This window comes from Tursiops truncatus, chromosome 2, assembly GCF_011762595.2.
Source record: "Tursiops truncatus isolate mTurTru1 chromosome 2, mTurTru1.mat.Y, whole genome shotgun sequence".
In the NCBI taxonomy this organism is placed as follows: domain Eukaryota; kingdom Metazoa; phylum Chordata; class Mammalia; order Artiodactyla; family Delphinidae; genus Tursiops; species Tursiops truncatus.
The window spans coordinates 55507645-55651823 of NC_047035.1; positions in this window are offsets into that span (position 1 = coordinate 55507645).

Sequence of the window (144179 nt, forward strand, 5' to 3'; positions counted from 1 at the left end):
TAGAGATTATCACCTTAAGTGAAGTAAGTCAAATAGAGAAAGACAAATATCATGTGACATCAATTACATGTGAAATCTAAAAAAAAAAAAAATGATTCAAATGAACTTATTTATAATACAGACCCACAGACATAGCAAAACTTATGGATACCAAAGAGGATAGTGAGGAGGTGGGGGATGGAGAGATAAATTAGGAGTTTGGGATTAACATATACACACTACTATATATAAACTAGTTAAAAAGCAAGGACCTACTCTACAGCACAGAGAACTATATTCACTATCTTGTAATAACCTGTAATGGAAAAGAATCTGAATGTGTATATATTTATATATATACACATATATATGTGTATATTATATATATATATATATATATATACATACATATATATATACATGTATATATATGTGTGTGTGTAACTGAATCACTTTGCTGTACACCTGATACTTACACAACATTGTAAATTAACTATACTTCAATAAGAAAAAGTTTTAAAAAAAAGAAGCACTTTGATGGATTTTTTCCCCACCTCAACCACAGCTCCTAGTCCAGATAAAAGAGGGTAAATCAAAGGTTGACCACAATTGTTTTGCATAATCAAGAAAGAAGAATTTGAGTTTCTCCCTAGAGGGATATGATGATGATGAGAAATGTAGGGATGGAAGAAAGAGGAAAATATAAGACCTAGCAAGGAGGTAATATTAGCCTGGTAGGATATGTCAGTTGATAAATTTCTTGGTAGTGAAAGTCTCATATGGAAAACATTCTTTGCTTAGTGGGTTTTTTTTGGAAACAAAAGAAGAAAATAGTGTTTATTATGTGACAAAGAGTTGTAGAAACAGGATGTCATCAAAGGAATCAAGACCAACAATAGAGCGAGGTGAAAACAAAGAAACATAGAACACATACATAAGTCTAAGATGAGAGGTGTTTGAGAGTTGAAGAGGGCTTTAAAATTCCAAAATCTACCTACATTTTTATGTACGTATGTACGTATCTTTTAGTGAGCATGTGACTCCAGGGATCAGGAGATTATGTAAACCTTCAGACTGATGACATCCTGAAACTATTAGATAAAAGATTAATTTCCTTATTTTTATAGAAAGAATCATTTTATGGACCTCGAAAACTTGCTTTGCCTACTCATCACTGCCTTAAGATGAGAAACCAAAATGAGAAAGATGGGTCCTATTTCCAAGTGGTTTTAACGAAAGAGCTAATGGTAGACAAGGTTATAGCTGAAATGAGCTCATTAGATGAATTCTTTTTAGTAATACACTTTGCATACCAATTAATAAAAAATAGTTAACCTTTCAATATATCAGGATATTTTCCAGATTTTAAAATATGGACTCCATTTGTTTTTATCCTTGTGTATTTTAAGACCCATGGTAATAGAAAAGAGTCATGCCGAGACCTCCAAGACTAAAGATGGATATTAGGACTGGGTTTAAATAGATTTCTGTGGTTCCTTAGGTCTTTTTTTAACCTCTTCCCCTTGCCCTTTCAAAAGAGCTTCACCACAGATTGAACAATTTTAGACTGAAATTGGGGAAACATTATGTTCATGGAGGTGGAAAACTCATATTATTTCAAAAGAATGGAAGATGATAGAAGGTTACTTTGAACCTCAAAATTTCTCTTCTTGGCAAATGGGCTATAAAATGACTTTCTCAAAATGAGCCCAATATAGCACAGTCCTAAGTTTCAATGACTTCTTCTAGATTTTTGAGGTTAAGAAGAATGGAAAAGTGGGTTCTCTGTGATTATCACCTATAGAGATTCCATGCCTGTGATCCAAAAATAATATGAGGATGTCAGCATGTTTGCTTTTAATCTTGGCAGTGTGCCAAGAAAAATATGTGTGATAAAATCAGTTACAGCAAACATACTAAGTTGCTTTTTATTTTGTTTCTGGTCTGTTATTCACTTTTTCATCACAGTTAGAATTGAAACAAGCTAATCTATTTCTCATCAGGAAAACTTATACTGTGTTTGGAAGAAATGAAAATCAATAGTAATAGTTTTAAAAGCACTCTAGTTGGTTTGGAATTCTTTTTTAGTAAGTTTTTAAAATTGACATGAGCTTAGTTGATTTTACACAATAGCTGAGTAAGGAGCTGCCTGGAGTGACATAGAGGGGGAGCTTCTGAATGGATCTCATATACTACCCTACATAAAAGTTGGAAATCTCAGTAGGAGCTCAGTTCTTTAAATTAAGCTATTTTTGTCTATTTAAATGTCCTATAGCCACAATTTCTTATAACCCACTTTTGTTTAATTACTTCAACTACATTCTTCACTGAACTCAGAGGATGCCCATTCCTTGTTATATTTTCTTTTTATCTATTATTAGCATCTTTATTCCTCACTTTCTCCCTCAGTTTTAAATACCATTTTCATCACTTTAATAGTTTTCTCACTGATATCCTCTGAGATCTTGTATCATGATTCCATTGCACTAGCTTAGAAAACACCAACCCTAGATGGATTTTAGTTTTTCTGGGCAGTTCTTAGACATCTAAACACTCCTCAGAAGTGTGGCAGATTTTTAAATCATTGTCTCCAAATTCATTTGGTCTCTCAATGTGTCCCGAAAGTTTTCTATGTATTATCTAAGCACATCTCTATTTTTTTTTTTTTTACTATCTTAGTACTTCTCAACTTTCCTCAAACTGGGATCTCTTCCCATCTTGCCTTTTCACAGCCTCAGCTATCCTCATCTCTTCACTGAAAAAAAATCCCTCAACTCCTGTTTCCCTGCTGTGAAATGATAGAAAAAATATGTGTTAATCTCTGCTTCCAAGTTCCTGGCACAGAGCTCCTAAAATCCTTGTAATTTCCTAAGTGATGAGAGCACTAAGAATATCTTTTGTTCTAATATTTGGTCTTTGACCCTGGTTGCTGACACAAAGCTCCTAAATCCCTTGAAATTTCCTGGGGGTATAGGAATATCTTTTGTTCTAAAGACGTGACTCTTTATGGGCTCCTAGGTAGCTTCAGGATGGGGGCTAATCACCAGAAAGAACAAACCATGATTAGAACTTTTAGCCCCACTCTGCATCCTCTGGGAAGGGAAGAGGGGCTGAAGATTGTGTTCATGATTGATCATGCCTGTGATGAAACCTCCATAAACATCCCAGAAGTGTGGGGTTTGGAGAGTTTCCAGGTTGGTGAGCACATCTATGTGTTGGGAGGGTGGCACACCCTAACTCCACAGAAGCTTCTTTACCTAGGACCTTTCCAGACCTCATCCCATGTATGTCTTCATCTGGATGTTCATTTGTATCCTTTATCATGTAATCAATTAGCACGTGTTTTCTTGAGTTCTGTGACATGTTCTAGCAAATGATTGAATTCAAGGAGAGGGTCTTAGCAACCTCTGATTTGTAGCCAAGTTGGATAGAAGTTTTGGGTAACCTGGGACCTACTAATTGTGGTGGATGTCTAGAGATGGGGGCAGGCTTGTGGGACTGAACCTTTAACCTGTATGGTCTGCACTAACTCTAGGCAGATAGTGTCAGAATTTCTTGGTATGGAAAACCTGTAGGTCTGGTGTTGTGAGTGTGGTAGTGTTGTGAGTGTGGTAGTAGTGTGATAGTTAAGGTAAACAGTGAGTTTTAATTTTTAACCCACTTATTTACTTACCTGCACCTGTACCCAATGTTTCCTCTTGACCATCAATTATAAAGAAAAATGTGTTCCTTTACACTGAAAGAGAACTCTTCCATCTCTACTCTGAACTCCATCTCATCTCAATTTTTTAGGGACCTCATTCTCTGGATTATTCCTTCTGTGTGTTCAATATGCTCTCCTTAACAGGACTTTCACATTAGATTAGTATTTTAACATACTCAGTTCTCTACTCTCTCAAAACAATAATTTTCTTCTCTCCCAAATTTCCTTAAAGTTGACAGTTTCTTTTCACCCTCAGGATTCTTTAAAGGGTACTCACTGTCTTTATTTCTTTCTCTGTCATTCCCTCTTTGCCTTCATTCCTTTCTAATTTTATTAGTCAGCTTTGCTGCAGTAAAAAATTACCCCCAAATCTCAGTAGATTATAAAAATAAACACTTATTTTTACAAGTCAGCTACTGGTGGTTTGCTGTTTTGGCTCTTCTCCCTGTGTCTTATTCTGGGACCCATTCTGAAGGAGAAGCCCTTTGGCAGTTGCTGTTTTCATGGCAGAAAGCAAAAAGTAAGAGCTGGTGAAAACATTTGCTGCCCCTTTAGCTGTTATTTGGAGCTGGTTAAGCTCTAATCCACAAACTTGTATGATATTTGGACACATTCACCTTTTGTATAATTGGTATAAACTAAGAGATGCAGAAAACCATTTCCCTGGAGCATAAGTCAAGTTAGTAACGAGAACAAAAATTTAGGGGTACAGTTTGTGTTGTCAGTGCTGAGCAACAGATCCCAAGAGATGGAAGTGTGCTTTAACACATTTATTTTTTGTGTGTTCCTGATATGTGAAGCCCAGAGTGGGACTCTTTCGTCTGAGCCTAAAGGTGGTTTTCACTTGGATGTTCCATATTAACATTTAATGAATGAATTTTTGGTTTCAGATCAGATCCTTCTCTTGCGCTATGAGGGCAGAGATCATGTTCTTTTTATTCAGCATTAATCCTAATGCTCCAATTTGCCTCATACTGTTACTGATCCTTTTTCTAAACCAGAAATGAGGAGATAAGCCTCAGTTCAAAGCTCCGAATCTTCCCACTCTCACAATATAAAAATCCCAAAATCTTGTTTAGCCACAGCTTGTGCTCCTTTCTCCTTCCATCCCCTATGCTATCCATTTTGGCAGTTTGAACTAGTAAAATGTGGACTCTTGCCTCTGCTGTTTTTTCCAACATGTGTCTATCACTAACTTATTTACACATCAGCCTCCTATTCATCAACTAGGTCTCCACTTAGACATTACCTTCTCTATTGAACCTATGTGATTGTCACACACAGATTTTTGTATGCCTTTCTTTGTGTTTCTACTGCAATCCTATTACATAATTATGACAATGAATACATTTAATTATGCTGTCTTATATAATTTGTGGCACATGGCCTGAGTAATATATATATACATAAGGGTAATATATGTATATTACATATATTGCATATTATACATTGTATACAATTATTATCCATTTATTATACAATTGTATACATTGTATACAATTATATATATTACATATATGGATCTATATCCATATATATGTATATGTATATAACATATGTTTCATATGTTAAGTATCTATATATGGAAAATAGGGGAGCAATACACATTTACTAAATAAATAAAGTGTTCTTGTCAAACACATTTTTCCTAAACATTAAGAGATAATCTTTGTTAACTTTGAAATTTTTCTGAAGTAGCCAATCATGGTCCAAAATAAGGAATTCTGCTTTTTTAATGTATCTTTCCTGGCAAAGTAATTAGTTTCAAGTGGGAAAACTGATATATAAAGCATACACATGCCTGAAAATTTCAGATTCTTCTCCAACTATTCAAAGTTACTAGAGATATATTCCTAGGCTATGTCTGACTCTGCCATTTATTTCTATGTGAATTACCTGATCTGCTGAACAATTTAGGAGGATTGGTGAGTCTTAGCAAAATGTTCATAATATGTTGCTTTTATTCATTTATAGTACTTTGGTTTCCCAACAAGTTTTATCTGAAACATTGCATTTATTTCTTAAACTGTTTCCTTACCTCCAATCTCCCCACTTTCCCAAATACAGTCTTCAGGATGATATTTTAAAAATACAAATCTAGTCCTTTTACTCTTTAGTTAAAAACAATCAATAATTTTCTATTTCTTATATTCATTATAGACACCTCCATATCCTTCACTCTTTACCCCCATTCAATCATCAAGTTTTATAGATTCAGCTTCTGTATCATCTATCATACCTAGCCTTTCTTTTATATCCCTAGAGCTACTGATAATTAAAGCATCTATCATATTGTACGTGAATTACTAGAATAGTTTCAAAAGTAGTCTCTCTTCTTTGGGTTTTGTATTTCTCTTAACAAATTCTCTGCTGCCAGATTGAGTTTTTTGGAAATTAAAATCAGATCATATTAGACACAGGCTAAACTCCATCATAATATTAGCACACAAAAGCTCTGCTTTCATCTTCTGATTTTTCTTTTTTTATGCTAATAACGCTGGTCTTTCCATATGGAAAACCCTTTTGTACTATCCTTCTGTAAAACAATTTCAACACTGAGTTCGATCAACCTTGTCTGTAAAGTCTTTGCTGTACATTTTACTACCTCCCTAGCAGAGAACTCACCATTCCATTCCATGCTTGGTGCCCCTTTTTTATTTTGTTAATAAATATCTTTCATTTCTTTCTTTCTTTTTTTTTTTTTTTTTTGCCAATCTGATGGTTGTGATATGCCATCAAATTGGTAAAAATATAATTTGCATTTTTAGGATGATTAATGTGGTTGAACAATTATCTTTATATTTATGTAATTTGTATTGTCATTTCTACCAATATTTTTCATGTTATGTCTTCATTTTTCTTTTAGGTTGTTTGCTTTTCTCTTATTTATTAAAAAAAATTTCATATATTCTAGTTACAAATATTTACTTCGATAGTATATATGGCAAGTATTTTCTCCAAGTTGCTGTTTTGTCCTTTCACTGTCTTTCTATAATTTTTAATTGACAACAGTAATTTTTAACCCAGTAAAAATCTTCTCTGCTCTCATTATACTTTAAATTTGTTCAAGTATTATGATTTTAAGATCATAAAGATATTGTTATATATTGTCTTCTAAAAGTTTTGTATTTTTGTTTTCCACATTTAATTCTTTAATTCACTTGGGCCTGGTTTTTGAACTTGGTGTGATATAAGGAAATCCTTTTTTTCTCTTAAGGATAGTAAATATCCTCACTCTTTTAATGAAAAGTCAATCTTTTCTCCATTAATCTACAATGGAATAAATCAGGTGTCCAGCTATGTATGGATCTATTTCTGCACTCTCTATTTGATTCCATAATAAATTTTGATATCTAGTAGTACAGCTTCTTATTATTTTCTCCTTTAAAAATATGTTTTGGCTATTATTGCAATTTTACAGTTAATTGTGAATTTTAAAATCAGCTTCACAATTGCACAATAAAATGCTTTTGTGTGAAATTGGTTAAATTATAGATCAACTTGACATCTTTACAAAATTGAGTCCTCTATTCTACAGGAATAGAAATTTCCATTTATTCATGCCAGCTGTAATGTATTTCAGCATACTTTTATGGTTTTTCCACAGAATATTTATATTTACACTTTTTAGATTTAAGTACTTTTTTTTTTTTTTATGGTATGCGGGCCTCTCACTGTTGTGGCCTCTCCCGTTGCGGAGCACAGGCTCCGAACGCGCAGACTCAGCGGCCATGGCTCACGGGCCCAGCCGCTCCGCGGCATGTGGGATCCTCCCAGACCGGGGCACAAACCCGTGTCCCCTGCGTCGGCAGGCGGACTCTCAACCACTGCGCCACCAGGGAAGCCCAGATTTAAGTACTTTTAAATTTGATTATATATGTTGATATGTGTAGAGAGAAATACTTTGATTATATTAAAAATCTTTTATTTTTATTGTGAAAAATGCCATACAACCGAAATTATGAAAGTATAAGTCTCTTAAAGAATAATTTGAAATGAAGTATTCCTACTGTAACCACCACAATAAGAAAGAGAATGAGGCCTGTCCCTTAAAAAACTCCCTTTGTTTCCCTTCCTGATCATAGGCTTTCTCTCCCTCCAGAGGTAATCACTATTCTGAACTATGTGATAATTATTCTCTTGCTTTTCCTTATAGTTCATTATCTATGTAAGTATCTCTAAACTACGTAAAATAATTTGGAAATTACATAAAGGGCCATACTACATGTATAATTCTTTGACTTTCTTCTTTCACTATAAGTTACGCTATTGAGATTTATCCATGTCAAACCAGATTATTCTATTGCAGGAAAATACCATAATTTATAAGACAGTTCTACTGTTAAGAGACATTTGGACTGTTTCCAGTTTTTGACTATTGTTAACAATTGTGTTATATACATTCCTGTGAATGCTTCATGATTTAGCCATGTACTGAGTATCTCTGGATCCAAGGACTAGAATACTGTGTTGCAAGATACGTAAAGAATTACTGTACCAGATAATACCAAACCATTTTTTTAAAATAGATCATTACTGGAATATAATTGCTTCACAATACTGTGTTAGTTTCTGTTGTACACCAAAGTGAATCAGCCATATGTATACATATGTCCTCATATCCCCTCCCTCTTGAGCCTCCCTCCCACCCTCCCTAGCCCACCCCTCTAGGTCATCACAAAGCACTGAGCCGATCTCCCTGTGCTATGCTGCTGCTTCCCACTAGCTAACTATTTTACATTCGGTAGTGTATATATGTCTATGCTACACTCATTTCACTCCACTTCTCCCTCCCATCCCGTGTCCTCAAGTCCATTCTCTATGTCTACATCTTTATTCCTACCCTGCAACTAGGTTCATCAGTACCATTTTTTTTTTTTTTAGATTCCATATATATGCATTAGCGTATGGTATTTGTTTTTCTCTTTCTGACTTACTTCACTCTGTATGACAGACTCTAGGTCCATCCACCTCACTACAAATAACTCAATTTCATTTCTTTTTATGGCTGAGTAATATTCCATTGTACATATGTGCCACATCTTCTTTATCCATTCATCTGTCAGTGGACATTTAGGTTGCTTCCATGTCCTGGCTATTGTAAATAGTGCTGCAATGAACATTGTGGTATATGTCTCTTCTTGAATTATGTTTTTTTCAGAGTATATGCCCAGTAGTGGGATTGCTGGGTCATATGGTAGTTCTATTTTTAGTTTTTTAAGGAGCCTCCATACTGTTTTCCATAGTGACTGTATCAATTTACATTCCCACCAACAGTGCAGGAGGGTTCCCTTTTCACTACATCCTTTCCAGCATTTATTGTTTCTAGATTTTTTTTTTTTGCGCTATGTGGGCCTCTCACTGTTGTGGGCTCTCCCGTTGCGGAGCACAGGCTCTGGACGTGCAGGCTCAGCGGCCATGGCCCACGGACCCAGCTGCTCCGTGGCATGTGGGATCTTCCTGGACCGGGGCACGAACCCGTGTCCCCTGCATTGGCAGGCGGACTCTCAACCACTGCGCCACCAGGGAAGCCCTGTTTCTAGATTTTTTTGATAATGGCCATTCTGACCGGCGTGAGGTGATACCTCATTGTAGTTTTGATTTACATTTCTCTAATAGTTAGTGATTTTGAGCATCTTTTATGTGCCTCTTGGCCATCTGTTTGTCTTCTCTGGAGAAATGCCTATTTAGATCTTCACCCCAATTTTTAATTGGATGGTTTGTTTTTTTGATATTGAACTCCATGAGCTGTTTGTATATTTTGGAGATTAATCCTTTGTCTGTTGTTTCATTTGCAAATATTTTCTCCCATTCTGAGGGTTGTCTTTTCAACAAGGAAAATTTTTTTTTTGTCTTAATCAAAGTGAGGAAATAAATTAGGGACATAGTTAATTGGCTTCTTCCATTTTGAATCTTGGGGAATCTTTCTCTTCTTTCATAAGCTGCAGACATTCTGCTCTCTTTCTGTATCTCTCTGTCTCTGTTTTTGTCTCTATCCCTCTCTCCTAAGTCCCATTTTCCAGCTTATTTTGTTTCTTACTTTTTCTCCTTCTATTCCTTCTCCTCTCTCTTCTTTCTCCTTTTGCCTTCCTTGATTTCTTTCCTTTCCTCCTCATCTTTTCCCCTCTTCCATTATTCACACATTCAACCCTTCTTTGTGGTATTCAGATTTATGTTTTTAATATCATTTCATGAGCATGCCATTATTCCTTAATTTTTGCCTCAGGATTTTTTTTCATTATCTCCAGTTTGCTGTCCTGCTTTTTGTCTCTCATCCTTTAGTCAGTGCTGGCATTTGCTTAATGGGCAAAGGACTTGAGTAGACATTTCTTCAAAGAAGACATACAAATGGCCACCAGATATACAAAAAATGCTCAATATCACTAAGCATCAGGGAAATACAAATGAAAATCACAATGAGATATCACCTCACACCTGTTAGGATGGCTTTTATCAAAAACCAAAATAATGGAAGATAACAAGTGTTCGTGAGGATATGGAGAAATTGGAATCCTTGTATATTATTGGTACGAATGCCAAATGGTGTAGACACTATTGAAAGCAGTATGAAAATGCCTCAAAAATTTAAAACTAGAACTATCATATGATCCACTTCTCGGTATATATCCAAAATAATTAAAATCAGATTTTGAAGACATATCTGCACTTCCATGTTCATTGCAGCATTATTCACAATAGTGAAGAGGTGGAAACAACCTAAATGTCTATTGATAGATGAATAAAGAAAATGTAGTAAGTACATACAATGGAATATTATACAACTTTAAAATAGAAGGAAATCCTGCCATGTGCAACAACATGGATGAACCTGTAGCGTATTATGCTAAGAGTAATAAGTCAGTCACAGAAGGACAAAAACTATGTGATTCCACTTATATGAAGTATCTAAAATAGTCACACTCATAGAAACAGAGAGTAGAATAATGGTTGCCAGAGGCTGGGGCAAATTGCTGTTTAATGGGAGTGCAGTTTCATGTATGCAAGATGAATAAGTTTTAGAAATCTTCTGTACTACATTACGTCTCTAGTTAACAAAACTGTATTGTATACTTAATTATGTATTAATAGGATAGATCTCATGTTAGGTATTCTTACCACAACAAAAAAAAAACAAAACAACACAAAGGAACAGGAGGAAATTTTGGGAAGTGAAAGATATATTTACTACCTTGATTGACATGGATATATACATGTCAATACTCATCAAATTATACTTATATGTACATTTTTTGTGTACATACACATGTATGTATATTTATACAATGCCTTGTATATCACTTATACTTCAATAAAGCTGTTAAAAAACTAGCATGGGTAGTTTTATCTTGGGTCCTATTCCATTTATCCAAATTATTTCCTTAGTATTAGGAGGGATCTGGATAGTAAATATTTATATTAAACTAATGTCCATCAAGAGGTCTGAGGGAAGAAACTGAGATTCTGGGCAGTCCCAGATTTGGAACTTGATCCCTGCTCAGTTTTTCTTTGTATTCCCTGATACCCTGGTAACCCGTATTCTTTAGCCACAGTTCTTCTCATTCATATCTCTACTCCAGGTACATAGTGTGCTTCTATTCAATGCTATTTACAGCTCTGTCCTCTCCAGTTCTGGAGGTGTATGCTCTGTCACACCTCTTGAAAGTTCTCTCTTACTTCTGAGTGAAATGAAATGAAGAGCACTGCCTTCTTTGGGTTTTTGTTTGGAAAGGTTACTTGAATTTTCTTATTAGGAGAGCCTTCTCTGCCTTTTTTAGTTCTTAGTAAGAAAAATAGCTATAGGTACGCTGGGCCCATCTTTCTCAGGGCCTATTAAAGTTCCAGAATTCAACTCTACTTTATCATCCACAATAGAGTAATTCCCTACCCCACTTATTTGTGGATCCCCATTCTTTTAAAGAAACAGTGCTAGAGCAAACCACTCAGAGGGGTTTCAAGTTTCCATCTCTTTATCTGGTTTGTGAAAAAGTGTATTAAATGTGAATGACTGTCATTCTTTCCTTGGCTTGCTGTAGTTTCTAGATTTCACTTCCCTAAATAAGGGAGTATATAATAGAGATGGCCAGAATTCCTTCTACCTAGATTTCCAGTGAATCTTTGGATTGTCTTTGATTTATAACTGTGTATTTTATACCTGGACGAAGTCTCTCAATATTTGTGATATGAGGTAATAACATTACCTAGGGTTCAGCTTTGGGTTTCCATATTCTTTTTCCACCTGTTCATTCTCTTCTCTGTTCACTCAGGGTTGATTTTAGAGGCCTAAAACATGTTTAGAGGCCTAAAACATGTTTAGAGGTCTAAAACATGATTTTAGACTTATTAGAGGCATGCATTTAAAACTGCTGCCTTTACCAGAATTCCTGTCAATATACTTTAAAAAAATCACTATTATTTTTTGGAACAACTAAACGTTATTTATAAATAATTAAAAATTCCAGAAACAAGGAAAACATTGAGGCCATTCATAAATTTATCCTATTATTTATCCTTTATTTCTAACATTTCTAGCTAAGTCACTCTTTATGCGTTGACTACAATCACTATGAATATGTTCACTGAAATTGGTTCCCTGATGTGAAATTCAGTATAATTCTACTGATGGTTCTACCTGTGGTAAGAACAGAAGATAATGTATTCATTTTCCAATTGTTAGTGCCTGTTTCAGATTTTCCTATGGTAAACATTATTCGTTTTCAGCGTGTCCTTTTCCCCACAACCAGAAAAGGGCCAGCTCAACTCTGATGGCTACATTCCACATTTTTCTGTGTACTTCCTTAGCATATTCAGAGAAAAATCAAAGTCACTATCTCAAATATCCTTTTATTCAGCAGTAAAGTTACTCTCTAAAACTCAGGTATATGCTCAGAGAACAATCTATAACTTCTGTAAGCCATCTGGGATCCATCTAAAACATTCTATAGCAGAAAGTAAGGTATAAATATTACTGTTGTTCTGTAGTGTCGATTGTGGATTTGTAAACGTAAGAGAAAATTCAGATCTGTATGAGGGTATTGACTATAACTGTGGATCCTTATGTAAGGAAGGGAAAATTCCATTGATTTACTTGTATAATAAAAGTTGGGAAGTATAAGAATTATATTTTCAAATCTCCAACATGATTCAATTTTATATGTCCTTTCATGACATTATGATGCTACTGTAAGCTTAATGTATGTGTTTCTAGTCTCCACAGGATAGTTTCATACACATATTTTATTTCTTTAAAATCATTCAATTGCACTGAAAGTAGTGCACAGTATTTTCTGAAATGACTATTATATGTGTGTACATAAGGCTTAGCTATATGGTAATAAACTAAATTTTAAAATCTTTATACATAATTTTTTTAATTGTAGAAGAGGTAGGAAAGATGTAAAAAGATGCTATTTAGCTAAAAAAATTTTGAAACCCAATCATTCAGCAATTTGATGTATTTACTTTCACATACTTTTACATTTATACATTTAAGCTGTATTACGTTATTTGCAATATTTTTTTGACCTATTTACTTAGCTTTATAATATATTATAAAAATTCTATATATATATTATATGTATATATGTATACTATAATTGCTGCAAGTTCAAATATTTGATTATAGTATTATTTACCTAATAATCAGCCATTGTTAAACACATTTTTTCCCTTTTTTCTTGTCACAATCTACACAGTGGTTAAATTCAGCATTATAGTTATTTTACATCTGTTGAGTGCCTACTACTTCTAGGGCATTAGATGAGGTATCACAGGTAATGATCAGATATTATTTTGGCCCTCAAATCACTTATAATCTAGTGGGGAAGCAGCCTTCAATCAAATGATCACCCGAACAAATGTTAATTGGTGAATATCTCAAGTGTTTATAAAGAAAAAAGTACCCAGGGCTTTAGGATCTCATAATTAGGGCATTTAACTAGGGAGGTTAGGGGAAGGTTGTCAAGGATGAACTAAAATATGGAGGGGTCCGTTAGGTGAGTAAGGAATGGTAAATGCCCAGACTCTGTGGGAAGTAAGTGTGTGGGAGATAGAAAGACCTGAGAAGGTCAGTGTGGAAGTAGTAGTGAGAGCAAAGAGGGTTTTATGTGACCAGGTTGGAGGGAGATTGGAAGGGCAATAACTGCAGGGCCTTGTTGCCCACATTAATAGTTTTAATTTTTTCTAAGGCTAATGTGGTAGAAGGATATGAAATGGTCAGATTCCTATTATGAAAAAGATTGTGCTCCTTCAACATGGATGCATGTTTCACCAGTTGTGTGGTTAATGCTGAGGTACAAGAGAACACTGAAGTAACTAGGCATTGGTGGTAAAAATGGGAGAAAAATGAGAGATATAAGTATACTTGGGGGATAAAGTCTTTACTGTTTAGCTCGGGGGATATCAAGGATGATTATAAAATATTTACACAACTGAATGGATGATGGCACCCTAATAGTTCAACATGAGTAAACAGTAATTATATAAGAGAGGAGGGAGAAGTCAAACAGTATCATACATTTGTCTCTGGGTATCATTCATTCAAAAGAATAGTGGTGGGAGACAATTACCCATAGGTCTCTCACATTTCTTCATGTTTGTCAAATGAGACACTGGCTACGCTTTGTTTCAGTCTATCTTTTCAAGGATATTTGTACAGTAAAGAGCTTTGAAAAACATGGGTAGCTCTGAAGCAAAGTACAGGTTTTTTTACAGCTTTGTAAAATAGTGATAGTGTCCCCTTCCAGGGAAAGGGCAAGCCTACATACTGACCACTATAAAATATTCAAGTTCCTGAAGCTCAGCGATCCTTTCCTGTAATGCAATCCATAATGTGTGCAGGTGTCATTTGGCCTCTTTATGTCACATTGTGGGAGCTGGGATACAGGGAAATAGCATAAGAATGTTGACATTCTGTCTACTATTATTGCTGTGATAATAAATCATTCTTCATCTCTGATTCCAGAGTGTTCCCTCAGCATCAGTAAACCTGTGACAGGCTAACTTGTATGGTAAAATATCAGACCCTTCACAGTCCATGACATTAGGTTCCATTTGACACATAAAAGCAAAGAGCTATATATTAATTTCAACTATAGTACAATTGCTTACCATTAAAAACAAATCAACTCTTCTTTTAGATTTGAGAATTTTAAACTATACATTTTGGTTCTTTCCTTCAGGCATTGATATGCTTATTAATGTAAATGTTCTTCAAATCTGTCTTCACATCATCCTATTCTAAGTTGTTCATAGCACAGACTATTCTTTTTTTTTTTTTTTTTTTTTTTTTTGTGGTACTCGGGCCTCTCACTGTTGTGGCCTCTCCCGTTGCGGAGCACAGGCTCCGGACGCGCAGGCTCAGCGGCCATGGCTCACGGGCCCAGCCGCTCCGCGGCATGTGGTATCTTCCCGGACCGGGGCACGAACCCGTGTCCCCTGCATCGGCAGGCGAACTCTCAACCACTGTGCCACCAGGGAAGCCCCACAGACTATTCTTAATATTTATAATCTTAACATTTTTTGATAAATTTAAAACACTCATGTATGTGTACATATATATAATTATAATAATTATTATTTAGAAACATTTTCCAGTTGATTATTCTCTTTGGGAAATGTACATCATAAACTTTTTATATTTCCCTTTTGTTCATTGTTATACCATTATAATATTCATATCCACATCTGCATATTTTGGAGGCATATATATTATGAAACAAAATCTTACTTTCTTGTTTTTCTTTGTTAGTCTCAACCAGTGAGAAGATGCACCAAGCAGTCAGATTTAGAGGCATAAGTGCTGGTTCCTAATTTTTATTCTAATATGACTGATTATCAATAAAATATGTATGGTATCTTTGATTAGATTTTAAAATTATAAAATTCAATATTCTGAACTTTAAAACTAGTCTTCCTTTTGATATCGACCAGGTGTTTTAAATATTGTATGCTATATTTTAAAAGTTCAGAAATGTTATTTTGGAAGTTGCTTCCTGGTTGATCTGTGCCAGGCCCTTGTTAATAGGATTTTCATTTTACTGCTTTAAAAAGCTAGTCTTAAGCTTAGCAAATATACTTATTTTTCCATCACAAAGTATAGTGGCATCTTATGTTGCCAACCAGAAAGGTGATCTGGTTCATGTTATTTGCTAGAATTATCAGTATTCTTTTTAGTTCATTGCTTTGAATATTTTTCAGTCTTATATTTACAATGTTTAACAGTATTCCAATGTAATCAATCAAAACATGCAATTTTATTAATGGTGTTTTGTTTAGGAAAACCATTAATATATTGAAAAATATATTTTTCAGAATATATTATTTTCAGAATATATATATTTTCAGGATCTGTCAGTACAAAGATTTTTCTAATCATTTTAATCAAACCAGAATTTTTAAGTAAAGATAGATTTTTTTCATCTTAATTTACAGAGAGGTTTATTCTAGTTACCTTTCAGGTACTCCAAATGCTGCATGGAGAAATGTTTAAAAGTCTTTTTTTTAGTACAGAAGGAACTCAATTCTGGTTTTCTCTTATCTTTGTGAGAGGAAAGAATAACATTTAATCTTTCTGTTTTTATTTCTTGGTTGTTACTGAACTTTAGTGAATGACTAGAGTTTTCATGAATTTGTAGTAGGAATAAGAAAGGTTTACATATAAAATTTATTGCAATGTATTGTTTTTTCTTGCATGAGAAGTGATGTGAGAATACCAAGTGATATAACTATAATTCAAAATTTATTCTCTCAAAAGTGTAAAAGAGATATTTGGAAATACAACTTATGATGAGTGAAAATGCATTACTTATGTCCTTAGAAACATATATGAATGAACACCGGTCTTAAACCTGCAAACTTACTTTTAAGCATCAACTTATATATTAGGTTACTTGATGACTCCATCAAAAATAATAAAGGATTCAGACTGCGTCTACACTGATGACTTTCTTCAGACATATTGTTAACTCTCTATCCCATCTGTTGGCACATTGGAAAATTAATTTTCATCTCCTCTAATCATTTGAATAGAGATAGAAAAAAAAAAGGTCTAAGTATTTTTTTCAGTGGAGCAAAGACACTGAGGAGAAAAATAGAACACAACATTAATTTGGGCCAGGACAAGTGGTAAAAGAGAATGGCATTTCAGGCACCTGCGTTCACAAGTTTTTCTGGTTTTAAAATACGTTCATATACTTCAATGTGGGAGGCAGATGGGAACATTCTGGTAGTGTTTTAGGTGTGGTGTGAAAGAGACTGCGCCTTAACCCCAGCATCTATCTTTTGTAAGAGAAAACTGGGCAATATGACCAGCTAGAAGAAAGTATTTCTAGTTTTCTTTGCTGGTAGGTATGTGCATATCTCTGACTTCTCACCTACATGATGAAAGGTTTAACGTTAGGTGGGACTTCAGGGAAGCCTCCATAAATGGAAGGGGCTCAAACCCATTTTTCCTCTTACTTCCTCCTATTGCCTGCCAGAAGCAAGGGTGTAATCACTAGAGATTTAGTAGATATCTTTTACAACGAGGTGACTTTGAAGATAGAAGCTAGGCTCTTAAGGATAGAACTGTGGAAAAGTAGGAGGCTGCATCCCCGATGACCCTGTAAAACTGTATTTAAGCTCTAAATGGCTTTTTTACTGGTGGGAGAATTACCTTTCATCTTTTTTAAGCCACTGACTCTTAACTTGGCTGCAAATTGGAAATACTTGGAGAGTTTTAAATACTTGAGATGTCTGGATTCTATTCCAAGAGATACTGATTTAATTTATGTAGGATGCAGCCTGGGTACTGGGAATTTTCAAAGCTCCCCAAATGATTCTAACATGCAGCAAAGATTGATAACTATGAGTTTAAAATAGTTCTTTTTTTTTCTTTGTGTGATAGACTAGGCATTCTGTTTCAGCTGAAGACAATTACTAACTGATGCATCTGTGGTACACAGTTGGATTTAGGTATTATTCTTTTGGTTTACCATAATCTATTTGGTAAGTTTGAATGAACCCACAGGGTGCAAAATACTATGTCAAATTTGCTAAAGCTACGTTAGTTTCTGTCTACTACTACAGTTAGGAATCTTTGCATAGTTTAGCCTAAGTTACTTATAAAAACAAAAATAACTATAAATGTATTTAAAGATTTATGAATATTGTATTAATATATCTGGCAAAATATTTCTATGGTAAAAGTGGGTAGCAAATAAAATCAAAGTATTTTTGGTGTTTGTTATAAGAAACATTATTGGTAATAAATAATAGGGAGTTTAAATTTAATAATTTGATTATTTTAACTGAATTTAAATAATGGGGAATTTAAATAAGAATTATGATCTTTTGAAAATATTAGCATTTTGAAAAATCATTAGGACAGAAACTCTCATAATAAAACCAAGTGCTTGTATTTTATCTTAATACTAGAACACTGCTTCATCATTGCCCCAATTTCCTTTTTCTGTAAAATTTTCATTTTGTTTTTGAAATTGTTAAGAATATGAGAGGATAGACTAGGTTCTCTGGATGAGACAGAGTCAAACAACTTTATAAAAGCTGAGTATGGACTAGTGGGCCATTTCAGAATCCTGAAAACTCCAGACAGGAGAGAGCCTAAATCTATTTCCTTGTTAGCTTTTTCCTACTGATCTCTGCCAGACACTCAAAAGAGACTGACAACAAAACAAGGAGACATGGAAAGGCACAAGTGAGCAAGACCTGCCAATGTTCAAGGTTTGAGCAGCAGTAGTCAGAGAAGCTCATCCACCTATTCCCCTCTGGACCCTGCATGAACACAAAGAGGTGATTGACCACCTTTGGGGGACATGCCCCAAACCCACCTGTACCCCAGATGCTTCTCTGAAGTGAAACAAATGTAATCTGTCATTGGCAGGAGGGTGATGGTGGTGGCAAACAACTTGCTGGTGGCCTAGACCAGACTCTGACACAAGGCAAAAGCCTTGCACCAAAGAATAAGCAAGAGAAATCTACTGGCTGGGGAGGAGCAGTAATGTTGCATAGGCAGGCCAGGCCTACTTAAAGCTTATGGTGAGCAGGTGTACTGAGAAAAATTTTTTGGAGCTACAGGCCTCCCACAAAACTAAAGGTAGTAGCAGTCCACTGAGGAGGAATGAAACCTCTGACGCACCTAAATTAATTCTTGCAACAATGAAACACAAACTCCATTCAATTCCTGACTAAAATGACTCACCTGCCATCCTTGCCACCTGTCTCCCAGGATTCATCTCACAAATGTAGTGTTTCTATACATAATATTATTTACATCAGACTCTACTGTTATTTTATGACCAATGTTTGGTGCCTAATGAAAAATGATGAGAAACAACAAATTATTATCCAGAGAAAAATGCAGACCTGGAGCTGGCCTAGAATGAGATCCAGAAATGGCCCAGAATTTTTTTAAAAAATTAATAAATTTAGTTATTTACTTGACTTTCTAATAAGAAAGTCTCAAGTTTTTTATTTATAATGATTATATTTACAGGATTGTGATAGGTACTGAGATGTAAACGCAGAGTCCCATTGGCCCCAGGGAAGTTGGGAAATTACTTGGTGTGAAACTTTTGTGCATTAAACAGTGATTAAGTGAAAGTTAGCACAGAGAATGCAGAGACCTACCTTCTCCACTTACTTCCTCAAGTTCCTTTCCTAATTTGGCTCAACAACTACATCCTCCAGGCAGAAAATCAGAAGATGCCACTCTTTTGTTTTCTGTATACTTCTTCCTTTAAGAGTATCCTATTATTTCATGCATGCTTGATCTCTTTTTTCCTCTATGATTATATCAGTTTTAAATATATATATATATAATCATATATAATATTATATAACATATGTATATAACATATGTACATATAAAGTTTTCATTGATTCCTTTTATTGTCTTTGTTTTTCTATTTTCCTTTTTCCCCTTTGCTCTGATTTCTAATTTCCATGATAACATCATGTGGAATAATTTGATTTTCTATTTATATTTAACGATTAAGCAATACTGGCTGTTTAAAAAGAAATCTGAGACTTTTCAGCTGATGGGCTATTTTCATTGGGGGACATGATGCCAGTTATTTCTCCACTTTGGGGGGGGGTATTATTTTATTTTAAGTGAGTTTTATGCAAGTACCTTGAATGTGTGTGTGAGTGGGTGTATATCAAGGTGGAGAATCCCCAATCTTAGAGAACCTGCCTTAAAATAGGAGGTTTAACTCATTCTCATTTTTAATGATTATTATGCTTTTGGATTTATTTCTGCAATCTCATTTTATGTTTTTCAATTGATTATTTTTTCTTTTTCTTTTGTTAGTATTTCCTTCCTACTATTGGACTGTTTGAGATATTTTATTTCCCTCTAGCTGTATGCAGTTGCACATTCTATTACTGTGTTTATGTAGGTTACACTTAAAATTTTAAAAGACATATTTTAGCTTTTATATTTCTATCATTGTTCAGAGTTATTTTATATTTATATCCTGCTGTTAAATAATACAAAATCCTTCTTGCATTCTGCATCTTCCCTTTAAAATTATCTCTGATATTTCTTCCAGAGTTTTGTATATTTTTATGTTATAAATCAATAATTATGTTGAACCTAACTTCAATTGATGTATTTCTCAATGTTGTTTCTTATATTCTATATTTCTATTTTGATTTATCTTTTTAAAATTTTCTAATTTATTTGACTATGTATACTATACTGAAGATGGTAACATGTCTGAGGATATCACTTTCTAAATTTCTAATTTTTTCCTTATATTTGAATGCTAATGGGGGCAGAAACTATAAGTAAATAAGTATAGTAACTTGTTCATCAACCCAAGGTCCCATTCTGCATATCTCCCTTTTCAGATATCCTTTCTCAGAGAAATCAGACCTTTAGCTTGTCAGCAAATCATGAATCATGGTATCAGCAACTCCTAATTTTTTTCCCTTCCTTCCTCTCCCTCTACCTTTCCTTCTTCCTTTCTTCCTTCTTCCCAATTATTTTCTTTATGATGGTTTGTGGAGAAGCAGTTACTTTAGGCTCTAGTCTGATTCTCTAGCCTCAAACTGATTCTTAAAATCTTTTCCAGAGAAATCTTTCAATTTTTCAGAACAGTAGTTCTCAATTGTCAGATCATAATACTTACCTGGAACAATAATTAAAATACATATTACAAGGAAGAAACTCCAGAAAAGGAACTTGAAAATGTGAAGTTGTAACAAATACCTGAATATTTTTATGTACTAGAAAGTAGTTTTTAGGATTTTAGCCTGAGAGTAAAAGCCACTGTTTCCAGTTATCTAATATATAGATGGGGGTAGTGAGAGCTTCATTGGACCAGTTACTCTTAAGCAATTGTAATTAGTTACACTGAAAATTACTCCAGGAGCCCTTTATAGTTAAGATAGTTGTTGATTGCTAGTTTCAAGTTTATCTGGGCTTTGAAAGGAAGGACTGCTTCTGGTTTTGGAGAAGGGCTGTTCTTTCCTCTGCTTTGAATGCTCCAACTGAGGTCAGTGCAACATTTTATGGAAAGAGTGCTGAGAACTGATGAGAAACAAAACCAGTGGTGTCCATGGCAGAGCTAAGAGCAGTGGAAAGTACACTTGAAGTGAAGATGAAGCTGTCAATTAGGAGAGCTCAGGGATGATCAAATGTCTCTATTCTCAAATAGTAGAGAGGAATTTGTCTTAGAAAAGACTAGAGGCGAAAAATTGGATTACTGGTGCAAAATTTATTACCAATTTATTTCCTAAATAACTAGACACCATATTAGAAAATTTACTCTAGGAATAAAGAAAAAAATAGCAGAGGGAGCATTATTGAATGAGACAACTATCATGCCCCCTCCTCATCTACATCTATAATATCTAGATTAGTAGTCTAAGATTGATTAGTAAAGATAGGTTTCATTACTACTGAGTGAAGAGTAGTAGTACTTTCATTGCCTCTGAGTAGAGAAACAGCTAAAACTAATAACATAATATTATAAAATTAAGCAATAACAGTCTCTTTATTGATTTCCTGATTTAAGATTGAACACATCATCTTAACCTTGGATATTTCTTTACAATATGCTTGCACTTAAGTATTTGTTAGAAAGTAAGATGAAGCGAATATGTTACACTTCAGAGAGGCTGTATTTCTCTTATGAAACATGTAGGATAAACTAGGACCTAGTCTTTATAAAAATAAACTCTTTATTAAAACAATATCAATGTTACTCAACCTATGTAGGGACCAAAAACAATTAGTAGCTATTTTAAAATAATTTAAAAATATTTGTTTTAAACACCGTAGGGTAGTTTATTCTGGCTTTAGTTATCTCTCAGTACAGGTAGTTGTTTTCCTTTAATGTCAAATTTGCTTTGAAACTCAGCTTGTAACTTTCAAACAGTCAACAGTTCCAGCTCTAGGCCTGAGCTTAGCTAACCTTGCACATGGCTGGCCACTTCATGTTGGTCAGCTCTTAGCTGATTTGAAACATCCATGTGTCTCTGTGTCTTCACCAAGGGTTCTTTTTTTGGTGCCTCTATTCTGTACCAGAGATAAAATAAACTCATGTTCTCAAGTTTTTCTCTTTCTCTATTCTTACTCTCCAGACCTTTCAGATTTTCTTGCTTAAATTAAGATTCTGACTTCCAGCTGAAGTGTATAGAAAAATATTCTTTTCACCATGGAGCACCATTCTTGATAAATGAACATCATAGTATATTTCTGATTCTGTTTTCATATATCTTCTTAGCAAGGAAGACCTAGCACATATATGCTGCATAATGGAAGCATAAGTCCCTCTCTTCCCACATGACTATCATCTAGCTTGCTCTAATAATTTTCTTCCCTAAAAAGACCTTTCCTATATAAGAACTATTTATTCTTATTAACATAATCCCCTAATTTAGGGGCAATGATTTTATCTGACCAATTAAAAAAGATTAGAATTTTAAAGACATCCTTAAAACTTATTGAACATATAGACCTATGTTTTTCTACAAACATGCTTCTCCCACAGTAATAATAACAATCTTTGAAATTTCTTTATGATTAAGTAAAAAGATACAGTCATCATTAAGAATTTTTAAGACATAAAATAGTCTTAATGACTCTACCAAGTCCTTTTGGTTTAGTATAGAGGCATGAGAGGTAGGACCCTCAAATGAAGCAAATTGATTTTGAAACATAAATACCAGATTGTAAGGTCCAACTTAGAATCTTATTAACAGTCTCTCTGGGTGAGACAGTTGGAACACAGGATATTTAGCCACCAGAGCGGTTGTAATTAAAATGAATATAAATATAGTGATACAACATTGTAATTAGCTGGTATATAGCATTTGAATTTTCAAATTGCAAGTGCAAATAAAAACCAAATCAACACTGCAAATTCTAATTAGTTATCAGACAGAGACATAAGATGAAAGAGTTCAAACCAAAGAATTTTAAATCTCAGCGAATTTAATTATCTTCTTATTTTGATCCTGTACTGGAGGTTACTTTGTGCCATTGTATCTCCTTCCTCCCTTAGTGTTTTTCAATTATTCAATGTTCAGTTCTATCCGCTTTCATAAACCTATGCTTATTTCTTAAGTGACTTATAATGTTTCCTCAGAAAATTACATAAATGCTCATATATACTTAGTTAATACTCCAGTTGTGAAAAACCTCAACATTGGAACCCATTTCCATTTATGATTGTGTAGGGAGGTTATAACTAAGTGTAACGATAAAAATACTGTTCAAATAATATGATTTTTTTATCGCTTCTCGGCCTTTTGGCTAAGATCAAGTGAAATAATATGATTTTATAATGATAGTGTCTGCCATAAACATTATGGCACATATGTGTCACAACACTGGCTGTGGAAGAGTCTTCTGGAAATTACTCATCTATTGTTCTCATCTCTTTCTGGGAACATAGGAGACCTTTGCTTACTTGAATTCTTATAGTTAGTTCGATCCATAACCTGTGATTGCAAGTGACATTGTCATACTCTGATTGGGGCATTTAATTTCTAGTATGAGACCCTTTAGTGCTCTCTTCCCTGACCAGAGTGAAAAGAAAGTCACAAATACAGGATAGTGCGGCTACACAATGGTGGCGTCTTGCATCCCCTGTGTGACTGTGGATTAGCCCCCCACCTCTACAACTCACCAACCACAAACTGCACATGTATAGAGAAATAAACATGTGCAATTTGCCTTAACTGATGCCTTAACTGTATTGCCTTAAACTGATGAGAATTGGAGGTTGTTTGTTAACAGAGCGTAACCTAGCCTATTCTGATCAATACATTATCTCATTTTTAATTGCCTTAATTTAAGCAGCCCAACAAATCTGTGAGATGTTATTCTCCTTTTGCAGATGAAGACACAAACTCCAAAAGCTGACCACTTTCTCAGGGATTTTGAGCCTGTAAGAATAATAAATGAGAGCTAATTCTAAGCCTGGTACTCTTCCTACTATTCCAACTGTATTGTAAAGTCAATTGTAAAACAACTGCAGTGTGTTTTCTATCAGAACTGTATTGGTTTGCTGGATTATACAGGGTTACACAAAGAGCAATTGAGGAAAGGCAGGGAACAGAGCTGCAGTGATTTTTAGTATTCAATTTTAGTCTAGCCAAAGAGAACACATCTGCCGTCTTCATTGCTGCTATAGCTGTTAGAAGTGCTCTCCTTAGGTTGATGCTTAGCCTGAGGGGAGAAAACCAGCTGAACGTGCTTGGAAATATTTGTTTTTCTTTTACGTTTAGAAGGTTACATTGGTATATCCTCCATCACAGGGATGGAAACAGAAAGGTAAATGAATATAACATTGCTTGTTGCTTCATGTTACTCAGATTGGGAGACAGTGTTATTTTTAAGATTCTCTTTTATCACAGAATTTGTGGTCAGACAATGTTCTGATATTTGATCTAGAGAGAGGATCACTGTAAGCATATTTCAAATGATATGTTAATTTCACTGCTATTGACAGAGTCTAAGAATTAGAGAGTTTTGAAGGCGAAGTTTATCCTGAGTATTTGAGAATAGTGGCTAGCTATGCAGGATCAGGAATCAGCACACTTACAATGCAGGCAACCTTGGAAAAGTTATTTAACTTCTATTCAGATATCTGTTGAAAAAGGAACAATAGAGCTTGGTGAGTTTTAATGAGATAATATATGTGAAACACTTAGCAGAATGTCTGGGATAAAGAAAGCAATTAAATAATGTTGGAATTAGAAGTTTTTCCAAGTTTTCAGCCAATTGAGATATAGACTTTTGTGTTAGATTGGAAATAAATTTATTATCTTTTTTAATACTGGCATTTGAATTGAAGAACTCAACTTAGACAACAGGCCACCATTGGTATTTTATTTTGTTTGTTTGTTTTGTTTTTTTGCGGTACGCAGGCCTCTCACTGTTGTGGCCTCTCCCATTGTGGAGCACAGGCTCTGGATGTGCAGGCTCAGTGGCCATGGCTCACGGGCCCAGCCGCTCCACGGCATGTGGGATCTTCCCGGACCAGGGCACAAACCCGTGTCCCCTGCATCGGCAGGCGGACTCTCAACCACTGCACCACCAGGGAAGCCCCACCATTGGTATTTTAGTTTAATTGAACCAACTCATTGTATTAGTAAGCTTTTGTTAGGTAATATTGTGGTAACAAATTATTCCAAATATCTGTGGCTTACAAAAGCAAAGATTTATTTCCTGTTTCTGTTATTTGTTGGCTGTAGGTAATCTTAGGCTCTGCTGTATGTCTTCTTTATTCCAGAATCTACAATGAAGATACAGACACAATTTAGGACATATTAGACTGGTAGCACAAAGAAATAAAGAAATGGCTGAGCCATGCAATACCATTGCTTGGAGTTAGCACATGTCACTTCCACAGATATTTCACTGGCCAAAACAAATCATATGACAAGCCTGGTATCAGTGTGGCAGAGATGTATAATCTATCTCTTAGGAAGAAGCCATCAACATTTTTTTTTAACATCTTTATTGGAGTATAATTGCTTTACAATGGTGTGTTAGTTTCTGCTTTATAACAAAGTGAATCAGTTATACATATACATATGTCCCCATATCTCTTCCCTCTTGCGTCTCCCTCCCTCCCACACTCCCTATCCCACCCCTCTAGGCGGTCACGAAGCACCGAGCTGATCTCCCTGTGCTATGCGGCTGCTTCCCCCTAGCTAGCTATTTTACGTTTGGTAGTGTATATATGTCCATGACACTCTCTCACTTTGTCCCAGCTTACCCTTCCCCCTCCCCATATCCTCAGGTCCATTCTTTAGTAGGCCTGTGTCTTTATTCCTGTCTTGCCCCTAGGCATTCTAACCATTTTTTTCTTTATTTATTTTAGATTCCATATATATGTGTTAGCATACGGTATTTGTTTTTATCTTTCTGACTTACTGCACTCTGTATGACTGTCTCTAGGTCCATCCACCTCACTACAAATAACTCAGTTTCATTCCTTTTTATGGCTGAGTAATATTCCGTTGTATATATGTGCCACATCTTCTTTGTCCACTCTTCTGTCAATGGACACTTAGGTTGCTTCCATGTCCTGGCGATTGTAAATAGAGCTGCAATGAACATTTTGGTACATGACTCTTTTGAATTATGGTTTTCTCAGGGTAAATGCCCAGTAGTGGCATTGCTGGGTCGTATGGTAGTTGTATTTTTAGTTTTTTAAGGAACCTCCCTACTGTTCTCCATAGTGGATGTATCAATTTACATTCCCACCAACAGTGCAAGAGTGTTCCCTTTTCTTCACACCCTCTCCAGCATTTATTGTTTGTAGATTTTGTGATGATGGCCATTCTGACTGGTGTGAGATGATATCTCATTGTAGTTTTGATTTGCATTTCTCTAATGATGAATGATGTCGAACATTCTTTCATGTGTTTGTTGGCAATCTGTATATCTTCTTTGGAGAAAGGTCTATTGAGGTCTTCTGCCCATTTTTGGATTGGGTTGTTTGTTTTTCTGATATTGAGCTGCATGAGTTGCTTGTATATTTTGGAGGTTAATCCTTTGTCAGTTGCTTCATTTGCAAATATTTTCTCCCATTCTGAGGTTTGTCTTTTCGTCTTGTCTATGGTTTCCTTTGCTGTGCAAAAGCTTTGAAGTTTCATTAGGTCTCATTTGTTTATTTTTGTTTTTATTTCCATTTCTCTAGGAGGTGGGTCAAAAAGGATCTTGCTGTGATTTATGTCAGTGTTCTGTCTATGTTTTCCTCTAAGAGTTTTATGGTGTCTGGCCTTACATTTAGGTCTTTAATCTATTTTCAGTTTATTTTTGTGTGTGGTGTTAGGGAGTGTTCTAATTTCATTCTTTTACATGTACCTGTCCAGTTTTCCCAGAACCACATATTGAAGAGGTTGTCTTTTCTCCACTGTATATTCTTGCCTCATTTTTCAAAGATAAGGTGACCATATGTGCACAGGTTTATCTCTGGGCTTTCTATCCTGTTCCATTGATCTATATTTCTGTTTTTGTGCCAGTACCCTACTGTCTTGATTACTGTAGCTTTGTAGTATAGTCTGAAGTCCAGGAGCCTGATTCCTCCAGCTCTGTTTTTCTTTCACAAGATTGCTTTGGCTATTCGGGGTGTTTTGTGTTTCCATACAAATTGTGAAATTTTTTGTTCTAGTTCTGTGAAAAATGCCAGCAGTAGTTTTATAGGGATTACATTGAATCTGTAGATTGCTTTGGATAGTATAGTCATTTTTACAATGTTAATGTTGATTCTTCCAATCCAAGAACATGGTATATCTCTCCATCTGTTTGTATCATCTTTAATTTCTTTCATCAATGTCTTATAGTTTTCTGCATACAGGTCTTTTGTCTCCTTAGGTAGGTTTATTCCTAGATATTTTATTCTTTTTGTTGCAACGGTAAATGGGAGTGTTTTCTTAATTTCACTTTCAGATTTTTCATCATTAGTGTATAGGGATAGAAGGGATTTCTGTGCATTAATTTTGTATCCTGCAACTTTACCAAATTCATTGGTTAGCTCTAGTAGTTTTCTGGTAGCAACTTTAGGATACCCTATGTATAGTATCATGTCATCTGCAAACAGTGAGAGCTTTACTTCTTCTTTTCTGATTTGGATTCCTTTTATTTGTTTTTCTTCTCTGATTGCTGTGGCTAAAACTTCCAAAACTATGTTGAATAATAATGGTGAAAGTGAGCAACCTTGTCTTGTTGCTGATCTTAGTGGAAATGGTTTCAGTTTTTCACCATTGAGGACGATGTTGACTGTGGGTTTGTCATGTATGGCCTCTATTATGTTGAGGAAAGTTACCTCTATGCCTACTTTCTGGAGGGTTTTTATCATAAACGGGTGTTGAATTTTGTTGAAAGCTTTCTCTGCATCTATTGAGATGATCATATGGTTTTTCTCCTTCAATTTGTTAATATGGTGTATCACGTTGATTGATTTGCAAATATTGAATAATCTTTGCATTCATGGGATAAACCCCACTTGATCATGGTGTATGATCCTTTTAATGTGCTGTTGGATTCTGTTTGCTAGTATTTTGTTGAGTATTTTTGCATCTATGTTCATCAGTGATATTGGCCTGTAGTTTTCTTTCTTTGTGACATCTTTGTCTGGTTTTGGTATTAGGCTGATGGTGGCCTCATAGAATAAGTTTGGGAGTTTCCCTCCCTCTGCTATATTTTGGAAGTTTTTGAGAAGGATAGGTGTTATCTCTTCTCTAAATGTCCATCAATATTTTCAGAATAATATAGTCTCTTTGGGTGTAAATATTTATTACCTTTCCTTCCACAAAGGAAGTATACTCACCTTTTTCCCAAGTGCAACAAAAATCATGGATGGAATCATGTTCAGGGTCTCTGAATGATCATCTTTGTATCAGCTCTAGCTGTGGCTTTGCTGATCTGGAGTACTGTGGACTATAAAGGGAATGTATCTGCCTCCCATAAAATCTGTTTATACAGTGGAATGGGGAAGGGTCACCCCAATAAACACTGCAATTCAGAAAAAGAAGAGTGTGAAGTGTTCAGCTATCACTGCTCCATAATAATTTTGAAGTTCTTCTGTGTAGGTGTCATAAGGGCACCCCGTACCCAGGACATGTGGAACACACTTGATTAGGCCCCTACTCCCTAAAAGTCTCTTTGTTTTTCAACCTGACTCATAGCTCTTTTGGAGGTACAACTCTCTCAAAAACATTATCAGCTTCTTGTATATTTGATACCATTTAGCTTTTGCCATAGCTACGCACATAGTCCTTTATAACAAACACCTGTTTCTTTAGATTTAATTAAGGGCTACTTGAATCTCCTGTGGGAGAGCCAAACCTTTGGTCTCTTTTCTCAATCATTTTTTCCAACTAAAATTATTTAATAGGCACTACATTAACCAGTTCTGAGCATTTAAAATGAATTTCATAACTTCTCTTTGACTTGGTCTTGCCACTAAGCTGAGGTTTTGTAGACCTTGTATTTTTCAGTTTTACCTGTTTTATGATTGGATGAGAAAACCAGTTGCACTTTCCAACTGTGAAGGTCATAGAGTTTCTAGATTTTCTAATCTCCTTTTTAATCTGTTGCAAAATAGCCAGTTCTTTCCTGAACTCATCTCTTTCTTACAGAGTTTTAAAATACATATCAAATTATCACAGAAACTAATCACACCACCAAATTCTGTTTTCCTACTTTACCTAAAGCCACAGGATCTTTAGGTACAATTATTAATAGAAAGCAGTTTGCCACTGCAGAGCATGAGTTTTCACCTTTCTTGACTCTAATAATAGTTGGTCAGATGTCCACTGTCTAGTCCCAGATTCAATGCCACACATTTTAGAATTTTTACATCAGTGCCCTAATTATAGTTACCACTTGCTGTGTTAGTCACCTTTCTCTAGGGGTAAAGTCCAAAATCTCTTATTAAATCCAACACAATTTAAGTATAAAGTCCTGCCTTTTACAAATTCATATTCTATTCATTTGCTGTCAAATGTATTTCATACAGATGCCTGGGTGGAGATGAAGGTCTATCAGCAGCAGCAGCTTGGGTTGTATTCCTTCATTTGAAATGGATGAAGTTTGTTTGTATTTATAAAGTTAAATCAACCCAACCTCAAGTCTCTCCTCGGACTCAGTTTTCCAAAGAGTTAGTCAAGGAGACACAACAGAGTATCAGTACACTAGCTCTATTTCCATATGAAAATTTGAAAATAAAAAAGACAGTCCATCGACTCATAATACCACCCACATTATGCCAGTACACTTTAGAGCCATATTACTCTGGCCAGTCAAAAATTATAGCAGAGGCTTAGTTATCCAGAGGAAAGAAGTAGGGGAAGGGAGAGGACATAGGGAAAAAGAGAGGCAAGGAAAGGAAGCGATTGTGATTTTATTCTTGCCAAAATGGCTCTCAATCTATGTCATTTTTCTTGAATCTACTACTGAAATCCTATATTAATAGTAATTGGAAGAAATATCCCAATCAAAGGGTACTTATGATTTTATAGTTATGATAAATCATACTTTGGGGAAAACTCCAAGATAGTCTTATGGCCTCCTTTTTTAAAGTGTGGTATTTGAATACACCTGTTTTCTTGCCAAATTTTGAAATATGCAGCAGTGACACCTGCAGTACCAGGATTTACTTTAGATTCCCATTTTGCCCTTAGGTTTGATCCTTCATACTTCATATCCCTCTTGATTTTTATTTCTCCTTTGAACCTTGAAGTCCTGATACCCAAACTTAGGATGGGCTTCCTGTTCCCTTTGTGAACAAAGTACCCATATTTTTAATAGCCCACCAGGCTTACAAACCTGGGTTCATAGCCTTGCATTGTTCTTTGTCCCATTCTCTTGAACTCCAACAATATATTCTTTTGGCAGAGTCTCTGAGTTTCTCCATCCTGGAGATGACCATGCTGTACTGAAAAGCCCTCCTTTGCCTCAGAGTTTCTAACTTTACAAATATTGAAGCTCTCATCTGCCCCCATATCATGAGTGTCAGCATTTCTTCACAAAAAATACAGGAGAAGAGGAAACAGGTGATATGTTATGGGCCACTGAGAAATGTAGAGCTAAGAACAAGCATAGCTGCAGATTTTTCCAGACCTTAAGTCAGTCAATACCTTCTGGGATAACTAGAATGACTAGTTTACTGGAGGTCCAACCCCAGAGTTTGGGGGAGTTATTTTTTATCAGCTCCAAAATAATTTTTAGTCATTTGCAACAGTGACTGTGCTGTTGCATCAGATGTAGGAATTCTTAGAGTTATTAATTTTACTTCCTGGGGACAATCTCTCCTTTGTCTATTGTTTGTCTCAGTTGAGAATCATGGTCACTATCTTTTTTACTAAGACACTATCTTTAAGATCCCAGTGAGTAGAAACATTTAAAATGTAGATAACTATCTTATTTTTCTTCATAATTTTGAATTTCCAAGTAGTGGGTACATAACTGATATTATTTCATGCAGTGGTTGAATCACTTCTACTTACCACCTCTTTCTATCTAGCAATGGAATATGCCTTTAGTGTTCTGTTTCTTCTGTATACTCTTAGTCATTTACAATAGTCAATTTGAGTTTTAAATCTTTTGCGTGTTTCTTAGATTGTTTATTGTCTTCTCTCTCTACCATGTATAAGGCTAGGATATAATGTCTGCATTCCTTTTTTACCCCATTGCTCTTAGGTCCACACATTTGTTTTCCTATTACATTTCTCTATACTTTCCCCTGAGGTATGTTCCATGATGAACTTGGACCCCTGTCTCTAACATAAGAACAGTTCCACTTGAGGAATCGTTCTCACGTCAGAGGAATTGTTCTCGCGTTAGAGGAATTGTTCTCATGTTAGATATGAAGACACTAAGGCATTATCAACCCTGTGACCATCATATTGGATAATTCTACACAGAATATAACCTAGACCAAGTTATTATATATTTTTGTCTATTATGGGTCATTGTAAGATAGTTTATCTTCAGTGTCATTTAGAGATCTAACTTTATACCTTTTCTGACCATATTCCCTCAAGAAATATATAGATATGCTTTCTGAGATAAAAGCAAAACCAAAGAAAACTATCACAAACACCAAAAATAACAATAACAAAAAGTGTTACCTTGAAGCTATCAAATGTTTCTTGAAGTATTTTAGACTGATCTTACTTCTCCCATCTGAAATCTTTCTGAATTTTCTTCAACCACCTGGTTGTCTCTGTTTTCAAGCTAAGGGTTCCCAGTTGCACTTATTACAGACTCTCTCTCTGCCGTTTTGAGTGCTTTTCAATAGTTTTTTGGATCTGGATTGTCCCTATGAGCATTATTTTATTTTATTTTTTTCTGTGATCTTGTTTCCCTTTCTTCTTTAAGTCTCTTTGGGGCCCCCACCCTCCATTACTTATTAATAACATAATATACACAAGTCTGACTTTATATCCTTTTATTGGATTTCACCATCCCACTGTTTTTATTCTGAAAGCAAGATTCAATCTGATTTTAAAACTACTGTGGTTTCTTATTGATATTCTGAGCAAACCTGACTTCTATAGTCAGATAATTAAAATGTATAATCATTAATAATGATTTTATTTTTTTTTTCTTTCTTAACCTAAGAAGAAGAATATCTCAATCAAAAAAGAGTCTGTGCTTTTCAGCTGAGTGACAAAAACAATAACTCCACTATGATGACTGCAATGCCCAGGTCTCTAAAATCAAAAGCCTTTGTCAGGGCTTAATTTATTAACCATGATGAACCAACTTGAGATTATTGTCTAGGAGTCAGTAGCAAACCACCTGAGTCTCTGAAGTTAGAATCTTTAGTTTCTTCTTTGTTCTTATGTGAAATTCACTACATTTACAAAGTGACAACAATTGAGGCAGTGTTCCAGTGCATGAAAGTTTAAAAGTAGTGGTAGATTGCAAAATCACCAAATTTCTTTACCCCTCACTATATCCACATACTGTTTGATTTTGTAGTTTTCCTCACTATAGTGTAGATTTTATTTGCCCTCTCTTTGAACTTGGGCTTGCCTTTTAAATTATTTTGGCTAATAGAATGCTGTGGAATTAATTATGTATGAGTTTTGAGTCTTGGCCTTAAGAAAGCAACTTCTTGCTCACTTGGACCCCTGCCTCTAACGTGCGAAGAATTCCACTTGAGGGGTAAGAAACACATCTAAGTGAGATGATGCTATTATGGACCAGACAATAGCGAGCCTATCCCTAAACATGTGAGAGAACCCAGTCAAAATTACCACACTCTGCCTTATCTATACCTGATACAGGCATATAAGTAAGACCAGGGTGGACTCCCAGCTGACCTCCCAAGATTCTGTAGATTCCTCTTAAACCTAATAGTTACTGTTTAAACTTTTGACTTTGGGATAGTTTGTTATATAGCAATATGGTTATGGTTGATAATTAATACAGAGGGTCATGTACCAGAGTTCTATGGTCTGCCAAAGAATGTGCAATATGCCCATTGTAATTTAAGCTTTGGGACTATAGCCCTCATTAAAAGTAGAATATGGTAATTTCATGCAGTAATACCTCAAAAACCTGTATACAGAAGCTCTGCCAATTTTGATGTAAGTCTTAATTGAAATAAATGACTACCTGTCTCAGCCTCATCTTCAATGTGAGAAAAGGCCAGGTTGTTTCAGGGGTATAGTCAGATGCATGCCTGATTTTCCAGCAGCTAATGGTTCCTCTTTCTAAAGCGTGCATCTATTGAAACCAGATTCAGGCCTGCAGAAACCTACCATTACATCACAAAAGATGTTTTATTCTTTTCTATGTGTGATTTAGTCCCTTAGTTTCCTGCTTTATCCCTATTTGGAAGGTTTTCTTCCCCATGTTTTGGTCATTCTGACTCAGGCTAAATAATCATATCTCCTCTAAGTGCTGAGTCAATAGAACATATGCACAGGAGACAGGTAGGAATTAAGGTATGTCTAGATTGGATACTGTACCTTGAAATAGGGGCCAAAGTCCAAAACTGTACACTTTTTTACCATAAATTGGAGTTATGTACTCATTCTGTCACTGGCAGAACAGTTGGCTTCCTCTACCACTTGGGAAAACATACAAACGAAAAAGTTAATATTCAGGAAGTGCCAGAGGGAGCAGACTTGCAAGTAGGCACTTCAGAGAGAGAGAGAACAAATAGCTTAGTAGTTGAGCAACAGCCTTCAACATATGAATCTAGGTAATTAGACAATGGATTCAGGAACTTGTAAGTTGGAGTCACATTTCCTCCCGTGAAGAGGAGATAGTGAACAGATAGAAAGGGACCAAAATTTTTCCTTTGGGCATGCAGTACAAACCCTCTACCCTCCATGAAATGCATGTGGTAGTTTTTTCCCCTTATAAAATATAACTTTCATTAAAGAAAATAATGATTCTTATTATTTTTGTTCTAAAACTATGTATCTCAAATTGTTCAGAACATAATTTACCAAGCGAACCATTAGATTTTCATCGAGTTACACAAAACATGGTAATGACATTGAACATAAAATAATATTTTATCATAAAATATAGTTTAATAACTTGTAATTGGGACATGAAGAAAGCCAATATGTGGATGTGGAATTCATTAGTGCTGTTTTCTGGGTGTTGAATTGCACCCCCTTTAAGTTGGGCATAGTTATATGACTTGTTTTGACCAATGAAATGTGAGAGAAAGTGATATGGGCTCCTTCCCAGCTGAAACCTTTTAGAGCAAAGTGTGATTCACTAAATCCCTTCCCATTCTTTGGGGCTCCTTGAAGCATGTGAGAATACAGAATTTCTATCTGCTAAGTTCCTGATGGAGTAAATCCTTCTAATAAATCACATTGAACATGTAACCTGGGTAATATATAAATGTTTGTCTAAACCATGGAGACTTCAGGCTTGTTTGACTTCAGGCTGCATTGTTCTGTTTTGTCATTCCATAAAAATATCTGAAGGCATTATAAATGACTGATACCATATGTTTTTGTTATGTTAGTACTCAGTTATAGTGGTTTTAGTTTCTTGTCATTGGAGCCTGGGAAGATGGCATTCTATGATTTTCAGTGGAGAAGTAGTTGGAAAACTGCAGCTTTGCTGTAACTTGGAAGAAAGAGAATGAACTTAATGAGAATTTAACTAAGAAAATAAGTTTGAATAAAGTAGTAGTGTGAATATATTAGTGCATATTAGTTGTTGACTGCATTTGATAAAGAATTACAAAGAAGAAATGAGCCCAGAATTTGCTGTTATTGTCTCAAAGGTTGGTCAGAGAGGATAGAGAGAGAGCAGAAATATTGGGATTTGTAGGGGTGGAAAGGTAACTAACTGCTTCTTAACCTCAAATAATAAAAGATGAAATGGAGAAATTCTTTGACCAATAAAGACGAATTAAATCTCAGCCACAAGGCAATACTTTGATCAAGAGAATGGCTGATACATCCATTTTGTTAAAATCTTTCTCTCAACTAAAATGTCTTAGTGTAAAGGCTCAACTAGGAGGGTAGTTTCAATAAAACTTTTTAATTAGAAAAAAAGTACTCAAGGAAAAGAGACTAAATGTGTGGTGCTTCCACTAAACTCTGATGGGTTGCAGAGGAATGCAATAAAATTGAGAAAAAGAGTCAAGGGTATGAGAAAGTAAAGAGATATTAAAAATATCTGAGAAGTCTCAAAAAGATTGTGTGTGCAGTAATTGGTACATGAGATAGTTTTGATTCAACTAAATAAGAAGCCCATGAAGGTTTCACGAGGATTGTACTGCCGAAGAAACCACGAGGGAGAGTAAGGTATTCTAAAATTCTCTCTCCAAGACTTAAAATGAATATTGGATCCCCAGCATTTTCCAGGTAGTAAATAGGATGAGAAGGCTGTTCAGCCTACAAATGTGCCTTTTTTCCCCCTAATGCCCAATATATGTAACTAATTAGAATAATGGAATGGAGTAATCACCCAGAGGGCAGAATCACAGACCAATGACCAATCTCAGTAGAACAATGTATGGAACCCTCTTCCTAAGGAGCAGAATTGTGAACTAATTAAGAAATGTTTTCCAGCCTACAGGATGGAGTCCATGAATGTCTACCTTAAAGGATTTCAGGATGTTACAGCAAATGACTATAGGGCATATTTCCCATTCTTCCATTTTCCAAGTTGATTCTTTATTGTAGTTATACTGTCTCTTCCTCCATTGTATAACAGGTGCATGGGGAGCACTTATTTGGTTTTAGGTCTCCAGAATGTGAATGATCCCATCCTCATACCATATATGAAAGTAAATTCCATGTGAAATAAGTATCCAAACTTTAAAAATAATTCTATTTATATTGAGATCTCTATTTTTTTTTGTCCAAAATTCCCAAATTAATAAGAACTTGACTTCGGATGTTTTAAATGGAACATTTTGAGGATAGGGATAGAAAGGATGAATAATTGACTGTTGGGATTAATGATGCTTGCCCACAGCAGTGGCTTGAATGATGTGGTACAGGAAAATAATTAGTCCCTAGAGTTAATCCTAACTCTTTCAGGTGCCAAAATTCATCAATCATTGTTTAAATTCACCAACTAATTTCCAGCTGGGTCAAAAAAGAAGCTGCCCTAGATATTGCATCATTAAGTATGTGTGGAATAGAGTAAAGGGGGTTGTGATATACTTTGAAGCATTTAATATTAAACATCAGGAAGATCTGACTGGTAGATTGAATTTATGCTTCATATACTCCCAGAGGATGAACTGGCATAGAAGTATGTTTAGAAATAAAATATCAACCAAGATATAGTTTTACAGAAACCATATGGAAAAAAAAGCAAACTTGTAAACACCCTACTAATGACTTGCACACAAATGCAGCTTTAGACTACAAACAGCTGCTTTTGGAAAAATCAACCTTAAAGAGGTTTATGCTTTGACTGCCTGAAGCTAAATTATCTTGCTGCAAAGCTCAGGGAAAGAAAATAAAGTTACATTTTGTAGGTATCAGCGTAATTTCTGGCACGTTAATCTGGCACTGAGGCTTGAATAAATGTCGTTTGATTCTCTGTTGGGGGTTATGATAGCCTTTAACAGAAACATGTTTAGATTAGACAAACCAGAGGACAAGATCATACAGTATGTTGAAAGAGTCTGTTTATGCTGAAAATAGTTTCATAAATGGAGTAAAGGTAAGGTATTTTGAGAGCTTAAACCATTCTGTTTTAAGTTTCCTCCTAAGGTTCCTATTACTTTTTTCTTTTAGGAGTCAGAAGAGTTTAAACCAAAAACTTTTTTTTTTCTTTAAGAATAAAAGCATAACTGGGACTTCCCTGGTGGCACAGTGGTTAAGAATCTGCCTGCCAATGCAGGGGACACAGGTTCAATCCCTGGTCTGGGAAGATCCCACATGCCGTGGAGCAGCTAAGCCTGTGCGCCGCAACTACTGAGCCTGCGCTCTAGAGCCTGTGAACCACAACTACTGAGCCCACCTGCCGCAACTACTGAAGCCCACACACCTAGAGCCTGTGCTCTGCAACAAGGGAAGCCACCACAATGAGAAGCCCGTGCACCACAAAGAAGAGTAGCCCCCACTCGCTGCAACTACAGAAAGCCCGTGTGCAGCAATGAAGACCCAACACAGCCAAAAATAGATTAAATAAAATAAAATTAAAAAAAGAAATAATTAAAATAAGAATAAAAGCATAACCAACATTTAGATATACACTACGTAGTTCACATGACAACTCAAGCCCTGCTCCTTTATTTCCATTTGACCCCACTGTTGTTCTCTCTTTCTTCTCCATCATCAATAATCCTCCTTCTGGAAAATTCCCAATGTTGTACAGGTATGTTATAATATCCCTTAACTACATTTAACATACCGCTTCAGCCACCTCCCCATTTCTTTGCTCACCTTTATGGCAAAATTCCTCAAACTGTCTATACTTACTATCACCACTTTCACTTTCCTCAATCCATTTAGGTTTTTATGTCTATCCATGCACAAAAACTTCTGTTCCAAGATCATCAATAGCTTCCATGTTGTTAAATCTAATGATAAATTCTTAAACTACATCTAACTGGACCTCTCAGTAGCATTTGACACAAATGACTATTATAACTCTTCCTAAAACACTTTCTTCACCGGACCTCCAGAAAATCTCTTGTTTTTCCTCCTCTGTCACTGAGTGATCTCTTAAAAGAGATACTAAAATATCCTTTTAGGTTTCTTCTTGTGACCTGACCTCTAAATATTAGAGTGTCACAATGCTAAATCCTTGAGCATCTTTTCTTTATCAACAGGAATTTTCTAATTGATTTCATTCAGTGATACGCATGTACATCTCATCTGTATTCTGATAGCTCCCAAATTTATGTCCTCAGTAATAACTCTTCTCTGAACTTCAAACACATAAATTCCCCTTGCAGTCTTATAGGCATCTCAAACTTAACATAATTAAAACAATTCTTTTTTTTTGAATTTTATTTTATTATTTTATACAACAGGCTCTTATTAGTTATCCATTTTATACATATTAGTGTATATATGTCAATCCCAATCTCCCAGTTCATAACACCAACACCCCGCCCCCCACTTCCCCCGCCTTGGTGTCCATACGTTTGTTCTCTGCATCTGTGTCTCAATTTCTGCCCTGCAAACTGATTCATCTGTACCACTTTTCTAGGTTCCACATATATGCGTTAATATACGATATTTGTTTTCCTCTTTCTGACTTACTTCACTCTGCATGACAGTCTCTGGATCTATCCATGTCTCTACAAATGACCCAATTTTGTTGCGTTTTATGGCTGAGTAATATTGCATTGTATATATGTACCACATCTTCTTTATCCATTCGTCTGTTGATGGGCATTTAGGTTGCTTCCATGACCTGGCTATTGTAAATAGTGCTGCAATGAACATTGGGGTGCATATGTCTTTTTGAATTATGGTTTTCTCTGGGTATATGCCCAGTAGTGGGATTGCTGGGTCATATGGTAATTCTATTTTTAGTTTTTTAAGGAAACTCCATACTGTTCTCCATAGTGGCTGTATCAATTTACATTCCCACCAACAGTGCAAGAGGGTTCCATTTTCTCGACACCCTCTCCAGTATTTGTTGTTTGTAGATTTTCTGATGGTGCCTATTCTAACTGGTGTGAGGTGATACCTCATTGTAGTTTTGATTTGCATTTCTCTAATAATTAGTGATGTTGAGGAGCATTTCATGTGCTTCTTGGCCATCTGTATGTCTTCTTTGGAGAAATGTCTATTTAGGTCTTCTGCCCATTTTTGGATTGGGTTGTTTGTTTTTTTTAATATTGAGCTGCATGAGTTGTTTATATATTTTGTAGATTAATCCTTTGTCTGTTGATTCGTTTGCAAATATTTTCTCCCATTCTGAGGGTTGTCTTTTCCTGTTGGTTGTAGTTTGCTTTGCTTTGCAAAAGGTTTTGAGTTTCATTAGGTCCCATTTGTTTATTTTTGTTTTTATTTCCATTACTCTAGGAAGTGGATCAAAAAAATCTTGCTGTGATTTATGTCAAAGAGTGTTCTTCCTATGTTTTCCTCTAAGAGTTTTATAGTGTTCAGTCTTACATTTAGGTCTCTAATCCATTTTGAGTTTATTTTTGTGTATGGTGTTAGGGAGTGTCTTAATTTATTATTTTACATGTAGCTGTCCAGTTCTCCCAGCACAACTTATTGAAGAGACTGTCTTTTCTCCATTGTATATCCTTGCCTCCTTTGTCACAGATTAGTTGACCATAGTTGTATGGATTTATCTCGGGCTTTATATCCTATTCCATTGATCTCTATTTCTCTTTTTTTGCCAGTACCATATTGTCTTGATTACTGTAGTTTTGTAGTGTAGTCGGAAGTCTGGGAGGCTGATTCCTCCAGCTCTGTTATTTTCCCTCAAGACTGCTTTGGCTATTTGGGATCTTTTATGTCTCCATACAAATTTTAAGATTTTTTTTGTTCTAGTTCTGTAAAACATGGCACTGGTAATTTGATAGGGATTGCACTGCATCTGTACATTGCTTTGGGTAGTATAGTCATTTTCACAGTATTGATTCTTCCAATCCAAAAACATGGTATATCTCTCCATCTGTTTGTATCATGTTTAATTTCTTTCATCAGTGTCCTATAGTTTTCTGCATACAGGTCTTTTGTCTCCCTAGGTAGGTTTATTCCTAGGTATTTTATTCTTTTTGTTGCAGTGGTAAATGGGAGTGTTCCCTTAATTTCTCTTTCAGATTTTTCATCATTAATGTATAGGAATGCAAGAGATTTCTATGCATTAATTTTGTATCCTGCAACTTTACCAAATTCATTGATTAGGTCTAGTAGTTTTCTGGTGGCATCTTTAGGATTCTCGATGTATAGTATCATGTGCAAACAGTCATCTGCAAACAGTGATAGTTTTACTTCTTCTTTTCCAATTTGTATTCCTTTTATTTGTTTTTCTTCTCTGATTGCCATGGCTAGGACTTCCAAAACTATGTTGAATAATAGTGGTGCGAGTGGACATCCTTGTCTTGGTCCTGATCTTAAAGGAAATGCTTCCAGTTCTTCACCATTGAGAATGATGTTTGCTGTGGGTTTGTCATTAATGGCCTTTATTATGTTGAGGTAGGTTCCCTCTTTGCCCACTTTCTGGAGAGTTTTTATCATAAGTGGGTGTTGAATTTTTTCAGAAGCTTTTTCTTCATCTATTGGGATGATCATATGGTTTTTCTTCTTCAGTTTGTTAATATGGTGTATCACATTGATTGATTTGCGTATATTGAAGAAGCCTTGCATCCCTAGGATAAATCCCACTTGTTCATGATGTGTGATCCTTTTTTTTTTTTTTTTTGCGTTATGCGGGCCTGTCACTGTTGTGGCCTCTCCTGTTGTGGAGCACAGGTTCCGGAGGTGCAGGCTCAGCGGCCATGGCTCACAGGCCCAGCCGCTTCACGGCATGTGGGATCTTCCTGGACCGGGGCACGAACCTGTGTCCCCTGCATTGGCAGGCGGACTCTCAAACACTGTGCCACCAGGGAAGCCCTGTTTGATCCTTTTAATGTGTTGTTGGATTCTGTTTGCTAGTATTTCATTGAGGATTTTGACATCTATATTCATGAGTGATATTAGTCTGCAATTTTCTTTTTTTGTAGTATCTTTGTCTGGTTTGGGTATCAGGGTGAAGGTGGCCCCATAGAATGAGTTTGGGAGTGTTCCTTCCCCTGCAATTTTTTAGAAGAGTTTGAGAAAGATGGGTGTTAGCTCTTCTCTAAATGTTTGATAGAATTCACCTGTGAAGCCATCTGGTCTGGACTTTTGTTTGTTGGAAGATATTTTAATCACAATTTCAATTTCATTATTTGTTATTTGTCTGTTCATATTTTCTATTTCCTCCTGGGTCAGTCTTGGAAGGTTATACCTTTCTAAGAATTTGTCCATTTCTTCCAGGTTGTCCATTTTATTGGCATAGAGTTGCTTATAGTAGTCTCTTAGGATGCTTTGTATTTCTGCGATGTTTGTTGTAACTTCTCCTTTTTCATTTCTAATTTTAATGATTTGAGTCCTCTCCCTCTTTTTCTTGATGAGTGTGGCTAATGGTTTATCAATTTTGTTTATCTTCTCAGAGAACCAGCTTTTAGTTTTATTAATCTTTGTTGTTTTCTTTGTTTCTATTTCATTTATTTCTGCTCTGATCTTTATGATTTCTTTCCTTCTGCTAACTTTGGGTTTTGTTTGTTCTTCTTTCTCCACTTCTTTTAGGTGTAAGGTTAGATTGTTTATTTGAGATGTTTGTTGTTTCTTGAGGTAGGATTGTATTGCTACAAACTTCCCTCTTTGAACTGCTTTTGCTGCATCTCATAGGTTTTAGATCATCATGTCTTCACTGTCATTTGTCTCTAGGTATTTTTTGATTTCCTCTTTGATTTCTTACTTATTTAGTAACATATTGTTTAGCCTCCATGTGTTTGTGTTTTTTACATTTTTTCCCTGTAATTGATTTCTAATCTCATTGCATTGTGGTCAGAAAAGATGTTTGATATGATTTCAATTTTCTTAAATTTACTGAGGCTTGATTTGTGACCCAAGATGTGATCTATCATGGAGAATGTTCCGTGCACACTTGAGAAGAAAGTGTAATCTGCTGTTTTTGGATGGAATGTCCTATAAATATCAATTAAATCTACCTGGTCTATTGTGTCATTTAAAGCTTTTGTTTCCTTATTAATTTTGTGTTTGTATGATCTGTCCATTGGTGTAAGTGAGGTGTTAAAGTCCCCCACTATTATAGTTTTACTGTCGATTTCCTCTTTTATAGCTGTTAGCAGTTGCCTTATGTGTTGAGGTGCTCCTATATTGGGTGCATATATATTTATAATAGTTATATCTTCTTCTTGGATTGATCCCTTAATCATTATGTAGTGTCTTTCCTTTTCTCTTGTAACATTCTTTATTTTAAAGTCTATTTTATCTGATATGAGTATTGCTACTCCAGCTTTCGTTTGATTTCCATTTGCGTGGAATATTTTTTTCCATCCTCTCACTTTCAGTCTGTATGTGTCCCTAGGTCTGAAATGGGTCTCTTGTAGACAGCATATATATGGGTCTTGTTTTTGTATCCATTCAGCAGGCCTGTGTCTTTTGGTTGGAGCATTTAATCCATTCATGTTTATGGTAATTATCAATATGTATGTTCCTATGACCATTTTCTTAATTGTTTTGGGTTTGTTTTTGTAGGTCCTTTTCTTCTCTTGTGTTTCCCACTTAGAGAAGTTCCTTTAGCATTTGTTGTAGAGCTGGTTTGGTGGTGCTGAATTCTCTTAGCTTTTACTTGTCTGTAAAGCTTTTGATTTCTCCATCGAATCTGCAAGAGATCCTTGCCGGGTAGAGTAATCTTGATTGTAGTTCCTTCCCTTTCATCACTTTAAATATGTCATGCCATTCCCTTCTGGCTTGTAGAGTTTCTGCTGAGAAATCAGCTGTTAACCTTATGGGAGTTCCCTTGTATGTTATTTGTCATTTTTCCCTTGCTGCTTTCAATAATTTTTCTTTGTTTTTAATTTTTGCCAATTTGATTACTATGTGTCTAAACATGGTTCTCCTTGGGTTTATCCTGTATGGGTTTCTCTGTGCTTCCTGGACTGGGTGGCTATTTTCTTTCCCGTGTTAAGGAAATTTTCGACTATAATCTCTTCAACTATTTTCTCGGGTCATTTCTCTCTCTCTTCTCCTTCTGGGACCCCTATAATGCAAATATTGTTGCATTTAATGTTTTCTCAGAGGTCTCTTAGGCTGTCTTCATTTCTTTTCATTCTTTTTTCTTTTTTCTGTTTCACAGCAGTGAATTCCACCATTCTGTCTTCCAGGTCACTTATCTGTTCTTCTGCCTCAGTTATTCTGCTATTGATTCTTTCTAGTGCATTTTTCCTTTCAATTATTGTATTGTTCATCTCTGTTTGTTTGTTCTCTAATTCTTCTAGGTCTTTGTTAAACAGTTCTTGCATCTTCTCAATCTTTGCCTCCATCCTTTTTCTGAGGTCCTGGATCATCTTCACTATCATTATTCTGAATTCTTTTTCTGGAAGCTTGCCTATCTCCATTATGTTTAGTTGTTTTTCTGGGGTTTTATATTGTTCCTTCATTTGATACATAGCCCTCTGCCTTTTCATCTTGTCTATCTTTCTGTGAATGTGGTTTTTGTTCCACAGACTGCAGGATTGTAGCTCGTCTTGCTTCTGCTATCTGCCTTCTGGTGGATGAGGCTATCTAAGAGGCTGTGCAGGTTTCCTGATGTGAGGGACTGGTGGTGGGTAGAGCTGGCTGTTGCCCTGGTGGGCAGAGCTCAGTAAAACTTTAATGTGCTTGTCTGCTGATGGGTAGGGCTGGGTCCCTTCCCTGTTGGTTGTTTGGCCTGAGGCGACCCAACATTGGAGCCTACGTGGGCTCTTTGTTGGGGCTAATGGCAGACTCTGGGAGGTCTCATGCCAAGGAGTACTTCTCAGAACTTCTGCTGCTAGTCTCCTTGTCCTCACAGTGAGACACAGCCACCCCCTACCTCTGCAGGAGACCCTCCAACCCTAGCAGTTAGGTCTGGTTCAGTCTCCTATGGGGTCACTGATCCTTCCCCTAGGTCCCGATGCACACACTACTTTGTGTGTGCACTCCAAGAGTGGAGTCTCATTTTCTCTCAGTCCTGTTGAAGTCCTGTAATCAAATCCCACTAGCTTTCAAAGTCTGTTTCTCTAGGAATTCCTCCTCCCATTGCTGGACCCCCAGGTTGGGAAGCCTGACGTGGGGCTCAGAACCTTCACTCCAGTGGGTGGACTTCTGTAGTATAAGTGTTCTCCAGTTTGTCATCACCCACCCAGCAGTTATGGGATTTGATTTTATTGTGATTGCACCTCTCCTACCATCTCATTGTGGCTTCTCCTTTGTCTTTGGTTGTGGGGTATCTTTTTTGGTGAGTTCCAGTGTCTTCCTGTTGATGATTGTTCAGCAGTTCATTGTGATTCTGGTGCTCTCACAGGGGGAGTGAGAGCACATCCTTTTACTCCACCATCTTGAACCAATCTCTAAAACAATTCTTGATATTTACTATGAAACCCTCTGTCATTCTCAATCCAAAAATAGAAGCTGCATTCTTCCAATTGCTCAGGCCAAAACCCTAGAGCAAGCCATAACTATTCTTTTTCTCTCATAAGCCAGTGTAAAGTGTTGTTTTTATCCTTGAAACAGATGAAAATCCTAACCATGTTATCCTGTTTCCAATCCTTGTACCCTGTCCAGGACATCATCATCTGTAATCTAAATTACTACAATACTAATTTTCCATCTTCCACTTTTCTTGACCTACATTCTTGTTCCTTATACTTGTCATGCTCTCCGTCTCTTCTTTCTCTGAAAATAAGGGGAAAATCCATATGGCTCAGCTGCTAACTTCCTTCAGGTCTTTACTCAATTATCTCATTATTAGAAAGAACTTTCCTTACTCCTTTATGTAAAACAACACGGGATTTACTATTACTCTTATCTCCTTACTCTGGTGAAGTCTCACTGTAGCACGTTTGACTTCCTGAGATACCATTCATTCACTCATTCTTTCTGTTTTTGCCTGTCATACCTCATTAAAATATAGACTGAACAAGATAGACAGAATTTCTCAGTGTTGTCCACTGTTGTACTTGGAACACTGACTGGCACATGGTGTGTGCTCAATAAATATCTATTGAACCAATCCCAAACTTAACTTGATTTCCAGTGATTTTCAGTAGGGTCTAGTCACACAAAATAATAGCTAAAATTAAACTTAATTTTAACTCTCATTATCCTTTAAAATCCACCTGCCACAATTACTGTTTGTCTTTCACATGTATGTTTGCACTGTAACCTTGTACTCTGCTGGAAGGGGTTTATATGGGATGGAATAAGATGACTCTGTGGAGACAGTCATGTAAACCAAACCAAACTGAATGACCAGTAGTGTGATATGTTGCAGCCAGATCTTAGACAAAACTACAATGAGATGTCTGCAACAATAAAGAATGTCAAACTCTTCTTTATGATTTTTGTTGGGTGAACAAAATGATCAATTATTATAAAAAGAAAGCATTTAAAGAGTTCTCAAAGCCTCTGATAAATATAACTTTATGCAAATATTTCCTCAGAGAGGGGTGTGGTTTTGGTGTCCTTTTTTTTTTTAACTTTTTATTTTATATTGGAGCATATTTGATTAACATGTTGTGTTAGTTTCAGGTGTAAAGCAAAGTAATTCAGTTATACATATACATGTATCTATTCTTTTTCAAATTCATTTCCCATTTAGGTTGTCACATAATACTGAGCAGTGTTCCCTGTACTATGCAGTAGATCCTTGTTGGTTATCCATATTAAATGTGTACATGTCAATCCCAAACTCCCTATATATCATCTATAGTTTTTAAGCTGAATATACAGTTGATCAAAATCAGTGACCTATTTTTTTCTGATTGTTACCTATTCAAAAATATATGAAAGAGATACTGAAAAATGCTTTTTTCCCTCCCTGGAAATCAATTTTTTAAAATCAGTTTCTTGAATAAAATACTATATCTTAATTTTTGTTTTTAATCTTTGTAACTACTATTAGTTTTATTCACTGTATCCTTTTCCACTTATCTATGCTTCCACTCTCTACTTTTTTCTTTTTTTTGGTGACAGCTTTATTGAAATATAATTTGCATACCATATAATTCACCTATTTAAAATACACAAATCACAGAATTATGTAACTATCACCACAATCGATTTTAGAATATTTTTACTACACAACAAAGAAATCCTATAATATTTAGCTTTCAGTTACTCCCATTTCTCACCTACACTAATCTACTTTCTGTCTGTATAATATGCCTATTCTGAACATTTCATATAAATTAAGTAATGAAATATGCGATCTTTTGTGCCTGCCTTCTTTTAGTTAGCATAATGTTTTCAAGATTCATCCTGTTGTAGCATGTATCAGTATTTTATTCTTTTTTTTGCCAACTAATATTCCAGTTTAGAGGTATACTACTTTGTATTTATCCTTTAAATAGTGGACATTTGGATTGTTTCCGATGTGAATGCTCATGTACAAGTTTTTGTATGGATATATATTTTTATTTCTCTTGGGTATATATTGAGAAGTGAAATATTGGGTTATATGGTAACTCTATATTCAGTCTCTATGGAAATGTCCGACTGTTTATCAAAGTGTCTGCACCATTTAAATTTCGGCTATCAATGCACAAGTTTTCCAGTTTCACTCCATACTCACCAACTCTTGTTGTTATCTGTCTTTTTAATATTCATCCTATTGGGTGTGAAGTGGTATCTCATTGTGGTTTTGATTTCCATTTCTCTGATAGCTATTTATCTTGAGCATCTTTTTATGTGCTTATTGGCAATTTGTATTTTCATTGAAGAAATGTCAGATCCTTTGCCCATTTTTTAATTGTTTTTTTTGTCTTTGTATTATTGATCTGTAAGAGTTCTTTACATATTCTAGATACAAGTCCCTTACCAGATATATGATTTGTAAATGTTTTTTTTCTATTTTGAGGGCTGGCTTTTCACTTATGTGATGATTTCCTTTGAAGCACAGTTTCTTTTTAAAAAATTTGACAAAGTCAATTTATCTTTGTTGCATGTGCTTTTGGTGTCATATCAAAGAAGCCATTGCTTAATTCAAGATTACAAATATTTACACGTCTGTTTTCTTTGAAGATTTTTATAATGTGTCCTTACATTTAGGTCATTATTCCATTTTGAGTTGATTTTTGTATATAATGTGAGATAAGGGTCTAACTTTTGCATATGGTTATCCAATTGTCCCAGGACCATTTGTGAAAAAGACTATTTTTTTCCTTCCTATTGAATTGTCTTGGCATTTTGTTAAAAATCAATTGAAAGATGAAAGGAAAAAAATGTTAAGACAGAGATACCACTATGTGTCAAAAATGTCAAATTATGTGGACTACAAAGAGGATCACTTAAAGCATAATGATGGTTCCCTTTTCTCCACACCCTCTCCAGCGTTTACTGCTTGTAGATTTTTAAAAGGGAATGTAAATTGATACACCCACTATGGAGAACAGTATGGAGTTTCCTTAAACTCCTGGTGCACTGCTGGTGGGAATGTAAATTGATACACCCACTATGGAGAACAGTATGGAGTTTCCTTAAAAATCTAAAAATACAACTACCATATGACCCAGCAATCCCACTACTGGGCATATACCCTGAGAAAACCATAATTCAAAAAGAGTCATGTACCAAAATGTTCATTGTAGCTCTATTTACGATAGCCAGGACATGGAAGCAGCCTAAGTGTCCATCAACAGATGAATGGATAAAGAAGATGTGGCACATATATACAATGGAATATTACTCAGCCATAAAAAGAAATGAAATTGAGTTATCTGTAGTGAGGTGGATGTACCTAGAGACTGTCATACAGCGCGAAGTAAGTCAGAAAGAGAAAAAACAAATACTGTATGCTATCACATATATATGGAATCTAAAAACAAAAAATGGTCTGAAGAACCTAAGGGCAGGACAGGAATAAAGATGTAGACATAGAGAATGGACTTGAGGACACGGGGAGGGGGAAGGGTAAGCTGGGACAAAGTGAGAGAGTGGCATGGACATATGTACACTACCAAATGTAAAACAGATAGCTAGTGGGAAGCAGACACATAGCACAGGGAGATCAGCTCAGTGCTTTGTGACCACGTAGAGGGGTGGGATATGGAGGGCGGGAGGGAGACGCAAGAGGGAGGAAATATGGGGATATATTGTTTATGTATAGCTGATTCACTTTGTTATAAAGCAGAAACTAACACACCATTGTAAAGTAATTAAACTCCGATAAGATGTTTAAAAAACAGGAATTAAAAAAAAGCGTAATGATGTAGAAATTTTAAAATAAAGATCTAATTAACACATTCCAAACAAATACTAGTCAAAAGAGAAAAACCTATAATGTTTGTATTAGTTTCATACAAAATACATATTAAAGAGAAATGCAGTTGTTAAGGATAAAGAAAGCCATTATTTAATGATAAACAAGGCCAGGACTAGATGAAAATCCTAAATCCAAAGGCATGAAAATGTAACTATATGTATGTGTATGTCTGTGAGCGTGTGTGACAAATATAAGTAGTGTGTGTGTGTATATATATATATGTGTATTAAATGAGAAAAGATAGATTTATAAATTCAAGATCATATTGGGAGATTTAAATAACTTATCTCTGAAGTTTAAAAATCAAATAAATTAGTAGAATAGGGATTTCATTAATAAAATAGTCAGCAAACTTCTATTGGACATTAGATATCCATTAAATAGAGTAAAATTATTTTCAGGCACTTATGACATAATTACAAAACTGACCAAGTACCAGCCACAAAAAAGTCTCAAAAATAGTAAAGAATTTATAGCATAGAGAACATATTCTTAGACCACAGTATAATATAATTAAAAAATCAATAACAATATTAACAAAAAGAAAACAAGAATAAAAATAGCATAGGACATTTAAGAAATCTGAATAATTTGTTGAAAGAGAAATCATGAGGTCAATTAAAAAAATATTTCTAACTGAATGTCACAAAGCATCAAGACTGCTTTGAAGGAGAAGCAAGGATGTGCATACTAGCCTTAATAAACAAGAATTTTATAGTGCAGGATAGTTGAGTAAGATAATGGAACAGAATAACAAACATAATATATAGAACTTGGTATAACAAAAGTACCCATAACTGGGAAATTAAGACTATTCAGAAAATGGAGAAGGGATGGGGACTGTATGGAAAAGGATAAAATTAGATTTCTACTTTATACTAAATATTTAAAGTCTTAAGTTTGAAAAGCTAAACTTTAACATTTTTAGTGGAAATTATCAAAGATTAATCTTAATATATCTGTTTCCTTCAAGGTAAGGGAGAGAATTTTGTAAGTAAGACATGAAAACACAAAATAAAATAGGAAAGATTTCATTGAGTAATTGAGTTCATTAACATTAAAATTCTTTTACTAGAGACTTAAAGAGCAAAGTTAAAAGACAAACCACAGACTTGGAAAAATATTTGTAAAGATTAAATCACAAAGGAAAACTGTAAGAACCCTCATGACTCGATGACCAAGCCTGCAAGCCACAGAAGAAAAATAAACATGGAAGGCTCATGCTATATTATGAAAGGCTAGCTAATATCACTACTAATCACTTATAAATTAAAATAACAATGAAATACCATTTTATACCTATTAAGTTGGTAAATTTTTAAATTTTATAATACTAAGTGTTGCTAAGATGGGAAATAGGACACTCTCTTATGGAGCTGGTAGGAGTTTAAATTAGAATAACTATTTTGGATGGCAATTTGGCAACTATATTTGCAAAAACATACATCTCAGTGATTTCACTTCAAGAATCTTTTTTTCCATATACAGTCTCTCTCTGTCTCTGTCTCACTCTCTTTGTCTCTATGTCTCTCCATTTCTCTCTCCCATTCTCTCTTGACAGACCCAAACACACACAATCACATATGAATTCTGGTTCATGTTCACAAGGAGACTTATGGAGAATATTTCTTATAGCACTTTTATTATAGTAAAAGATACAAACAACATGTAGGTAAAAGGGCAATGGGGAAATAAGTTGTGGTTCAGTCATATAATTGAATACTATGAATAAGTTAAATAAGATGTTTAAATTTCATAGAAAACTTAAATAATGCTTAATGAAATAGCAAGTTATAGAATTATATGCATTGTATAATATAATAAAGTTACAATTAAAATAAGCATACTATCTGTTGTAGTAAAAATGAGATGGGTGGTGGCTTTTGTATTTATCTTTTAAATTTTACTCTTAAAAAGAATGGAAATCTGAAGCAAACATGGCAAGATGGTAACATTTACTAAATCTGGTTGATAGGTATGAGTTTCTGCTACTTTTTATTTACCTTTTCCTCAGAAATATTTTGTAATTAGAAGGAAAATCTCTAACGAAAATTGAGTTTTATGTTATCTACTTATAAACCTCTACTGTCTTGCTGTTTAGAAATGTCATTATTATCTGGTCCCAATCTACTTCTCTGAACTGTAGGGCACTTTAGCCATGGTCTGAGACCCCCAATTTATACTCAGACCTAGTCTCTTTTATGCTTAAACAACAAATTGAAGAGGGGCCTATAATTTGTATTGACAGGACATTGTTTCCCATGAGTTTAGGTAACATGAGCATTTTTAAAGGCAGGACCAGGGCTATGCTCTTTGTATTTTTGTATTTCCATTACATATACTTTTTTTCTTGGTTAAGTGATCAAGGCAGGACTCTCTTGATCTTAAAAGATCAGGGATCCTGGAGTTCATACCAGTTAAAGACCCTGATAGTGATCAGGGTCCTTTAGATCCCTCTAGGGTTTGGGCATAACTGCTTCCCCAGGAAACAGATACCATTATTTGTCAAATTAAAAAAAAAAAAGTGTCTGCCATTCTGTCCTATAATGGCACAGTCACATATTTCAATTTGCATGTTTCAATTTGATCTTTAGCACAGATGTCTTTTCAGAAACTTTTTCACAATCATTCTTGATTTATTTGTACTTCAAGTTTGATTAGAGTCAAGTTCATGTTAGACTTTAAAACTTTCATACCCGTATAATTTTAGAATTTTTAATGGCTTGAATATGAGGCAATGGAATATATACAAACATACTCTGATTATGTTAATTTGTTGTTATGTACCTGCAAAAATTTTTACTCTTTCAACTTATTCCTAACAAAAATGTCAAAGCAATAATACCCTTCTGGGTCTATCAAATACGAGAGGAAGCAAAAAAATTTTATCTACTTATAAAGTTGTTTGTCCACTTAAAGTATTTATATGCAATGTGACAGTTCATTCACTTCAGATGATTCACCTCAGTGAATAATTTAGTGACTTCAGGATTTGTTTACTTTTCCTGTATTGTACAAATATAATTATAGATATGAGAAGGTATTAAATATGCCATTTCAATTTAATTTACTGGCTTACAGTGGAATTTCAACCCCCCTAAAACAAATATTTGTACCCTTTCATAGAAATCTTTAAAATGTTTTACATTGTAGGAGTACTTTTAAAATGTATCTGTCATATGACCAATTATATAATCTACTTTTTAATATTCAGAATATTAAAATGTATATTAACTTTCTTCTTTCAGATTTTGATTTGTAAAATATCAATATATCTCTTGCTTTTATTCTTCATATTTAAGATAATGAGTTGATATAGACTGAAATTTTGCCATTAGTAAAACTGAAGTTCTTCAGTGAGTATTCAAAGGCTCCAGACTCTTTTAAGTTGTTGTGACATATCTTTCCCCCATTCCTAATTTCAGGTGGTGATAGATTAATTTAGTTTCTAGACCTGGCAGGGAGATAGCATGGAGACACATGCCGTAAGTTATTCACCCCGTGGAGATAACAAATGGCTCATTAAGTATAGCATATTTAATTATGGAATCATGGAGTGGAAGAGAGTTTTGAGAGCTTCTGGTTTAACCTTTCTTCCAATCTAGGAACTTTTGTCAACATGCCAGATGGATGGTTATTTAGCCACTGCTTAAACATGTGTGGTATAGAGGTTTCCGCAGCTTTTAAGGGAAACCCCTTACATTTGGGGCTAGGAGAATGATTAGAAAATTCTCTCTCATGTTTATCTAACAGATGCTCCTTTTAAAATTCAACCTCTTGGCCCCTGTTGTACAGCACAGTATCTTTAGCTTTTTCTTTTACTTGACAATCTTTCAGATATTTTAGTCTATCTCCTTATATTTTCTGTTCTCCAAATTAAGTTCTAAAAATCAGCTTGTGAAAATAATGTGTTTGATTACATAATGATAAAAATAAACAGAGAGAATCACAACAGGAAAAACACATGATTATAAAAGCAGTACAACAATGGGAAGGACATAATATAGAAAATCTATATGCCATGTTGGTTTCTATGGTTTATCTTCTATTTGGGTTCCGTACTTTCTAGTAATCAAAGTGAAAGCAGATGATATGGTCCCTTACATTAAGTTCTCAGTGTAATCAAAGGTTTTTCACTGACATAAATTCTGAAAGGATATGTTATGTGGTAATTCATTCGTAACTCTCAATGTTTTTTGTTTTTTAAACCAGTTTTAAAATTGAAGTATAGTTAATTTACAATGTTGTGTTAGTTTCAAGTGTACAGCAAGGTGATTCAGTTATATATATATATAGATAAAAATTTTCAGATTCTTTTCCACTGTAGATTATTGCAAGATATTGACTATAGTTCCCTGTGCTATGTAAGTTCTTGTTGGTTATCTATTTTATACATAGTAATGTGTATATATTAATCACAAACTCCTAATTTATCTCCCTTCCTCCACCCTGGTTATCCCCTTCGGTAACCATAAATTTGTTTTCTATGTCTGTGAGTCTACTTTTTTCTTGTAAATAAGTTCATTTGTATCATTTTTTTAGATTCCACACATGTAACTCTCAGTGTTTTAATGAACAATGTCCTCAATAACATGCCTTCAGCAAGGGTATTATCATTATTCCTATGGCATTTGTATCTAGAACTTTCATAACCTCTGATACACTCAGGGAAAAAAATTGGAATGTGTCTCTCATTTCCATGTGAATTAGAAAAAATAGACAGTGGACCATTCATTTAATAAATCTTGGCAGGGTGTCTGATATGTCTCACAACATGGGTTACAAGGATGCTGCAATTCTCCAGGATAAGCCATGTCAAGAAATAGGCTTGGTCATCTTTGAAGGACTCAGTAGGGAGTTATCAGCTACTAAGATGTCATTCTTTCTCATAGGAGTAGTAATAATAGGATTCCTGCTGCTCACAACAGCTTATATATCTTCATTAGTGCAATACTGTGTGTAGATGGTACTTCAGAAGTCTCAATGTTTTCAGAGGGATGAAAATGCCAATTCCAAAAGTTCATTCCAGTTCTATCAAATTAAAAATTATTTTTTTCTCTTTTTATTTTTATCCCTACAATGGGGCCAAAAACTTAAACTGAAAATTGGATGACTTTTTCTTTTCAATAGCTCCAAAGTGACAAAAATAGATTTAAAAATATTTGTTAGGGCAAAACTCATCATTTCTGCATCAGTCTATTCATAGAGTGTGTTTATTCATAACGTGGCTGATTTTGATTGATAGGTAATACAATCATTTAACATCTTGACTGTGTGTCACTAGTAATTGCTGCAAGTAGACATTTCTAAAGGTAAATTATAATCTTTATAACAGTAGTTATTTATTAGGAGACTAAGTTAGACTGTGATGTTCTCTTATCTTGGAAACAGTAAAATGAAAATTATTTGATAGCATATCCTGTTTGATCTAAACAAAACAGTGTTGGAAATCTCAAAATTGCTCTGCATAAAATAGAACAAACACAATTATTTTAAAGAATATTAAATAAAGAATTATTTCACTAGCTGTATTGCTGAAGAAAATGTAAATAATTAATTGAAAATAAACATGTTAATTAGAAATTCAGTGTAGTTGAGGTTTACAAGAGAACATTGCCATTTTCTTCTTGGTACTTCTGTAGATGGTCAGCACTCACGTGAAAGGAGTGATGTGAAACTACATGGTTAATGCCTCTGTAGAGACAAATTAGAACATTTAGCCTCCAAAGAAAATTGTTCAGTTTGAATTATCTGATTCATCTCTAATTTTTAGCTGTCTCTACTCATCTGGTCTTTTCACATGCCTTTTCTTCAGGCTGAAGATAATGAGCCCTGACTGTGTTTTTCAACATCTCTGCAAGAATAAAGAAACAAGTACCTAGAAACACTTTCTCATGTTTGTAGTGTTTATTATTATATATCTGATACTTAGTTTTGCAAATGGAAGTCTATTTAAGTCAGTACTATTATTATAAATTTTAGCTAGTCAAGCAATTGTAAAATACTAAGCTGCATAATATGAATTATTCATGCTAATGTTAGGTAATAACAGGACAGATTCTGCAGCCATTTTCTGTCACAAGAGGCTTCTCTGATGCTATTCAAGAAGGTATCTGGAGATCAGAGGTTGGGGGAGGTCAAACATCATGGAAGTGTTTCTATTTATACAATTTCTAGTATGGAGGGGGAAGCATGTAGGCTACAGGCAGAATTCTAAATTCTTTACACTGACTCCTTCCTTTCTGAGATTCCTGCTGCAAAGAGGGTATGTGCCCTCAGGAACCAAACTGAAGTCCCTCTGGTACTGATGCCTTGGAAGCCTTGAGACGAGGTCCCTGAGTGTCCTGTACAGTGCAGACTGACAGAGAGCTAGGAGGAGGAACACAGTTAGAAATGTGCAGTTTCTATATCTGGCAAAAAATTAAGACGTGTGAAAACTGAATATCTGGGTCAGTACATGGTTTGGGGTTTTGACAGATAAAAAGGGAAAATGGAATGAATTCGCTCTATAATATGTCTTGTAAAAGTGGTATTTACTTCTCTTAGTGTCCTTCACTTCAAGTAGTGAATGCTGTGAACAGGCAGTGAATTAGATGCTTTTAAGAAGAAACATATAGTGCACAAAACACAATCAGAGCTGTGATAGATAAGTTCAGATGTGTCTAGTGCTCTTGTTTTATTGGTCCCTCAGGGACTGCCTGGAAAGTACCACAGGAAAGATATTTTTAGGCTGTAGGCAGTGGACTGCTATAGTGAGATCACTTATTAATCTTTAAACAGTACTATCTGCTATGGTGTGTGTGTTTTAGCGTCTAACTTATCTTACTTTCTACTGCTAGTACAGGATATAAGGTCACATTCATAAATACAATCAAACAGCACTAAAACAAAAAAGGTGAAGAAAAGCTGCTAGGAGTGTTGAGCTTTAACAAATTGCATAATTATAAATTAAACTAAAGTCCACTATTAGGCTAATAAACTCTTTGTGTGTGTGTGTGATTATGCTACCCTATGTTGGAAATATTATCACAGGATAACACACACTTGTATGATTTTAAAACAATATACAGAAAAGTCACTAGTCTGAATATGGACAAAAACAAATTTTCTTTGGTTAAATTTTTTCTGGTTCATTAAAATGCCATCATGGAGTAAATGTAGATTTCTAGTAGAATTTGAATATCTATACTATTATACTGTGTTATCTAGAAGTTTTTCCATATTATACAGGAGAAAAACAAAGCTGTTACAACTCAAGATTAGATGCATAGTGTACTTGGGTAAGTACTCTAGGTACATACATAGAATTTGTGTGTGTGTGTGTGTATTTTTGTAAGGAATTTTGTACCTAGTGTGAGGAAATATCATGGGATGCTATTTTAATTTTTTTATATATCTCTTTTCTTACCAGTGACATGAGGAACTTCTAGAAACTAGTCTGAGAGACAGGCTTTCAGATTTACAAGAGATGCCTCACAGGTTCCTCTTATATGGAAAGTGAAGACTTTTCTGAAGGGGGTCTAAAAGTAAAATGCTACTAAAATTATTAATCATAATAATTCAGATATTATGGAATTTCCTACAAAATAAGAATGTACTGCTTATATTTGCATCATCACTTATTTTCAGTGGATTATTTAGCTATCTGTTTGGCATTAAGTTTAGAAATGTATATGATGTGATAGGCTGTGAGATGCAAAGTCCAAGGAAATCCAAGTGTATTTATTCTACTAAGTATTTCCATTCAGATTTAGAGATTGTGTCATCAGTCATATCTACAGAAAATTAATGCTCATATTTTTAACTGTAACAAACGAAAGAAAGGTAAGGAAGTGGAAGTATTTGTACCCAAAACAATCATTACATTATATTACAGAAGATCACATGAAATGAAGTGAAGGTACCAATATTGGACATTACTAACTTGGTTTTGTTTCTTGGGAAATTAGTATATTTCTTTTTTTTATCATTTGTAAGAGGATTTATTTGTTTGTTTTATTGAAGTATTGTTGATTTACAATATTGTGTTAGTTTCAGGTATACAACGTGATTCAGTTGTGTGTGTATATATATAGAAACACACACATACATTTCAGATTCTTTTCCATTATAGATTATTACAAGATACTGAATATAGTTCCCTGTACTGTAAAGTAAATCTTTGTTGTTTATCTATTTTATAAATAGTATTATGTATGTGTTAATCCCAAACTCCTAATTTATCCCTCCCACTTTACCCTTTGGTAACCATAAGTTTGTTTTCTATGTCTGTGAGTCTATTTCTGTTTTGTAAATAAGTCAATTTGTATTTTTTTTTTAGATTCCACATATAAGAGATATAATAATATCTGTCTTTCTCTGTATGACTTACTTCACTCAGTATAATAATCTCTAGGTCCATCCATGTTGCTGCAAGTGGCAATATTTCATTGTTTTATATGGCTGAGTAATATTCCATCCTATACATATATCTCATCATCTTAATCCAATCATCTGTTGATGGGCACTTGCATTGCTTCCATACCTTGACTATTGTAAATAGTGCTGTTATGAACATTGGGGTGCATGTATCTTTTCAAATTAGAGTTTTCATCTTTTCTGTATGCCTAGAAGTGAGATTTCTGGATTATGGTAACTCTATTTTTAACTTTTTTTTTTTTTTTTTTTTGTGGTACGCGGGCCTCTCACTGTTGTGGCCTCTCCCGTTGCGGAGCACAGGCTCTGGAGGTGCGCAGGCTCAGCGGCCATGGCTCACGGGCCCAGCCGCTCCGCGGCATGTGGGATCTTCCCAGACCGGGGCATGAACCCATGTCCCCTGCATCGGCAGGCGGACTCTCAACCACTGTGCCACCAGGGAAGCCCCTTAATTTTTTAAGGAACCTCCATATTTCTCTCCATGGTGGCTGCACCAATTTACATTCCCACCAAAAATGTAGGAGGGTTCCCTTTTCTCCACACCCTCTCTAGCATTCATCATTTGTAGACTTTTTGATGATGACCATTTTGACCTGTGTAAGATAATACCTCATCATAGTTTTGATTTGCATTTCTCTAATAATTAGCGATATTGAGCATCTTTTCATGTGCCTGTTGGCCGTCTGTATGCCTTCTTTGGAGAAACATCTATTTAGGTCTTCTGCTCATTTTTGATTGGGCTGTTTTTTTTTTGATATTGAGTTGTATGAGCTGTTTGTATATTTTGGAAATTAACCCCTTGTTGGTCACATCATTTACAAATATTTTCTCCCATTCCGTATGTGGTCTTTTCATTTTGTTTATGGTTTGCTTTTCTGTATGAAACCTTTTAAGTTTGATTAGGTCCCATTTGTTTAGTTTTGCTTTTATTTCCTTTGTACAAGGAGAATGATCTAACAAAATATTGCTATGATTTGTGTCAGAGAATGTTTTGCCTATGTTGTCTTCTAGGAGTTTTATGGTGTCATGTCTTATATTTAGGTCTTTAAACTATTTTGAAATTATTTTGTATTTCATATGAGAGAGTGTTCTAACTCCTTTGATTTACATGAGGCTGTCCAGGGGGAAATTAGTGTATTTCACCATAGCCCTTAGGTGGAAACATCACCTAACCTTATGAAATATATTGCTAAGTATTTTCCATCATGAAAAAAAGGGACATATACACGAATTTCTTTCCTTAATATTTGGAAATGCCACACAATGCAGACTTTATCATCCTGAATATCTTTAAAGAGAAAGGTAGAAATTCCATGGTTATGTGGCAAACTACTGCTATCTATTTCATGCTACTCTAGAATATATTCTTTCTGCATCTGATTTAGAACAACAGCATCGGCCATTTGGCCACCAAATCCCACTGTGGCTCTAGGTACACTGTGGAACAATAGACAACATTTCCAGCAGCAGAGATCTGAGCAAAAGACAAGAACAGAAACGTGCCCTTTTTATTAAATTCATCAATCTTATGAGTGTACATGTTGCTGTCTCTAATGGATTACCAGATTTTAATAATATCTGTCCAGAGAAGTTAATACAGTTCATGAAGATAATGTTGTATGAATAACTATTTCAGTTAATGATGTATTTGTTGTCTCAGTGAAAGTTTGTGTGTTAGGTTTGGTTTTATTTTATCTTTTTAAAATGGAGTTTGGTTTATGGTTTCAACAAACCCCTTAAAAACTAGTATCTGATTACTTAACTCCTGAACTTTGTCAATCTTATTGATCACTAATAAGCCATCTTAAATCTAATACCCTTTACCAATGAAAGAATGTGATGGCTTCTATCACATGATAAATTGCATATTGCATTTCTATTATACATGTTTGTAAGAAATGTATACTTATATATTGTTTTATTTGTTCACAGTCTGTAGATTTCTTATACTCTGAACTGATAAACTTTGCACATCTTGAACATGTACTGTTTATTTCACAACTAAGTTTTTTAGCAGAAAGTCCCTTTTTAGCTGTTTAGAGACATCATGCCATATGTTGCTTTCTGCAGTGTAACGATGTGATACACCTCCCTGATGAAGTCTGGACTTCTTCCAAAGAAGGAAAGTGATATAATCCTTCTGTTAAACTGTGAAATTCTCCACTTGCACAGTGTCTTACCCAGCAGAAAATGAGCATTCTTCACAGACAGGTTCCTTTAGATAAGGGTCTAAAGGAAAGGAATATGTTGGGGGGATTCAATTCAATGCCAGCTTCAGTGACGGGTTAATTCCTAGCTCTTTGAAACATTTCTGCACCTTTTTTTGAGGGGAGAGATTACATTTTCAGCCACATACTCCAAAGCAATTCATATGTTACATTCTGTTGTTTTCAGTGTTGACATGCTTTTGTTGGCTTCTATAAACACTCCCTGAAGAGTTAGTGCTGTTGTTGGCAGCATCTTTTTAATTACATAGAAATCAGGGTAGGTGCCATGCTTATGGTCACTCTGATTTTCATTGTTTAGCTTTGTATTGATGGAAAAGCCCATGAACATAAGAAATATTAGCTCTTTTGAAATCAGACATATGTAATATGTCTCACACATTTACATTTGTAAGGCTGCTTCATGTGGGATGGTAATTTGAAGGAATATTTCCTGTAAAAATTTTAAAATGAGGTTGAGAATCATACCACACTGCTTCTCAGTATGTTGCATATGCAGTAGAAATAATAGGATACTGGTATCTGATTTAAATAAACCAAGCACTAGTGATGTAAAACATAAAGGAGCAACATACGCTTCATAGCACAGGAGGCCAACTATTGCTAGGGTCACAGCAGCCCATGGGAACACATTGCTGCAGAGAATCCTTTCCAGTTCCCTGGACACTGGTGTTTTCAGAAAAAAATAATGAGAGTAATCCTCCTTGGATATGTTTTCTCTGAAACTTCTGTCACAGAGTTTTTCAGTAACTAAGAAACGTTGTGGGGTCTGGCGGAAGCCCAGAGCTTTCCAAAGATTCTCAAGTTCTTTTGTAGGACTATTGGCCATGGTGTTGGGGGATTACAGACCCCTCTGTGCCTTTTACATATTAAGGGATACATACACTTATTTATTTATTTTTTCATTCTCACTTCTGTTTTTCTATGACAGCTCACTTTTGCAATTTTTGCCTTTATTTCATTCAGATGGTTTTAGCTAGAAAAGATTCGATTTAAAAGATGTTTTTTAAAGCATCCTTCCTCACTGTCCATTCACTCTTTAAATACAGTTTCTTTGTTTACTCCTGTTTTGGCACTGTTCTTTCCTAGAATGAGGTTGGGAAAGTTCAAGCCCTCCAGAGGTAGATAGAACTGGTTTTGAATCTGAATTATGACACTTAATTGTGAGCAATACTTAAGGGTGGACTGCTTATTTAATTAAATTATTTGTGCCTCAGTGTTTTTATTTTTAAGTGGGGATGTTAGTGATATCACAAAATTTTTGTAAGGATTGAATGCAATAATTCTGTGGCAGTAACATACCTGACAGAGTAATCATTTCCTAAAGAGGTATTTTTATTATTGTTGCTGAACAACAATTCTGGTGGACTTTCTCAACTGATACTATCATTGCTTACGCCTTTTGGAAAATCTTTCCCTTGCCTTTTTGATGTCATGCAGACTTTCCAAATTATTGCTGCTCCAAATGGCGCACACTCTCTCTCTTTCTCTTGCCTCAGCTCACACAAGTCTCTCCCTATCTTTACGTGCTCCCCCAGCCCTAAGTGCCCTGCCCATTGATCTGCTGGTAACTCATTCAGATCTGAGCATTTCATTGCTTGCATTCTTCGGAGTCTTCCCAGGACTTTCTTAAAAGAATATGTATTTGCCTTTCCTTAGACCACCTCCATTATGGTGCATTAATCAGAAGGGAGTAATTGTTTGCATGTCTGTCTCTTCCACTTGATGGTGAACTCTGTGTTTGCTGTGTCCCTGAGGTATACTGTGCAATGAGTATATGGAGATGGTGCTTGTATGTACATAATATTAATTGAACAGATGTGTGAAAGGATTACTTAATTTTAGCATTCCTTCCATCTCTCTAAGCACTTCTCTGACTCCTCTTCATAATTCCATCCCCAAGTACAGAAAATCTTTAAAGTTTTGGCTTTTAGTTTTTATTCCATGTACTCCATCCTCAGTCACACCTGGCCATTGCCAAAGCTTCAAATGATGCTCTATTCTCATTCCCTAATCATCCTGATCTTTCTGTCTCCAGAATTTCTTTATATCTATCTGCTAGATATTTCAGCAGTAATAAAACAACATCATCTCAAGCTCTGTTTCCCCACTCCAGATTCTTCCCCTTTCCCTGCTGCTCCCATCCAGTAAAAATGTTTTTCCTATAGCAACACATTTCTTCCTTTCACTCCTTCTTGAAGATTATAAATTGAATAATTATAATGTCATGTTATACTTTTGTAGAACTCCATTGCTTACAAAACTCTTTAACAAATGTTATTTCATTGCACCCTTTAAAAACCCTTAGATAATATTATTGCCCCAGATTTATTAAAGAAACTATGTCTTCCAATTCTATAAAACTTTCCTAAATATAATTTATAATAATAGCAGGAGCTACTATTTATTCTATGGCCACTTTTCACTTTTACTTTCCTCATATTTTTTAATTCTTACAACAATGCTCTAAGGCTGTTATTTTCCACAGAAGGACCATCTGAATTTTAGAGGTTGAAAAACTTAAAAGAGCTTCTTAACTGAACTTTTTTCCATTTATTCCTCCCTTCAGTCCTGCTTGATAAACAGTTGCCTGAGTCATTTTCCTACAATGCTGCTTGTATGATATCACTCAGCTCATAGCATACTTTTAGTGAATACTCACTGCTTACTAATGCTGCCTACAAATAGTGGACATTTCCTACCATGACATTTAAAGTCCAAGATAAAATGGTCCAAAATTACATTTCAAAGCTCATGCCAGATTTTCCAATATTCTGCAAAACATTATACCTAAATTTAACTCTCCACCATAACATCCCCAAACTTTCCAACATAAATTTTTACTCATGCCAATAACTGTCTAAAAGAAATCTTCCCTATATCCTTCTGTCAGCTTCTAGACCTATCTCTAATATACCTTTCACTGAAGAATCTTTAACATATCAAGAAGAAATGATAATTTCTTCCATTGAATTCCCATGATATTTGTACTTTCTGAAGGTGTTTTGCCGATACTACTTTATCTTTTAGTCTTAAATTTTGCTTGTCTTATTCCCAAACTATTCTCTGAATTTTTGATATTATTAGGTAAATTAAATCACACTATATAAACCTCTGTATAGAAATGACCTAAGTCCAGTAAAATTAACTTTTTAAAAATATTCAGTTAAAAAAATAAAATCCAGAACTTTAGAGTATATATTACCAAAGACTATCTCAAATGTAAGTATTGAAGTGGGAGGAATAAAAATAATGGAGTGAAGTTCCACCTGGAGTTTAGGCACTGGATCTAATCAATAAAGGGGAAGAGAAGAAAAAAGAGTACAAAACATTTCTAGAGATGGAAAAGAGTGAAACAAGTACCACTCCTCCTCTCTTTTCCCATGTATGTGATCTAATGGGGGTGTATACACAGTACCCATCTGCCAGCAGCCATGTCAGAATTTTCTTAACATTTTATAACCAGATAACATCACCCGCACAATGTGAAACATAATGACATTCTCAGAGGATTTCTTATAAAATCCATGTAAAGTTTTTGTCTTTGTCATTGAAAAATTTCAAATACCCAAAAGCTATGGTACCTTGCTAGGAAATATAGGCATTTTTACTTTTTGATCCCTGATGTTAATATTAATGTAATATCTAGCACACAAATCTACTATGTATAGTCAAATCAAGTAAAAAATTATATGAACACAATTGGAAAATTCACATTTATTTTTCTTATTATAGTCAGAGAACATTATCTCCCCCCACCATATATATATATATATATATATATGAGAGAGAGAGAGAGGTGTGTGTACATGTGTGTGTGAAACTGTAGCATCTAATTTATCACCTTTCTTCACAACAAATTTAACAAAAAATACAAATAAGTTCAAATTGAAGTGATATTATTACTCTTCTCTTTGTTAAAAGAATGTAATATCCTCTCATATTGACCTTACATCAGCTGTTTTTTAATATTTTTCCAGTTTTAATCCATCCTTATAAAATCTAACTGCAATGATTTTCACAAAACAGCAAAATAGCCTAGGGAAGAGAATATAGTGGAAAATGGTTTTCGTTTGCCAAAATTACTCCCCACGCCTACCCCCAAAATAGAATTGGCATAGGAAACTTGTCCAAATTTCTATTTTTATTGTTTAGGAAACTGGTCCTTACATCGAACATCCTGTATGAGTGGAATTCTGATGACTTGAACAATAAGTTTTGATAGAGTTTAGAGTTTAATCTACTTCATGGATAACATTGGGAAACAGTAAACGCCTGCATGTACTCTCCAATGACATACAGTTTTATTTTCTTCTAGATCCAAGGCAAGTTCCCTTCCCAGACTGTAATACCATTTTGCTCTTCTGAGTGTGGAATTATTCTGTGAGTCTTGAAATTAAAGAGAAAGGTCATAATTGAGAACAGCTGAACATTTGTAGCCTACATTGGGCTCCAATGCATTGGTTCTCGAGTACTGTGCCTCTCTGATGACATTTTCAGCTAATCATGGGCTCTGTATTGGATGTGCATGTGAATAGCAACGTGAAACAATATCCACCTCACAGAGCACCTTGAAAAATTACCTACTTAGGTAGGATAGCTGTCTTCAGATTGATCTTCAAAGGGGTAGGTGGTGGTCCTGGGAGTGCTGTAGCTGCTGCTTTGCTAACCCAACTTCTAACTTGAGCTAGATTTCCTAAATTTATGATTGTTTTGTTTTACTCAAATGTTTTTCTCATATGTTATTATTTTCAGGAACTTTATTTCTGTTTGTAATTCATTTGTGTGAAATAGTCAATTGCTACTTTAATAACACACAATGTCCTAATTATAGACATTAACATGTGAAGAGTATGTCTAAGTCTTCATTCTACTAGTGAAAAATGAGGCTTCTGAAAATTATAGTTGATCAAATTAAAAACAATTTTTTTTTTTTTACGAGCCACTCCCAGCCCCCATGGATAAATGCAAACACATTGCAGGCAGCATAGGCTCTGGCAGCAACATTAGCAAGAGAGAACTCAGCAGTGATCAAACCGTAAGGCACCTTGGCTTATTTTAAAAGCCTTCTGCACCTCTGATTGTTCTCATTGTCCTCCTTGTTCTGCTTCACCTGATTTTAGATGGCCTCAATACGTTCTTGCTTTAGGCCAAAGAGCTGGATGTGTTCAAAGCAGTTCAGTATTTCTTTCTGATGACTCCCTTCCACACACTCAGCCCCATGTGATAACCATAATCAGTCCCATTCACTTTCATTTGAATTCTTAGGGATCCATATTCACATGTCATAACTATTATAAAGAAAACCGGTGACATTTGCTTCAGCAACATAATGATTAGAGCTGATAGTACAAATATAAACAGACCCAGATGATAGAGATGCTTACTTCTCCCTGTAGTTTGCGTTAGTCCTTAGTGGTGACTGCTCAATGGAGAGCTGCCACTGTGAGGAAGGGCTCTTCGCTGTAGCACTGGAAGTAACACTTGGAGGACAACCACATCAGGTACCTGGAGTGAAAGACTGTAAAAAAAAAAAAAATGAAATGTACAAATTATTAATATTTATGCAGAATATTGGCAACAAACTAAATTACAAGGGGCTGATTTTATAATCCTCACTTTTATGCAATAAAGGGGATATTAAAAGTGGAAAAAAGGAGGAAATTAAAAATGTACCAACACTGTCACCTTAAAAAGAAGGAACTAATAGATAATATAAATTTTAATGTTGATAAGAAGAAAAATGTAGGTTTAAGTACAATTATTTCTTAAAACTTAAAAGGATCTACTTATAGTAAACAAAAATTAGTTTAGAAAAAGTCCATAAGTCAAAGACCAAAAATAAAATAATAGAAACAAAAATAAAAAGTAAATAATGTAAATTGATGTGAAAAATAAGAGAAGCCACATCAGTTATGACAATAAATATAAATGGATGAAGTTCACTTATTAAGAAGCAGGCTTTGAGATTAGGTTGAATATAAGTTCAAAGTAGAGGCTAGCAAAGCAGGTAAAAGTAAAATGATAGGAAGGGGTAAAATGTAGAAAATTGATATATACTATTCAAATAAAAAAACACAGCAATAAAATGATTAGTCAGCTAACAAATCACGTGAAGATAGCTGACTGATCACCTTAAAAAGTTATACTCCCTACCAAAAAATTTAAAAGGAAATCAAATCTCTGAAGATTATATACTAAAGAATAAGAAAGAACGACTTAAAATGGGAAGATATTGCAAGTAAATGTTTATGTAATTTTGTGGTGAATTACTCTACCAAACACATTGTAAAAATCAGAAAAGATACTGCAAAAATAAATAGATTGGATTGTATATGCATATATGTGTGTATAATATCTATAAATATTTCTATAAGCAAAATAAAGTAGTAAAAGCAAGATAAACATATGAAAACATTTATAGCATATGACTGTTAATCACATATATAATTATCATATGTAAAAATTTGTGTTATTTATAAAGAAAAAAATACTTCAGTAGAAAAATAAGCAGATTAACAAAGCCTGACAAAAGAAAATAAGAGATATTCAAGAAAAATATGAAAACATGTTCAACCAAAGAACAATAAAACTAATAATGAGCTTTCCCCACATTAAAGTTTTAAAAATGTATAATGTTAGTATGGTTTTGAGAAACAGGCCCTCTTGTAGGTTTATTGTTACTCATAGGTGTAATATTTCTAAAGGACTATTTGACCATTTGGGTCAATATTCATAGAAGTATTTATGAAATTTGACTCAGAAATTTCATTCAAGAAATTGATCTTAATGAAACGATCATAAATATAGACAAAACTTTACAAGGCTATTCATTATTCTGTCATTTCAATGGTGTCATATTGGGAATCGTCTTTATGCTCAATAACAGGAAACTTGTTAAATAAATGTTGATCCATTCACAGATTCATCTACTGTGAAATTATTAAAATATATTTTATTATAATAGTTAATAACTTGGAAATATAAATCATACTTTTAGGTGCTATCAAAAAGAAAAGAAAAAATGGTAATATCAACCTTGTCCTTATTTTGTCAGTCCTTTCATATTATTGACAATTTTTAACAGTGACATATATTGGTTTTCACAACTCTCCTGCTATATGAACTCTAGCTTTGTGTAATGAAGAGGATCAGATGTTGTTTATAGACATTTTAAATAATTTTCTTTAGCCCTGAAGTTTGTCTATAATTATAGATGAATAGATAAGATGAAAATACATTAAAAAGATTTAATTTTATCTCATAAATTTATTTTAAGGAGCCACATAGGAGAAGAATCATTAAGTTATTTGGTAAATTGAAAAAAAAATATGAAAAGGACATAATCCATTTTTTGGAAGCTCATTAAAAGCTCACTAAGAGTTGAAAAAACAATTTTATTTGAGAGATTACCTGAAATGGATGATATAATGAAGTAATAAACATATACCATGGGAGAACGGAGAAGTGGTTTATTTTGTCAGTAGGAAGTGATATCCTATTTCTTTGATTCTAAGTAAGTCACATTTTCCCCACCCCCACCCTAATTTAAGTGCTCTGAAATTGGAATTAAAATGTGGCATTTACAGAATATTGAGCAGAGTTCCCTGCGCTATACAGTAGGTCCTTGTTTGTTATCCATTTTAAATACAGCAGTGTAACAACCTAGTTGGGAAAAGAATTTGAAAAAGAATAGATACATGTATAGGTATAACTGGATCACTTTGTTGTATACCTGAAACTAACACAACGTTGTTAATCAACTGTACTCCAATATAAAATAAAAAGTTAAGAAAAATCAAATATGTGGCATTTTACAGTCACCATCACCCATGTGGAAGTGATGACATGATTGACACACTACTTCAACTTCTGGAAAGATCAAGAAAAAGTTAGCATTCAAGTTTCTTAGAGGAAATGAAGCTTTGAAGAATGTGTAAGTAGAAATGGTAGGATAAAACATTTTATTCTGAAAGTTGAGAAATTGAAGTTTTTTTCATAGATTATTGAAGCAAAAATGGATCATAGATCAATTAATTTACTTCCCTCATTTTATAAATGAAGACACAAAGAACTGGGGTTGTTAAGAAACTCAGCCAAAGTCATACAGTAAGTTGGTGACAGATTCATAACTAGAGAAAGAGTCTCTTACTTTTTTTGAGAACTATAAATATTAGACCCATGTGGCTGTGGCAGAAAGAACACGACTAGGTGAAACTGAAGATAATTTTTGGAAGGTGGGTAGTTAAGAGTAAATGAAATTAATAGTGAATTTAACTATGCAAATTTAACTGGCAGAATGAAAAATTTGCCATTGCTTTCTACCAATTTAACAAATTGATGTAGGAGGAAAATATTTTCTATACGATGGTGGCAAGATGTGGGGAGGATTATGCAAGATCTTTTTCCTATGGATTTTAAGTCAAGATTTGTCTCAGACCCTTTTTTTCTTTGTCTGTGTTATATCAACTGTAAACATGATTGACATCTTTTTTTTGTTGTTGCTTTGAAAACTGGATTTGAAACAAAGTTTAAATTTTAAGAAGAAAACCAAAAGAAATTGGAGGATAAGATAAAAAATATCATATTCAGAATATACTAAAATAGATTTTTCTAATAAATTATATACAGTATCCTTTGGGGTAAATTTTTAATGTCTCCTAGCTTAATATTCCTCCAGAAATTGATAAGTATTTAAGTATTTTCAAAAGTTTAAATGTGATAATGACACTTTTTTTAAGATTTGAAACTTGTGAAATTCAAATTCTAAGTCAATTCTGAGAGTATAAGTGGAAAATACGTTCTACTTAGAAATAGCATAGGGTAGTGAAGAAAATGCCAGTCTAAAAATAAATATTGGGATCTATTCTAAGTTCTTCTAACCAATTCTCTAACCTTGGAAAAGTTTAGAAGTTCTTTGTTTTTCAGTTTCCTCAGTTATAAGATACATAATTGGACTTGAATTATGATCTCCACAGTGCTAATAGTGTTTGCTTCCATAGTTTAAAAATCCAATCACATTAAATGAATTAATTCTGTTAGTAAAATTAATTAGAAAAAACGTTGAGATTTCTAATTGGCCAAAATTTGACCAGTAGATATGTTGGTTGTTTATACAGTTTAAACTCGTAACAGTAAAATATGAATTTGCTCACCAAGATTTTCCTCAGACAAGATAAAGAAACAAGTTTACTTTACAATGTCAGCACCCCAAAATGAAAAGAAACAGATATGTCTGACACTGAGACCTGTTATATGAATGTTTGTGGGAGGTGAGGATTTTCCCACAGTCTTTATACAGAGAAAAACAGGTATAATAGTTGGTATATCCTTGATAATATTCCTATAATAAATACAAAAAGACTTTGATACCATGGTTTCTCATGGCAGTCTTCAAACGGACGGGTAATACCAAAGAATAATTTTCAGCAAATGTAAAGTTTTTGAGGACACAGAATACATCAGATTTCTAAGAAAATTCTCTATTTGATCTAAAAGTAAAATTCAGAACAGCAAGGGAAATTTATATTTATTTCTATAGAAAATTCTCCACAAATAGTATTTTTTTCATAGCTGCACTTTTGATAAAGGTGGGTTTTTTGATAAAAAAAGATGATTTCATCTGTCATGATCCTAAAGCCCCAATATTATTTGTTGCTGATTAAATCAGTCACATATGCTTTGATATTAACTTTAACAGACTGTAGTTAAATAGTTGAGGAAAATTATGGAACTTAGTCACAGTGGGTACAAGGAACAAGAACAAGGAATGACTCAAGTGCATTTCTAGAGTCTTTTTCATAAAGTTAGTTTGCATTCATCACAACACATGGAAAAATGGGCAATTCTATGTCAGAATTCTTTGCCAAAGATCGTGGATATAACTTTTTTATCTGGAAATGATTCTATCCACATAGGTTCCATTAATGTCCATTGTGAACACAGAAATGTTTCAAATGCTACTTGACTGTCTAATTTTAATAAAAGGAGAGTGAACTCTACAAGAAAGAACATTAAAAAATGTATATCTAGATTAATGAATATTTTCTGACAGAATCATTAAATCAGAGAGAGTTGATTGGATGTTAGAGAAAATTTATTAAAAATTGATAGGATTTTAGAGTATTTGACCTTAAGCCAGATTCAACTGTCAAGGCCATTGCTCATGCCCCAATTCACATATCATGTAGCTTTAAGAACATTTACTTTTCTACTCTCAGTACCTGGGGTATATATATACAGTCTATAGTTTCAAATCATTAAGGAGTGAATTAAAAGTAGTGGGTAACAAAATCTATCCCTATTTTATAGTTCTCTTTGTCTAGAATATTTCTGCTGACCCTGACCTTGATAAGGTGTTAATATGCAGGTTCTACCTGAAGATTAAGTTTGATTTGGAAAGGTTTCACCCCAGAGAGCCAAGGGCAATGAAAATATCAATAAAACTAAAACAAGTGGTTTATTTTATGCCTAACAGGTTTTTTGGCAATCTGACTAAGCAGGGCCAGGAAGGGGGTGAGGAAAGTGAGGCACCTAAGGCACAAAATTTCAGGAGGCATTCCCTCTCAGCTGTGGACAAGTGAAGACAAAAGAGTATGATATGCAGGGCTTCCTGGGCTTCCCTGGTGGCGCAGTGGTTGAGAGTCTGCCTGCCAATGCAGGGGACACGGGTTCGTGCCCTGGTCTGGGAAGATCCCACATGCCATGGAGCGGCTGGGCCTGTGAGCCATGGCTGCTGAGTCTGCGCATCTGGAGCCTGTGCTCCGCAATGAGAGAGGCCACAACAGTGAGAGGCTCGTGTACCGAAAAAAAAAAAAAAATAAAAGAGTATGATATGCAGAGGTAGAGATATGGGGCTCTTTTGCCTCACATACAAGCACTCAGTACTTCAGTGGAGGAGCAGAATATTCCATAAGTGAGCTTGGGGGGCACAGCATAGGGATGTATTTTAGTGCTCTTTGTACAGGTAGTGGAGGTGGCTTCCACACTATTTTTTAACAGTGCAATTAACTGAAATGAGCACCTAGCAATGCGTAGGAAGGTCTCACTTTGTAGCAAAGGTTGTGGTAACTCTTCCTTGGTTATTTTGCATTCTTCAAAGCTGTCTGTACAAAGATAAACCTTCCCATAATATATATGTAAGTAAATAGATATTTCAAAAAATTTAGCTAATTGTACAAAAAAGGAGCTTGGACATTTTAATTTTACATGTTTTAAACAAACTGAAGTGGGATGGAAATCATCATATTTTGTCCTTCCAAGGAAAAAAGAGCCAGGCACCTAAACCTAGAGTTTCCCCCATGTTCCACTGCGAAGAGCCATTCTTTGACATGTATGTAGATGTTTTGCTCTTTACATTTTAGATTCTATATTTTGTGAGCTTATGCCCATGTGACTAGTCACACTTTCCCCAAGGTATCACCTCATAATTTGAATTATTGAGTATGCAATTAATCATAACCCTCTTCTTCATTAGCTTCTAGACCAACAGAAAACTAAACAAAAAACATGGAAAATACAGGATAAAGCTGGTTTAGATAATAATATTCCAGCCGAAAGTCAGAAGGTGCCTTCCTAATGCTTCTCCCACCCCAAATCTAGGGACCTGGATCTGCAAAGCTGACACTTAGCCAGGCAGCCAGTGGGCAGGACCACACTCTGCCTTACACACCACAAAGTAATAGACTGGGCCTGTAAAGACCTGGACATACCAGAAGCAGGTGTGGGAAAGCAGAATCTGCTTTTCTTGCTGGCCATCAACTGAAAGCAAGAGAGAGGGAAAGAAGGAGAGAGTGAGAAATCTGGGTCACATAGGATGGATTATATTTATTTCAAGATTATCTATCAATGCTAATCTCATAGAGAAGAGTATTGATAAGTGGAGAACTGAGTAAAAGCCTTTCTCCTAATCCTTCTCTGAGAGGGCAGAAACAGCACTAAATGTTCCTATATTTTATTCAAAGCAGTAACTTGTAGAAAGGGAAAGAAGAGTTTCCCCTGTGCTGTGTACCCTGTACTAGGAAAGCATTTTAAATGTATTATCCCTTTTTATACCTGCAAGAAACCTATGACAGGGGACATTTATATTCCAATTTTACAAATTCAGGACTTGAGGCTTAGAGAGTTTGAGTGACTTGGTCCATGTCACATGGTGAGTTGAGAGAGAGCTGGGACTCAAACTTGTGCTCTGAAATACTGCATGGCATTCTGTCACATATTCTTCTATGGCTCAATCAGAATATCATCTTCCTTTATCCCTCCTATCTGATAAATATTCTACTCTCAACATCTTCATATTTATTTAGTACATCTGTGGGTCTCTAGCCACTCTAAGATTTTTGATCATTTATTTGGGTGCAAGTGTTATCTCCTTTACTTGATTTTAAGCCCAGTGGGGAGGGGTTTTTGTCTAAATTATACTGGGGTACCACATAGGATCTTACAAGTGTTCATGTGGTGACTTCAGTTTTGCTCTTGAAAATTTAATAATTCCTTTTGTTTTGGCAGTTTAAAAATAGTGAGCATTTGTCATTGTAGAGAAATTTTCTGTTTCCTTTACCTTAAGATAACATTGATATTTTGATGTGTTGGACTTTATGTTCAGTTGTATACAGAATTAATCTCTCCATATCAACATCTTCAATTTAAATTATCATTTTTTTTTAACAAAAAGACCATTTGGTAAGAAATGTTCTTTTGAACTCCATCGCTCTTGAATTAGTGCTGTCATGTTAAAACACGTAATGCTGTTTTGTACCATTTGAATTGATATGTAAAAAGAAAGCTGTTATTAACCTGGAACTCTTTTTCTCAACTGGAATTCTGCCTGAGGTCTGACAGGCTTTATTTTAAACCCTACTTCGTATATGAGGAGTTTGCATGCAAACCCTGAGATTTTGAAAGCTAATCATCATGGCGTGTGAATGAAATTTTGAGTCTGTTCTACATCTGTTATCTGTTTGAAAATTCTGACCTGAAGGCACAAAACATTTGAATTACAGACCATATGGAACATCTGGAAATTCCTCATTTCCATTTGGTGGGCCATAACTAAAACCCCAACTCTTCCCTAGTTCATTACTTCACTCACTAATGATTAGTGCTACATCAGGTCTGTTTCAATTCCCCTTTCTGGCTCAATAGTTCTTTATGTCTTTTATTTCCTGCTGTCTTGAACTCTGCTTCACTAGCTTCCCTCCATCTCATTTGCTATAATAATAAGCCACCCTCCACAAATTATTTTGGTTCAGTTAAGAATCCAGGAAGACCAGACACTTTATTCCTCAAGTTAAATTACCACTTGTCATGAGCATACCTTATTTCAGAGAGTACTTGTGATAGTTTCATTCATAAACCCCATGCTTATGTAAGGGGCTATGACAAATTTTGTCAAATATGTATATAGTATATATATATATATTTACTTTCCAATATGATACAGATCCCACTGCTGTTTTACTCTCATTTATTTAAAGATGACAATATGACAATAAAGATGTTGCCTTTATAGCCTTTCTACATTTTATACTGCTCACGAGTTTTAGGAAGAAGTTCAGAGAAAGAAAAGTTATTGCATATGCAGCAAGCAACTTCTTCAGAATCCTCCTCTTTTTATTATTTTGTTCATTTATTTATTTTTGTGCTTCCTCTCCAACATTCTCTTCAGTAAAACTTATCTACTTCTGGCCAAGCTTGTATCACATTCACTAGCTCTTCCTTCCCATTAAATAAGTGATAAAATTTTAGAGTATGAGTAATGGCTTTGGAGGTAAGAGCCTCTTTTGGAGGAAACAGGGCAGGAAGGTTGAAGAAAACAGTGAGAGTTAAAATATATGCAAAGACCTATATATAATATATAAATTTGGAAATGAGACTCTTTTCCTTCTCTTTTCCCTTAGAGATGACCTGCAACCTTTTGTTATCAGTGGCACATATAGAAATATGTTTCTATACTCTATAACTCTATGCTAACTTTAAAAGAAAGCAAAAACATGTTCTTGATGTTGTAGGAGATTTAGGGCATGCTAACTAGGCATTTTCTTCTCTCTAAGCTATGAACCAACTGAGAACTGACCCAGGAAACTAGAATAAAAATAAAGGTTTCATGACTGCTGAACATTAAAATGCAGCTTGGATCAGAATTCTCTTTCCCCCTGCCCCACAATGAACCTTGGGACCCATACTTGGTGAGAGCCATGGAGGGCCCAGTCTTCCCTCACACACCACTGGGAAGGAGGAGGGAGCCCAAGGGAGACCAAGTGAGCTTGGTCAGTACTTGTTCAGAAGAACAACACTGACTGACAGATAGCAGCCTGTCTCCATCTCACCAGCCAGGGAAACCCACCTGCTTTCTCTGGCAGTAGGCACAGGAGAAAGGGCAAGAGCTTCTACGATATTTTTGAGAGGGTTAATCGCTCTAAAATATGACTTGCTAAGAAAATGGGTGGAGGAAGTTCATGGTTCTCCTTACTAATGGCATCTCTATTAAGAAGAAATCCATACTGCTTTCATCCTTACTATTTTGTACACAAGCTAAGTTTTTAAGCTTGAAATGCAATTTTATAACCTAGATACTTTTATATTTTTAAGCGTTCTGACTTACAATTGTTACTAGTTTGCCAAGTAACCATAGATTTCAAAGTGATATTAATCAGGAAAAAGGTTTTAACCTAAAAGTAGTCATCAATCTTGGGGCCAGAGATATGACATGATAAGATTAGAGAGTGAGAATTCCTGTGGCAGAGGCATGAATGGAAATGAAAAAAAAAATTAAACAACATAAAAGACTACTGTAAGAAAAGGAAAGAAGCAAAGAAATACAAATAAATAGTACAATTTTTTTTACTGGTTTTTATTTTTAAAGCAGTTTTAGATTCATAACAAAATTGAGCAGAAGGTATAGAAATTTCCCATTTTTCCTTGCCCCTTGACTGTATGCACAGTGTCCCCTACTGTCAACAACCCACCCCAGAGTGGTACATTTGATACAGTCAATGAACCTACATTGTCACATGGTAATCACCCAAAGTTTGTAATTTACATTAGGATTCACTGTTGGTCTTATACATTCTATGGGTTTGGGAAAATGTATAATGACTTGTGCACTGTTAGAGTATAGGGGAGCAAAATTTGCCACCTCCAAATGTGTCTATTTGGCATGAGGGTTAATTTAAGCTGATTATTTTAGGAAACAGAAGACTCAAGCAGTTTTTCTTGTTACCTCCCCCTTAATTGCCTAAAAGAATTTAGATAAAGGTCCTGATTCAGGATAGACCTATCACTAGAAATTATCTGGTAATGTAGGTGATGTGGGGAAAACTCTCTGGGTCTCACTGTCTTTGCAAGGCCTAGCAAACCTTTGTTTATCAAAAATTTGCTTTCCCATCTCCCTGTAAATTGCCTTCGTCCTGTTTGAAGACTCAAACCACTACCCCCAATATCCTCTTTTGTCTTTAACTGAAGATGGTATTTAAAGTGAGGACTTTGGCCATTTTGGTAAGTTACTCAGTTTTCTTGGGTCCCTCCCATGTATACATGGTGTTAAACTTTTGTTTAATTTTCTCTTGTTAATCTTTCTCATGTCAATTTAATTCTTAGACCAGCCAAAGAACTTAGAAGGGTAGAAGAAAATGTCTTCCTCCAATAATAATAATACTAAGCCCAAGGGAGAATAGAAGAAGGAGGTTAGTAAAAATACAAGTAACATGTACTTCCCACCTTGAAAACGTTTTTAGTCTGGTAGAGGAAGACAGACATAAACCATAAATACGCATGAATGACTATGGGAATAACATGAGATACATTAATATAAGCTAATTTTGGAAATACCTGATTTGAAGTTTCTAAAGTGGAACACTGGGAATCCAGTGTGATATGATCACTCTTGCTTAGTAGTTAAGGACACACCTTTGAATCAGACAGGCTTAGGTCCTGCAGTACTATTTATTAGCTGTTTTACCTTGGGTGAGTTACCAGGAATACCTTGTTTCATTGCACTTTACTAAATTGCACTTTGGAGGTACAGTGTTGTTTTACAAATCGAAGGTTTGTGCAACCATGCATCGAGCAAGTCTATCAGCATAATTTTTCCAACAACATTTGGAAATGCTCTCTGTGACACATTTTGGTAATTCTCAAAATATTTCAAACTTCTTCATTATTATTATATTTGCTATGATCATCTGTGATCCATGATCTTAGATGTTTACTATTGCAAAAAATTATGACTTGCTGAAGGTTCAGATGATAGTTAGCATTTTTTTTAGCAATAAAGGATTTTTAAATTAAGGTATGTACATTTTTTTTAGACATAATGCCATCGCACACTTAATAGACTACAGTATAGTGTAAACATAACTTTTAGATGCACAGTGTAAACATAACTTTTAGATGCACTGGGAAACCAAAAATGTTGTGTGACTCACTTTATTGTGATATTCATTTTATTGCAGTGGTCTGGAACCAAATCCACAATGTCTCCAAGGTATGCCTGTACTTTATTTTTCTAATTTTCACCTTCCTCATTTGGAAAATGCGAATAATAGTAGTAGATGTCTTAAAAGATTAATGTGACAAATAAGAATACTTATTCAGTGCTTATTCAGTATAATGTAACACATATATGGTCAATATATGTTGAAAATCGCTCATAGATAATTGTATTATGTTAACAAATCTCATTGTAGTGAATGATGAAAGCTAGAAAATACCTCTGGTTCTAGTATTGTGACAGAATTGGTCTCCTGGACCTGCACTGAGGTCCAGGAGACCAATTCAGATAAGCACAGCCAATAAATAACAAAACCGATACTGAGACTGGAACAGCACAAGCTTTATTCAGTGGCCAAAGAGTGGAGAAGCTGGAACTTAGTTCAAAAATCAATGTCTCAACCTGATTAGGGCTGAAACACCATATATATAGGAAGGTGGAGGTAAAAGGGAGGAAATTGAGTGAAAAGAGGGAGGAATATTCATGACTTATCCGAGAACGGGTGTGGTTTGGACCCAGAACTGAGGCAACACTCCTTTTCAGTCCTTGTTTGGGTTCCTCTTGTTGTTGCCATGGCAACTGTCAATTGTCACGATGCTGGTGGGTGTGTCATTTAGTATGCTAATGTATTACAATGAGCGTGTAATGAGGCTCAAGGTCCACTGGAGGTCAGGTCTTTGGCCATCTTGGGCGTAGCATTCTAATCAGTTCTTGTTTTCTTTTTGAAGCTTCCTCCTTCAGATAAGAAGAGTTAGTTTCCATTCTGGGGAGGGGCTGGGGTATGATTTTGGGGCAACAACCTGTTAACAGAAACAGGAGAGTGGGTCAAATATTGAGGGATTTTTTTCTCCTTTCTCTTCAATTCTTTGGTTTACATAACCATAAGGTATCAAAACAGTAATATTTATTGGCATAGAAGTGTTATAGACTGAGAAGTTAAATAATAACATATTTGTTCATATGGCTTTATGTAGTCTAAGGTCTAATTTTAGTGAAAGAAATAAAACCATTTACTACAGAGCACTGTACCTTTTACTGCTCAATGATTTGCAAATTGCCTTGCTAAGAGATCCTAGAATTGTACACAGATGACTTTCTTCCTACTCTCAGATTACGCTTTCATGTGTAGACTAGAACTTGATCACCTGGTCAGGAATAGAGCATGCTAATTCCTGATTCTGCCATGGACATTTAAAAACTCTTATCAATGTTTGAAACAGAAATGTTTCTCCAAAAATTTTTATTTGCTTACTAAAAAATTTAAATAATATAGTTTAAAATGTATTTATTTACTTAGCTATATAGTATTAAAGTGAGGTGATAAGTAATTACCTGCTAAATTTAACTGTAATCCCTTGGCTTTTCTTATTGATTCAATTAACTGCTTACTCTGAACCATGAGAAAAGTTCCACAGCATATGGCCACAGTTGTAATTTACCCTAGCCATTTGCTGCAATTTAATATGCATCTATTGATTTTGGCAGTTAACTGTTGTAAACACTAGCAGTTTTCATCATTTAGGAGTTATAGTACCCTAGTCTGATAGTTAAATCTGAGGTAGGCATGCTTCATTTGAGTGAGAAGCTTTTTATGTCAATATAAAAAGCATCATGACTTACTTTTACTTAAGGCTACTGGAGTTACGATAGATTAGGGAAACAGCATGAGATTATAAAGCACATGATGTATTCATGTATTCCTCATTTTTACTCCTTTAGGAGTAGGAAGTATCATCTGTCATTACAAGTTATTTTAAGACATTGAGTATGTTATTAGTTTCAAATTTTCCATGATTACATCTTAGATATACAACAGGGAGAATATAACGATACAATTAAATGCACACTCTTTTCTAATATCTGTCACTTAATGAAAAGCAAAAGCTTAAACCATTGCACTTAGCCTGAGTGTAATGAAATGAAGTGTTCTTGCTCAAGCATAAAGAATAACAAAAATCTAGTTAGGCAATTAACATCTTTGGTTTTTGTTCTACTCCATACTCCATCATTATGACACCCATGTCTTTATCTCTGAGTGGACTAGTAGGAGAAGTTGGATCTAGGAAGCCGGTGAAGTGTGGTAGATCTTTTCACATATCATAAACTGTAGAAGACTTGGATGAAGTTTTATTGCCTATATTCTATAGTTCTGTCTTATTGCCTACTCTTCCTTAGAAAATTGTGAACAACTCCTTGGAGTGTGTAGTGTTTTTGTCCATGTAGAAATGCTAGGTAGATCCAGCTCTTGATGACACCTCCCTATAGTATTGTTTTATGTAGCAGGCTCCTAGCACAGGACTGGAAGGAGGGATGATAGTTCTGAAAAACATATTCTAAAACAGAGTGAGGTAGAGATTTGTCTGGCTCACACAATAGAGAGGACCTGCCTCAGAGACAAGTGAATGTACTCTTTTTAGACTAAGTTTGTCTCCATTTATCAAATGAACAAAATGACTACATAACTCAATTTTTGTACATGGCAAGTATTTTGCTAAAAAAAAGGGAATTAAGATAATCAAGTCTAAATAAGTTACATAAAATTAAAAAGGAACCACTTTTGCTTCAATTATCTAGATGTCAAGATTTTCTTTTGTTTTGCTTAAATTTCTCATATATCTGCCTCATGTTTTTCTTTTATGGTGTTATAGTTTCCCTGACCCTGTTAGGAAATAGTCAAAATAAGTTGTTTTACTCATTTTTTAAGAAATCCTGAAAATGAATGTATAACTTGAGGAATAAAACTTGAAATTTTAAGAATCAATTTTAAAACTATTTAATAATTATATCTACATGTCACTAGTTGCATTATACAGGCTCAGTAAAGATTAGGTGAGTAAATAAATATAAATACAAGACTGATTATAAGAATGATTATTAATCCTTTCATGTTTCTTTTCAATGATAGTAGACATTTGTTTATACTTATAATGTTTATATTTATAATGAAATACAATACTTTTTCTATTCTCCAATTTTCACCTCTGACTACTTAAGAGATTTGTTATTGGTAGATCATATATATTTATAATCCACAAAATAAACATATACCAGTCAAATTGTATTGTTTGTGAGGCATTTTCCTTTGCAGGTGCAGAATATGTTTCTAAGAGACAGAACACTTACTTTTAAACTTAAGTTGTCTTGCCTTATTTTTACTTTGGTGAGTGTTTGTAGGAAAAAAAGCTCAGTCATATTGATTTCTGATCACTTGCCTCAGGAAATGAAAGTGATGTTAAGTCTCTTCTTATTTCCTACTCTCTTCCCGCTTGAGTAATTATGCTTGAGAATCAGTTTTACTAATGGAGGGCTGCTTAATTTAATAGTGCAGAATATATCTGGGGAGAGCAATTGCGCAATTGTGAAAAGTAGAATGGGATCTTACTTGTCAGGTTTAGAATTAAAACAATAAAGATAACCACCTAATGAAACATGTTTTAGGAGATGTGAGAGTGAGGATGGACTTCCCTAAATCACTGACTGGTGAAGTATTGCCGGCATAATGAGGCCACAGCAGAGGCATTGTGGCAACTTGGCTTCTTTACATATTTTTATGCCCTTTATCTTTGTGTGCGTGTGTTTTTCTATTTTTCTTTTCCAAAATTAAACTTATCAAAGGAATTTTCCTGTTGTTGATATTGAATTCCAGAAATGACATCGGGTACATATCCTTCCAAATTTATATCTGATTGGTTGTATTATGTTCTTGATGCCTAAAAGTGGGACTGATTTACCATAGATGTTCAAATTTTATTTGAATTTTTTAAATGAATATGGAATAAATGAATGAGTGAAAGGGATAGTGGGGGAAAATGGATGCTAATAATGAACCTCAGGTAAGGAAGGCTTCTCGGATGAGATAACACGTGAACAGAGGACAATAAAGTGAAGAAGAGAGCTGTATGGGCACAATGTGGATAAGTGTGCTTAGCCAGCAGGAATAGCAAAACCTCCAGTCTCTAAGCTAAAGCCTTAGTGTGTGTTAGAGAAACAGTAAGGAGGCAAAAGGAGCAAAGACAAAAATGGCAGAAGGTGTCATAGGAGAGGTTGCCAGGGCCCAGGTGTAATGAGCCCTTGAAGACTTTTGTAAAACCTTTGGGTTTTACTCCGGGTGACATGAGAAACCATTAAAGGGTTTTTGGCAGAGCAGTGACTTAGTTAAATATATATTTTAAAAGTGCACTCTGGCCGTTGTATGGATAATTGATGTATGGAATGCAAGAGGTAGTGCTTGGCTGCAAATCTGGAAGTGCATAGTTAAGATCAAAGAGGTTGATAGCTTGGACTAGGTCAGGAGCCTGGGAGAAGACGCTATGAAGTATCTTTTGATGTACAAAGAATTTGCTGACATGTTGTGTGAAAGAAAGACAGGAATCAAAGAGGGCTACAGGTTTGGGGGCCTGAGCAAAGGGAGAATGACAGTGTCACATACAAAGTTAGGGACCCCGGAAGGAAGAACAAGTTGTAATTAGAGATTTGTAGAATCGAGAGTTCTGTTGACTTGTTAAGTTTGAATGGATTTATCAAGTTTGGAGCTGTAAGCAAGTAGCTAGGGTATATGGTGTGGTCCAGTGGAGATGGTGATCGCATGAGAGTCATTAGGGGAAATAGGTGTGATCAACAGAAGAATTGATAGAGAAGAGCTCTAAAGACTCAGGTTTGGGGTGGTGTAAATTAACACTCTTTGTTTTTGTGTTTTTAACAATGAGTAGTCAAACTTGATTAATTTTAAATAATAAATTTTAATTGTATTTATATAAACATATATATTCAATCTGTCAGTATTTTTAGTTCTTTTCTTTTTCCCCCAAAGAAGGATGCTCTGTACTGCTATTTGGGAAGTATAAAGCTGACTGCCTTACTATGAGATTTTTAGGAGGGCCAAGAGAGAAATGCAGGTAGGAATTTCTTCCCTCTGTATCTTGAGTTCCATTTAACTCCATGCTTTGAGTTTGGTATTTTCACCCCACCCCCTGTCCGGATACACACACACACACATGAACACACACACCTCTTCTTACTGTTCAAATTCTGGTGTTATGTATGAGTTTATATCTATATCTATATCTACATCTATATCTATATCTACATCTGTATATCTCCGTCCTTTAATGTGCATGTAAATGTGTATTGCTAGGCCTAGGAGAAGAATTTCAGGATCATTCAAGATTGTCATATTCAAACTTCAGTAAGTAATCCCAGATTGTTTTCTCAACTGGTTAGACAAATTTATACTTCAACCAGCACTACGTGAGTGTTCCTATTAATTAATTAATTTTTGCTGTGTTGGGTCTTTGTTTCTGTGCGAGGGCTTTCTCTAGTTGTGGCAAGCGGGGGCCACTCTTCGTCGCGGTGTGCGGGCCTCTCACTACTGCGGCCTCTCTTGTTGCGGAGCACAGGCTCCAGATGCGCAGGCTCAGTAGTTGTGGCTCACGGGCCTAGTTGCTCCGCAGCATGTGGGATCCTCCCAGACCAGGACTTGAAGCCGTGTCCCCTGCATTAGCAGGCAGATTCTCAACAACGGTGCCACCAGGGAAGCCCCGTGAGTGTTCCAATTGATCCACATTTCACCACTACTTATTAGGGAGATATACATACACATGTAATATTTATATAAAATATTCAATAATATTAATATAAGTATATTAAATGTATTACATATATTTAATTTTTGACAATTGGAATGGTGTGCGATTGAATCTCATTGTAGTTTTAATGTGCATTTCTCTAAATTGTGATAAGGTTGTGGATATTTTCATACATTTATTAACCTGTTGTTTTTTCCTCTTGTATCAAATGTTTGTTGTAGTCTTTCGAGTTTATTGTTAATTGATTCATAGGAGTTCTTTATATATTCCAGTTACTAGTGTTTTATCAGTTATATGTGTTACAAAGTCTTTTCTCAGCATGTGGCTTATCTTTTTACTCATGGAATGGTATCTTTTAATAAACAGATGTTCTTAAATTTAATGCAGTTGACTTTGCTAATTTATTTTCCTTAATGGTTTATGACTTTTGGAATCCTACTTAAGTTTCTCTTTGCACCCTAAAATGACTGAAACTATTCTACATTTTCTTTAAAGCTTTTAGTGTTGGCTTCTATACTTAAGACCTTAATTCATCCAGAATTGATGCTTTTGTATAATGTATAATGCAAGTCAATTTATCAAATTTCAGGTTTCAATATGTATGGAGTTGTGTTCTCTCTTCTATTGCATCTGTCTATTTGTCTCTATGCCAATGTGCAAATATCACACTGTTATTATTTGTATATTCATATTATGTTAGTATCTTGTAGAACAAATCCTCTGCCTGATTTATCATCAGGGCTAGCTTGGCTATCTTTGAGATTTTCTTCTTTTTTAAGCTTTTTGCTTGTTCACATACAGAAATGTGCAGAAATCCTAAACGCACAACTGTACACAAAGTAAAAATACCAATGTAAACAGTACCCAGACAAAGAAATAGAGCACTACTAACACCTCAGTATTTCCAATCCCAGACGCAAAATAAAACCACTATCCATGCTTGTTTTTGAACTTTATATACATTTACTTCTAAAACTTCACTTCAGCTATATCTCAGGTTTTATTAGGTAGTATTTTCATTATGATTTTGTTCTATAGATTTTATAATTTTCATTACAATGTCTTGCTTAATACATAGATTACTTAAAATTGAGGTGTTTTATAAAATATACATATTTCTAAATCCATTGCATATTTTATTCACATTGTTATTATTAACTTCTAAATTGTTTGGTTGTATTTTTAATGCCCTGATCATAACTAGTTTTCATAAATTTTCCATCAGTACATGAATCGCTTATATACCATTGTCTTAATTTGTGTTTTTTTTTTTTCCTGTTTGGTCTATACTTTTTATTTCTTTTTCAATTTAATACTTTCTTGATTTCTTTTGATTTTTAACTGTGTTTTGCTTTGCTTCAATCCATTTTTTACCTTTACTAATTTTGAAGTTATAAACTATATTTATATAATTTTTGTGATTGTAGTAGCCCCAAGCTTTATCTCCTACTTTCCATGCTCTTGAGGTCAATTAAAACCCAGACTCTAAACTAGATTTAGAAGATCCCCTCAGGGAAAATAGCTGCTTGGGTGTCTATTCTCTTGTCTCTTTGTAATCTTGCTTCTTTATCTCCTCTGTCCTCTAGTTGTTTTCCTTATTCATGTTTTGAGATGATATTTTAAATTTTAACACATCATTTGTATTTTTTTTAACTGAGAATGTTTTTTATTACATATTTTACCAAGTTGGTGGAAATAGAAATTAATTCTTTTTTTAAAATAAATATTCTAGCAGTTCAAATAATTTGAGGACATATTAGGAAACAGACATATGAATTCAGTCAGCCACTCTGAGCCACTCAGTTAATTGGCTCTATTTTTTCTGCCTCCTCAAGGGTCCCCAGAGAATGCTCAATGATATGCCTAGTTTAACCTTCATAGAGTGACATGAGATACTGAGATTCTTGAGTTCAGCATTTCTGAGATCTTATCCATATTTCAAGGCAGGCAGCAGAGTATAGAGGCAGAAGAATAAGAACATGGGCTCTATTTTCTGAAGACTCAATGAGTTCAAATAATAGTAACTTAGTAGTTAGGTGGCTTTCTGTACAATACTTCTTTTGGCCTCAGTTTCTGCTTCAGAAAAGGAGAAGCCTAGTATTCAAGTTAACTGTTTTAATGATGATTAATTAATATAATATATATCTGCTAATGTCCCTTTGTCCCTCTGATCCATTCTCTACACTTCTTAACTCCTCTCTGCTCTGGGAGGCCTACCTTTATGGACTACACCCAATAGACTACTCCAGAGGAGATATAGTATGTAAATAACCTGACACAGTCACTTACTTATGAGAGACAGTCTTTAAATATTTGTTGAATAAATAAAGAGTGAGCTTTCAATTACCATTAACTAATATTATGGAAATTAAATAGCTATATTAAATTAGGATCCAATAATAATAATAACTTTTGATGACAGTGTTGTACCATTTTACAGGATCTGTGGTAAATAGTTTTCATGCATTATAGCAGAAGTCAGCAAACTATGGTCTATAATCCACATCTCATCTGTTGCCTGCTTTTATAAATAATTATTGAAACACAGCCACCCTCATTCTTTTACATATTGTCTGTAGCTACTTTCATGCTACAACAGCAGCATCAAGGAGCTGAGACTGGATCTATATAGCCCACACAGTAGAAAATATTTACTATCTGGCTTTTCATGAAAAAAGTTTGCTGACTTTAGCTTTATAGCATTGAATCCTCATAATGACCCCATGGAGTAAATATAATTTATATGCCCATGTCACACCTGAAGAAACTGAGATTGGAAATGTTAATTAGCTTGTACAAGCTACTGTAGAATAGATTCAATATAATTTTAATTGATTTAAGAGAACCAATTATACATTTATCCAGTCTCCCAAGATGTTTTCAATAAATTGTACACTCTTCATACACCAAACCCTACAGAGAAAAAAGAGGCCTACTAATTTGGGCATTATGGATAAAAATGAAAAAGAGAAAAGTGATACGAATTGCTCATACTCCTTTGCTTCTATCCCTGGTCCTGGGAAAGTATTTCTTACAATCTGAACATCTTCCTTAGAAAGGTGCTGATAAGATATGATGGTCATCAATTGGTTGCTTTAGGGCCTCTATTTTGGGCCACTTAACCAGCTCCTATAGGTATTCTTAAGAGGCTCAGAGCATCATCTGAAGGACAGTGTGTCCTCTAGAAGTCCCATCCCTGACAGCACATCATCCCTGTTATGCCATTCTCCTCACTTCCCATCCATGAGATGTTGGCTCTTTGCAAGTGGTCCTGCTCTTTTATAGCTGTTCCAGAAGTGGTGGGATTGTTTCTTCCCGGTTTATTCTCTACTCATGCCTCATTTAAAAGAATGAGACTCTTTTTATTGGTTCTGTTCATTTTCATTACTTAGGGGGAACAATTTAATAATATTGGAAATCAAAACTTTTCTGTCAGATCATATTTGTGAGTGTAAAGCTATTGATAATTTTGAGAGCATTTAAAATGAAAATATACTCACTCTTTGAAACCTAGATATATAGAGTTGTTTGATTTCCAGAAGAGGAAATCATAATAATATTTTATGATTCACAATATAGAAGCTACTTTACCTTTCTTTGTGGTTTCTTGTTGGAAAATCAGAGACACTTAAAAAAATCTCCTCTGTACCAAGGCCCCAAAATTGGAGATTTACCTCACATTGGAGTGATATCAGAGTTTCTGTTATTAAGAACAGACTTTGTTTTCATCCCTGATAACATGTTTTTTCATTAGTGTTATTAGTAGTAGTAGTATTAAAATTATTTTATATGTTAATATAAAATAATACAATACAAAATAATACTATAATAAGGTATGTATTAAGCTATTATTTATGTGATCATTATCATTATTGTAATTAGTAATGATAATATATATGTGTGCATATACCACAAATATTATGTTATATAATATTAATGTTATTATACTATTATATAGTACACATATACCTATATATTATATATGTATAATTATATAGTGTTGTATATATTTACCACTACCACAACTGTTTTATTATATATGCTGTTGGCTGGATACTCACTGCAATAACCAGTCTAATGTATTATCTAACTAAAATCTAAGCAATGCTTATCTCAATGCTCTTTAAATTAGTAGCCAGTAGTATAATTGCAGAAAAATTTAGTACAAGAGAAATGCACCTTTAATAGCCTGGAAAACTAAGTTGATAAAGTCATGATAAATTAAGCTGATGAATGATTTTTAATTTTAACTAACATCTTGACAACTGTCAAAAGGCTTTTATAAACTAAATGATGGCTATTAGTATGCCATTTATGTCTTATTTTCTTAATTATACCTTATCTAGTGTATGATCTTTTATTGATGCATAAAATAAAACTTTAAATTTGTTAATTTTTAAAGCAGGCACTATTTAACTGAGGGAGTAGATTACCCCATTCCTATGTGAATGCATTATCTTATTGAAATATGATAAATGTATGAATAGTCTTCTACATTTCTAAATTATGATTTAATGTTTGGATGAAATTATTCCTTTACACTGCAAAACTCAGATGTTTGAAGTTATGAGTATCTGTTTACTGGGATATTTTTTTTCCTAAAGTTTCAGAGACATATTCCATTTCACTGGTATTAACAACTCTATGAATTCACATAGTTTTGCCAAAGTTCTATTTAAATGAAAACAGAAATACTACAGCTTTCACAATTCTTCCATTATATAATATAATAACTAAATGTAGCCAGTGTATCATATATTCTAACAGATTTTAATAGTTATGAATGATTTAGTATTGTATGTATTCAAAGTGTTTATTGTTGTCAATATTTTGCTTTGTAGAGATAACAGTTGGAATGCATATTTTGTAGCATGCTTTTCCACTTTGATTAATGCTTGATAATTTTTTGATCTGATGTTTCTATTTGTTTATTGCTTTTCTATTTATTAATTGTTTTATGTTTCCATTTATAGTCAACAATTTTCATTTAGATTTGAGACTCTTATTTATTACTCTCCTTAATGATTCATTGACATTTTTTTCTAGGGATTTTTAGTTTTTATACATTGAGATATTTTAAAATTTCTTAATTTTTTTGATTAATTAAGTTAATGCTCATATTATATGTGTTATATATAAGATATGTTCAAAATGCATAATTTATACACATACAAGGTTTAGCTGGTTAGCTGGATAATTTCCCACTCAATGTTTACATGAATATCTTGTAATCACGTGAAAATAATCATGATATAAGCAGTGATAGCTTATTTCTGGAATTTATTTAACCAAATATTTTAAAACTTATCTGGATTTTGTTACCCTTGAGTGTCATTAAAATATGCCATGATTTTTGATGTAAAAGAGATCCTAAGTAAGTATTTTTAAGAATTATATGCAGGTTGAGCATTTATTGCTTTATCAAAAAATCTTATACATTTTTTTGAATATTCCTTTGTCGTATCATCAGAAAAAATAATTTTTCCATAATAAGACATTTAGTAATATAAGCCTACATTTGTGCTTACAGTTTATCTTTTCTAGCCCTTACTTATTTATTCTCCTGAATAAGCATCTCTCACAAACTGGAGAAGCCTTATCGTTTACCACTGTGCATTTATAATGCATTTTCCCCCTACTGGATACCAGAAGATAACAAAGAAACTTCCACTCTGTCTTAAGTAATTAAATCAAATATCCCTTTCTCTGTGAAAACTTCCGTCTTCCTCAGGCCTAGTCACTTTGCTTTCTGTGATTATATTACATTTAAAAAAAAATCTCTTAGAGCAATTGTTATATTATACAATAATTATTCGAAAATTATAATGAGAACTCGTTGAGTGTACTAATTTCTCTATGTATTTTCAGTAATTATCACAATGCCTGATATGTACTTGGTGTTTAATAAATATTTGCTGAATAAATTATTCAGTGAAAGAAATGGAATAGAAGTACAATTAGAGTTGGTCAAAGGATATGAGCTAAAGTATTGCTAATTAGAGAAACAAACTAGGATATTTCTGGACAATACAAAAGAGATGAAATATAGCATATAATTTACACAATTATTTAACATTTTGAGAAACTTAAATTTGATATGTTATTATATGTAATTATACTATTGCATATTTATTGTATAATATAGAATATACTGTTGAATACAAAATATTTAGTCCCTAGATTTGTTTCTCAGAATCATCACCTATATTAAAGTTTAAAAAAAACAAACACTAGAGCATCATTATATTGTCTTCTGTTTAGAGCAAAATGCATTTAATTTACCTGCTATTCCTAATTTTAAGAATATAAAGGGAAATATTAACATTGAGTATGTAGATCTTCTGGAGAAAATTTTTGAGAAAGCAAGTGCAATAATGAAGAAGAAGCAAGAGCAAGAGGGAATAGGTAAACATTTTATCTGTCAATTTTATTCAATGTGGATTAAAAACTCTTCCATCTGCTTGTGGCTGTAAAAGTCCCCTGGATGCTAGTAAACTTAATGTTATTACCTAGTAATCTGGTATCACTTGCTTCAGCTAATTAGTAATATCTCATATGTATTCAAAGCACACTGCAGTGTATATACTACCATTGGTTGACACATAACAGGCAAATTTTAAATATTTGGTGGCAAAAAAATGAGTGAATTAAGTATAAAAATTCTTAGCTTTTACAAATAATCCTGCAGTGTATGCATTTAGCAATGACATACCATATCCCTTCACCCCCAATTTTTTCTTTTAATGATAAGCTAGAGAGTTTTACGTTTTGGCATTGACAAAGGCATCCTTAATGTTCCCCTGAGGTTGACTAAACTTTATACAGGTTTCTTTCTTTTTTTAATTTTTTTTACAATGCCACAAAACCTTTATTAACATTTTGAACAGGTTCAGCTATTACTGAAACTGGTCATTTCTAATCTTAAATTGGGGCAAATGGCTAGAGTGCAGAGTGATGCCATCATTGGGTATTATGAATGCAAGACTGAATAATTAACAGCCACCCCTCAGATGGAGGACCAGATGCAGTGTTGACTCTTTCTAGATGTTGTAATCAGAAAGAGTGTGGCCGTCTTCCAGCTGTTTGCCTGCAAAGATGAGCCTCTGCTGGTCAGGGGGGATGCCTTCTTATCCTGGATCTTGGCCTTCACGTTCTCGATGGTGTCACTGGACTCCACCTCCAGGGTGACGGTCTTGCCAGTCAGGGTCTTCACAAAGATCTGCATACCACCCCTCAGATGGAGGACCAGGTGCAGGGTAGACTCTTTCTGGATGTTGTAATCAGAAAGAGTGCAGCCATCTTCCAGCTGTTTGCCTGCAAAGATAAGCCTCTGCTTGTCAGACTATAGGCCTCTGACCTCCCTTTTCTTAGAGCATGTACTTTGGAAAACTTGCAATTGTAAATTCCTTTTCTGCCTTTTTGAGGTGTAAATTTTCTCCCAGCCTCTTGCAAATTTTGCATCCTAGGAATGTCTTTCTCACGAATTTGGGAGCCGTCCCTTTGAAATATAATTACAAAGAAGGATAGGGTCCCTGTCTCCCAGTCTCTATTGGAAGGTATGAGCCTAATTTCTTTAAGTACCAATTAGCAGAGATGGCCTAATCACACTGAACAACCTCCCTTCTCATGTCCTCTAGGACTTTTCCACTAACTCACATCAGTACTTAAAAACTCTTTGCCTTGAGTTGAGTTCAGTCTTTCTCCCCTATGGCAATAATCTTGACCCATATTATAATATTCTTGAATAAAGTCTTCCTTACCATTTTTTAACAAGTGTTCAGTACAATTTCTCTTTGACAGTATAGAATTTAAATATAACAAGTTTATCTGTATTAGTCATCCTAACAACTAACATTAAAAAAAAATCAGTTGATGAAACCATGGTTCATCAGTCTTCAGATTTTCTTAACTCAGTCTTCAGATTTTCCTTTCTTTTCTTGGTGTAGGCAGTAGATCCCTGTGATGGTTAATTTTATGTGTCTACTTGACTAGGCCTTGGGGTGCCCAGACACTTGGTTAAACATTATTCTGGGAATGTCCATCTGTGAGAATGTTTCTGGATGAGATTAATTAATTTTAATTGGTAGACTGAATAAAGCAGATTGCCCTCCCAAATATGGGTGGGCTTCATCCAATCAACTGAAGACTTGAATATAACAAAAATGTTGAATAAGAGGAAACTCCTCCTGCCTGACTACTTGAATTGGGACTCTAGTCTTTTCCTGCCTTTGGCCTCAACCTGAAACATTCGTTCTTCTTGGGTCTCAAACCTGATGGCCCTCAGGCTGGAACTTATATCATCAAATTTCTAGTTCTTAGGTCTTCAGACTCTAGCTGAAATCATGCCATCAGCTCTCCGGGATGTTCAGCTTGCTGCAGATCTTGGGACATTTTAGCCTCCATAATCAAATAATCATAAGCCAATTCCTTTAGGTCATGAAAGGTCAGAGGACCGAGTTCCAGCCCTAAGCAAAGAGCAAGGACATTGTTCCAAAACGTTTGAACCCTGTGTTCCAATTTGGCTTTCATTGGAACTGGACTACGATATATCAATTTGTTATCCAATATATATAATGTTGACAATATGTAACCAGAGAGTTCATAGTATCTTTAAGTATTATAAAATGACTAGAATTTTCATAAAGTGAAGGTACTCAGTAGTTCTCTTCAGATCCTCTTTGATCTCAAAATATAATTAACATGAGAACCATAACTGTGGAATTTAAACATTTTATTGTCATGGAAATTCAGTAACTTGGTGTCAATGTAATTCTACAAACTGTAGTCTCTGAATGAATTAAAATTATTCAGACAAAAAATGATTTTTCCATATAATTTCCTCACCTTAAAAAAAAAAAAGAATTCAAACTATATTGCCTCTAGAGGATTCTCTGCCTAAATCATACTTGTGTCTACCAAGGTAAATGGTCAGCTAATTTAAAATTAACATCATTAGTTGAAGGGATGAAGTACTGAATATACTACAGTTCTCTGCTATTCCTTGAGAGTTTTTTCTATGTCTAATGCAATATTCTTTTCAACTGAGAACAGAATATTCAAGCCCCTTGCATCTATAAAGGAAACTTCATAGGAGATGACTCTGCAAATGTTTTGGGGTCCTTTTTACTCTGGAGACAAAGGTAATTATGTCAGTCTAAATCTTGGTGAGTGAAAGGGAAGGTAACAGTAAATATTCACATTACTTATAAATTCCTATGAATTGCCTCTCAATTTTCCTCACTCACAGTGATAACCAATGGAAAGCAGGTAGAAATTGGAGGTCAAGAATGCAATTAACTTTCCTGCTGAATTTTGGGAACAATTCTTTAATAAATGATGGTAATGATATACACAGTTAATGAATGTTACTGAGAGGGTTGCTTGACTCTGGCCCAAATTGTTGCAAAATTCTCCATGACCCATATTTTAGACCGAAAACTAAATGAAAGAGGAGGATTAATTTTAAAAGTTACATCATTGTGCTGGCCTCCTTTGTATTTCTTGCACTCAATTCAGCTGTCAGTTACAAAGTTAGTTTTACCTATTGCCACTTTTTGTCCCAATGCAACATTTTCTGTATTAAAACAATAGAAAAATATTTCAAGCTCAAAAGAATTTTGGTACATCTGTCATCTTTTAAAGTTAACTATTTTAATTAAGCAATAATGATTGAGACATAAGACATTTCCAGAAAATTAATAGTTGCTAGAAAGTGCTGATGCATTAGGCTAAGCCAACAACTATATTCTCTTGGTAAATACACAGACTTTTAAATCATACTTGCATTTCTGAGATAAAATGAAAAACAAATAATATGGTTCAAATATTTTTTATTCCTTGTCTTATTTTAATTGCCTAAAATGAAGTATTTTTTTATCATTAAGGAAAAATAAACTTATTTTCATAAAGTATTCTTTTTCTTTTTAAAAAAATTTTATTGAAATACAGTTGATTTACAATGTTGTGTTAGTTTTGGGTGTACAGTAAAGTGATTCAGTTATACATATATATATAAATATATATATTTTTACATTCTTTTTCATATCTATTCTTTTACTATGGTTTTCTACTTTATTCTTCAATTCAAATAAAATATATTTGTACATTTACTTAAGGAAAAATACTGTCCTAAGCATAATAGAGAATGTAAATATTGCACTCTCTTTACTCTTCAAAGGCACACAGCTTTGTGAGGATCTTTTCGGGTAAATGAAACATAAAGCCAACTGATACTAGCATTATTCCAAAGTTACAAAGTACAAAGGAAGAATGGTAACGATTCTTTAATCACATAAAGAGGAATCCATAAAAGCCTTTGGAGAAAGACATCCATAAAGGCCTCTGGAGTAGAAGTATAATTTTTCCCTGATCTGTACATCAATTAGGATAGAATTCTTCTGTGGGTTGCAGTAACCTCTACTATAGGAACTTAGGTAAATAAGAGGCTTAATTTTTTTCTTGCATGAGAGTAGTCTGGAAGTAGGTAGTCCAGAAGCAGTATAGCAACTGAAAACTTCCGTGAAGGAACCAAGAGCTTTCTCTCTTTCTGCTCCATCATCCTTAGTGACAACTGCTATGCTACAGATATAACATATATTCCAGGAAGTTAGAAGGAAGTAAAAAGAAAATATGGTACTTGTGTACTTCCACTTATGGCTTATTGGAAAAATGCTGATGTTCTGCCCCATCTAGCAACATAGGCAAATATATTTTAGTTTTCCAGTCACTGGAGCAGGTAAGAAAAAGATAAAAATAAAGGAACTGAAATCTGTGTTAAGTGATCCAACTTATATTACCTACAACAATTCAAATCTTTGACTATATAGAACTACTCAGAATTGGAAATGAAGTGGTATTACTTTCTGTCTTAGTCATTTCTGGCTTCTATAATAAAAATACCATAGACTAGGTGGCTTAGACAACAAACATTTATTTCTCACAGATATGATGGGTGGGAAGTCCAGGATCAAGGCACTGGAAAGTCTGGTGTCTGGTGAGGTTTGGGCTCCTGGCTTGTAGAGAGCTGCCTACTTACTGTGTCTTTACTTGGCAGAGGGGAGAGGTAGTGCAGGGAAAGAGTAAGGAACAGATGAGGCATCCAGAGAGAGAGAGAGAGAGGAAGCTCTTTCCTGTCCTTATTATAAAGACACTACGTCTATAATAAGGGCTCCACCCTCATGACCTAATTATCTCCCAGAGACCCCATTTCCAAATACCATCACACTGGGAATTAGGGTTTCAACATATGAATGGAGAGGGGCAAACATGCAGTCCATAATATTCCACCTCTGGATATGCAGAATTCATGTCCTTCAACCATGCCAAATACATTCATTCCATCCAAATACCTCCTAAAGTCTAAATTCATTCCAGCATCAATTCTAAAATCTAAAGTCCAAAGTCTTACCTAAATATCATCTATATCATCTCTTTTTTTCTTAACTAACCTGGCTAGAGGCTTATAGATTTTATTGATCTTTTCAAAGAACCAGCTTTTGGTTGTATTGATTTCCTCTTTCGATTTCACTGATTTCTGCTCTAATTCTTATTATTTCTTTTGTCCTACTTACTTTGGATAAATTTTTCTCTCATTTTTCTAGCTTCTTAAGGTGGAAACTTAGATCATTGATTTTAGTTCTTTCTTCTTTTCTAATATGTACATTAAACACTAACTTTTCTTTGAAGTACTGCTTTCTCTGCATCCACAAATTTTGATAACTTGTGCTTTTATTTTCATTTAGTTCAAATATTTTAAAATTTCTCTTGAGATTTCTTCTTTGATTCATATGTATTTAGAAGTATCATATTTAATATCTATTTATTTTGGATTTATATAGTTATCTTTCTGTTATTGATTTCTATTTCATTCCACTATAGTCTGAGAGCAGACATTGTATGATTTCTATTCTTTTAAATTTGTTAAGGTATGTTTATGACCCAGAATGTGGTTTATCTTGGTGAATGTACCATGAGGTTTTGCCAAAAATGCATATTCTGCTGTTGTTGGATGAAGTGGTTTATAGGTGTCAATTATATCTAGTTTATTGATGGTGTTGTTGAGTTCAACCACATTCTTACTGATTTTCTACCTGCTGAATCTGTCCATTTCTGAGAGAGGATTATTGAAGTCTCCAACTATGATAGCAGATTCATCTATTTCTCTTTTCAGGTCTATCAGTTTTTTGCCTCACATAGTGTGATGCTCTGTTAGTCACATACACATTAAGAATTGTATGTCTTCTTGGAGAACTGACTCCTTTATCATTATGTAACGTTTTTCATTATTTCTGAAAACTTTCCTTACTCTGAAGTCTTCTGTGTCTGAAGTTAAAATAGCTACTCCTATTTTCTTTTGATTAGTGTTATCATAGTATGTTACCCTCCTTCCAGTTACTTATAATCTATATGTGTCTTTATATTTAAAATGGTTTTCTTGTAGAGAAAATATAGTTGAGTCATGTTTTTAATCCGCCCTGACAATCTTCATCATTTAATTGATACATTCAGACCATTGACATTTAAACTGATTCTTGATATTGTTGGATTAATATCTACCATATTCGTTAGTATGTTCTATTTGTGGCCCTTGTTCTTTGTTCCTAATTTTGTCTTCTTGTCTTTTTCTGCCTTTTGTGACTTAAAGTAAGCATTTTATATTATTCCATTTTCTATTCTTCTTTAGTGTTGAGGGTTTAGTTAAGCTTCTCCATGGCATTGCTTCCTTGGCATCTATTCTGTTTGGTCAAGCAGCCTGCAGTGACCTTAAACTGACACTAGCCCTTCATGCAAGTATTGTACATGCTCTAAATAACAGCTGCAGAGTCACAAGTAAATGTTAAGTTCCTGATATGATTTCCCCAATAGCCCTTGTGATCAACAGTCTCCTCTGCCTCCTAATACCTTCCCCTTATATACCTCTTATATAAGACCTCCACAGGGCTTACCAAAATACCACTCTTTTGCTTTGAATTGACTAATAGAAGCCTTAGTGTGGGAACCCCAAACTGCTCCACTCACATACCCTAATAAAAGCATGTGCCCCAGGTCTGTCTCTCCCTCTGTCTGCACTCTTTCTTGACCTCTCCCTGTGGTCCCTCGAGATTTGTCAGGTACTTCCTCCAAGACCCGTGAGTAATTAATTCCTCTATTTCACTTTCTCTTGCAGTCTATTGTTGAACCATGGCTCACCATCTGGCACCCTGTGCACCACTTGACAAGTGTTAGTTTCACAGATTCATAACACTTAGCATATCAGTTCTTCCCCTCCTGCTTAAGTGGTTGCCCTAGAGTTTTCAATGTTCATTTACAACTAATCCAAGTCCGCTTTTAAATTATACTATATGATTTCACAGGTAGTGTGAGTATGTTATAATAACAAAATAATTTTAATTCCTCCTTCCATCCCTTATATCATTGCTGTCATTCATTTCACTTATATATGTGTATATATACATTTATAATATAAAGTCAAATACATTGTTGCTATTCTTTTAAACAAACTATTATCCCTTAGATCAATTAAGAATAAGAAAAATAAAAATTTTTATCTTACTTTCACTTATTCCATTTTTGATGTTCTTCCTTTCTCTATGTAAATCTAAGTTTCTGATCTATATAATTTTCCTTGTCTCTAAAGAACTCCTTTTACCATTTCTTTCAAGGCAGGTTGACTGGCAATAATTTTTGTTTGTCTGAGAAAGTGTTAATTTCTTCACTTTTGAAGGATAATTTTGCAGGTATGGAATTCTAGGTTGGTGGATTTTTTTCTCTGAGCACTTTAAATATTTCGCTCCACTTTATTACTGATATGTTTTCTGAGCAGAAGCCAGACATAATTTTTATATTTGTTCCTCTATAAGTAAGGTTTTTTTTTTCCTGTAACATTTTTCAGGACTTTTTTCTTTGTCTTTGATTTTCTGTAGTGTGAAAATGACATGCCTAGATTTACTTTATTGGGATTTATCATGCTTGATATTCTCTCAGCTTCCTGGATCTATGGTTTAGTGCCTGGCATTAATTTGGGAAAATTCTCATTATTGTTTCAAATAGTTCTTTCATTCCTTTCTCTCTTTTATTCTCCTTCTGGTATTCCCATTATGCATATGTTACACTTTTTGTAGTTGTCCCATAGTCCTTGGATATTCTGTTCTTTGTCTTTCATCTTTGTTCCCTTTGCTATTTAGTTTTTGAGGATTCTATTGATATATCCTCAGCCTGACCAGTCTATTAATAAGCCCATCGAATGTATTCTTCTTCTCTGTTACAGTGTTTTTTATCTAGCATTTGTTTTTGGTTCTTTCATAGAATTTCCATCTTTTAGCTTACATTATCCATCTGTTCTCTTATTTTTTCTCCTTTATCCATTAGAGCCCTTAGCATATTAATCACAGATGTTTTAAATTCCTGGTCTGATAATTCCAACATCTCTGCCATATATGGTTCTGATGCTTGCTTTGTCTCTTCAAATTGTGTTTTTATCTTTTGGTATACCTTATACTTTTTTCTTGATAGCTGGACATGATAGACTAAGTAAAAGACACTGCTGTAAATAGGCCTTAAATATGTGGTGGTGAGGTGTGAGTGTAAGGGACTTATCCTATAGTTCTAAGATTAGGTCTCAGTCTTTCAGGAAGCCTATGCCTCTGGACTGAGAAATTCAAAAGTGTTTCTCAAAAAAAAAAAAAAAAAAAAAGCCTTAGGGCTTCCCTGGTGGCGCAGTGGTTGAGAGTCCACCTGCCAATGCAGCGGACGTGGGTTCGTGCCCTGGTCCGGGAAGATCCCACATGCCTCGGAGCGGCTGGGCCGGTGAGCCATGGCCGCTGAGCCTGCGCGTCCGGAGCCTGTGCTCCGCAACAGGAGAGGCCACAGCAGTGAGAGGCCCGCGTACCCCCCACCCCCCCACCCCACACACACACAGTGTTTCTCAGTTTCTTCTCCTCACTTAGGTGGAACAGGATGGCTAGTGTGGGCTGGATTTGAGTAATTCCTGTCTTGCCTGTGGAATGCTAGAACAAACTGGAGTTTGGTGTTTCCTTTTCTCAGGTCAGGTAGGCTCTGATAATACCCCAGCAGGTTAGGCTCTACTTAATTAGTTTCTGCTGAGAGTAGTCCTTGTTAAGAAGAACAGAGTTCTCTGGCATAGTTCAAAAAGGGTTCTTTTTCCCTCTCCCGTCAGGAAGCAAAAAGGAATTTTTCTCTGATATTTACTGTGGGAATCTGGTTGAGCTCTCTAGGTGAATTTCACAATATTGTGGGACCCCCAAGACTGGGTCCCCTTGGAATTTTTAACTCTCAGAGTTGTCTGCACTCAGCCTCCAGCAATGTGTCAATTAGAGTTTAGGTTTTTCCACCCCAGCAATTTTTCCTACGGCAGTTTATGATTATGAGGTTCTGCTCCAGAAAGCCATGATTCCCTGTCTGTCTCTCCAGTATTGGAGGGCAGATATGTGTCCTGTGTCTGTTACTGAATCTAAGCCAGCTTTATGGTCTTGCCTATACGTGCTTCCTGCAAGATCCCTCAAGTGGTTGTGTATAACATTCTGGTCTGGTACTTAGGAGACCTGGGGCCAAGGTGAGTTCTGCTGCTGATTAACAGCAGACCTAAACATTGTTTCCTTACTTCTCCTAACAGAAATTGTATACACACATAAAGTACTTTGTGATGTATTATTTGAGCAGTTTTAATGGTAGGCAAAATAACTCTCCCCCCTTCAAAGATGCCCATGTCCTAATCCCCAGAACCTGTGAGTATGTTGTTAAGTGGAATTAAGGTTAATGACAGAATTCATGTTGCTAATCAGCTGATCCTGGGATGGGGAGAGTATCCTGGTTTATCCAGGTGAGCCCAATGTACACAAAATTCCTTATAAGGGAGAGAGAGAGAGCGAAGAGCAGGTGAGTCAGTAGCAGAGAGGGAAGAAGGGTGCCGGGAGCCAAGAAATTCGGGCAGCCTCTAGAAGCCGGGAAAGGTAAGGTGACATATGCTCCCCTAGAGCCACCAAAAGGAGCTCAGGCCTGCCAATAGCTTGATTTTAGCCTCCTGTGACCCCTTTTCAGACTTCTGGTCTCCAGAATTATGATAATAAGCTTGTTTTAAGCCACCAAGTTTGTGGTAATTGGTTACAGCAGCAATAGAAAACTAATACAGTTATCATTACAAACCTGTAATGTAGGTATCATTTTGTCTGTTTTGTAGATAGGAAATGAGGCTCAGAGTTTAAATGGCATGCTTCAGAAAACTCGACCATTAAATATTGCTTAGGAAATTAACTCGGGTGTTTGGACTCCAAATCCAGTGAACTTTTTATTGTAAAATGAGGAGGTTGGATAACATACTCTCTAAGGTTGTTCCAGCTCTAACATTTACTGATTTAAAGTATCAAATGAAATCTCAGACTAAAATGGGAGGATTTGTTGGTTGTGTATCTCCTTAGTTCTCGGGAGTGTTTCCAAAGCAAAAAGGTTTTGGCATCATTTTGCTGTATAGCAAAATATGTGGGTTTTTTGTTTTGTTTTGTTTGTTTCCAAATGCAAGCCTTGTAGGCTTTGCTCCTAGCTCTGAAGTTTAGCTGCTTAGGCTCTTTCGCATACAGCACTGAAATAGCTTTTTCCTTCTGTGCTGTTAGGGATTTACTGACAGTTCACCAAACTGACTTTCTGCTGACACAAACAGATTTTTGCTTGACCTGTTTCTTGAATGAAATTTGTCTTTTCAACAATTGAAAACAGTTGAAGAGGTAGGCTTAAATTTGGCATCTATTTTGAAGCATATTACATAAATTTCTTATATACATGGTAACTAATACATGTATTTATATACTGGTATAAATTCCTTTAAAATATTTGTTTTATTTTCTAAATGTCATTTTAAAGTGCTGGTGTTTTATTTTCAAAATATCATTTAATAGGATTTAGAGACAAGTGTGTAGAAATATGGTCCATAATTCCACTAACCAGATGATTCTCTGTTGACCTCTCAGAAAAGAGGGGAATAGTCTATGCATGTACTTAGAAAATATAAACAGACTAGGATGGTGTAAAATGAAAGGAAAAAGGAAAGTTTTTATGTAACTGGTTGGGTTTATGTGCATATCTATTAAATCTGATAAAACTTAATCACTTTCTATAAGCAATGTCACACATTTGTGTAGTATATTATGTAGCCAAACAAGAGAAAGAAAATTCTACATTGAATGCTGCTTACCTGATCTGTCATTCCAAAAAACCTAGATCCTGACTCTATCATATGGGGTACACTTTGCATGGGATTTAGGAAGTGGATTTAAAAATTGCATTCAATGAAATTGAACCCAAAATGTTATAAATAAAGCAACAGATGAACTTGAGAATGACTTAACTCAGGAGTGAAATGCACAATTATTATTTGTACATAAAAGAAACTGCAAATGCTGTTTTAATTTTCCATCTTTTCTTAGTAAATATGGATGAAATTCTTTGCTGGGGTAATTAAGTGACTTGTTTTAGTATATTTTCCTTTTTCACTTATTGTCAAAATTCTACTTTGTTCACTGATCTATTCCTGTATTTGGAAGCAAAATAATTGCTTCTATGTGCCATGGCTCTTAGTTTTCACTGTAGAGAATTACTGGCTTCTTCATCAGAAATTGTCTATAGGTTAGACTTATAAAAAAAAACCTACTTCAGATAACACTGTAATTTGTCACAAGTTGCATACATGTTTCTGAGGTCTGAGAGCTCTCTACATCCACGTATCTGTTGTGACTATCTGTTAGGTTTCTAGTGAAAGAACACGATGCTTGCAGTGCAGTGAAGCCACTGCAATCTAGTTTGGCAGAAAAAGATCTTCCTCATTGTCTAAGGGAAAAACAGCCACCTAATTGCAAAGATAAAAGTAAATTGTATTATGGAAAGATTTTGTATGCTAGTCTTGAAAATCTCTACTGGTTGTAACACTTCAAGTATTTTTTGTTGATTTGATTTCGGTTTTTATTAGAGTTTATTTTTAAGCTCTTCAGGACTTTTATCAAAAAGACTGGTGCCAAGGTGGGCAAGAATATTAAAGAATGTCTCTACCGTTAAGGTGCTCTTACATTCATTGGAGCAGTAGATTATATACAAAAAGTTAAATATTAGAATAAAATAGAATTCAATGGAAACTACCTAGTGTACGTATAAATAATTTACAAATAAGTCTGTTTTAATCTTTCATTGAAATGCTTAATAGACAAATGTGAAAATAAATTCTTTTATATGTATGAATTATAAATCATTTGAATCCATGAAATACTACTTATTGAGCATTGTTATATCAGGAACTTTATATACGTGAACATAATGATCACAGCAGTGCTATGGTGTGTTACTATTTTTCCTATTTTATAGATCAGGAAACTAAGGAAATAGTTAAATAACATGTTGAAGACTGTATGGCTAGGAAGTCACATATGGAAATATGACTGGGGGCTTCTGATACCAAAGTATGTGTTTGTTCTTCTGTACTACTGCCTCTAAATGAATTAGAATTGTCTTGTTTATCTACCCTGATAATGAACTTATTTTATAAAATTAAAAAGATGATAGTAATATTTTATCAGGTACCAACAGTTCCAAAGCTTATTTGCTACCCAAAGACAGACTATTTGACTTTTAGAAATACCTTCTTCTAGGGCAATAGTAATAGCATTCCAAATGATTTTGAGCGAGTAACTTAGATATGAAAGAGAAACAGTGTTATGAGAAGATCAGTAAATTGTGAAAAATCAAGTGTCTACATAACCATAAGCCATAATATTTTAAATTAATTCTATAGTTCTTAAAGTGTTTTCAAATGATTCTTTTTTCCTAGAGTCAGAATGACTGTCAAGTAATCATTTGTTCATCCTGTAGTCGTTGTTGATAATGGTAAGGAACCATATGTGGTGAGGCTTAATTCTAGTTGAAGTTATTGTGTGCTTTTGTACGAGGTTATGAATTTCCATTCAATCAAATACATCATTCTTAGAATTTATCTGTGACAGAAATGTGGCAAAAACTATTAATTAACTCCTCATCCAATGTGAGAACATTATGTACTAAAATCAACAAATTGAACCCCAAAAGAACCCATGCTGAAAGATTTATAACATGAATAAAAATATATTAGATTTTAAAACCAATTTTACAGAGAAGTAATTTAATGATAGTGATTTAAGGAGACATTTTTTAAATGAATGGGCACAATTTAGAATCTAAATTTTAAAGGGCTTAAATTTTGAGTATCTCTTATGACATCTTCCAATATTAAAGCTGATTTAACTGTCATGGATACAAATTATTTGTGGGTGTGCATGTGTGAATATATGTGCATACATAATCTCAGCATAGTGAATTACCCATTCATACAATTTTATTTTAGTCTACATTGAAATATATTCATATGTTTATCAATGTTTCAATTGTTGGGAAAACCAGATTTCTTTGGGTATACATTTATGCTGGTTGACAGTTATAATGTTTTTTTGTCAGTGATGTGAGGTAAAGGGGTTGCAATGGGGATGTAATTTCAATGTGAAATTAGGTAAGATTTTTTAGTCTTTGAGTAAAAAGAGGGAACCAAGTTTAAGTTGGTGATCCATCCAGACTTAATTGACTAGTATGTCACACATATTTTATATTTACAGTATTTCATTCATTCTAAGTCACATTTTTAGTTCACATTTTTCACCTCTGAAATGAGGATGCATCATACAGTTGACAGTATTTTACAATTATTGACCAGAAAGCAGTTGCAGTGTAATTGCTTTTACTGTGCATGTGGGGACTTGGTCACAGATGTTTGTTTCCAAAACAATTGAGTATATGCATTGCGCTACTGTAAATGTTCAATTTGACATTTAAATGTCAAATAATTTAAAGATAATTTGAGAAAGAAATGGGTACAGTTGTTGCCTGAAAACCTTCCATTGATAAATTATAATGATATTAAAAATTATTAAAGTATATAGACTTGAAAATGGTATTTAGAAACTAAGGTCTGGTCCAAGGTATTGCCTATTGCTAATGGTGTGCCATCTTTATCCAACAGTGAGGTATCTGGCTCTCATTATCTACAATATATTTATTGTTTGTTCAACCCTAGGGTTGAAGAATTGTTAACCCATACCCTGCGAGAAACAAATTTACCAACTAAATTCATTGTTGCTATACCCTCATTTTGTCTTTCGCTTTATAGCTAAAATACTGTTTCTAAAAGTTAGTTCAGCTATTAACTATCTCTTCAGAGAGATTTAAAGAATGAGAAGGACTCGATTCCCCCAGTTGCTGGTTTAAAAGTGGAGAAAGGGGGACAACAGAAGGAATATAAACTGCCTCTACAAGCCAAAACCAACTCTGGCTGACAGCCAGGAAGGAAATGGGACCTGAATTCAGAAAACCACCTAAATAAGGTTAGAAGTAGACTTTCTCAAAACCTCCAGTAAGGAAAGCAGCTCTGCCAACATCTTGATTTCAACCTGTGAAATCTAGAGCAGAAAAAATCAGCGGAGCCAACTTGAATTTCTACTCCTCTATCGTCTCCAAGATTGGCTCGGCTGATTTTCTGTTGTTTTGTAAATTTTATTTATTTTTGGCTGCGTTGGGTCTTCGTTGCTGCGCATGGGCTTTTCTCTATTTGCAGTGAGTGGGGGCTACTCTTTTTTGAGGTGCACAGGCTTCTCATTGCCATGTCTTCTCTTGTTGCGGAGCACGGGGCTCTAGGCATGTGGGCTTCAGTTGTTGCGGCATGTGGGCTCAGTAGTTGCGGCATTTGGGCTCTAGGGCACACAGGCTTCAGTAGTTGTGGCACGCGGGCTCAGTAGTTGTGGCTCACGGGCTCTAGAGAACAGGCTCAGTAGTTGTGGCACATGGCTCAGTTGCTCCATGGCATGTGGGATCCTCCCAGACCAGGGATCGAACCCGTGTCTCCTGCATTGGCAGGCAGACTCTCAACCACTGCGCCATCAAGGAAGTCCCTTGGCTGATTTTCTATAGAGGAGTGAGATGATAAACTTTTGCTTTAGGTCAGTTGGTTTGTGGTAATATTTCATAGCAGAAATAGAAAATGAACATGGTATCCTACCCAATTATTCATAACCTCTATCATGAGAAAAGATCAGACAAACACACGGTATCTGGCCTTGACTCTTCAAAGGTTCCAAGGGCATGAAATACTAGGAAGGACTGAGGAACTATAACACACTGAAGAGGATTATTACAGTGACAGTGGCAACTCGATGCAATGGGAGTCCCCTGATTTGATCTGAAACAGAAAGAGACATTCACGGGAAAACTGGTGAAATTCAATAAAGTTTGCAGTTTGGTTGATAGTATTCTATCAATATTAATTTCTAAGTTTTGAGAATTATACAATGGTTATATGCCATAACTTTGGGAAGAGTCGGGTGAAATTACATGGAAATGCTCAGTGCTACTTTGAAACTCATTTCTAAGTCTAAAATTGCTTTAAAATAAAGAAATTATGCAAATGGAGGTCATCATCTTGGAAGGAAATCTTGGAGACAATAGAAAAGCAGGTTGAGAAATGCTGCTTAGTGTGTTTTATGACAGAAAATGTCTAGGAAAATGCACATTGACAATGACAAGTTAAAAAACTCAGGGGAGTTGGACACTGAGTATGAAGATGATATAAGAATAATCAATTTGCTTAGCTCTTTATCACTGTGTACATAAAAATATACAGTAAATATTAAATTACTTTTAAAAATTACTCTAAGTATGAAATAAGTGATCAGAAAGTATTGTGTCATAGCTTAAGTTGACACATGTACTCTGGTATAGTGGAATGAGGGCATTTTGCAATTGATGTGATAAAAATACATCTTTGTATCACTTAACTCTTGCATCAAACAGGAAATGAAATATTACCATTATTCCTATTTATAAAGGAGAAAACTGAAGTTCAGTGGTATTAATTTGCCCAAACTCATAGTGTTAATAAGAGGCATAGCTGAAATTTAAAGCCGCTCTGTCAGACTTAACAGCCCATATTCTTTATGCAAAATATACTACCTCCCATAGCAAATGAAAGATTATGCAACAGGGCAGAAACTTGGCCCTAGACTCAGAATATTACTGTTCTAACCCTTTAGGCTGGCACATCTAACATGTAGCATATTCAATAGGAACTAATTCTATAAATGAAATAATCAAGCTTATTTAGAACTGAGAAATGTTGAAATTTAGAAGATAATTACATGAATTTACTCATTTAGATGTTAACTGCATTCTGAGGCACAAAGTAGCCATAAATTTGAGGGTGGTTTCATTTTCTTTAGATCAAATGAGTGAAACATACACTATTCTGAATGATTTTTAATTATATTAAAATTATAAATTTTAGCCTATTAGACATAGTGAAAACAGGGGTGACAGTGGTGAATATTTCCCTTTAGAAGCTCCTATAGTTTCTGACCCTGAAACACATAACAGCAAATTAACAAATATAAAGCACTAGGCATCATTGTGGGCTTTTCAAAGGTACTTGCTAATTTTTGAGAAAGAATCATAGAAGAGCAAACGAGGGGTTTAATTTCTAGGCCATATTTCATCCTTTATGTCATGCCAGTCAAAACATTTCTGTTTATTTCACAGCTTTCCCAAATGAAACGTTTTAGAATTGACATTTACTTTCAACACTCTGTGTTTTGAAAATTTAAATAGCCACAAAGCTGAATAAGAATGGAAAAAAAGATGTGCAAGTCCTCGATTTAGGGAACTACACACACTTCTTTGATACTTTTGAAATCAGGTTACTCAAATGAGTCAAACTAATTTGGGTTGTTTACCCCTGTTACCAGAAACTAGATACTTAAGCAAATTCTTATTTTTGGTATTTTTCAAGGTAATAATCTGTTTATGATATATTCAAGATGTTAAAAAAAACCCTACATAAACTTAAAGAAAACCACTCCAGATTTTATTGCACAGAAATAATCATTAATATTAAACATTTCAGATGTAGATTTTTATACATGGAACTAGTTGGTTATGAAGATAATATTTAGAGATATATTTCTTTTTAAAAATAGACTTTCACATGTACTGTTTAAATGTTCTTATTCTAATTTTTCTTTAAAAAATAGGTAAAATTTTAGTAATTCCTAATCTTATACATTTTCACAAAAATGAAATATTAAAAAAAATCTCTACTTACTTTAGGCTTAAGTTGTTCATCTTTCTCTAAGTTCCTAAGGTGGAAATTTGCATGATGAGTTTTGTATCTTTCTTCTTTTCTAATATACTAATGATATAATTTTTTCTCTAAGCATTCCTTTCTCAGCATCCCACAAGTTATAAGTTGTGTTTTCATTTTCATTTAGTTCAAAATATTTTTAAATTTATCTTGAGATTTCTTCTTTGACTCATGTGCTATTTAGAAGTGCATTGTTTAATCTCCATATATTTGGGGAATTTCATCTTTCTGTAATTGATTTCTAGTTTAAATCCATTGTAGTATTCTATTCTTTTAAATTTGTTAAAGTGTGTTATGTGGTCCAGAATGTGGTCTATTTGGGTGAATGTTTCATGTGAACTTGAGAAAAATGTGCATTCTGCTGAAGTCATCTACAAATCCATTATATCTAGTTGATTGAAAGTGTTAAGTTCAGCTGTGTCCTTACTGATTTTCTGCCTGCTGAATCTGTCCATTTCTGAGAGAGGAGTGTTAAAGTCTCCAACTATGACAGTGGATTCATCTATTTCTCCTTTGGAGTTCTATCAGTTTTTGCTCCACAAAGTTTGGTACTGTTGATAGGTGCATACATGTTAGGAATTGTTATGTCTTCTGGAAGAATTGACCCCTTTATTATTACATAATGTCCTTCTTTATCCCTGATAACTTGCTTTGAAGTCTGCTCTGTTGGAAATTAATATAGCTACTCCTGCTTTCTTTCAGTTAGTGTTAGTGTGGTGTATCTTTCTTCATCCATTTACTTTTAATCTATCTGTATTTTTATATTTAAAGTGAGTTTCTTATAGATCTAATTTTAAAAACTTCAAAAGTAAAGGTGTTGGAAATATTTAGGAACTAATAGGAGAGCTGAAAAATAAGAATTAGAACAGAAATCCATGTAATTGAAAACAGGAAATCAATAGAGAAAGTCAATGAAACCAAAAGCTAGTTCTTTAAAAAGATCAGTAATATCAAGAGAGATATGGGAACATGTGTATATGTATAACTGATTCACTTTGTTATAAAGCAGAAACTAACACACCATTGTAAAGCAATTATACTCCAATAAAGATGTTTAAAAAAAAGCCTCTAGCCAGGCTAAGAAAAAAGAGGAGGCAAAAAATATTAATATCAGAAATAAAAGAGGGGGCATCATTACAGATCCCATGGACATTAAAACAATAATAAAGGAATACTATGAACAACTCTATGCCCACAAATTTTATAGCCTAGATAAATTGGTCCACTCCTTTGAAAGACGAAAACTGCCAAAATCACACTTACAAAAATAAACATACTCTTACCATATAATCCAGCAATTATACTCCTTGGTACTGAAAGGAGTTGAAAAGATATGTCCACATAAAATTATGCACACAGATGTTTATGGCAATTTTATTCATAATTGCCAAAACTTAGAATCAACGAAGATGTTCTCCAGTAGGTGAATGGATAAACTTGAGTACATCCATACAATTGTATACCATTCAGCAACTGAAAAGAAATGAGCTTTCAAGCCATGAAAAGACATGGTAGAAACTTAAACGCATATGGCTGAAGGAAAGAAGCCAATCTGCAAAGGCTACACACTGCATGATTCCAGCTATATAACATTCCAGAAAAGGCAAAACTGTGGAGACAATAAAAAGATCAGTGGTTGCCACAGGGTAGGTGTTGGGATTGGAGATGAATAGGTGGATATGTCATTAGGCATTTGTCTAAACCGATAGAATTCTTCAGAATATTTTTAGGGTTTATCTTCCACTTTCTGAGGCTTATGTGTCTTTCAAAGATTTTCAGCAAGCTAGCCATTTCTTGTTCATCTGCCCTGATTAGCAAAATATCGATTTGTTGTTCTACAGGTTGTTTGGACTATCCAGATCTATTCAAACATTATGACAGAGGGTGGGAGAGTTGACATGACTCTGGGGCAGAAATGTAAATGTAGATTGTTGTCTCTTGATAATAATTCTGATTGAAATTTAAAAATTCATTGGCCAAATTTAAAAAAAACATAAAACAAAAAACTCTAATATTAAAAATGAGATTATGCAATAAATTAAGAGGTTGCAGTATTATTTATAATAGCAAATATACGAAAGCAACCTAAGTGTCCATCAACAGACAAATGGATAAAGATGTGGAATATATATAATGAACTATTAATCATAAAAATATTTAAAATTTGCCATTTGCAACACCATGGAGGGTATCATGATTAGCGAAATATGTCAGACACCAAGACAAATGCTGTATGTTATAATTCATACATGAAATTAAAAAAAATAAAACGAATATAAAAAATCAGACTCAAAGATATAGAGAACAAACTAGTGGTTATCAGTGGGGAGAGGGAAGTGGGGAGAGGCAAGATATAGGGGTTGGGGATTCAGAGGTACAAACTACTATATATAAAATAAGTTACAAGGATATATTGTACAGCACAGGGAATATAGCCATTATCTTGGAGTTACTTTAAATGGAGTATAATCTATACAAATATTGAATGGTGTTGTACAACTGAAACTAATAATATTGTAAATCGACTGTACTTCAATAAAAAAATACCTATTTGAAATAAAAACAACTAAATTGCTCTTTGATTGAAAATGTCCAATTAAAAAAAAACTGGCAATAAATTTAGAAGTAGTTTAGTTCTTACATTTAAAGAGTTGGTTTTCAATCACTTCCTGAAATGGAGTGGGTACTTAGAATTTCCTACTGAGGCTGCTTGCTAAGGCTTTCGACTTTGTAAGCTTTGAAGTTGTTATGGATAAATCTGACTAGACCATGTTCTTCCTGTATTGTTATTAACTGACCAGAGGATTATGTTTCCTAGAAGCCCAGGGTTGTCTGCCTTTGGCTTTATATCCATATTTATTTTATCACAAATATTTCCTTGTGGCCATTTGCAACCAGCTGACCTCCAAGGCCCTGATTGCTTCTCTTTGGTAGTTGATCATTAGACTTATTCTTCTATAAGTAGCTAGTGGGTTTTAAAAGCAGGTTCATATACTTTTCTTTAAATATTTAAACTGATTATTTTGCTAATATTATACACCCTCATTTAATTTCAGTTTTACAAATGGCAAACTAGAAATTCTGGCATAAGAGAATTATGCAGAAAGTTAATGCTGAAAGTTAGGGAGATTGAACATTTTTTCCCAAAAGAGAGTCTATGAAATAGATCCCCATATTCCTTCTATAGCTGAAGTCTCTATTACAACACTAAGCCTGCAAGAAAAGGCTGACATTGTGAATAGAAAAACCACTGAGCTGGGCAGCTCAGAAGAACCAACAACCCAAACTTTCCCCTTGACAGCAGGAAGTCCACCCTGGGTTACAATTCAGCTGAATTATTTGTGCATGTTGTCTCCCTCTGTCTGGAACAATTTATTCTCTTTATGAGAAAGGGGGGAAATTATCCAAAATACATTGTCTCCAATTTATGTGATTAATTGACATTAGCCAATGTGTGCAAGCATAATAGGAGAAAGACAGGTTAGAAGAGCCTGCCAGAGAGGGATGCCAGAGTGTGCTCCCTCAGGTTTAACTCAGCAGTTAATCAAACAGTCCTTTACTTGCCACTCAGGTTTTCTGCAAAAGAAGTAAAGTGGAAAATCAATAAACATGACATTGGAAGCCCTTTCACCTGCCCTGGAACAAGTATCAAACATTTGTCTTCCATCAAGATACAACTTTAGGTTTCTTCTCTTACGTGTGCTAGGTTTCCTCAACACCCTTTTCTAATGAAAGCTGTAGAAAGAGACTCCCCACCCAAAGAGGTGCTTTTCCTGTATTGCTGATGGTGGTGGTGCTGGTGGTGGTGATAGTTTTATTTCTAAATATAGAAGTTGCTATATCTGTTTCATCATGACTATTTATAGAAGTAAAAACAGCATGAGTCAACCAGGGATTATCTATAGTTACCAAGAGTAAAAATCTGTATTTCTTTTGCTTCGGCTGTCACAAGGTTTCCTTGTGTTGCTTATTTCCAAGAAAATGGTAGGAGGCTGTCATGAGAAGACAAGTACAGATTCAAATGGACATGACAGTGATTTTAAGTTTAACTTACCCAATCTGACGTTATTGGTATTGCCCCTTATATCCAAGGACCTTTCTAATTGCAAATGTTATTTCATTCAAAGAATCTGCCCAGTTGACACTGATGTTAATGGTTCATATTGCTGAATTTCTCTGAAAATATTATTTCCTCAAAATAGTTTGTGTGGTCAGACCTTTAGGTGTTCTACTTCTCTAGCTGTACAATGAAACAATCCTCAATAGCTGACTGGTTCCCCTCTCTTTAGATAGCTTGGTATAAGAAGCCCATCAGCTTTCTTACCACAATGAATTAGTCATTTATGCTGACTCTCCAATATGACATTTGGGGCCTATTCAACTATGGTAACATTATTGAGACTTCAGTTATGAAACTTAATTTCCAAAAATCTAATGGTTTCCTTTTCCCTCATGACATAGATTTTGCAAGATTATCTTTCAAGACAGATGATTCTTGGATCTAATGCAAAGATCCTGAACTTCTCTGATCATTATAAATTCTATTTTTTTATGAATGTAACTTAAAATATTCAGTATCTTTGTTGTTGAGACATAGAATTTTCTGCTACAAATAGAGATTTATCAACTTTGGCAATTACTATTATGTGAGTGGGTGTTTTATGACTTGCTTGGCAAATTACAGACCATCTCTTTTTAGGTGCTCAATAATAGCAGAATTATATTTTAGCACTTAACATTCCTTTTGTCAAGATGCATACACATTGTTAGATGTCTAGTGTTAGTTTAGTCTTTCTCTTTTTTATTATATCTATATCTGTTAATAGATATTATTTCAGGAAATCTGAATTCTAGCACCATAGTAAATCTCTCTCTTGAAATATGTATGTTCTTGGATGGTAACATTATCTTTCAAGGGATTACTCTGATCAAATTATAAGATTCATTAAAGATAGTTAAATTGTAGTTGATGGGAGATTTCTTAGCATCATCTTAAAGTTGATATCTGATATCTAATTGACAGATTTCATTTCTTTCTTGTACTCGATTCTGTGTTTCCCTGAAATATTAATAAGCTCAACAGGATGCATTGAAGAATGCAATTGAATGAGGAACTTTCTAGCATAATAGGCAATTTCCTTTTTATAGAGGCTTGCCCCCTACTGCATATGGATATATCACAGGGAGACTGAAATAGCTCTCTTTGTTCCATGCTTAGCATTAATATCTAAAACTAAATAACTTACTAATTTCATATCATTAAAGTAATTTAAATTTTATTACTTTCATAATTTGTGTATGAAACATCATTGATATTCTTGTATTAATTCACTTATTTTCTTAGATATTTGCAATAAAGATGAGACAAGATTGTAGTTACTCGATCAGGAATTGCTATAACAGCTGAATACACTGAGATGGACTTCACAAAACCTTTCTAATTTTTTCACTACTGTGTGTGTGTGTGTTTCATCTTGGAAATTTAAAAATATTAAGCTATTTCAATTTGACAGCCTAATATCAATGGAAAATCAATTAATAAAATGAAAAAGTATATAGACTTTATATATTTCTCTCTAGTTCTATATTTGATTAAGTTTCTATGCTTAATATAGAAATAAAGTAAATTAAGAGAAGTACTATGTCTATTATTGAAACAAATACGATAATTAGACCAAAGGTATTACTCATGACTAAGTAGAAGGAAAAATTGTAATTCAATGAGACAATCAGATAACAATTTTATGGGATATCTTAGCTGCAGTGCTCTTTATCAATTAATGTTCCATGTAAATCAACTGACACATAAAGAGATAGAAAGGCAATAAAATGATGAGTTTTTGGCCAAAATAAATTTCTTCACAATTAACACTGTAATTTTATTAATATGTATTATTTTGGTCTCAGTGATTTCACATGATTGTGATTTGAAAAATCACGCAAAAATATTGGTTGATTTGGAAATGGGAGTGTTGGCATAGAAATCTCTGAAGGTAAGAAACTGCCAAATTTCTAACACAAGCTAGCATGTATTTTCTATGTATTTTAGCTTAATACAGAAGTTCCTTCAGAAGTCCTTTTTCTAAGTAGATAGTAAATCAGATACGACATTCTCTTGAATAAAGTGTTAAATATTTTAAATTGAAAAATGACAGTTAAGTACTGACAAGGATTGAAAGCCAAATTTTTAACATTAATCACATACTGATCTACCATTTGCAATCTAAGATCACCTATTTCAGTTCTACATAGTACAAAAAAGGAGGTGGATTGCTATTTGGGCACAGTACACTAAATACACAGTTTGAAGAAAAACATATCAAATGCTGTGCAAATTTTGTGGGTGTTAGAACGAAAACAGGGTCAGCTTCTTAAGCAAACTTGTATTATAATTGAAATTTATTTTCAATTAATGATTTACAGGAAATTACAAAGTTGAAAGGTGCCATGTTTTCTTCACCCAGTTTCCACAGTGGTTATATCTTGTGTAACTATAGTACAATATCAAAACTAGGAAACGGACACTAGTGCAATGCGTGTGCATAATTCTATGCCATTTTATCACATATATAGATTCCTGTTACCACCACCGCCATCACTATACAGAACTATTCTATCACTGCAGAGATCAACTGGTGTCTATGTTTTTCAGCTAAGTGTAGAGACCTTACTTTAATCCTGTTATCCACTTCTTTTAGTATTATAATTGTCAAATATTTCCACTACATACATATTCTATGCACACACATATATTAAAGTCCACATCAGACAATGTTACATTTTTTTCTTTGAACATCAAACATAATTTAGGAAAGTTAAAAAAAGAAGGAAAGTTTATTGCATTACCTGTATTTTTGCTTTTATTCTTTTCAGATATTCATCCTTAAATCTCATACTTCTATGACATTTGCCTAACACTTTTAGAAAGCAACAGTTTTTAGGGGTATAGCCAATTATTCCCAAATAAGGCTAGAACAAGAGATACCAACTATTTATTATGTTAGCGTTTCCCAGTATGCCCATTTCTACTTAAGGAAAAAGATCAAGCATATCCCTCAGTAGCGGAATTGGAGTTTAGGGTAGTTTAATCATACATGGGAAAAGAAGGAAAACTGGAGTGAAGAGAATAGTATAGAAATCCTTTGCACCAGGGCTAATTTCAATCACACTGTATGACTTGGACTAATTAATATTTCCATGATATTATTGTCTTATGGAATAAAATCAACTGACCAGTTACTGAAGCTAGCACATGAAAATCAGGGTGATAACCAATTACCTTATTCGATAAATCTTCTCATTACAATTTATTCACTCCTCAAATTTTTCTTTACTCTTATGGGGTATACTTAGGGGTATTCCGTATTACTCTAGGATTTAATATAGGATTTTGAGAAATGCATTTTAAGACTACAAGATTGATTTATAAGGACATAACTATTTTTGAGAAGGAAATATTTTCCCCTGTGCTATATTATTTTGTGAAAAGTCATCCATCAAATTAAATAATAAATACTGTTTCTTTCCAAGAAAAGTATTTTTGAATAGTTCTTATATTCACGTATTTCACAAATAAAGGTGCATTATGAAGTAAAAAGTAAATTCTCCCTTGTACCTTCTCCTATATCCAACTAGGATATAATTGTCTACACCATAAGTGATTTATTATTTACTTATTACCATTATTACTATTACTTGTATCATCTTGCATTTCTATGGAAATACAGATATAGATTCTTATTTTTCGCTGTTTATACACCATTTTTTTTCTTCTTGGAGATGCACATGTATCATTAATAAATTCCTTATAGAAAATTTTTTATGGTTTTCTATATTTTTCTAAGACAAACAATTATGCAAGAAACAACTTTGTATAAATGTCACCTTACATAAGTGATATACCTATGGATATATACATAAAGGTAAATTTCTGGTAATGTAACTGCCAGGTATAATAAAGGGGCATGTATCATTTTATAATCCCACCAGTAATCCATGAGGCCACCCTTTCTACACATCCCTGACAAATGATTTGTTGTAGACCTTTTCAACTTTTTGAAATTCAATTTTTAACAGAATTTTCCAATCTGTTAGGTTTAATAAAAGGCTTTTTGATGTAGCTTTGATTGAAATTTTACTTTGTATACATGAGATCATATATTTTTATATACTGCAAATATTTTTCACCTAGTTTGTTGTGTTCTGACATGGTTTGTAGTGGTTTTCCCCTCGTTTAGAACTTGTCATTTCCCTTTAGTTGAATTTCTTAAACTTTTTTTAAAATGGCTTTTTGTGACTGCATTATTGTTCAGATGACTTGTGACACTCCATCTCTCGTTTTTCTCCATAGCAGTTTTCACTTTCTAGTGTATAATTAATATACAGTTAATTTACTTATTGTATGTATTATGTTTCCCTCATAAGATCCTAAATGTCATGAGCACAGAGATTTTATTTCACTACTATATTTTCTGCACCTGGAATAGTGCCTGGCATAGAGTGATTTTTCTGTAAACACTTGTTGAATGAATGAATGTAGGTTTTCTTGATCAGAACTTTGTAAAGAGTAACTCAATAATAGTCTAGAGACTGGACTAGGGTTGGAAGGCCAGGTGAGTACTATTGTCCTTGTTCTTTGGGTCATCCAGTTGAAAAATAACTAGGAAAGAGTTCTAATTAAAGATCAATGATCAGGAGCTAAGTAGTGAATGTGTGTCATACCCATGAACTGTGCATCATAGGAGAAAAAAAAGATTCATTGTTCATTCTTTGAGAGATAATCAAATGGCTGATTTCTATAAATTACATATACAACATCTTTTTCTGTACTTTCTAGAGAGTACTACTTGAATTACCAGTGGAAGCCATATCAAGGCCCTAATTTTCCTTCAGTGGCTCTGCCTATGCAGTATCACCTTATTTTAGATGTGAAAAACCATGACACTTTTGGAGCACCTTAGAGACTACTGAATTAAGGAAAAAACTGACATCATGAAAAATTTCTAAAAGAGAATAGAGATAAGATAGAAAAGAGCTGCAAAAGAATAAGTTGGCAGTTTGTGTTCCCTCAAAGGACAGGATTTGAAAATATTTGAAAAGAGACAAACTAGGAATATGAACATGAGTAAGGGCTTAAAAGTGAAGCTAAAATATCTAAAGGTTGGTTTAATATGAGTAGGAAGTAAAATATGGATTTGCATGACTTTTGTTGGTGAGACCATGATCAAAGAACCTATTTGTTAAGGGGCCGGTTAATGGTGATTTGCGGTTTCTCTTTGCAATTTGCACTGGAAAAGCATTGAAGAAATATGATGCCCAAAGTATAAAGTCAAGCTCTTGCCATTTTAATTATGTTATTTAGAGATAGCCAACAGGGTGGCAAGTTTCTTTACCTTTATTCTAAGCCATTCATGTTCTTGAAAATGGAAACTTAAAGAATATATTTGAATCTCTTAGGTGTGAAGGGCCTACATAGCCACATTGAGAAAGGCATTTGCTGAAGAAATAAAAAGTTTGTAGCAAAATTAAGAAGTGAGATGTTACGGGCTGAATTGTGTCCCACCAAAATTCAGGTGTTGAAGTCTTAAGCCCCAGTTTCTCAGAACTTGACCTTATTTGGAAATAGGGTCCTTGCAGATGTAAACAGTTCAGTATAGCTCATACTGGAGTAAGGAGGGCCCCTCATCCAATATGAATGGTTTTCTTATTAAAAAAGGGGAGATCTGGACACAGAGGTAGACATGCATACAGAGAAGAAGACATAAATAGGCAAGGAAAAGACAGCCGTCTACAAGCCAAGAGAGAGACCAGGAAGAGATTCTTTTCTCACAGGCTTCAGAAGGAACAAACCCTGTTGACATTTTGATTTTGGACTTCTAACCTCCAAAACTTGAGAAAATAAATTTCTGTTGTTTAAGGCACTCAATTTATAGTATGTTGTTAGAGCCTTTTAATTTACACAACAAAATTGTTCTAAGTTTTAAAGAAATACAAGTTTTCACTAAAGAATAAATATCACTTTATCTCGCATAGGTCTCCAAAAAACTATCTTTATTTTTAATATTGGTCTGTTTTTCTTCTGGGCCATTTTCTTACTCTTTTTATGCCTACTAGCAGATTTTTTTTTCTAAGGAATGTTTAGGTAAAAGCCCTTTTAATAAAATGCCACTTTCATTGAGATGTTTCTTTTAATCCCATATCTGCATGGGAAGCTATCCATAGGGTGAAATAAACTCAGGAATGGACTGATATTGGAAAAATGGTCCTTCACTGTCAAAACTATCCATGATGGAGGCATTAAAGGAAAAAATTAACAAATTATAACAGTATCAATAACGGTAAGACAACCACCTATCAAGCACTGCCATATATCAGGTATTATACTAGTATTCTGTTCAGTTTATTACATTTAATCTTCACAATACCTCCAAGATGTATATAGTAATACGATAAAAACATTAAGGCTTAAAGAAGTTAATATTCAAGTTATTAACCATTTCTGTAAGAAGAGCAGAAAGGCCTTAAACCTGTAGTGTTTATGTTGTGTTACAATGCCTCCCCAAAGTATTGTTGAGAGCTGACAAGCACCATGAGAATATGGGTTCATGTAATCCTTAAGTTTACAAGGGGCTGTTAGATATAGGCAGACATAAACTCCAAAATTTAGGACTAATAAAAACATCATTTAAGATGGGATAGTTTTAGGCTTCTGAAAACAGAATTTTTTTTGAGAATGAAGATTTCTAAAAATTGGAAATACTTCTGTTTTTTTATTACAAATTATCCAAATAAAGAAGTATCTCCTGATCAACTGAAGAAATCCAATATATGGAGATAGTAAATGAGCACAGATCTGAAAGGATTGTATGAATGTTGGACAAAATGGCTTAGTTAGAATATAGATATAAAAGTGACATTTATAGTGTCAGGAATACTAAATGACAGACTGTGCTAAAAGCCTGTGCAAATGATTTTTATAAAGGATCATGTATGTCTTTTAACTATGTTAAGAGCAAGAAGACAGAGGCAGAAAATGCTATCACTTGAAGAAGATTTAATATTAACGAAATAATAAATAAAATAATACCATTAAACAGAAACTTAACCTCTAGTCTAAAAATGTTTGCAAAGAAAGTAGACTTAAGGGCTTCCCTGGTGGCGCAGTGGTTGAGAGTCCGCCTGCCGATGCAGGGGACACAGGTTCGTGCCCCGGTCCAGGAAGATCCCACATGCTGCGGAGCGGCTGGGCCCGTGAGCCATGGGCACTGAGCCTGCGCGTCCGGAACTTGTGCTCCGCAACGAGAGAGGCCATAACAGTGAGAGGCCCGCGTACCGCAAAAAAAAAAAAAAAAAAAAAAAAAAAAAAAAAAGTAGGCATAAGAAGGAATGGCGCCCAGGATATGAGAACCACACAGCTGATTTAAATGGGTTCAGTATTTTTTCCAGTTATTTAAAGACTTAAAGATATGCTTGCACAGCAACTCATTGTTAAAAACTACAGAGGAAGAAATCAGGTTTTTTTAATCTTATTTCAGAAATAATATTCTATAAGGTATAAATGGTAAACCTAATAAAACTGAGCAATTATTAAATAGATTGTTTATAAACGTTTGCAAAAGGAAATGATGCTTGCTTAAAGTCACCATAGGTCTACCAACAAAAGTTCACCAGAAATCAAATTTATTATATTTTTCAACATGCTTCAACAGGTTATAGCTGTTCTTTCTACATTGTTTGTTTCCATTTCTTTTCTTGTAAAAGAACACTGGTTTTCCTTTTTTTTTTTTTTTAATTTTTAACTTTTTTTGGCTGCACTGCATGGCATGTGGGATCTTAGTTCCCTGATCAGGGATGGAACCCATGTTCCCTGCAGTGGAAGTGTGGAGTCTTAACCACTGGACCATCAGGGAAGTCCAACCCTGGTTTTTTTTTGTGGAACTATTCCCACTCTACTCTGTGTTCATGGTGTTGGTATAGCTGCAACCATATAGAAAAAGGAAAGCACTTTCTCTGGCACTACCAACTGGAGGAATATGAGTTTGTAATTTTTAGTGGCAATTTTATATCATGAGGGGAAACTTTACTGAGAATATAGTCAAGACACAGAACTTCTAAGCTGAGAGATGGAGACAGAATTCTAGCACACGATTTGATTATTTGGAATTTTCACTTAAGCAAAAACGCTATTCATTACTTATGCCACTCTGAGTCAGTTGAAACTAAAAAGAGTTCTAGTTCTGAAATTACTCCCTGGAAGTGGAGTATTAGAACTGAAAAACTTAAACTGTGGATTATGTTTATTTGCTGAAGAATACAAGATGAGGATTCCCCCTAACCTTGGTTGAGAAGATATTGATACCAGTTATACAATGGAGAAAATTGCTTATACTTCCTGCCAAGTTCATGCAGAATTCACTTGGCTCTCAGATTTTCAGTTCTTTGAGGCTAGGGCTTTTGGAAATTCTGTAGAGAAATGGCAGTATTTTGGAATGTGTTGACAATTTTTTGTGGCTTTCAATAAGTTCTTCTGAGAGAGAGAGATGTTTCTTCTAAATAACCTATTTGAAAACAGAAGAAATAAATACAAACTAGTGAAGAGATGCTCTTTGTGCCTGCAGCCAGTGACATGAGGTGGCTGAGAATCTGATAATCCTCAGTTTGACAGGACTGTAAATTTTTTTTTTTTTTTTTTTTTTTTTTTGTGGTACGTGGGCCTCTCACTGTTGTGGCCCCTCCTGTTGCGGAGCACAGGCTCCGGATGCGCAGGCTCAGCGGCCATGGCTCACGGGACCAGCCGCTCCGCGGCATGTGGGATCTTCTCGGACCGGGGCACGAACCCACGGCCCCTGCATCGGCAGGCGGACTCTCAGGCACTGCGCCACCAGGGAAGCCCAGGACTGTAAATCTTAATACCCTGCCCTAAGCTAGAGTTCATGGTAGAAAAAGCGGCTAAGGAGGTAAGAAGCAAAATGAAGATAATACTTTAAAAACCCTGGAGAAACCACTGTTCTCCCCATGTAGCTAAGTTTTGCAATTTCTGATTGACAAGTGTAAAAATTATTCCCAGTGAAGAGTTTAGTCCACTGGGAAACAATCTTGAAGAAAGGACTCTATTAGTTCCATTGCTGCAGAATAGTGGTTGAGATGGAATCCATTACACCCAGTACTGGGGGAATGGCAGAGCACCAAAGCCTCTTGTAAAAGGGAAGGAATTCCCACTCAATGGTCTAGATTTGTGACTGGACCAACTCTCTGGTTTTGGTTATTAGTCTATGAAGTTTTGATTTCCCAATATATATTGCATATGTTGAGTTGGTTTAAAATTTATTGGCTAACCCTAAGTTTCTGAACCATAAAGAACTTTGCCGAGTAAAGACCAAGAGGTATGCTTGTGCTTGGAGTTATATGCAATTTAACTCTGAGTGAACCTAACCTCGCCGTGTCCTTAATGTCTTAAGAGTTTACTGGATACATCCCAGGTTCAAATTCTGTCATGAGGGAAAGTAATTAAAGAAGTTAGATTATCACTCTTTATAACCATGGTCTTCTAGGCCTAGAAAGGCTCTTCTCTAAGCACAGACTTAGATCTCTGTCTACTGCCCTAAGTGGCCTGAAAAACAACAGCAATGTAGGATTTAGAGTTATTTATATAGTTAAAAAATCTCGTCTTAAGGCAGAAGACTAAAAGCAGGTAAAATAATTTTTATTGGAACACAAAAAAAGGTAAAATATACATGTTTAGCATTATATTTAATAGGGGATAAAGATACTGTGAAATAATAATTGGTCTCTTAGTCTTTGTGCCTCGAACATTTTGATCTTGGTACATTTAAATAATCAAATTTTCATCTCCACCATAGATGAAAGGCTGTCGTATTTAGAAATCCTCAGATTCTACTACTAAAAATGACCAAAATCTAGGAGAAAAATTGACATTTTAGAATCTAAAATATCTCCAATAATAGAATTACAATTCAAAAGGCATCCATATATTAATTTTTTTTTATTGTCCATGTATAATTTTTAAAAATTTAAAACATGTTTTTCTTAAAGATAAACTTGTTTCAAAATTACTCACCTCATTATTGAAGGAACCAGTAAAATGGTAAATCTGGTCCAAATGAGAATTAGAGGAATAAGGATTATATAGTCTTTCAAAAAAAGGCATTTAAAAATTGAGATTGCTGGTTTAGATACACATATGGTGACTGTCCTACAAGGCAGTGTAACCATAACCTTTGTGTTTTATCTTTTATGCTAAGCAGAAATGTGCAAATTAACATTCACAGAATCAATGCCCTTACTTAATAGGAAATAGCAAAGATAAACATAAGCACATTTCTCTAGATCAGAGGCTAACAAACTAAGCCTGCTGACCAATCTCTTGTTTCTTTGTAAAGTTTTAATGTAACACAGCCATACCCGTTAATTTATGCATTGTTAGTGGCTAATCTGAGTAGTTGTTATATAGAGTGTATGACTTGAAAAACCTAAAATACTTTAAGAAAAAGTTTGCCTACCTCTGCCTTAGATAATTAAATGATATTTAAATAAATAACTTATTAACAGTACCCTATTTTGAGAAATAATTTCTAAACAGTAGTCTTGATGATGAAAAGGTTGTTCTTTTTATGTGTAGGTAAGGTCTGCTTATTTTATATAGGTTTAACAAGAGTTGCCTATATAAGCCTCTTTATGCACACAGTGTCAAGTCACTTATGAGTCTAGATAATTAAGTTCTTTTTAAGAAATTTTTATTTAAAATCTCATGTGCTTTTAAAAGCCGCAACAGTTTACTGTTCTGTACCGATGATAGAAAATCAAGTGAAAGAAGTTCTCTCTACCAGCATTATCTGTAGATTGGGGTGACTTCCTCTCACCTTGAGGTCCACCAGATTTTCTAAAGTTCTGGGCCTGTCATGGAGTCACTCCCTCACCAGCTGGGAGGCTGGGGCCCTGGAATCTGGGTGCCAAGCCTGTTTCCTTAGAAAGATTGGAAGGTGTTGACTCCACATATAAAGTGCAATTCTTTGTCATTAATGGTGGGCTTGTTATTATCAAATTGATTTACTACCAAACATGACACTCCAGGTATGATGTTGATTATTGCGAACTTAGTTTGTTCAGTTATATGCTAATATAGAGGAAGATTAAGTCTTATTGTACTTATATAAGTAACAATATTATGGAAAATAAGGAGACTGAATAAAAGTAATTGTTACCAAAATCACTTTTCAGTAGAACAAAATTACTCTTTTCCTTGAAAAACAAAAAGATACACTGTTACTTTGCATACACAGTTGTATTTCTTTGCCATTATTATTTCCAGTATATACTCAATCACCCATATTAATTATACATTTACCCAAATTTAAACTAACCACATCACCCATCTTAATTATAACTTTTAGCCAAATTAACTACTGTTTCACAGAGAAAACTGGGAATTAGGTCATTGAAAATTGCCTGTTATACACAGGCATTTCAGCAAAGCAGCAAAGCTCACGAACATACCTAATGACCACCTATAAAAACCCACATTATTTTCTCACCAAAGGTGTAAGCACTCTGTAACATAACAAACCAAAAAAAGAATTTTCTAGCTTCTAAACCATACTTTGTGACCAATGTTTCAGTAGTCTTACTTAGGCAATATTAGATATGCAAAGATTTATATGTGAACTCAATATTATCTAAGTTTTTTTAAATTAAATATCTTAAAGGATGTTTAAGCTGACATACTACTGAGCAAAATTATCATTAAAATGTTTTTGGAAATGGTTTAATTTAGTAGAAAGTATAACTATGTTTTTTTTTCTTTTTTTTTTAATCCTAGACATGATGTAAGAGTAATGTTAGCTCATCTGATAGCCAGCATAAGCAGTTTAGAAAGTTCAGAATCCGTAGTTCTCTATGAAAAAAATTGAGTACTTGTATTACATATTCCAAGATGATAAAATCAGAGAAAGTGTATTTAGTTCTTTTTTTGAATCATATTTTCAAACCCTCTGGTTGGTCTAAGGATTCATCTTGATTGAATTTGAATTCTTATACTACAGTTCTGCTGAAGTAGCAGTTTCTATAAGAGGAATTTTTTAAAAAGCTACTATATTTACAGTACTAAAAGTTTCATTAAAAAAAACTTATTCCAGACAACTGGGGAGGATATAATGCTTATGTAAACATGTGTTAATCTCTTCAAACCAATCAGAACAGAGCTGTTTATGTTTGAGATTTTATAATCTTATTTATTAATATCTTGCAGAGATAGGAAAATATTTCACACTCAATAAAAGGTAAATGCCTTTATAGCTCTTCAGTCTCAGCAATGGTCAAGATAAAAGAAGCAGAAAAACTCATAATCCAAATCTCAAAGGGCTATCCTTTGAAATCAAGAAAGATTTTCCTAATTGATATGAGGTCATATAAACAAATTTAAAAACCAAAGAAGAAAAAAAATCTTGCAAATCATTTTTTTGTTGTTGTTTTTGACTGACAGAAAACAAATTTGTTTTATTTTTGTTCTCAATTTCCGAACCTGTTGCCACTGCCATTATGTCCTCCCTCTGCCTATCACTTGCAAACTGACAGCCACATGGTGTTGCTAGAAAACATCATTCAAGTATTTTTTTCTTCAATCCAAAAAGTAAAGAGCAATTGCACTCTCCCAAAGGTTATATAATATTAGAATGGATAAGAATATTAAAGTTCATTTTTAATAGACAACATTTTAGAGAAGTTTTAGGTTCAAAGCAAAATTGAGTGGAAGGTACAGAGATTTCTCATTAATCCCTACCCCTGATTATGCATAGCCTACTCCATTTTTTAACATTCCACATCAGAGTAATACGTTTGTTAAAAATCAGTGAGACTACATCATTATCACACAGTCTGTAGTTTACATTAGGATTCACTCTTGGTGTTGTACAGTGTATGGGTTTGGACAAATATATAATGACATGTATTCACAATTATAGTATCATACAGAGTAGTTTCACTGTCCTAAAAATACTCCGTGCTTGACTGATTTATCCTTCCCTTCCTCCTAGCATCTGGCAACCACTGATCTTTTTACTGTCTCTATAGTTTTGCCTTTTCCAGAATGTCATATAGTTGGAATCATACAGTACATAGTTTTTTCTGATTGGCTTCTTTCAATTAGTAACATGCCTTTAAATTTCCTCCATGTCTTTCAATGAGCTTTCAAATGAGCTTGATAACTCATTTCTTTTTTAGTGATGAATAATATTTCATTATCTAGATCTACCAAAGTTTGTCCTTACACTTACCGAAGGGCATTTTGGTTGCGTCCAGATTTTGGCAATTATGAATAAGGCTGCTCTAAACATCTATGTGCTGGTTTTTGTACGGACATAAGTTTTCAACTGTTTTTGGTAAATACAAGGAACATGATTGCAGGATCGTATGGTAAGAATATGTTTAGTTTTGTAAGAAACAGCCAAAGTGTCTTCCAACATGACTTCATTTTGCATTTCCACCAGCAGTGTATGAGAGTTCCTATTGTCCCACATCCTTGCCGGCATTTGGTGTTGTCAGTGTTCTAGGTTTTGGCCATTCTAAAAGGTGTGTAGTGGTATCTTATTATTGTTTCAGTTTGCATTACCTAGATGATGTGATGTACAGCACCTTTTCATGTACATATTTGACATCTATATATCTTCTTTGATGAGGTGTCTGTTCTATTAAGGTCTTTGGCCCATTTTTTAGTGGGGTTGTTTGTTATTTTTGATAAAAATTATATATATTTCAGGTGTGCAATGTAATGTTTTGATATAGTTCATATACACAGTGAAATGATTTCTACAGTCAAGCTAAGTAACATATCCATCTCTTCACATAGTTACCGTGTGTGTGTGTGTGTGTGGTGAGAGTATCCAAAATCTACTCTTGTAGCAAATTTCCAATATACAATACAGTATTAACTATAGTCACCATGCTGTGCACCAGATCTCTAGAACTTACTCATCTTACATAATGGCAACTTTGTACCCTTTGGCCAACATCTCCCAATTTCCTCCATCTCCCTATCCCTAGTAACTACTGTTCTATTCCACTTTTCTATTAATTCAGCTTCATTAGATTCTGCATATAGGTGAGCTCATGAAGTATTTTTCTTAATGTGTCTGGCTTATTTCACTCAGCATAATATCTTTCATGTTGTTGTAAATGGCAAGATCTCCTTTTTTAAGGCTAAATAATTTGTGTGTGTGCATGTGTGTAATCACAACACCTTTATTCATTTGTCCATCAACAGACACTTAGATTGTTCATTTCTTGGCTATTGTGAATAATGCTGAAATAAATATGATTCAGCTGTTTGTCTTATTGTTGACTTTTAAGAGTTCTTTGTATGTTTTGGATAACAGTCCTTTATTCAGTGTGTATTTTTCAAATATTTTCTCCTAATCTGTGGCTGTTTTTTCATTCACTTGATACTGTCTTTTGTAGAACAGAAGTTTTTAATTTTAATAAAGCACAGCTTATCAATTATTTCTTTCATGGATCATACCTTTGGTGTTGTATCTGAAAAGGCATATCATATCCAAGGTCATCTAGGTTTTCTCCCATGTTATCTTCTAACAGTTTTGCATGTTACATTTAGGTCTGTAATTAATTTTGAATTAATTTTTGTGAAGACTATAAGGCCTGTGTCTAGATTCATTTAGATCCCAACTGGTCATGGCATACAATTCTTTTTATATGTTTTTGGATTTGATTTGCTAACAATTTTGTTGAGAAATTTGCATCTATGTTCATAAGAGTTAATGATCGGTAGTTTTCTTATAATATATTTGTTTGGTTTTGGTATTAGAGTAATGATGGCCTCATAGAATGAGTTAGGAAGTATTCCTTTTGCTTCTATATTCTGGAAGAGATTATAGACAATTGGTATAATTTCTTAAATGTTTGGTAGTGAGCTAATTACTGGTGAACTCATCTGGTCCTGGTGATTTCTGCTTCAGAAGATTACTAATTGTTTATTCAATGTGTTTAATATATATAGACCTATTCAGATTGTCTATTTCTTCTTGTTTGAGTTTTGGCAGATTGTACCTTTCAAGGAATTCATCCATTTTATCTAGGTTATCAAAATTGCGTGTATACATCAAAAATTTTCTACCGGTGTTTTTGCATATTTCCACAACAGAATAAAGAAAAAGGATTAATTTAAAGAGAAGAAAAATAGTTTTTGCATTTCTAAATGTTTTGAAAACCATTATACGATGAGAAAAATCAATTCAGATAAAAACTGATTTGATTTGACAGTTTTTGTCAGTTCAAAGTATCAATTGAATAACAATCAAAACCCTGTATTTTAGGGACCCAGTGCAGCATTTACCTCTGCTCTCTTGTCTTCCAATTCTAACTTCCTTTGATTTCCAATGCTATTGATTTGGAATAGCAAAACTTTGTTAAATTTGGGGGCTGATATACTGGGCTAAGCTTTGTCTATGAACATCATTCATGGCATGGATTCTGTAAGATGTGGATTTTTGAGTGGTTCATTTAAGACTGCTAAGAAGACTTTAAGCTATTTTTTCTCACTTGGCCAGCCGTCTATGTGAGCTGTAAATATAATATATTTTTTAGGTGATGGCAAGAATTGAGTGCAGTTAGAAACATTTATTTTAGGTATTGAACCTAAAGTGTGGCCTCTCAGACATTTTTGACACCCTTCTAAGCAAGAAATTACATGAAAATCTGGTGATCTTTGGGATAATGAAATTTGAACTCTAGGAACTCCTAATTATTCTACAACTGTAATTATGAGTATTTGTTATCAAGTACATTTTACATAATCATGACTTTTTAGGATCACAAGCATCAGAGGATATAAAATACTGTGTTCCAAAGCTTTTCTAGCGACCATTTTTTACCCTTTGTTCATATGTATAAGATATCAGATTTGACTTATTAATGGTGTTAATTCAATATAAATTTCCTCTGCGGATTATATTTCCTTCATGGTCAGAACAAAAAGTTCTCAGACACCTGGGTTTCTTTTAAATTATTTCCTTCATTTCACCTCCTGTGTCAAAATTGTAATGATGATACACAGTATTGTATTTCTGGTGTCATCCCCCTGCTTACATCAGGTTTTGATTATCCATGTGATTAGGTTATGATGTTGCTATGTACATCCTGCTTGTTCTGCTAATTTCTTTAGACACATTATCTCAAACAGAAAGACACGATCTTCTGCATCACAACATTTTTAAAGAATTTCTTTTTATTTTCCTGTAAACTTGTTTTAAAAGGATTTTCCTTTGTCCACTTTTGAATAATTTAAATATGTTAAGATGCAATTAAGAAAATTTTAAAAAATGACAGATATATAGTGCTTTTCACAATGATTATGAAATGACTGTATAACACATGCAGAAAACAGTAATGTGTGTCAGATATCAACCAGTAAAGAACATTTAATAGGTAAACATCAAGATCATGTGATACAATGCTACCATGAATGGAGAAATACATACTGTACATTATTGTAAACTAATAAGAAATGTGTGTCTCAATCCAAGAAAATTTGAATATAAGATAATCATTAATTGAATCACAGGTCATTAATTAATTATAAATTCCAACTGAATAACAATATAGATTCTGTTTCCTACAGATTGTTTGGTCTTCGCAAAAATTGCAATAAACTTTCTTTAGTTCTCTAAGTATAGACTCTGAAATGGAGATTTGCTTGCAGGGAGTTTACTGGGGGGGTCCTCTCAGTATTAAAACCTGTGATATTGGTATTAGGAGGGAGGGGTTTTGGAGTTGATTGTGGCATAAAGGTAGAGCTGTAATGATTGGGATTAGTGCCCTTATAGGAGAGACCTCAGAGAGCTCCCTCACCCCTCTCTGTCATGTGAGATTACAGCCAGAAGAGGGCCCTTTGTGAACTAGGAAGTGGGCCCTCACCTGACACCAGATCTACCAGCCCCTTGACCTTGGAATTCCCAGCTTCTAGAACTATGAGAAATAAATTTCTGTTGTTCATTAGCCACATAGTTTGTTATTTTGTTATAGCAGCCAGACTGAACAACCTGTGAGGGGGGAAATGAAGGAAGCAGGATCTGGTACAGGAATTGCAGTGCCGTGTGGAGTTGTGCAGCTATGTGGCCCTCAGAATTGTGAATGAAAGCAAGAGGGCTGGAGTTTTGTATATATGCGTACAGGAACCAGGGAGGGGTTTCAAGGTAGGCTGAAGCAGCTTAGGCTGCTTGGCAGTTCTAGGGAAGGGATTAGGCTGATGGCAGTTCTAGGGAAGGGATTCAGTTGTGAACTGGCAGCAGGTGACAGACACTCCTAGCAACTGAGGGAATGAGTGCTTTAATCTGTATCATGGGGGTATAGGCAGCACAGCCTAGCATTTACCACTCGCCAATAACCCAATATATCCTGGTGATGTTCAGGACTTTAATATACTTTTCTAATTATCATTAAAAGGTATCGACCATTTATCAAACCAACAAATGTTAAAAGGTGATGCTTATTTAATGAAGGTTTGAATGGTACAGTAATAAACTAAAACTTTCCCCAAAGAGGTGAATATAAAAATAAATTATTCATTGATAAAATATGTTTTAAATGCAGTAGGAATATAGCTTCTTTAAAAACCAGTAAAATTAAAAAGAAAATGTAAAATATGGCAAAGTATTAACAGTATATTTTGTTGTTTTAGTTATGTTGTGGAACATTTTTTTTAATACTTTTTTCTATTTTTCCATTTTTTTGTCAATGAGCCTATATTATTTTGACAAACAGGTGATTTCAAGAATTAATAATGACTTTGGGGGGATAGCTTAGTATGTGTAAAAGCTCAAAGAGAGAAGTAGGAATCATGACATTATTCAATGCTATACTCCAGTGTAGTTAAGGACAGAAAAACAGTAGATGATTTTTGCAAACCTTGGGTTTCTTGACATTGGTTTACTTTCTCTGAACATTCTGTTGTTATTTTTAGCATGGTCATTTTGCCCTCTAGGTTGCATATTATTTCTGCTGAATCAAGACCACACTATCCTAAAACAGTATACTACTATATATGTTTTGCTGATAGCAGTTATTTTTCAACTTTGTTATTTTTCACTACATCCTTGAGGAATTTATCCAAATCTCTGAGTGTTTTTTTTTAATTTTGTTCTTTCATATCACATGTCCAACAGGAACAGAAAACCATAATATTATGTAAGAGACCACTCTATTCCTGGAGTGTTTCTTGCCCCAATACAGTAAACTATAGCAACTTTTCTAGAAAAATGAAACATATAAAGCTTTGCAATATGTGAGGCATTTGGGGAGGAAGGATGTTGGGAGGGAGAGAGAGAGAAGAGAATGTAAATGGCAAGAGATGACAAGAGGGAAGCAAACTAGAATGATGAGAGAAAATAGAAAAATGATTTCCAGTTGGTATGTCTGTCTTCATTCCATTAGCAACAGAAATAGCACGTATACATATTATTGCCTCTGGCTGCAGGGCTAACACCATTTCCTGGAGGTGTAGTGGAAGGCTGTGCTGCTTTAATTTCAGCACAAGGACATCTGTGCTCTAAACCTACATCTTAATAAGGTAAATGGTCTGTATTAGATATCAGATATCTAAACACTGTTCTTTTGTGTTAGCTGCATTTCTATGTGGTCAGTTCTCTGGGCTGCAACCCAAATAATGATATGTATATGCGTGTATATGAAATCATTGTTCCTATAATTGTGCTGTGCCTGACCTCAAAGCGAATGTTGATATGTTTATCTGCCTTGGCTTGTTTCTTGTTATTAGAATACATTAGTTCTGAAAACTCAACAGTGAATGTTATCTTTTTAAAGCTTTTTAAATTAACTTCTTATCTACCAGAATCATGAGGGATATGCCATATTTAAGAAATAAATTAGTATTTCTAAATAATATTTACTGTTATATAGTATTTATTCCTTTCACTATCATAACTGGAAAATACAGGCAACTGGTTCTTCCATAATAAGAGAGAAATGGGATTTATGTGTTGTATGCCAAAAGAAAAAATTATAAAATATCTACAGGAAATGGCAAACTCATGAGGAAAAAGTTAATATAATATTAAAGTGTCAAATCTCTACAACTTTACAGAAGTCCACATGTAAAAAAAAAAAACAGATTCTGTTAGACATAAGTAGTATTGTTAATAGTGTTCAAAGAGCTTGCTTACATTTTATTCCACAGGTGCCTTCGTCATAGAGAGTTTGAAGGAAGGATATTGTTAATGTCCTCTGTATATAAAGTTAGAGTTTAGTAAAAATTATAAAAGTGAGCTAGTAAACCTCGAAGGCAAAAAATCTATGAACCATACTGAGTGTGGACCAATAACTGATGACTGTAATTATCCTGAGGGAAGTGATTTAATATAATATTAAAACAGACTTGAACATGTAGTGTTTGATTGTGTTTTTATACATACAAGACAACTAGATACATGAGTATGTGGGGATCATACCAGGTAGGAAGAAGTTCTGTGTTAGTATGTGGTGGTTGTATCACTAGTCATTACTCAAGAAAGTAGGAAGGAAACATAAATAAAATAGTTGACGAATTTAATATTCATTTTATAGATGGATATGAATATATCAACACCCAAATCCCTGATCATTTTGGTTACTCTTGCCATGCTGGCTTCACAGAACTGTAAGTGCCTGGACTGGAAGTTTCACTCCACTGTGAAGAGCTTGAATCCAACAAAAGATGAATATGTGCAATTTGTGCAGGAATGGAAGTGTCAGTTTGGCAGCTCTTTTGATTCAAGCTCAATTTAGCTGTCCCCTCCCCTCCCTTTATTTTCCCTCTATCCCACCCTCTATTATTCTAAACTAAGAGCTACTCATCTAAGATATAGATGAAAAATAGACATGAACAAAGAGCAATGCTGAAGAAAATGCAAATGCATACTTTGAAGGCATGTAAATATGCAGGTTATCCCATAAAATAGCATGAAATGGCCAAGGGAAATGACATTAAACAGTAAATGGAGGTGGATCAGAGTGAATTTGGAAAAGGACAAGGGAAAAGGTCATTGCCAAAAAGCGTAAGGTCAATATTTTAATATGACAGTATCAAACTATCACACTTTTTAAAGGCATTAAAGCAGGGGTTTTAAAATCCTTGAAAAACTTAGTAAATGCTCATTAAATGTGAGCTGCTAGTATTATTATTATCTGCCATATAGCTTTCTTTTTTTTCCCTAAGTATCTCTAATATAGTTTATTTTTACCCTCTTTTTGAAGTTTATACATGTGATACAATGCACTATTTATCTCACTGTGCCTGGCTTCTTTTACTCAACATTATGTCTTTAAGATTCATACATGTGGTTGTGTGTCTCTGTAGTTCATTTCCAATGCTGTATAATGTCTCATAATTTGAATATACCCCACTGTGTTTATTCTATTATTGATGGATATTTGATTGTTTCCTGTTTGGACCTATTTTGAACACTTCACTTTCTATATTCTTTTGCATGTACCTGGAGCATTATAAGCATACATTTATGAGGCTATAGATTCAGGAATAGAAAAGGGTATATGTGTATCTTAAGCTTTAGTCAACACTGCCAAATTTTGTTCAGAGTAGTTTACAAACCTCTATTCCCATCTGCTGTGTATAAGAATTCACTTCCCACCAACATTTCCTATTGTCAAACATTTTAATCTTGTGGACTTATACTGATATCACTGTGGTTTTAATCTGTATTTCCCTAAAATTAATGAGGTTAGGAACATTTTTACGGATCTATTGGCTCTGTTGACATTCTCTTTTGTGAAGTACCTGCTCACATCTTGTGCCATTTTTTTATTAGATTCTTTTTCTTGTTGGTTTTGAAAGCATGTACACATTTGGGGTACAAGCTTTAGAAGATGAGTCCAAAATGTATTTTTGACAATATTTTCACAATATGGCTTTCCTTTTCCCTCTCTTTAGTCTGTCTTTCAATGATTTCAAAAAATTAGTGCACTCAAAACTTATCCATTTTTGTAATACTGATAAATGCTTTCTGAGTCTTGTTTTAAAAAATGTTTTCTACCTAGAGAACATAAAGATATTCTACATAATATTACTATCAGCATGAATTGATTTTTTTTTTGTACGTGAAATGAGGTAGAGGTATGTCTCTCTTTTTTTATTTTTCCCTCAGTATGGATGTTCTAGCATCATTTCTTGAAAAGACCACCTTACTCTCCCTGCTCTGCAGGGTCTGCCTCTGTCATAAATCAGGTGTTCATAGATACCTAGGTCTGTTTTTATTCTGGGGCACTTGTTTTTTCTGTCTGAGACAGACCCACACTTTCATTTACATAGTTTTAGGCTAAATCTTGACTTTCAGTGGAGTAGGTTCTCTCACCTTGACTTGTAAAGTTTCTTTGCTATTTTCTGACCGTTGTATTTTTATATAAATTTTAGAATCAGCTTATCAAGTTCCATCAAAAAAATTTTTTTAAGTATTCAGATTTTGTGTGGGATTGCATTATATCTATAAATTGGGAAGAATTAACAACTTTTATAATATTGAGCTTTCCAATTCATGAACATGATTTATGTCTCTCCCTACCCCTGCATTTCTTTAGATGTTTGTTTCATTAAAATTTTATAGCTTTCTTTGTAGAGTCTTGCATATCTCTTGGGAGCTATATTCCTAAGTATTTAATAATTCATCTCTTGATCCTGTTGCATTCTAGGTATATCCAATCACAATAATATAATAACATTTTAATTTCTTTTTTCAATTCTTAAAACTTTATCACTCTATCTTGTCTTACTGCCTTAGCCAAAACCTCCAATTCAATGATCAACAAAATTGGACATAGCAGGTATTTTTCTTTTTTACCCAAACTCAAGGGAATACATTTTATGTCTCCAATTAAAATGTTTGCTGTAGATTTTTTGTACATACAGTGAAGAAGTAAGCAAAGATTATTAAACAAGAAAGTTATCCATGACTCCTGTCAATCTCTTATACCCTACATTTTACCCACCAGCACTTCTTACCACCTCCAGGCATCCATATAACTTTCTTGACATAAATCAAGCAGAAGTTTTCATTGGTCTTCATTTTTTATATAGCTAGGCATGTCCATGTAAGAACAACTTTTCCCATTAGAATCTTAAATAATTTTGATGAATCACTTCATTTTTATCATTCTTTTTTGACCACACCGAGCAGCATGTGGCATCATTTTAGTTCCCCAATCAGGGCTTTAACCCATGCCCCCTGCATTGAAAGAGCAGCATCTTAACCACTGGACCACCAGGGAAGTCCATCATTTTTACCATTCTAATGTCAAAAGTTGAATTTAAAATACCCTTAATAAATGAATATTTTATATGTGTCTAGTTATCTTTCATATAGGGGCTTCTTCACAAATAGGCAGGATTGCTGCCCTTTAGTACATCTATTTTTAAATATAAATAATAGGTAATACATGTATCTATTTTAAAATAAGCATTAAGTAAAACCTATTCTGATTTTTCCAAATGGAAAAAGTCTCACTTTTATGACCGCCTTAGAAAAATTCAAATAGACTTCCATCTGTTAGCTATAGAGAACACACTATTGTCAACATTTTGATCCATGTTTGGGCTAAAGGCTACTAAAGAGACAAAGTGAATTTAAGGGTCATAATAACTAAGTAGCAGATTTGCAAATATTTTGGGGCTTTTAAAATGAAAAATTTAGACACATGGTCACAGTAATTTTTTTTTAAGATTAATGAAAATATCTTTATTGAACAATATGACTGTTAAATACAGCTACATACTGCTAAATCCAAATAATGGGGTCATATTTTTTCTTTTTCTTTCTTTTTTTTTTTTTTTTTTTTTTTTTTAGAAAATGTTATTCCTCTATCTGTGTCTGAAGATGAAGGACAAGGAAACCCAAACTAATCCTCTGGCTGTTTTGCCCAAATAAAATCTTTGATAGGCTTGCTTTCCAGTCTTACCTTCCCCCACCTTCTTCCCTCCCTTTCTAACTTTTTTGAGAACTTCCTATGGTACTATGCTATCTGGGGGGAGGATAATAAAAAAACACATAGTCATTTCTCCTTAAATTGGATTTTTATTCTCCTTCAGGTATGAAATTAGAAAAATACTATATGATCTTGAAGAGTGGTCATAATTGATCACAAAATCATTATTCTCCAACTCCAAAACACATTTTGAACAAATTCTTTAAATATATCAGTTTTCTACAAATATCCTCAATGCAACATTTTTATTTAAGTGTGTATTTTAAACTTTTTTCTCTAAATAAGTTATGCTTACTGATTCATCCTTCTCTCACAACAAAAATTCAACAGAATCTTCCAAAATTAATGAAAACAAATATTTTTCATCTCTTATATCCCTAATTTTAATCTTATTTTAACTTATCTGTTGGAAAAATTGTTTTCTATTTTTAAAAAATTAAGGAAATGCTTAGCTAATTCAATTATAAAATATAAATATTATATAATATAAATTTTGTATTAGTATTAAATATATATGATATACATATTATATAAAATATAGATAATTATTAGCTAATTCAATTATAAAATTCAATTATTAAATTATATAATTATAATTTTATAAAATTATAAAATATATAATTTTATAAAATTATAAAATATATAATTTTATAAAATTATAAAATATATAATTTTTATAAAATTATAAAATATATAATTTTTATAAAATTATAAAATATATAATTATAATTTTATAAAATTATAATTATATAAAATATTCAACAATATTAAAAATATTGTTGAACATTTATGTCTTTATTATTTGTTGAGTGCTAACTAGCACTTCTGATCATCTACATGTTGGAATATTTGGTGGAAAGTCATTACAATCCTCCATAAACTCAGTCTATAGAAAGCAGGCCCATGCAGAAATAACCTTTATTGGAAATACTATGAGAGCTGTTCAGCAAAGAAGAGGAATTGTTGATTGGCAGAGTAACATTTCATAAACATTGATCCTCCCATTATTGAAATTTAATTGGTGAAATGAGAAATAAACATAAGAAGGTTAAAATGCAATACAAGGCTCCATATAATAAGTACAAGCTTAGTACCATGCTCAGTAGATTCTGCAGAAGTTCAGTAGGGGCAAGGCTTTCCTTTTAAGAAAGTTAAAGAAGGTAAATGGTCTTTATATTAATGAGAGTTGGGTACAAAAAGCCTATTTCAGAATTCATCTTTTTGGAAATTCTAAGGTAACCTTTAAAATTCCCAAGGCAAGTATTATAATGAACTTAACTAATATGGAATCAGAGTTAAATTATATAGCCCAAGGCTACTTAGTGACAAAGTTAAAACACAACCTGAATTCTGGAATCCCATTTCATTCTTTTTCCTTTATTAAAGCTAAACTGTATGGGCTTGAAATTATTTTGGGCCTAATTGTTGGTGCTTAGTATACTATTAAGCATGAATAAGAAATTATTAAATATTCCTGGTAGTATTATATATAATGCTGGTAATTATATCCAGCTTGGAAATTCAATTTCAAAAGTCAATATCTATGACAAAATTATATGCAAAGGGGCTATCTGACTTGATTTCTATTACTAGGATTGTTGATTTATCACTCTATAGAAATCAGCTGATTGCATGTGTTTAACTGTATATAGGAATTATTAAAGTTATATATATGTATATATAAATATCTTTTAGGCTGATTTTCTAACTGTGTTCCACTGGGCTTATTGGAAGAGAAATTTAGTAAAATACATGGATTTGAATTCAGGGAACAGTTAGGTTTAAACAAAATATTTTTAAAGAGGAATTTTCTTAATTTGCACCATTTAAACTAGGAAAATAAATTTTATTTATCCTTTTGAACATGGCCTGGAGACTCATTCTAAGGCATTTTAAAAATGGTTAATAATTAACATGAATGGGGTGTTTAGAGCATGCAGCAAGGGAAAGTTGAGAACTAATCCATTAAAATAAGGTCTAAACAAAATCCTTTATGGGGCCCTAGAATTTAAGCTGCCTGTAGTAGTGGGAAGAATAATTTATTCTCTTTGTATATATATTTATTTATATATATGTAAATATTTATTCTCTTTATATATATTTATTTATATATATAAAATTTATCATCCTGGTTTGGTAGATGTGATTTATTCACAAAATGTTGATTATAGAACTGGTTACAGTTTGATTACAGTGGTCTATAAGAGCGTGAGATGTGGAATTCGTACATGGTGGTTTTACAAGGGGAAAAAAATCAAAACTTCTTTGAGATTAATGTATAAAGATGACTACAGTATATTCAGTTAAAAACTCTAAAGTTCTGGGCTTCCCTGGTGGCGCAGTGGTTGAGAGTCCGCCTGCCGATGCGGGGGACACGGGTTCGTGCCCCGGTCCGGGAGGATCCCACATGCCGCGGAGCGACTGGGCCCGTGAGCCATGGCCTCTGAGCCTGCGCATGCAGAGCCTGTGCTCTGCAACGGGAGAGGCCACAACGGTGAGAGGCCCGCGTACCGAAAAAAAAAAAAAAAAAAAAAAAAAAAAAAAAAAAACTCTAAAGTTCTAAAGTGTCTTATAAATATAACATTAATTAGTGTTCATGTATGTTCCATTCAAATTATAGCAATAAAATTCAGAATTAGGACATATAATTAATTTTTTAAGCTTTTCATTAGTTTTCAAGGAGGTAAACCTTTTCCTCTACCCCTTATGTAGCCTAAATTCATAGAGTTGATTTATTTTAGTTGCAAGGTTTATTGTGTTTTGTAATAGCTGTAAACTTATTATCTGAGTTATATTCTAGCCTATCAGTAACAGTTGTAAGATCAAGGATCAAGATATCTTCTCTAGCTTTTTCATTTGCAACATATCTTTGTTATTAAAAGAATTTTTCTTAAAGCTAATGAATGAAAGACAGTCTGCTGGAGCATTATGGAGCATTGATGTATTTTCATACTTCAGTTTTTAGAAATATGAATACTAATGAAAACCTGCTTTTACACATTAGGATTTTTTAATAAAGATGAGAATTTTTACATCTATTTAATGTTTCCAATGGAAATAATACATATATAATTTATAAATCACATAGTCTATAAAAGTATTATATATTTTATACAAATGTAAAAATAATACATAATTTTGCAATCTAATCTTACTATCACTTGTGGCTTCTTCCAAGTTTACTGTGTTTTCCTTTATGGACTAAAAGAAGAGACACATAACATTAAGCAAAATCTATCAGGCTTCCTTGGTAAAGCAGGTACCTGGAATCCCAGGTACTTTTGCAGGGACTTTTATAGAAATGTGTGAATAACATAGCAAATATAAAACAAAAATATTGATCTGAAAGGTTACAAACTTGAGCTTCATTCTCTGTGTGTAATAAGACAAGCTGAGGGGAATTTACTGACTGTGAAAGATGGTCATTTGGTAACTGTAAGAGAGCATCTTAACAGAACATAGATGTTAACCAAGTAAAAGACAACTGGCATATTGACAAAGAAAAGTGGAGGGGAAGGAGGTAGCTTCAGACATGCTGTGGGGCTAATGTCATCATTGATTCACCCATCAAATATCATGATATTAGTTCTTTCCATCTAATATCAAGCATTCTTTTGTAATACTAAAGTCTCAGAAATGTAAAGTTAATTTAAATGCATCCTATAGAAGAGGCAACTGTGTTGTTTCTACTACACTAATAAGTAGATACATATAAGTAGATTATAACTAGGCATTTAAAAAATTTCTCTGAGGCAAGATTATCACATGAGGTAGGAGATATTTTACTTTGGAATGATACCTTTTAAGATATCATTGATAAGCCCTTTTATATACAGCAATATACAGTGCATAACCACAGATGGCATTTGGTTTTACATGTTGATGAATACTCATTTGTGATGGTAATAAGGATTGAGCTATTAGAATCATCAAGAAGACCCAGTGTTCTTCTACATAAACTAGAATGCAACAGTTGTGTTCATCATTTATTCACATTCTACACTAACCATGTTAAAATATTATATGCTTAATAGTTGGTTCTTAAATATGTTGATGTTCTAGCTTTGAAGCAAACAAATTATTTGGAGGATACACTTCATCTTTGATTTTCCTAGTGCATGATTTTAGACTCCTAAGATTATAAGGAATTTAAGATAATATGAAGGTCTGAGTTGAATTTAAGGGAGGATAACCCATAGATCACCCAAACAAGCTGCCCGAGGTAAGGGTTCACTGAAGTGGTCATTACAGAATCCTTTTATTCTACTTCAAGATTTTATTTCTCTGAGGACTAGAGTAGTAAATGGAGAATCCAGTTAGAGTAAGCTTTTTGTACCAAAATAAAAATAAAACAAAAACATATGTTTTTTCTCAAACTAGTGAACCTTTTTAAAGACAGGAAGCAGTATACAATACTGAAGTTTGGTCCCATGACAGCTGGTAATCAACAGAAGCTAGCAATCCCACTGAGGCTCAGTTTAATCTTATTCCTTTGACTCTGAGCTGCATTTTAAGGCTCTACACAAGCTGTTCTTTTAGAAATATGTATTAATACAACATTCTTGCCTTGAGATTTGTTTCCTGCACATGTTAAGTGCCATGAGAGCAGATTGAAAATCTTTGTTTGTAGTATTGCCCTCACGGCACATCAATGATTTCCTGTTGATGTGTGACACATTAAAATTTTTGTGACCAGAATATATCCTTAATATAAGTATAGATTTAAATAAAAATGGCCACACTGGAATTTGGTGGCTTATATATTATATTGGTAAAAATGGCACAAAAACTAATGAATCTTGATAAGTCACTTACCTTTTTACTCCTGCTTTAATCAAAACAAGGTAGACAAAAATGCTTATGTCTTTATTCAGAAACTCTCCATTACCATCACTTTCTGAGATCAAATCCAGAGATAAAATCTTCTGGGAATTTTCTTAAAAGACTAAATGTTGAATCCTGAAGTAGTGAACAAGAAGAATAAAAACCCTTCTTTTAGGAGAAATGACTTATCTCAATTCCAGGAGATGTATATTTTTTCTTTTACCACATGATGACAAATTTCTAAGCTAGGTTCTTGGATTATAGTTCCTAAATCCAGTTCTTGAACTTAGAGAGGAAATAATTTAACAAGCTATGTTCATTTGTTATCTCTCTGTTTAAAATCTGTTTTTTCCTTTAGAGGTAAACAGAACCAAATTACACTTTTTCACTCTCTTGGACAAGCAGAATGTTGTTCTCAACAATGTGTTATTAAGATTATAAATAAAAGCAGTGAGAATAATTTTGGCATATTTAAAAATAACTTCTGATTACATTTAGAGTAATGAGTGACAAATAAAAGTGAAGACTGTGATCTCTTTTGAGTTAACTTTAAACTTAACATTCACATTACAACAGGTAAGACCAAGACATGGCTATATATTTTATTTAGTGTTGTAAAATTGTTTAATATTGAATATACATTGCTTAATATAACAGACATGTGCTCAAATTATGTAGCAAGGTATGTGACATTTACGTTAACCAATCAAAAGATGATGGATTGCAATAGGCTGCATGTAACAGAAATCTGACAACAATATTTCAGTAGTTTTTTCTTATAACAAGAAATTTGAAGATGAGTAGACCAGAGCTGGTGCAGTGATGTTATGAAATCATCAAGGACCCGAGTTTTGTCTGGCTCCATGGGTCACCATCCTTAGCATATGACTTTTCTCTCATGGTCACAAGTTGGCTGCTATAAATGTCATATCTGTGTCTCAGGCAGGAGAAAAGGAGGACAAAGGCAAAAAAGGCAAAGCAGCTGAGTCTTTCCTTTTTACCAGGAAAACATCTTTTTGGAAGCTCATTTAGTAGACATCCCCTTACATCTCACTGATTCAAACTCTGTTACTTATCCATTGCTAGCTGCGAAGGAGCTGAGAAAAATCAAATCTTGTAGCTGGGCTTTGGGCACCCTAAAGAAAACCAGGTTCCTACTGGTAAGGAAGGCAGGGAGAACAGATGCTGTGTAGGTGATTTCAAGGTGTGCCACCATGAGATTAGAAGTCAGCTGGTAAATGTTGCCCCTGCCTCAAAACACAGAGCAAATGTCTCCCAGGGATTGTTTCAGTTGATTCTAAAAGGCAGATTATTACATAATTAAAAGAATGTTTGTTTAATTGATTTTTTACATGTGTTTTTCTAGTATAAATTTTGGTAGGAAAAATAGCATAAGTATTAATTATTTTCATGGGACACATTAAATTTATTCAGAGCACAGTTTAGGAAATTCTGGCCTTAAGTCATAGAAATAACATATTCCAAATACCAGATATATTTACATTAAGAAAACTCAAAACTTATCTCAAGATTTCTTTAAATCATACCCTCTCTTAGATTAAAAACACTTAATTTAATTAAAATTTAAAAATCTATTTTTAAATATCTATTTATAAATATTTTAAAATATCTATTTATATATCTCAGCACCAAATTTATTGTATCCTATTTAGGACTACAAATTTTCATTTCCAGATTCCAAATGGATAAATAGTAACACATAGTATACTTCCTGGGAAAATTTTCTAAAATGATCATACGCACTTGTTAATATGAATCTGTTTAGTATCTGCTCTTCATTGTTTTGTCATTGTCCCTGTCAATCACAAAGTCTTCTACTTTTTCTACTGACACTGGTCCATGTCCTGAGTGAAATTAATCCTTTCCTGCACTCAATTTTGAATGACTTCACTTTTAAATGTAAAAATAATATCTATATGAAAATAATACAAGCACATTGTAAAATTTTTTGAAAAATCACAAATATTTATGTCTTAGCTAGCACAAGTTCCCTGTCATAGATAACTGTAATGCAATTTATATTTTTGTGGACTTTTGAATGCATGTATATCTAAGGGTTGGAGGTAATAGCTCATTGTAGTTTTGATGTACACTTCCATGATAATTAGTGATGTGGAACACATTTTCATATACCTCTGGCTGTCTGTATGTCTTCTTAGGAAAAATGGCTATTTAGATCCTCTGCCCATTTTTTAATTGGATTGTTTTTTGATATTGAGTTGTATGAGTTCTTTATAAATTTGGGGTAATAAACCATTATCAAACATATCATTTGCAAGTATTTTCTCCCGTTCAGTAGGTTACCTTTTTCTTTTGATGGTGGTCTTCTATGCTGTGCAAAAGCTTTATAGTTTGATTAGAGCCTATTTTTTTGTCTTTTGCTTTTGTTGCCCTTGCCTGAGGAGACAGATCCAAAAAAATATTGCTAAGATCGTTGTCAAAGAGTGTACTGCCTATGTTTTCTTCTAGGGGTTTTATGGTTTTAGATACCTTAAAAACATTTGTCTTTAATATGTTTTAGGATTATTTTTATATATGGTGTGAGAAAATGTTCTAGTTTCATTCTTTTACATATAGCTGTTCAGTTTTCTCAGCACCATTTTTTTGAAGAGATTGTCATTTTCCCATTCTGTATTCTTGCCTCCTTTGTTATAGATTAATTGAACATATGTGCATGGATTTACTTCTGGGCTCTCTATTCTGTTCCACTGATCTATGTGTCTGTTTTTGTACCAATATCATATTGTTTTGATTACTATAGTTTGTAGTATAGTCTGAAGTCAGGGAGCATGATACCTCCACCTTTATTCTTTTTCAATATTGCTTTGGCTATTCAGGGTATTTTTTAATTCCATGCAGATTTTAGGATTATTTGTTCTTGTTCTGTGAAAAATGTCACGGGTATTTTGATAGGAATTGCATGAAATCTGTAGGTTGATTTGTATAGTATGGACATTTTAGTAATATTAATATTTGAATCCATAAACATGGGTTATCTTTCCATTTATTCGAATCACTTTTAATTTCCTTCATCAATATCTTATAGTTTTCAGAGCACAGGTCTTTGCCTCCTTGTTTAGATTTATTCCTAGGTATTCTATTCTTTTTGATGCAATTGTAAATGCATAGTTCATTATTAGTATATAGAAATGAAACAACTTCTGTATATTAATTTTGTATCCTGCAAGTTTACTGAATTCATTTCTTAGTTCTAATAGTTTTTTTTGTAGAGCCTTTAGTGTCTTCTGTATATAGTACTATGGCATCTATACAGAGGGGCAGTTTTACTTCTTCCTTCATATTTAGATTCCTTTTATTTCTTTTTATTGTCTGATTGCTATGGCTAGGACATTCAACACTATGTTAAATAGAAGTGATGAGAGTAGACATTCTTGTCTTGTTCCTGACCTTGGAGGGAAAGCTTTCAGCTTTTCACCATTGAGTATAATGTTAGCCTAGGGCTTGTCATAAAGGCCTTTATTATATTGAGGTGTGCTTCCCTCTATACAAAATTTCTTGATAAGTTTTAATCATGAATGGATGTTCAATTTTGTCAATGATTTTTCTGCATCTATTGAGATGATTATGTGATTTTTGTTCATGTGGTGTATAATGTTGCTTGATTTGCGAATGTTGAACCATCTTTGTATCCCTAGAATAAATCCCACTTGACCATAATGTATGATCCTTTTAACATATTGTTGAACTTGGTTTACTAATATTTTGTTGAGGATTTTTGCATCTATGCTCATCAGGGATATTGGCTTGTAATTTTCTTCTTTTTTTAGTGTCTGTCTGATTTTGGTATCAGAACAATGATGGCCTTGTAGAATAAGTTGTAAGTGTTCCCTCTCCTTCAATTTTTTGAAATAAGTTGAGAGGGATAGGTATTAACTCTTCTAAATATTTGGTAGAATTGCCCTGTGAAGCCATCTGGTCCTGTGCTTTTATTTTTGGGAGTTTTTTGACTACTGATTCAATTTCATTACCAGTTACCAGTCTGTTCAGATTTTCTTTTTCTTTCTGAATCAGTCTTGGAAAATTGTATGTTTCTAGGAATTTACTTATTCTAGGTTGTCCAATTTGTTAGTGTATAACTGTTCATAGTATTCTTTTATGATTATTTGTACCACTGTGAAATTGGTTGTAATGTCTCTTTCTATTTTTATTTATTTGGACTCTTTCTTTTTCTTTGAGTCTGACTAAGGTTTATCAATTTTTAAAATTTTTTTTTTTTTTTTTTTTTTTTTTTTTTTTGCGGTATGCGGGCTTCTAACTGTTGTGGCCCCTCCCGTTGCGGAGCACAGGCTCCAGACACACAGGCTCAGTGGCTCACAGGCCCAGCCGCTCCACAGCATGTGGGATTTTCCCGGACGAGGTCATGAACCCGTGTCCCCTGCATCAGCAGGCAGACTCTCAACCACTGCACCACCAGGGAAGCCCTAAAATCTTTTTTTAAAAAAAGCAGCTCTTAGTTTCATTGATATTTTTTATTACTTCCTTGATCTATATTTTATTTATTTCTGCTTTGATCTTTATCATTTTCTTTCTTCTATTAACTTTGGACTTTGTTCTTTTTCTCATTCTTTTAGGAAGAAATTTAGGTTATTTGAGAATTTTCTTTTTTTTGAGGTAGGCCTGTATCACTATAACTTCGTTCTTTAGAACAGTTTTTACTGTGTCCATAGATTTTGGAAAGTTGTGTTTCTATTTTCATTTATCTCCAGGTATTTTTTGATTTCCTTCTTGATTTCTTTGTTGACTCTCTCTCTCTTTTTTGTTTTTTTTTAGTAGCATGTTGTTTATTCACTATGTGTTTTTGTGTCTTGTAGTTTTCTTCCTGTAAATGATTTCTAGTTTTATACCATTCTGGTCAGAAAAGATGCTTGATATGAGTTCAGTCTTCTTAAATTTATTGAGACTTGTTTTGTGGCCTAGCATATGATCTATCATAGAGAATGTCCTATGTGTACTTTAAAAGAATGTGTATTCTGCTGCTTTTGTATAGAATGTTCTCTCTCTCTCCCTCTCTCTCTCTCTCTCTCTCTCTCTCTCTCTCTCTCTCTCTCTCTCTCTCTCTCTCTCTATATATATATATATATATATATATATATATATTCATCTGATCTAATGTGTCATTTAAGCCACTGGTTCCTTATTGATTTTCTGTCTGGATGATCTATACATTGATGTAAGTGGGGTATTAAAGTCCTTTACTATTATTGTATTATTGTTTGTTTCTCCCATTATGTCTATTAATATTTGCTTATATATTTAGGAACTCCTATGTGAGGTCCATATATGTTTACAAATGTTACATCCTTTCCTTGGATTGATGCCTTTATCATTATATAATGCTCTTCTTTGTCTTTTGTTGTAGACTTTGTTTTAAAGTCTATTTTGTCTGATATGAGTATTGTTACCCCAGCTTTATTTTCATTTCCACTTGCATGCAATATCTTTGTTCATCCCCTCACTTTCAGTCTGTGTGTTGTTTTAGCTCTGAAGTGAGTCTCTTGTAGGCAGCATATAGATAAGTCTTGTTGTGAAATCCATTCAGCCACCCTGTGTCTTTCGATTGGAGCCCATAGTCCGTTTACATTTAAATTGATTATTGATAGATATATACTTACTGCCATTTTGTTCCTTGTTTTCTGGTTGTTTTTTGTGGTTCTGTTCTGCTCTTTTATTGCCTTGGTGGAGGTATTGCCTTGTTGGGGGTATCCTAAAGTTGGAGGTTGCTAGAGACCAACTCTAGGACAAACCAGGGTTTCTCCTGGGGTGTGCTGGGGACCACCACATTGGTGGGGTGGACTGGAGCCAGAGAAGCTAGAGCCAGAGTCTGGTGTGAACTACAGTTTCTCTCAAGGTGTGGTGACAGTGACCACCTTGGTAGGGCTGTAGCTAGAGGGACTGGAGCCAGAGCCTGGTGCATGCTAGGGGGAGTGTTGGGGCAGTCTTGGCAAGCCAGCCAGATCACCAAGCACTTTTCAATCTGCTGTTTCTGTGATGGGACTATGAATTAGCACAACTTTGCATGTACCCTTTAAGAGTAGAGTCTTGCTTTCCTACAGCTCTCGTAAGGGCTCGTTTTCAAAACAGCTGAGAGAGTTATCCTCCCAGTGCCAGACCTCACTATTGGGGTGGCCAATATGGGCCTCAAACCCTCACCATTTAGGAAGGATCCCCTAGTTTGTAATGTCCCCCTCTTGTGTTTCACCTGCTGGTGGTACGAGTCCAAACTAGACAGCTTCTCTTCCTCTCCTTCCAAGCTTTGTGCGTGTGTGTGTGTGTGTGTGTGTGTGTGTGTGTGTGTGTGTGTGTTTTCCTTTATATTATTGGTTGTAGAAGAGCCATCCTTCTCATCTTCCAGTCATTCTCAGAGAGAGTTGTTCTATATGTGGTTGTAGTTTTGGTGTGTTTGTGGGAGGAGGTGAGCTCTGGGTCTTCCTATTCCACCTTCTTGATCATGCCTCCCAGGCTATCAGGTTTAATTGACATAATCAAGGAGACATTGAGTCATCACACTTTATTGTATCATCATAATTCTGTCCTTTTAGGAAATTATATAGCAGAATATTTAGGATATACTGTTTCATTATATCGCTTTTTTCCTGGTTACTCTATTATAATTTGAAACTATGTATACTAGTTCAAAGCAACATTTGAGTGATCACAATTTAGACTAAGATTAAAAATACTAATCATCCTTTCAAAGGTAAACTGATATGAGAGACTAAACTTAGATAAGGAATAATATTTCTATTCCTTTCACAAATAAGTCCAAGGATTTTCTACTTTATAGCAGAATGTGTGGTTTCTTAGCCCCACAACTCTAGAAGTTAATATCAATATTAAGTTCTGGGCGTTGGCATAGATGTTAAATGTGTAACCAAACGATCAGATGGCTTTGAGTCAAATCCAGTCTTGATTACTTTTGCTTTTTTTTTTTTCATTCTTGATTACTTTTCACTTGGACAAATTAATCACCTGAGGCCTTAGGTATCTTACTGGCAAAATATTGGTAAAGTCCCTATCTCAGAGGTTGCAGTCAAGGTTGAATGAACTGAAACTTGTAGCATATGACTTGGAAGTCAATGGCCTGGAAGGGAAAAATAACTTGCAAAAAGTAATTTGGGGTATAACGTGGTAGGATAAAGGGATTCATAAAAGAATCAAGGAGTTCTTGGAAAACTAAAAACTTAGGCTAACTAGGCTTTGTAAAGAAAATAATGTGCTGAGCTAATACTTTTTGAAGGATGGATATTGTCTTATCTGCTCAAGGAAGGTTAGCAAAATGTAAATAACATGGGAAAGGCACTAATGTATGAGAATTAAAGTATGCAAATTAATTACTATAAAACAAGGTACAAAGTATAGGACAAGTAAAGAGAGTGCTATGGTTTGTAGAAGTATAAATTATCCTACGTTGGGTTTCCCAAGTCAGGGTTCTTGGAAGCAGTCATATTTGGGCTGTGTCTTAAAGATAAGGTGATCTCAGTATACCCATGGTTACTGGTCCCTCTATGTATTTTTTCTTTTTAGTACTCCTTTTGCCTGTGAATCAACTTGCCTAATCCTTTTTTTTTGCCACTGTACAAAAGCTTGTATATTTTTAAAAAATCAATTCATTGGGCTTCCCTGGTGGCGCAGTGGTTGAGAGTCCGCCTGCCAATGCAGGGGACACGGGTTTGTGCCCTGGTCCGGGAAGATCCCACATGCCGCGGAGCGGCTGGGCCTGTGAGCCATAGCCGCTGAGCCTGTGCGTCCGGAGCCTGTGCTCCACAACGGGAGAGGCCACAACAGTGAGAGGCCCGCGTACAGCAAAAAAAAAAAAAAAGTCAATTCATTTATTTTTGACTAGGTAATGCATGCAGTCGCTATAAAAATTAAAAGCTAAGAAAGAATATACAATAGAAACTACATTTTTTCTCAAATTTTGTTTCTCAATGATTATTGTGAGTTTTCTGTATATTATTTCACAAATAGACTATACATTTCAAGTATATTTACTCATTTTTAATATAAATGAATATAATATGTATTTGAGCATATATATACACACACACTGTTTTGTGGGTTTTTTTCACTCAATAATAATGCCTTACAGCAGTATATAAAGGAATGCATTTTAATTGTATTAACTAATCAATACTGCATTGTATGAATGTGCCATAATTTAGTTACAAGAGCTCCACTGGTGGACATTAATGCATTTCTGATAGAAATTCTGCATTCTGATAGACATTTACTGCTTTCCCATTTTTTAACTGTTACAGCTTT